The 124116-nt window shown below is 35.0% G+C and overlaps 1 protein-coding gene across 3 annotated transcripts; it reads left to right on the forward strand.

Annotated features, from left to right (window-relative positions):
* Positions 1-7043: 7043 nt before the first annotated feature.
* Positions 7044-94775, forward strand: LOC149775558 (protein yippee-like 1). 3 transcript variants are annotated; one of them, XM_089943949.1, is made up of 5 exons: positions 7044-7197; positions 28439-28896; positions 31259-31302; positions 62476-62584; positions 83270-94775. In XM_089943949.1, exons 2-5 carry the CDS (start codon positions 28768-28770, stop codon positions 83357-83359), a joined length of 372 nt encoding a protein of 123 aa, XP_089800075.1. In that variant the 5' UTR covers positions 7044-7197; positions 28439-28767; the 3' UTR covers positions 83360-94775. The 3 variants fall into 3 exon arrangements, with proteins under 3 accessions (XP_089800075.1, XP_089800077.1, XP_089800076.1); XM_089943951.1 differs by having other exon boundaries at positions 28607-28896; XM_089943950.1 differs by having other exon boundaries at positions 28610-28896.
* Positions 94776-124116: the final 29341 nt, after the last annotated feature.

The following is a 124116-nucleotide window of genomic DNA, read 5'->3' on the forward strand; positions in this document are numbered from 1 at the left end:
TAGGATGTCCCACCAATATGTTGAAAGTGCAGCCGCACGATCAGACGGGCAGGGCAGTGAATCACCTTGCCAGTAAGCGCAATCACCAATCTGGCCAAAATTAAATGCAAACTATGGCATGGCAGACAAATGCAAATTAACAGTACACTTAAATGTACAGCACTCACAGAAGGAATGGTTGTAGGTTATTAAGTACAACATATATCAATCTCAGAATATCGTGTTAAACTGACTGCTGCCAACTAAAAATACCTGCAGTTTTATGAATACCGGTGTACCTCTGTACTTTGTAATCGAAGGTAAAGAACAAGAATGAACTTATGTGAAGAGAACACCTGGCAAATTAAACAGAGAGAGAGAGAGAGTACTCAGTTTTGAACATCAAGTACACGACTTATGGTCACCGGGAATGACTGTGATGGGTGCGGATACATTGAATACACATAGAATACCCTGAGCGGACTACGTTCAAAGCTCGTTAGTAAAGGTACGCGAAGGGTATATTTTGTTTGTTTTCACCATTATGTTTGTAGCCCACAAAACACTGGTCTGGTTTCAGGAGAGTCAATAACTTGCTATAAATAGCTTATGGTGTTTATGATCTCTTGGAAAACAACGCTCCTTGAGTATGCACAAATTTCTCTTGCATTTTCGTATTTTGTTATCTTCAAAAGTTCACTGTAATATACCGTCTCAACGATTCAGAAAGATGCCAGATCTGTAATTGGTATTTCTTGTTTAAGTTTCTTGGAAGTTTTAAAGCCGTTCAGAAATGAACTTGTACAATTTTCTAACTTAATATGTTCCATTAGTGAAACCAGTAATAAAGTCGAAGCGCGAAATCTTGAATTTTGTTTTGTTGCTTACGCATTAAACCTTTAAATTTTCATAGACTTTTTTCAATATTTGTTTTTAGTTATTTTTATATAAATTTAGAAGTGAAGTCGTGTGTGTAGTGAGAAAGAAACACTTACTATAGTTGCCTGAAAGACGAAGAATCCATAGGTCCCCAGAAAGGCAAGTAAGACGGATCATAATGCGTGAGTTCGAGTCTCGGATTCGGCTGATGTGGTTATGTGAGAAAGCTTGTAGCTTCTCGTGGGTCAGTGGTTCTTTCCCGGGGGTTCCCGGGTTCTTCCTCCACCATTTATACTGGCCGCCATGTATAGCCTATCTTGCGCTGAAAATGGCGTTAAACCCTACAACAACAACAAACATCTGCCTAACGACTCACTATACTAATTTAGTTTCTATCTTAAACCTTTACAAACATTATGATATTAAAAATTCAATAACTTTCCATTTCTGGGTGCTCATAATCAAACCTATATTTATCAGTATAGATAATACCTGGGTGACAGCTTCTGTGTAGAGAAAACCATATGAGCCGCTGCATTTTCTGGATCTTTTTTACAAATCACGCAACCACCATACATCACGAAACTCACTATTCGCACTTGAATTTATCTTTTTGTTTCACATCTGCATGGCTTTTCAAAGCCGAATATTATTACGTCATGCCATGCAGTACAAAACACGACCAAAACACCTAATACAATTAATTATTCTTATCTCAAATTGCTTAACACGTATATATTAGAATATTTAGAGAATTTCATATTTTACAAAATTAGGGAGGGTCCATTTTAAGAAACCGTCCTAAGTCACGTAAATATTGTACATTATGACATCTGCTCATATATATAGGCTAATTAATCAGGCTGAGAAATACCTTCCCAACACTGACTACCCATAATCAGTCAGTCAGTCACGTCTAATAAAGCTATAAATGGAGATGTAAATACAAGAAGCACATACCCTAGGCTTATTACACAACGACGAGAAACAGCTTGAATTTTAATGACCTACTGTAAAACCACGTGCTAGGTCAAAGACATAATTCGTATTAATTCATATACAGTATATACCATATCACTCCCTATCGAAACTAGTCGCAAGCAAATTGTCTGAAAAGCAACAAATGTTTATAATGTCTAAGCTGCGGAAAAGTTCCCATGTAATGAAGGATAAGGTAAAAGCCCTCCTTTGGGAAAAATAGTATGTTAGATAACTCGAATCATATAAAGGACAAAGTTGAGCAAAACATAGCAATCTTGGCACTAGCGCCCCTAAGCATCATGGAGAGAACGCAGGTTGCAAAAACTTATATATGCAGTAACTACATTTTGCACACAATTTATTTTGATGATAATTTACTGGAAAAGCTGGACATGTTAATTATTAATGTTAATTATTAATTATATCAGGGATGGAAAATCCCATTACTTCCCTAAATAACATTTATTCAGGAAAAAACAAGAGTGGGACAAATTTACTGAATCACAAATACAGAAAGATAGCTCACATTATTAATATAATTTGGAAACTGACTGGCCAATCTGAGCAGGTGTGCGTATATATATATATATATATATATATATATATATATATATATATATATATATATATATTTACTGCTTTGGGGTTTTTATTTTATTTTTTTAAAACAACAAAAATCAAGCCAGAAATATACAGAACAATAGATTAAAACGATTATTAAAATTGCCGATAAAGTACCTGTTTATCATGCAAATAATAATGACTTATAGGGAAAAGAAAAATATATGGGAGAAAAAACAGGACCAAAACATATACAATATCATACGTGAAGAACAGACCAAGAATACCATTGTAAAGGTACATTGGAAGAATAGTCGAATTACATGGGTAGGAGTATGGGGAACATGGACTATAATAAAATAACTTGAAGTATACCTCTATGTATGTATGAAGGTACCACCTCTACTATACATGGATAAAATACCAAACAAGGAAATTATAAATTGGAATAATCGATTTCATTACCAAAACTATGACACAGGGTGGACAAAAGGCAGGTTAAGTCAAGAAAAAGGCAAACAAAAATGAATATTCCAGGTACTTTGTAAGACGAGTCTGTAAACAGGAGAGACATAAGTACATAGATATGACACCACAGGAAACACTTGGAAGGATTTTTATTTTTATTTAAAAAAAATTGCGGGGGGGGGGGGCTAGCATACAAGAAATATCTCTCTAAGATGTAAGACAAACTTACTTGGGAAACAAATATTATTCAAGAGGGAATACCAAATATGTACCTCCTCCATTTGTTCGATCATTATATATATATATATATATATATATATATATATATATATATATATATATATATATATATATATATATATATAGAGAGAGAGAGAGAGAGAGAGAGAGAGAACCAGTTGCAATGATAAAATTAATTTAAATGCCGTACTCACATATAAATCAACCATACACACAATATAGCAAACATCACACAGCAGACACAGGGCAGTAGGGAAACCTTCTGCCAAAAGGTCACAAGCGAAATGGGGGAAGAAAACTGGCCTTATACATCCATATTTGGCAGGGAGTACAACCCCTTAATCTCATTCAGATATTGGGAATGTTGGGGAACATGACTGGTTACTACGACAAATACCAAATGCTAATAGAATCAACCCCAAATTAAATTTTTTTTATATAAATAAATATTTATAAATTCCTTTTTATTTTATTTTCGGAAATACAACACCACAGACCAACATATGAAATCCTTTATTTTCTGTCGGATACGGGGGGGGGGGGGGGGGGGGGGTTGCGTCTCCTCAACCATTAACCGTTTGCATAGCTGGGAGCTTGCGAAGGGTTCACATGTAAGGAAAAGTTCGGTACCAAACTACATAATAAAATCTTCAGTTATCGATTTCTTTCATTGTGTCTGTATTTATCGCAGAATAGTCGTGTGTGTGTGTGTGTGTGTGTGTGTGTGTAGAGAGAGAGAGAGAGAGAGAGAGAAAGACTAAACCGAAGCAGCAGCTGTTTAAGTAGTGGTACTTGGTACGTATGCAGCTGGTAGTCGAGAAAACTGTACTGCCCCACATTAATAAAACCATTCTCTCAATCCGCATAATAGGATACTTAGTCTATGTAATAGCTTACTAAACAGTACGCAATTGGCCAGATGCACGTCGGATAGATTAAATGACCCATCACACACACGCGTGCGCTGTTTTTTATTTGTTTTTAACGGCTCTTCTAACATTTGTTGAGGAACAGGGAGCTACGTGCTTTACAGAGTGTAGGCTGGTAAATTTCTGCCGTTATGTCAGGCTTTCAAAAGGATATTTAGATTCTAGACCGAACAAGAGAGTAGCAATGTCCTAAGGCTATTCGCCATTTCATAATTGTAATTTGATATAGAATATAAAAGATGCATAAAACATAAATTAGCGTGTGTATTTGAAAGAACAAACGTCTTTTTGCCGAGTAAGAAAAGCGGGTAAATTGACCTTTCTTCTAGTTTTGTGTCTCTACTTTAATCTTTAAAATGTATTGAAATTCCCTGGTTAAGTTACATTTTACCTCCTAGTACTCAGAAATATATGCATCCTCAGGGATGCTTCCGAAGAGGAAGGGGGTGAAGCCCAGATCTAAAGAGGGAACGTCTTGCATGTGTAAGTCCCTGATGTACACGCGTAACTAAAAATTAAAACATTTTTGGTTTCGTTTGCATTAGCATAGTGCAAGTTTGCGAAATGTATAATCACTGATTGTTTCTTGACTTGTTTATCATATATGGTCCTCATTCTCGACGAGGAAGGTTCTTAGGTACCATCGATTATAATACAAGTCACATGGGTCACGTATGCGATTTTACTCATTTTAAATTAAATATAAATTATTCTTTTAAAACTGAACTCTAATCTTCTTTAACCAAAGTCTATTCAGTCCTGATTATTGAAGGCTTTACACCTTAACTGTCACCTAAAAACTTCCGGACGAAAATTATCTATCGATATGGACATGTACAATAGCGGCCACGCACTAAACTTGGGTCAAAATAAGAGCGCGTTGAGTGGAAACGTCACAGTCGAGGGTAGTGCGAATTTGTTTATCGGTATGCGTAGCTCTCATTGTGACATCACAGCGCGCGACATACGTCCTGATTGTACTGGATCACACCTTTGAGGGCGCTCACCAGTTATTTTGTACTCTTTAGAGAGTGACGTATGTAAGGTGAAGTTGTTTGCGTTTAAAACATGCACAGTGGAGAGAACGTTGGCATACCTCTATGCTACATTAATGTAATGTGGATGATATTTCTTTGGATATTGTACATTTGCAAATTGTACATGATCTAAGCACACTGCTAACTAAAATGACTGCTCCCTTGTACTAAACAATCAGCCTGAATTAGTTCTAAAGTACAAGTACACTATCCATAACAGCTATTAAAATAGGGAAAATGAATTTTGCCAGACCAGACAATACCAGCTTCTGAAAGTGCAATGAATGAATTACCAAATATATAAAATGTTAAAAAAAGTTATCGGCTCTTTTGTATACAATTTACCTCTGAAGTTGAGGAAGTGAAAATGACCAAGTGGAGCTATCACTTTTTTTTTAAAGGTGCACATCTGGAGTAAGGCCAAGCTGTATACTCTATAATCCATATTACACCCATCAATCATACACCAGAATAAAGGGAATTAAAGGTTCTTTGAATTATACCTAAGATAGACTAGGTCTTTTATAAATAGCTTAACTGACTTAGCTCATGTAGCAAATCTATTACTTTCTTGGCTAAAGTCAAACTGTGGCAAAACTTAGCGACTCAACTGAATTGGTATTCAGACAGAATGCATTGACCAATAACGCCCTTGGCGATTGAAACATGTTGGGATGTCTATGTAGTTTCATCATCATCGTCATCATCATCATCATCTTCTTCTTCTTCTTCAACAACAACAACAGACAGAAGCAGTAGCAACAACAACAGCTACTACTACCACTGCTACCAATATGAACTTTAAATATACCACTACGACTACTTCAACCTGCTGACGATGAACGTACATTTAAAATTTATTTTCTGGTCTCATTTTCGTCCGAAGGTGATTTACTTGTCTGCGGCCATTGCTAAAAATTTCCCTGCTCATTATCTTTACATTATTATAAGTAGATGGCATGTGAGGCCCCACGTTAACCGCCCTCAGCTGGAACGGACCTTTCAGATTGGCGGTATAAGCAGGACGGAATCAAGGTCTTTATAGGGCCTAGGAATTTCTTTAATAAAAAACAATTGACATTGACAAGACTCTGCCTCTCTGTGTGTATACATTTTGCAGTAACATGTTGTTTTCGTAGTCCCAGTGCACAATGCATACTGTGCCTATTGAATAATTCGGCCCTGGGTATAAGCGTCTCACTGTGAGACGAACGGACACTTCTCGACCACAACAACCAGACGTTGTCTCCCCTACAAGAACAAACTTAAAGACCTAAGAATGTTCCCTACCTGAAATATTTTCAGCATGTTTCTTTTATGTTTTCTAATTTCATGGTGTTTTTTTTGTGGTAATAATATTATTATATATGTTGTTTTTGTTTGTTTGTTATAGGTGTTGTCTAATGTTGTAAAGCGCTTAGAGCTTCTAAAGATTAGGCGCTATACAAAGTCCTCATTATTATTATTATTATTATTTGCGGCTCGTCCGTCTCAAAGTTGCTGGTGGCCGGCTCAAAATGGGTTTCGAATTACATGAGAGGTAAATCTGTGTGGCATTCACAAACAGAAAGAGAGAGAGAGACTATCGCATATTTAAAAGTCATAAACATATTTTTCGTTTAACACTGATGCCATGTTTATAAAGTATACCAGCAATATGCATGCAAAGTCACCATTTTATATTTTCATACGTTATATGAAAATTCGCCTCTACGTATTTACACAGACACATGTTTACTATGTTACAAAATATTGATTGATATATGAAATTCCTACATCGCTTTAATAAAAAGGAAGAATATATTTATTTCAATTTTCAACAGTGCAATGCGATATGCACGTAGGGACAACCTACTGTCATTATTTAGCTCATAGCGTCTTTGTTTACATTTTCCAAAGTCACGTGCCAGTGTTTACGTTGCTTAGAGCAACCCATTATTGATCACGTGGTCTTACGTCATATAATTTCCGCCAGGACTGCAGCGAGATAAACATTGCAGACAGACATCTGGAGGGAAAGCAATGTAAGTGCACATTCGTTGCGTGTTTCTGCTTCTTAAGAAACCTTGCCTTCGTATATTTCCCGGCAGACTGAATGAAGAGGTATTTCTCTACATTTTGAGGTAAGTGGCAAAAATGTTTCTCAAATAAGAAGTTAGATATTCAGTTTTATTCAGGGCCTGTGCCCGTTCAATAAATCGGAAAATGGTGGAAATCGTGACCTTTCTAAATAAAACTTAGCTTCCGAATATCACATTTTCTTTCCATTAAGCAAATATATGTATTTTCTTTTATTACCTTGGCTACTTGTCAATTGTCATTGTTTATTTTAAAGAAAATTGTAGTTAAACGCGAAACATCGAGTCTCTGGCCAGTAGGTCAAGTCCAACGTAGGTGTTGTGTTCTCTTTGTTTTGGTTTAGGTCAATAAGCACTTTTTAAAAAAATTATTTAAAAAAAACGCGTTTGTTATATCTTATTTGGGCTTCTGTGGAGAACAGTCAGCATAAAACACATTTAAAAAGACGTATATTTTCAGTTCAAATGATGTTTTCTTGATTTTACGTGATATTTCATGATGTTGACACACTTCATTAATTATGCAGACAGTGGCAAACAAAGAAAGGTCTGTTGACATAGAAAAACTTCATTTCATTGTTTCAGTAGCTTGAAATAGCAACGGTGAAGGAGGTACTTATGTTAGTAGTACTTATGTTAGTAGTAGGATCTGAAACTGTCCTGAATACTTAGAGCATGTGCAAGTTTTGGGTACACACTCAGATTACATGTAAATTTACTTTGATCTTGGACAGGGCCTTTGTGGCATCACGTCCATGTTTCAGTATTGAAGGGTTTAAGAGCCATAAAAGAAGTAAGAAATGAATAGGTGAGATATATGTGTTGGAAACAATGACCATCGGCAGCCCCTTCAAGGGAAAACAAAGCTGCAGCCCCTTTAGAAGGATATCAGTTGAAATGAAAGCATGTTTTTTAATTTATAATTTCCATTTTTATTGATTTTTGCAAATAACTGGAAATGTTTTTGTAAAACTTTAGATACTGATTTTTGTAACAATGTTGGCAACTGCCGATAATACATATTTCGAGAATAATCCTGTAATGGAGTATTTTCCACATTCATTGTTTGCATTTTTTTTTGTGGGGGGAGAGTAGATGTAAATGCCATTTCTTAGTTTAGTACCCTGACCATCTCTGCAACACTTCTCTTCATTACTAATCACCTAACCATCATAATGGAGAGAAGTGTAGCGGAGATAATCAGGGTACCATTCTCAGCACAAGATAAATTAAAACATGATGGCTGGTATAACTGGTGGAGGAAAAACCAGCAATAACCCCATTAAAAACTTACCACCCATAGGAAACTGCTGGCAGGCTTTCTTACATAGCCACATTTGCTGATCCCGAATTGGGATTTTCTGTGTCCTATTGGAATTTCTTGGAAATCTGTCCTTGATGGTGCTCTACAGTTTCGCATACAGTTAGATCTTTGAAGAAAATGTGTTTCCCGGGTTTTCCACAGTAGTTATCCTGGCTATTGAAAAAATATCTTTTATATCACGTATTTGTAAAAGAACTTTTAATTCTCTTTCTTTTTGGTATATGATTGATGGATGTACTTAGGGTTATAAAGTATACACTTTGACCATAGTAAAAATGTACACCTGTCAGAAAACTGCTAGCTCTGCTGAATTATTTTCCCAGCCTTCAAAGGTACATGTATATTGTAAACTAAAAAGGAATCAATAACCTTTTTACTTTTTATATATTCTTTTAAATCATTCATTGCACTTTCAGAAGCTAGTATTTTCTAGTCTGGCAAAATTAATTTTTTCCGTTTTAATAACCATTAAAGTTGTGTCCTTTTAGATTAATTCGGACAGATTTTTCGAGTGCATTAGAGGACCATTTTGGTTGGCTATATGCTTAGGTCATGTACAGTTTCCACAAGTACAATATCCGAAGAAATTTCAGCCACAGTACATGAAAATTGCTTATATGTATGCCAATATTCTCCCCATTTTGCATGTTGCAGGTCAAACAACTTCACCTTAACACATATTACTCTCTCAGTAGTACATATCTGTAGAGCACCCCATTGTTATCTGCCTATACTTATGTATGCTGAACTTTACTGAAAATGGTGAATAGCACAAGAAGGACATTTTTAATCATATTTCATAAAACATCAGTTTATGGTCTTTTTGTCTCTGTTTCCTTACGTTTATATTGTTAATGTGGAAATGTATGTTTTTTAAAGCTGTAATAATTGTGTTTTGGGTCCGACTGCTTTAACTCAAGGAACTAGGATGGACTGATTTAAAGAGAATTCAGTGGTTTGAATAAAAATATTAAAATGGTCCTCAGGAAAAATGCAGGAATTTTAAACGATGTTGTATGTTTGAAGTGAACACAACTCTTAGACTAAAATTAGTATATTGGGCTTTTGACGGTGATAAGCTATATGTTTCTCTCATGCTGAAAGTTCTTTGGTATCTATTTTTGTGTGAAATCCATGTTTTTCCCATGTGTCCTTCCTTCTTCCTTCTACATAGTGATAGCCAGGAAGCATTTTCCGTTAGGAAATTATGTTTGGAAATACCTGTGTCACCAGTAAGTAGTCTGGTGAAACAGGAAGTGTGTACTAGTAAATATGTTGAAATTTTTCTTTTTGGGTCAGTGACTCATTGTTAAAGCAAATTGAGACACATTTGATAGCACTGAACTGAAAGTAGCATAACACTTACTGATTAAGGCAGCTATGGTAATCACACATTTGATTGTACTGAACTGAAAGTATCATAACACTTACTGATTAAGGCAGCTATGGTAATTACATATTGGATAGCACTGAACTGAAAGTAGCATAACACTTACTGATTAAGGCAGATATGGTAATTACATATTTGATAGCACTGAACTGAAAGTAGCATAACACTGATTAAGGCAGCTATGGTAATCACACATTTGATTGTACTGAACTGAAAGTATCATTACATTTACTTATTAATGCAGCCAGTTTAATTACACATTTGATTTAGGACCCTGTGTGGTCTGAAGTGCTTGCCTTTATGGACCACTGTCACCTCACCTCATCTGTGTGGGTCTGAGTGCCATATTTGGCCAGGGTGGGTATGTGAGAAATGTTTTGATTCTTCCAAACTGAATGTAGCATTACACTTAACTGATAAATGCAGCCAATTTATTAAATTTTTGATTTGGTGCCCTAAGTGGTCTAAACTGCTTACCTTTACTGACCATTGCGATCTCACCTCTTTCTTGGTTCTAGTGTCGGGTTCAGCCATTACTGGTATGTGAGACAAGCTTTGATTTTACTGAATTGAATGTAGCATTAGACTTAACTGATTAATGCAGCCAATTTTATTAAATTTATGATTTGGTGCCTTATCTAGCTAAGTGGTCTAAAGTGCTTAACTTTGTTGACCATTGCCATCTCACCTCTTTCTGGGCTCGAGTGTCGGGTTCAGCCATTACTGGTATGTGAGACAAGCTTTGATTCTACTGAAATGAATCTAGCATTGCATATACTGAGCCATCATGGAAGCATTGTTAGTACCTCTTCCCCCTTTAATTATCAGGATGTGGGTCTCGCAGTATGAAAATGTCAAGGTGTAAATGCAACCATAATAATGGAAAGTATGCAAGAGGCTAATAATAACTAGGTCTGACACATAACACTTTGATACCTTGGAATTAGCATGTACGTAATATAATTAGCAAGTGCAATACAAAATGATCATTAGTTGTTTGCCTTTTTATTCTTTAAAGTTTAAAATATGTAAAAGGCATATGCACTCAGTTCTGTCAGATTAACAAGACAAACTATTAACATCTATTTGCCTTCCGCAAATTAACACAGTGTGGTTTGAAATCTACCATCTGCCACCATTTACATAACATATATCAATGTAAAAGATACATTCCAATCTTCATGTATGATTTATTGTTTCTTTGTATCTTGTCCACTTAGATTAGATTTGAATTGTACACTTCCAGTATGTCACATTCAATTCTGATTGGTGGCTATTGTTTGCTAAGGTCAAAGGTAAGACAGTAAATGCCAATCAGAATTAACTGTAGCTTATTTATTTTGTGATGTACCCTAAGCATTGCATGAAAACTCACTCCAAATAGATACAAAGCAACAGATAGGCTCTTTTGAAACTGACTATTAAATGTTTTGTCGTACACATGTAACAAGTTTTGCCTTGATATATAAAATCAGCAACTAACTGTGCTGCAAGTTTTGTCATTGTTAACTTCACAAATTTTGCACTTTCATAGATGGATGAGGGATTTCCTCCCGAAATGTCTTAAAATGGCCATGTATCACTTCATATGGTACATGAAGATGATGACAAGTCCTAGTTTGCTTGGTTTTCAGTATGTACTGTGAGCCACAGACTAGCTTGGTAGTGCTTCTGACTCCTAATCCAAGAGTTGCTGGTTTGATACCCACCTAGGTCAACTTGGATCATCTCCCTCAGCATGTCCTTGGGGAAGGCACATTGCTCCCATTTCCTCACCATGGTATTGTCAGTAGTGTGTTAAAATGTCATTAAAGCCAACAAAAACTGCCCAAAATCCAAAACAAAACAGATCAAAAGGTATTTTTTTAAAATCAGGATCAAGTTCTCTGACAGCTTGTAGGATTCACACTAAATTTTCAAATATGCTAACAATCCCATATATACATGAAAATTGTGTCATATCTGCCTACCCTCCTTTTTATCTCTCTTTTACATTCCTAATATATTTGTAGAATTTCTCTTTTTTTCTTCAAATGGAGTGGGCACGGAAATTCACTCCCAACTCTAAATTCCCACACCTTCTGCAGTTCCAGAATTTTTTGTTTTCTAGCATGTACATGATTCAGGATGGAATAAGAATGATTTGACAAGAATGGAATCTGATTAAAATCATATCTCCCTTCTCCTACATGAAGATCTGACAGTGACTGTTTAAGTGTCATTTTCTGGTGACATATAATTATCATATACGAAAACTTTATCACACAATCAGATGGAATCTTATAATAATCTTGGTATAATTGGCGCCCACAGCATAGGTCAAGGGGGTAACATCCCCCCCAAAAAAAAATCATACTGCAAAAAATATAAATTCCAACAAGTTTAATCATGCAAAAACAAGATTCTGTTCAAAACACTTAGTAAATATTATAGTTTCAGACTGCTTACTATACTAATACTAGTGTCCCAGTCCTGTGACTGAAAGACACACACACACACACACACAATCCTGATGGATGCCCATGCTTGGTATTTGGGACAGTGGACAGTATGGCTGAAGAGAATTATTGTGTGCCAGATGATTTGATTCACTTTCAAATTTCTGAAAGCTGCATTGCCTTGGTTAATTTAGAGGTCACCAGGACAGTCAGGGAGATCTGATTTGAATCAGTTGGAAAAGAATGTGTTGAATTATTTACCAAATTAGATCATGGGCTAAGAAAATACTAAAGAATATAGCAAAGTAAAATAAATGTACATGTGACAGTCTCATCATCTGACCAGCTTTTTATTTTTCCAAATGAGTCATCCAGATAATGTAAAATACAGTATATACAGAAGCTTCATAGTTGTTGTTATTAAACAGCACAGGCCATGTTTACCTCTTTGATCAGCTGATAGTGGCCTGTCACACGTGGTTATCTAGGTCAGGGATAATCTAGTCAGCTAAAAATAACTGACAACAGCACACAAAAGGTAAACAGTCAGTTTTGCGTTTGTTCGGTGATAAACCAGGTCATGTTTTCATTTAAATGTCTTAGATCGGAGGAAGGTCAGGGGCGCCTGCAGATTTAATTTTTGGAGGGAGAGGGGCGCAAACATGTAGTGGTTAGCTCGTGAACTTTACAGATGAAGGCCAGAATATGTTTCGAGGTGAAAAATTGGAGGGGGATTGACCCAGTGTGAGGGTGCCCATGAAGATGGTTGAGAATAACATATGTTGAGGTGAATTTGGTTCATTTTCTTTGCAAAAGCTGGGTAAAATTTATATGCTGTGTCTCTACCAATTTATTTGATTTGTTTGTGGTGTTTTTGTGTTGCTTTGGGAATTCCATTAAGAAAAAATTAACTTGAAATTCTGTATATACATCATTAAAGTTATTAACTGTGGAGGTATTACATGATGGGTTTGGTAAAATAACCACTATGATAATATGAAAAATATAAAGAATGTCATTTTGATGAGGGATTCTCTTAAACTTTTTTCTCAGATATATTTAACATTGAAACCAAACAGTGTTAATTTATAATGTTGAAATTGGACTTCTAAGATCAAATGTATACATGGTGAATTTATGGACTGTCAGTTTTTTTTTCATACATGGCAAAATAGGTATAGTGATGTTATATCCAGTTGTCCCAGAAAAGATTGTGACCAGTTTATTTATACAGTCATGTAGGAGGTCTGATTACACACTGACTTGATATACCATGTATAAAAACAGTTTTTATATGATATCATGCTAGTGCACAATATCAAATGATAAATTTAGAATAGCTCTAATTCAGTTTGTAATGGTATCACATAATCTTGATGTAGAATTAATTCCTTTATAGAAATGTATCCAGGTTTTGTGTGTTGCTGTAGAATTAAGCTCTTTAACGAAACCTGTCCAGATAAGAGATTTTTTTTTTGTTGCTGTAGAATTAGGTCCTTTATAGAAACATGTCCATTTAAGAGAGGTTTTCTATATGGATGTAGAATTATGTACTTTGTAGAAAATTAGTGCAGTTTTTCATATCGATGTATAATTAGGCCCACATGAAAACAGGTCCAGATATGAGTTTTTTTCTGTTGCAGTAGAAGTAGGTCCTTCACAGAAACATGGGATAAGGGAGGTTTTGTATATTGCTATAGTTACATCCATAAAAGAAATATGTCCAGATAAGAGAGTCAATGTGTATTTCAGTAGAATTAGGTAATTTATAAAACCATATCAGGGATGGTCCTGACTTTTAAAAGTAGTAGCCAAAAAATCGCCAACCTCGATATTTTGTCGTCAATTTTCAATATTTTTCCAAGTCGGTTAATGTAATAGGCAATGAAAAGTCTATTAATGTAATAGGCAGTGAAAATTGCAAAAGATGGGATAGTTATTACTTTATTGACAACAAGCAATACATGTACAGCTATAATATTACAAAATAATTCATTACATGACTGTTTTGCATTATTAAAATGTTGTAGAATGTCACATGATGATCCATCGCAATTTTAGGGCTGCCCACTTGTTGAATGCATATGATGTGTGCATATCTACTTTAAGGTCTGAGAGTTTTGTGGTGCCCTGAAATGGAAATAATCATTAATTTTTTATGCCATAAATATTTCATTTATAATTTTACATGTTTTGATATATATATAGCATAATATTAAGACTAAAGAGAGATTTTCTGTATTATTGAAACGGTGTCGCTTCCATATGTCTTGTCTATTGTATTGTGACTACCAAAACAAATATATACATACCTTTCTTCGTTTTCTGTAATGCAAAAGTTTGAATTCTATCATTTTAGCCACAAAATAAAATTAATAGCTAACTAAGTACATATATTTTTGCAATGAAATTAAGAATTGGCATTCAGTTTTGATCACTTCTGTTTTTTGACAGGTTCTTGATAATTCTTTTGTCAACACATCAAATACAATTTTTGTAAAAAGGGTTATATTAACTTTCACATCCTTGATAATTCTTTTTGTAGACACATCAAATATGTTTGTATTATAACGGGTTATATTAATGTTCATGTTCTTGATAATTCCTTTTATAGACATCAGATAGATATATTGTATAAAGGGTTGTATTAACATCATTCATATTTACAGTAGGCTATACCAGTTATTCATGTTTAAATATTAATAAACTTTTCTGTGCTATATTTTGATTACCTGTGTGCCAAGGGCAATGTTTATCTTGAGAACATTCAGTCAGATTAAAACCAGATCTCCGCTGTCCTATGTGATGATCTGACAACTGCTTAGGGGTCATGTTCTGGTGACCTTTGAGTCAGCCAGTGGAAATGGAGCTTTAAAAAATCAGAAAGTGAATCAAAATCAAGTCGGTGGCATACATTGATGCTCATCAGCCACACTGTACAGTCTCGCAAACTTGAAGATATAATACACATCTGAATGGCTGATAAAATTAGCACTTATGGTAATATCTAGGTCATCAGAACATGACCCCTCACCAGTCGCTGTCAGATATTCCCATATGACAGTAGAGTTTTGATTTTAATCACATTGGGATACATTCATTTTATAAAACCTCCATGTGGATACTGGATTGTAACATATGTTTTTATGTCAATGTAAAAGCAGTACTGTTAGAAAAAAAGAAAATAGCACACTGGTACAAGTATTGGGTTCATTGTCCATGTGCCAGTGACTCATATTTTCATATTGGTGCAAAAAAAGTGCCCATAGGGCATGTTGCTGTTGTTGATGGATTTAATGCCATTTTTCAGCACAAGATAGGCTATAAATGGTGGAGGAAGGACCTGGGGAAACCCCCAGAAAGAACCACTGACCCATGAGAAGCTACTGGCAAGCTTTCTCACATAACCCACATTGGCCAACTCAAGACTCAAACCAGCAGACAGAGTTGAGATGGCAGTGATCTGTAACAGCGAGCCCTTGGATCACTCAGCCACTCCCCCCCCCCCCCCCCCCCCCCGTAGGGCATGTAATAAAACTCCAGAAAATAAAGATGATGGATCATTATGGTTGTTTATAGAGTGAATTAATCTCATCCAAAACCTATTGAATAGTGTGTGTTTATTGCAAAAGAAGCAAAAGATGGCAAGTTTTCTTGTATGACAATGATGTCTTGCTGATTTTGATTAGCTTGGGCACCATTTGAGTTAATTATCATTAATAGAAAGGAAAGAAATGATGAAATCATCTGCAAAATGCTTAGGATTTATTTCTGAAAATATTGTACTGAGAGTAAATAATATAGACTCAAACGTCCATAGTCTATTCTAGAGGGCAATAGCTACATAAGCATGAGAAATTCAATCCCAGTACATGAGAGGCTAATAATGACCATAGGTATTCCATATCCAGTAGATGGCTCACACCGAGGTTGATAATGATCACAGGTACCAGACTTGAGTCCCAATATTTAAGTCTCGTGAAAGGAGGCCAGTAATCACAGGTACTCGAGTCTTGTACATACGGCTTTCAATAAGAATCTGATAATCATCAATGGTACTCAAGTCCAGCACATAAGGCTTGCAACAGGAGGCTGATAATCATCAGATGTACTTGAGTCCAGTAAATAAGGCTTGCAATATTATGCTGGTAATGATCACAGGTACTTGAATTATGAATTGAATTATTTCTTTAATAAATATTCACTTTTCCAGCATTATACACCTTAAATCAGTCAATGTTGAAGCAATCTATTTTGCTACAGTTTTCTTATCCACTAAAATAATAGTGTGCTGTGGGGTCCTGCAGGCAAGCTTTTGAAGAAAGACAATACACAAGTTATAAACTGATTGTACACATGTTGTGACCAATATTTTATGCAGAAGAAGGAGTATGATAAGGTAGAATATGTGCTTGTTGGAACAAATGTAAGTAAGAAGCTTCATTTTTAAATAATGCACGTTAGAGCAGTCCAGACTGCTCAGGTGGCCAAGTGGTTAGAATGTTTGCCTCAGATGCAGGAGGCTGCGGGTACGAACCCCGGACGAGTCATACAAAAGACTTATAAAAATAGTACTTGCAGCTGCCTCGCTTGGCGCTCAGCATTAAGATGTTAGTGTTAGGACTAGTCTGCCTGGTGTCAGGGTAATGTGACTGGGTGGGACATGATGCTACATGCCTGTGGCATGATGCCCCAGTGCTGGACATCACTATAAACTGACACTGCAGACATCATATGACTGAAATTTTTTAAATAGCTACATTAAAAATCCCAGACAAACACACACATTATAGCAATCCATTCTGTTGTATTCTTTTTAAGTATGTTCTATTGATCTAGTCTGTCATATTCATTTTATATTTGTTATAGTAGTCCAGTCTGTTGTATTCTTTTATAAATGTGCACTGTATAATAGTCAAGTCTGTTGTATTCTTTTAAAACATTTTGTATTAGTTCAGTCTGTCGAATTCTTGGTGTACTAAATAAAACATGAATCAAAAATAAAAGTGAAGACACTAATTTAAGTGCTAGTGACAGTTGCCTTACTTGTGTATCCAGTCCTGTATTAAGGAAAATGTTGTTGTAAGGGTGCAGATTTCTGCCGATCTATGAAGAGCACATTAGTTTGTTCTTGAGAACAGTTAATTAGATTTATGGGGATAGGTGCTTGTTAAATCGTTATACTGCAAAGATTTCTAATGTCTGTGTCGGGAGAGGAAGTGATTCTTAATTAAGCCTTCATTTATTTAACCGTTAGATGACTTGAAAAGGGAAGGTTAACTTCAGTTTTATATCAGAACTGTAAGAGCTGAGTTTTTCCATGATCAAGTTTGGAAATCTAGAAGTCAGACTTACCGCAATTTTTGGCACCTAGTTATAACAGGCGGTGAATATATTTAATCCTGATTGGTTACACTAAATAAAGGGTGTATTTCTCAAAACACATTCCTAGCTTAAATATTGCCCTTGTCGAAAAATCTAATCAGTCTGCATTTTTCCAGCAAGATTGAAATAATAAGTGATTCCGAACTTGAATTTAGAAGAAATTCTCTTGTAAAACATTTGTAAAAGGGACCTGATGTTGGGAAAGTCGACGGACACAATTTGGTGGTAGAAGCGAACAAAGCTTGAAAGCACAATGTATTTGTGTCATTCTCATGTAATTCGTTGATACCAATAAAATGATTTGCTTGAATTTAATTGCTTCTATTTGCATGAATTTATTTGTTTAAATTCGTATGTCAATTTTTTTTGCTATGAGTATAACTGTGTTGAGTTCAGTTCATCTATCTGAATTCGTATGATGATCTTCTTTATATAAGTTTGATGAATTGTTTGAATTTGTCGTCTTGATTGTTATATGAATCTAAGAATTTCAAGCATTATTTTAGTTGATATGAGTTACGAGAATCCATGTGAATTTGCCATCTTAGATGATTTCACGTATGCTAAAGACTTGAATGTGTATATTCGCTGAAAATAATGTAGTTAAGTCATGTAATGAATTTCGTTAATTTATTTGTGTAATTGAGACAAGAACAGAACTGTTATGTCTTATGTAATGTTAATGTGAATCATTGATTAAATAGCCATTAGGAAGTATATTAATCTTATGAAACTAGGTTTGTTTATGGTCTGCCATGTTTAGCTTGACCAGATAGCCTTTGGTATCTGTTTGAATTCCGATAAGAACGATATCTGACATAACAAGAGGGGAGTAATGATCTATTCCCAGTAGGACAACTGACAGAAGATTTAGGTTGCTTCTCTGTTTATTTTGAAAGGAGAAATAGCCCCACTGAAGTATTTACTGATGTGTCCATGTACCTACTAATCCAAGTATCTACATACTTACATATCCACCTACCCACACAAAGTTTGAGGGCCCAAAGAGGCGAGACAGTAGGGAGGTTTGAGAAGGGAAAGGACCTAGAGGAACAACCACAGTGAAGTTGGAGTGGACTGGAATAAGCAGTTCATGAAGTTGTACAAGTCACTGACTTAATTGTTCACTCGATTTTATGATGAACCAATTCTATCATTTAAAACAGATTGGCTATTTATATAAATGCATGTATATTTGTTTTTTGAAATTCGATGAAAAATTTATTCCAAAAAGAAGTGTACATAATGTATTATCAGTTGTTTATGTAATTGACTAAATTGTTGGTTTTTTCCATGTATGTATGGGGGCTTGTGTTATTCTGTTCTATATATCTGCTCAGATCTCAATTTATTCCACCTATACATTTCATACTTTATATTAATATTGCCTCAATCTGGGCAATAACACCAAGGGTGATCATCTCCTAGATAACGAGAACCAAATAAAGCAGATGCCTTGTAAGAAGGTAGAACTCACCAATCAACCACACCACCCACCAGCACTCTACAGTTGTACTGTCTTCACTCTCTTACAAGGCGCATGAAGGAAAGATACTGATCTGTCAAAGCATAATGCAGATCAGGTTGTGTTTATTCTACTGCATAATCCTGACACACTGCACAGACCCACACCTGTATCACATCAGGTTATGTTGTGTTTATTCTACTGCTTAAACTTGACACACTGCACAGACCCACACCTGTATCAGATCAGGTTATGTTGTGTTTATTCTACTGCTTAATCATGACACACTGCACAGATCCGGATCTGCAGATCAGGTTATATTGTGTTTATTATACTGCTTAATCTTGACACACTGCACATACCCACACCTGTATCAGATCAGGTTACGTTGTGTTTATTCTACTGCTTAATCATGACACACTGCACAGACCCACACCTGTATCAGATCAGGTTATATTGTGTTTATTATACTGCTTAATCCTGACACTGCACAGACCCACACCTGTATCAGATCAGGTTACGTTGTGTTTATTCTACTGCTTAATCATGACACACTGCACAGACCCACACCTGTATCAGATCAGGTTATGTTGTGTTTATTCTACTGCTTAATCATGACACACTGCACAGACCCACACCTGTATCAGATCAGGTTATATTGTGTTTATTATACTGCTTAATCCTGACACACTGCACAGACCCACACCTGTATCAGATCAGGTTATGTTGTGTTTATTCTACTGCTTAAACTTGACACACTGCACAGACCCACACCTGTATCAGATCAGGTTATGTTGTGTTTATTCTACTGCTTAAACTTGACACACTGCACAGACCCACACCTGTATCAGATCAGGTTATGTTGTGTTTATTCTACTTGACACACTGCACAGACCCACACCTGTCTCAGATCAGGTTATATTGTGTTTATTCTGCTGCTTAATCCTGATACATTGCACAAACTCAGATCTGCAGGCACATTATGTGTGTTTTAAGTTTATTTTTCAAGCTCTGTTAATGCTAGTATCAGTCAGCCTAAATGATTGTGAGTTTCCTTGTTAGTATCACGCCTGTATAAAAAAGGTCACTGATCATTTTTACTTGTATTGCTTAAACTTACTTAGCTCTGGACCACATGGATTTTTCATTTAGTGTATACATAGCATATTTACATTCGATCATTATACTTTGTGATGGGGTGGCTCTTGTTTAGTACTACATTTCTGTACTAATCCTCATCACAAAATCAGCCACTGTAACCTGTATTCCTTACTTCTCTAACTTGGGTTTAATTTTATGTCATTAATGTTTGCACAAGACTTGATAACTGGTGTTGCATGAGTATTTGCTATTACCACACAGTAGAAATAGGTCATCGTGGCATTTCATATTTTAATGGCTTTGGTTCATTTTTTGCATTTAGATCAGGAGTGCCAATGTGGGTATGTGAGAAAGCTTGCCAGTAGCTTCTCGTGGGTCGGTGGTTCTTTCCGGGGTTTTCCCGGGTTCTTCCTCCACCATTAATACTGGCCGCCATGTATAGCCTATCGTGTGCTGAAAAATGGCGTTAAACCCCACAACAACAACAACAACAGATCAGGAGTGTGCATCTTCCTCCATGGCACAGACTGAAGATAGCTTTTTTAAAGTACTCATATGGGCTGTAGGTTGCACATGCCTGAAACAGAATCAAGAAACTTGGCATTGGGGTGCAAAATCAAACACAAACTTAACTCACATTAAGCATAACATATGGGCCATAATGACCTACTTCTGCAATAACAAGTGCTCATCATATTTTAGGCACTATTCAAGCAAGAGTCATAAAATTATATTATATTATCATTATTATTATTATTATTATTATTATTATTATTAATATTATATGAATCTATATTAGTATCACAACCTTCAGGCAAATAAAGCATTTTGTATATCATTTAATGATGGCTTTCATTTATTTTTATTTGTTCAGCTCTTTACCACTGAATTTTTTTGGCATTGCAATATGTACTTTTCTTTATCCCTGTACACGGGGAACTAATCAGTACAGAACATCTGATGAACCACAGAAGAGGGAATATCCATTTTCAAAAAGAGAAAAAGAGATAGAAAAGATAAATGAGATACATTAGCTTCAGAATAACTAGGGAGAGTTATTGCTTTTATCATGGACATGAATTTTAAAACATAATGATATGTATGAAAACATTAGAAACTTTAATCTATTATAGAATAAAATAAACCTGAAACTTTCGAATATGAAATTAATTTACTTATTACTTTGTTTTGCTGCTTTTTTCGCATACAAGGTAGAAAGAATGAAATCATGGTTTTACATATACCCCATTGTTTATCAGATTATTTTTATATGAGCACCGTTTTCATAAAATTTGATGATTGGATCAGTCTTGAAAAGAACTATCCCATTTTTGCAGAAAGAGATCTCTTTGACCTATATGTTATGAATCAGTGATTTTGTTGAAATGTTTTGGTGAAGGTCATTTATTTGGGTACTGTTACATTTAGTAGACAAGAACGTTATCATGCTCTATGCCTCTATTTTGATATCACATGAAAGAATGTTATGATCTATGCCTCTGCTTTGATATCATAGAAAAGAATGTTATTTCTTATTCCTTATGTCTTTATGCCCTGTAACAGGTGTCAACAATTTGTCAGGATCTCTTGTATTCCCACTCATAGGGGTCAACAGTTTTTGTGTGTGTGTGATATGGATTTTTAATATAGCTTTAACAATTTTTCAGTCATATCACTACAGTGTCTGCAGTGTGACAGTTTATAGTGATGTCTAGCACTGGGGCATCATTCCACAGACATGTAGCATGATGTCCCACCTAGTCACATTATCCTGACACCAGTCCTAACACTAACCTCTTAATGCTGAGCGCCAAGCGAGGCAGCTGTTAGTACCATTTTTGTAAGTCTTTGGTATGACTTTGCCGGGGATCAAACCCACAACCTCCCACATCCGCGGCAGATGCTCTAACCAATAGTCCATCAGAGCAGTCATCAGTTTTTGTTGTCAGGATAACTTTTGTCCAGTCGTGGGGGTCAACAGTTTGTTGTCAGGATCACTAAAGTATACATTTACTTTCTTGATGATAATAAATGTCCTACTTCAGAATTGAAAATTTATGGTGATGGGGAGTCCCCCCTCCCTTTGAAAAATGATACATGTATATTCAAAATATGTAAAATAAGAATAATGATTGTGCTTGAAAGTTATATTTGTACATTTTTTGCATTAATGTCATGTTTCTTTTCTTGGAAAAGACAAATGCCCCCTCCCTCCACTTACCCCCAAAAAGAAAAGGTTTTTCATATGTTTATGTATGTTGTGTTGTGCTTTTTATTGAAAAATAATCTTTGTACAAACATTTATTTAGATATAATTTTGAGCGGGGTATTTTTTCCTGGTATATGAAGAGCCCAGACATGTTATTCTATCTAAAGGTTTGTTCATTTTGCCAGGGACTTCATTGCCTTAGGCATATTCCCTTCACCTATGTTTTATAGTGATCTTTGCAAAGGCTCTCATAAAGTCATGTGTTTGCTATATGCGTTTTTTTTTTGTGATATTTCAGTGTGAATAGTTAGATCATGAATCCCCACATTTGCACATTATAGAATCGACCCTGACATTTAATATGCAGAATACAAGCTGTATTGATGACATTTAATATTCACAATCACAGGTGATATTAACAATGACTACTGGACACTAACAGAAGCTGTAGAGAGTCTAGCTTTTGTAATTGCTCATGACACTGGTTTTTCCACATAAACGTGTCATTTTCCATATGTAAAAGTAATAATGTTCAGAATTTGCAAATTAAATGCAGATAAACCATTACTGTCATATGTTATATTTATTGAATTCTATGTATATCCCATGGGAACCTCATGTATGCATGCTGTTCTTTTACCTGTATTACTGACCACTATAGATTAAACCCTGGACATAATAGTTCAGGTGGTCAGTCACCCATACAAAATACAAGAGAAACTGATTGATTAGTTATATAAATTGGTGTTTGGACATGTAGTACTGCCAGTGCTTGCTGGAAGGAAAGCTAGTCCAGTACAGAGCAACCAGAAACATATTGGAAATTGTGAGGTATGTAATTGGTATATACAGTGAATTGTTTTTAATTTTAAAGTATTTAGGTTCATGATTCTAAATACATGTAAATGTCTCTATCTTTTTTGAGAATAGAATTTCATATTTTATGAGATAGTAAGAGTCCCAACCTGTCAGTTACTATTTACTGTACATTACATTAAGTTTAAACTGAAATTTACACTACTATTGTTTGCAGCAAGTTCAGTGTTTAAGAGATTGAAGTTCATTATAATGCTGTATTGCCTGAAGTCCTGAATACTGTAATTTGTATACATATAATTTAAATGCAGGCATGCAGCCTCCAAAATTGATGTCTTTATGGCCATCATGAAATTTTGTGTTGCCGACTTCTCCTAAATAGATAAACATCTTATTAAAATGGGGTTTCACTAAAACACTTTTTATAGCAGTGTTGTTGGTTCTGATGAAAATGATGTTCATATGACTTCTAGCATGGCACCATAATTGTCATCTGGAAAATCTTATTACTACTCAGTATTGTGGTATTGAGATGGGGTTTTCATTAAGTACTTTTTGCAATGCTTAATTGGTTCTGAATGGAAATGGTGCAGATTTTATGGTGTTTTGAAAAGCAAATGTAATTGATCTTGGTATAGAGTCAAAGTTCATTGCTAACATTTTTGTACTTTATTGAGCTTACGAACACAGTGACTTTGGACTTTTACAAATAATAATAATAATAATAATAATGTGGACTCAGTACAGCACCTGATCTTTAGAAGCTGTACATGCTTTACAATACAGTATTAGATAACACATAAAAACATGTACACAGCAAGATTAAAAAAACAAGTACCAAAACAAAATATGTTAGGTCTGCTTGGGACATTAGTTGGGTTCTATTTATGATACAGAGGATTCTCTTAGTAACAAATGGAGAGTTTTATGCACTTTTATAGTATGATATCATATGACACAGGTGATCTGATGCAAGTGCGTGGGACACCGATGAAGATTGTAAAATATCATCATCAGGTCTCTGAATAATCCACATTGTTTGTACCTTACAAATTGGAAATATGGTTAATTATAATTAAACCTGAGTAAGACTGGACGAAGTGCTTACTTAACACATTAACCCCTGGAGGAAACACATTTTGAAAGCTATTTCTCAATAGATCCGAAAACACCAAATGCCAGGTGATCTTTCAATAACATACTGCCTAGTTGTATTAGAAACATCGTTTTTCATTGGATATTTAATTTGTGCATGAGCAGAAAAGTAAAAGTTGGATTTTTAATTTAAATTTTTTTTTGCTAAACAGAGCCATTATTTTTGTATCAAGACCAATCTTTATTCCAAATGGCCATCTTATCCTACTTTTTGCAATGGGTCATCTGTCTGTTTGCAGTTCATACTAGTTTGCCTTAGATCTGAGACCAAAAAGTCTAAAATCCTGACACAAAATCGGATTCTGACCACGGGCGAATTTTGGGTAGAAAAAAATTGGGTCCAAAAAATGAGGGTTTTCCCTCTGTTTTTTTGTACTACAACTTGAAATTCCAGATTATTTGGTATCATTGTGGAGCCACATCTGTCTACCTTTCTATAATACCACCCACTTTATTGTATCATGCATGACCATGATGTGACAGAGCTCGGCAGTAGGCTACTACCTCCTGCCCCGTAAAGCCGTCACTAGGGGTGAATGTGTTAAAATGGTGTGAACCATGATCTAGGCTAAAATGTGACCATATTTATGGGTGGTCAAGTAAGTTATAACCAATCTTTGTTTTTTTTGTTGCATTTCAGTTAAGAAGCTGACAGTCAATACTTCGATAGTTCTTACAGTACATTAAGCTAACAGATCTTAAATTGAGCGTTAACATTAAGGTAAAAGGTCATAACATTAAGATAAAGGGTCATAACATTAAAGTAAAGGGCCATAACATTAAGATTAAGGATCATAACATTAAAGTAAAGGGTCATAACATTAAGGCAAAGGGTCGTAACATTAATGCAAAGGGTTATGACATTAAGATTAAGGGTCATAGCATTAAAGTAAATGGTCATAACATTAAAGTAAAGGGTCATAACATTAAGATAAAGGGTCATAGCATTAAAGTAAAGGGTCATAGCATTAAAGCAAAGGGTCATAACATTAAAGAAAAGGGTCATAACATTAAGGCAAAGGTCTTACCATTAAGGCAAAGGGTCGTAACATTAAGGCAAAGGGTCATAGCATTAAAGTAAAGGGTCATAGCATTAAAGTAAAGGGTCATAGCATTAAAGTAAAGGGTCATAACATTAAAGAAAAGGGTCATAACATTAAGGCAAAGGTCTTACCATTAAGGCAAAGGGTCGTAACATTAACGCAAAGGGTCATAGCATTAAAGTAAAGGGTCATAACATTAAGATAAAGGGTCATAGCATTAAAGTAAAGGGTCATAACATTAAAGTAAAGGGTCATAACATTAAAGTAAGGGGTCCTAACATTAAAGAAAAGGGTCATAACATTAAGGCAAAGGTCTTACCATTAAGGCAAAGGGTCGTAACATTAAGGTTTGTAGTCAAAGGTAAAGGGTCATAACATTAAGGTAAAGGGTCTTCCACTAAGGCGAGAGCTCTCACAGTAAGATGAGAAACCTTAACATTAAGGTAAGAGGTCATACCATTAAAAGAAGATATCTTAACATTAATTGCCTGACTGGCCCACCTAACCAGCAAGAACCAAACACAAACATATAATTACTTTTTCATTCAGGCAATCAGCAGGTTTAACTGTAGACATTTATATGAATGACACAGAACAAAGTAATCTAACTGACAATGCAAGCAAGTAGGTTAGCAATGACAAATTTGTCTCCCTAAGCTTGTGGACAGTCATCTAATTAAAATGTTATTACCCAACTTATTAGTTTGTTGAATTATCTGTTACTAGGAACTGGTATGCATATTTCTCAAAACGTTTTAGTACAAAGGTGTGACTGATTAAAAATTAAATATATGGATTGTTTACATTTGAAAAATTGAAGAATGGAAGTTGAGATTATGGAATTGAGAATGTGAGGTTTATTAACATGGAAATTTCTTGCTAGTTAAGCACAAGAAATTGCCAATTTGGATTCAGTGCATTTTATTTTTTTTGCACTGTTGTTGTAAGTTATTTTTATATATATTGTAAGGTTTATATATATATATATATATATATATATATATATATATATATATATATATATATATATATATCATACTTCCTGACAAACGACAGTCTCTGCAATCAGTACAATTTTAATTGTTGCTGTCTGATTTGAAATTACAGTGCGACCCCGCAATAACAAGAATTCAGATATAACACAGTCATGGCGTGGCTCCCAAAATTTCATATATTCATTTGCACATGAATTTTTTTTTTGTTTAATTACACAAAATAGTGTATAAATCATTTATTATCATTTGGGGGAAGAGATCATGTATGAATTGAGATATAATATGATCGTGGTGTGGTTCCTGAAATTTTAAGTACATGTACATCTATCTTTCTTGTAACAGGATTTTTTTATATATTTAAGTACGAGAAATAGTGTCTAAAACGTTTGTTATCATTTTGGAGAATAGTTCGTATATGAATTTTAATACGATCATGGCATATTTTCTGAAATTTAACAATTTCACCAGGTTCTAAAAGTGTTATGCCAAAATAAACGTCATCAGAAATGTTACTTATTACTGATCCATGAGTAAAGCCAGTAAGTTGTCTTTGTGATTGTCTTCAATTAATTCTGTATATAATTGATGCTCAAACAATAGCCAACATGTGTTTATTCTTTAACTGGATACACAACTAAGCACAGACAATGCGGTGGTTGATAAAAGATTCTCATAATTAAATAAACATAAAACTAGAGCCACCAACATGCTTGCTGGGCTTGGCGGTGTTATTCAACATAATCAGTTGACCAGTAAATAACATCTTTTAAATTATTAGCTGGAAATTGAAAGGGTATGAAATTGAACATGCATTCAGCTTTTTAAAAAATTATTAAAGTGACTCGTACCAGTGAAGGCCTGATGCACTTAAGTCTCTGGTTTTACATGTGTATGGTGTTTGCTTATAACTTGCTATTAATTTCCTATTTTTTATAAAAACATTCGACCGTTATGGAAAAGCAAGTTCACAAGCGCAAGTCGTTCTCTGCACTTTGCGCAGTGATTAGTAGTTTTCACACGTTTCTTTCGATATTCACAAAATCTGAAGTCAGAGTTATATGCACGCTGAAAGCATGTGTTGATTTTTAATTATTCTTGCTGTAGTTGTTCAAACAAATAGGCATGCAAGCATTAATTATTGGAAATTTGCAATGGATAAATGTACACAGAAACACATGAGAAAATTTTAGCAGTATGAAATTTGTACAGACACTATTCATAGACCCTGGAACCTAATGAACTGTGCACATGCTTCATCTTTCTAAACCTAATTTTGCTGTTATTTAAATAGTTTAAATATGTATGCAGTCTTTGCAATGGGATTACATGTATTATGGATTAATTGCTAGCCCCGACGGTATAACATCAGATGGCAAGTTAATGTTAATACTCTGTTCATGCTATATATCATACATTGAATTCAGTCACAATCATCAGTGGGACAAAATTATTGAATATTGTAAATCTGTGTGCAATTTTTCAATGGAATTACATGCATTATGGATGAACTGCATGCCACGACGGCACGATAGTAAATGGTGTTGATACCCTATTCATCATATACATTAGACATGAATACATGTATATGTGCCAATGAGTTCTCTGAAAAAAGTAAAATACTGTAAAACCCTGCTATTAACAATCCAATTTTTTATATATCCCAATTTTTGTGTTATAGCATGGTTCCACTATATATATGTATGCATGTATGTATGTATGTATGTGTATGTATATATATATTTTGTGCTTGCTTACATTCAAGTGGAACTGCAATCAGCAAAGATCCAGATCTGCTAGTGCATCAGGGTTTGTGCAGTTTGCAAGTGGACTTGTCCTGTAAGTGAGTATATGCCTTAGTTTGTTGGAAAGGAGACTTGTCTCCTGTATATTTCCCCAAAGTACTCTAGGTTTATTTTTTTTTGTTTTCTGATTTTTAATTTTTTGTCTTTGTTTCCATTTTTCAAGGTGGAGAAGGAGGTTTGTTCTCATTCAACCAGTAGTGTACTCTCTAACATAATTAGTAATGTGCCAGTACAGAATTTAATACAGGTATTGACTTTCCACAACACAACCACACTCCAGTCTCTTGCCACAGGACATTCCATGAAATTAACAAACACTTTTTCGTACCAGCAGGCCTGCCTGGGAAGTGGAAAAAATCAAAACCAGTTTGACAAAAGACGGTATCTCAGCTAAAATAGAGACCAGTGTTCACAGTATCTAAAACTCGGCAAGCTTCTTGAATTGAGAGGGGAATTTAGTTGCAACCCAAGGAGTTAAATAAGTTGCTTCAGATGGTTTTATGTAGAAACGGGAAGATGGTGAAGACGTTTCAGGCGTACCTGCCGAATAAATGTCACCGAACCTACAGCTGTGTCCACTGCAGAGCCCACCTTGCAAACCATGATGAACTTATCTCAAAGGTATATAAAATTTTTATTCATATAGTTTGTGGTAAATTCGTAATGTATAGCCCATGTATTATGTTGCCCATGTAGGGTCTGGCTGTTACTGCATTTATGCTGTGTACTGTATATATTTTGTATTTAACACTACAGCTTTGGTAGGACCTTGGCCTATCCATCTGTTTGCTCCCTGGACCATACAGAAGTAAGGTTAATGTTTCAAATATGATATAAAAGTTGTACTTTTCTCCAGGGGACTAAGGAGAAGAAATTTATAACGTTACAAACTGCAGTTGCTGAATGCTATTTCAAAAAGTATGATCTGTGTCATCATGCTATAGCATCATAGATATTGTATTAGCATCTCATTTTGCCATTAGTCAACATTTTTTTTCTAAACTACTGGGTGGCATTTCACCAAATTTTGTGCTTTTAGCGATTTTGCCAATATTGCAACCATCATCAGGTGTATAATTAATAGTCCTGTTGTCTCATGTCCCTGGAATTCTTGGGAGGGTGTGCTGCAATCATTTTGGCATCTGCCCATATGATCCCTGGGAGTTTGCTTTACAGTCTTAGTACTGTCCCAGAGAGGGCATGTTACAGTCCTACTAGCTCCTACCCCAGGGATCCATGGCAGGGTGTTTTGTAGTCCTATTGGTTTCTGCCCATGGGATCCTGGGATGGTGTATTATATATATATATATATATATATATATATATATATATATATATATATATATATATATATATATATATATATATATCTTTTGTTCTCCTCCTAGGGTGAGTTCTGCAGTCAGGTAAATTTACAAGAAAATTTGGTTAACACTAACAATTATGATATTTTTTTTACCAAACTTTATAAATACAATGCTTGATGGAGGACGTGTTATTCATTATGGATTTCTGACACCCATGTCTTTGGGTGTTGGGGGTTAAGGTATTGAGGCCTTGGGTGTTAGGGGTGTTAGGGGTTCATGATATTGAGGCCTTCGGTATTGAGCCTTGAGTTGTGGGGTGTCATTGTATTGAGGCCTTGGGGGTTAAAGGTCAAGGTATTGAGGCCTTGGTGCTGGGGCTTAAGTTATTGACCCCTTTTTGTTGTTCAAGGTATTGAGGCATTGGGTTGATGAAGGTCAAGGTATTGAGGCCTTGTGTTGTGGAGGTCAAGGTATTGAGGCCTTGGTGTTGGGGCTTGAATTTTTGAGGCTTTAGTTTGTGGAGGTCAAGGTATTGAGGCCGTTGTGGGGGTTACAGTATTGATTCCTTGGTTTGTGGGGGTTAAGGTATTGAGGCCTTGAGTTATGGGGGTTAAGGTATTGAGGCCTTAGGTTGTGGTGGTCAGTGTATTGAGGCTTTGGATTGTGGATGTTAAGGTATTGAGGCCTTGGGTTCTAGTGGTCAGGGTACTGAGGCCTTTAGTTGTGGTCAAGGTATTGAACCCTTGAGTTGTGGAGATAGTTTTGAAAAAAGGCAAGGGGAAGTACAGTGGCAATCCAACCAATATGGGACTATTGAATTAACTTTTTTTGCCCAAGACAAAAAATAATGGTTTTGGACACACTGGTGCAAACTTGAATGACCCTAGGCCAATAAATCATTCCTTCACCCATGATGGGTATTTCTCGTGGCTGTGCAGCTGCCATCAGCTGAAGGGTCTTTTTGTGACATGTAGATTATATTTCCTGAGCAAATCATGTTTGGTGACTTGTAAATCCACCTGGAATATCACAACCATCTGTCCTGTGGCCATTTTGAATTTTTTGCGCTTAATATGGCTGTTACCAATTACCGGTATGTGTCTAAAGTGTACGCGGGTTTGTTCCAGAATAATTTGCATGCAGCAAAATTGCACATTTTTAATGAACATGTGACATCAGACCCACAACATCGTCCATCAGTATCAACACAGATTTGTGGGGTTGATTTATCAGACTAGAATGACCCCTGAGACATACATGTATATGGTTGAAACTGAAGAATAGAGTGTATTTTGATGAATGATGACATTTCATTCAAAACATTAAAAAATGTACAGATGAAATATCGAGGTACAGTAATTTGTAATTTTAAATGTAATTTCACCTTGTGTACAAGTGTAATAAAGTTATGGTTTGATGCTTATGATAAAGTTCAGACTTTAAGATTTAATGTCTCAAACATGGTCATAAAAAGTGCAAATTTCATTTTCTTTTCACAGACATTGCTTAGGGATTTTGTTCTGTAAAACTATGTACAGTACTGCACATTTAGGATTGAAAGACTATTTGCTGGGAATTTAATGAAGCTTGATAATTCTTATTTTCAATAAAATGTTTAATATTCTGTGTGGATCAATATGTTAAACCTGTATGAGTAAAACTTTTATCTTTTTCAGTCCTTTCAAGGGAGCCAGGGGCGGGCATACCTGTTTAACTCGGTGTAAGTATATTTTGATCTGTTAACAAATCCTTGTCACTGTGTATGTGTGTGTGTGTGTATGTGTGTGTGTGTGTGTGTATATATATATATATATATATATATATATATATATATATATATATATATATATATATATATTTGAATACAAATAATACTGTCATACATGTTATAGACTTTTTAGTTTGTACACTAAGGAGATTTGAACCCAGGTCCGCAGGTAAATGGCACCCATTGTCTTGCCTGCACACACGAGCTCATATTCCCTCACGAATAAGCACACATCACCAAAAAATGATGTTATACAATCATTGTTATATGCACTCGTGTGTAGCAGACATTGAAGGAAATCAATGTATATACAGTTAGTTATAGAGAATTATAAATATATACCAGACAGAACGGAAAGTGCTATCACTGTATTCCTATAGAAGAATGCTTGATAATAGTCGGCAGAATTAATATTTTAATACAAATAATACTATCACACAGGTTAGAGACTTTTTAATTTGTACTCGAAGGAGATTCAAAACCAGGTCGGCGGGTAAATGGCATAATTATATATATATATAATATTTTTTGATTAATCCTGGATTATTTTTGGATTTGATCTGTAAAACTGCAAGTTCTTTTTCTCATTTGTACTTTGTTTTTTTAGGGAAATAAAGTATATCTTAAATTTTACAAAGCTTGTTGTCTTCACTCTGTTCTTGTTACTGAAAGAGCCTAAACATGTAACAATATATATATATATATATATATATATATATATATATATATATATATATATATATATATTTGGCCATACATCTCCTTGCCATCTATTCAGTTTTCTTTTTCAGCACAATATATTCATATATTCAGTTTTAGCAGTGTCTGCCTTTTATGAGTGAGGTCTTGAAAGAAAGAAGTCAGTAGATTGGGGGGGGGGGGTTAAAAAGGACTATGTGAATGTGGTTTAAAAAATTTATCTTTTTTGCTAGAACACCAGTTCTGAACCACAGCTCTGAACCAAACTTTTTGGATAAGTTTATACTGAGTTTAAGGAAGAAGTGTATTGATTTTAGTATCAAAAGGTCAAAGGTCAAGGTTACTTTAAGATGAAAAATGGTTGCTGCTCAATAAAATTAGTTATACATCACACACTTGGATCAAACATTATGGATTGTGCGTTTAATGGGAAAGGGAAAGCCGCTTTTGGGGTCGGATGGTCAGAAGTCAAGTTCACTGAAAAAAGATGAAAAATTTATTCTGCAGAAAAAATTCTCAACAATGTACTTTCACCAAAAGTTTGTAGATGATATGCATGTTGACTAAAGAACAAGTCTTTTTATTTTGTGGTCAAACATTAAGATCAGTGACTGAATTTTTTTGTTTTGTTTAAAGACTTTCAACTTCTTGCTGTCAGTTTGATTAGCTGACGATAAATAAAGAAAGTGTAACGAAGAGAAGATAAGAGTAAGTAATGACACTGTTGCATTTATTTCTGTATTAGTTTTGAGGGATGAAAAAATGTACAGTTGGATCTTGGAAATAAATTCTAGAAGGGAATTGTTTACTCAAGGGTGAGGAAGTACAATCCCATTATTAAATACAGGCTACATGGTGGCTAATAAAGATCACAAGCTCTTGGGTCATATATTTATTAAGTTCTGCAATCAATATTCACTTTCCCAACAATATACTTTGAATCAGTCTTTGTCAAGTCAGAATGGAAGGATTTTCCATGTCCATTAGAAATGACATGGTTATTGTAGCAGACAATGAAATTACATAAAATTGTATTGCAGTCTTACTATACAATAGCTGATGCAGAGAATGGAAATTATAGAAAATTGTGTTGCAGTCTGACTATACAATGGCTGATACACAACATGTAGTAATTAACAAATCTACGACATGAGTGTCTGTGATAATGCATTTAAATTTCCTGAATAAACATCAACAGATATTTGTAAATGTGACACCTGGGTTTTTTTCCTTCATTTTTAAATGACCCCACTTTTTGTCCTGATACTGGGTGACTGGCCCAATTCTGAAATGAACACTGAAGTCTCTTCTCAAGTCTGTTCTCACATCCAGTATGTCTGCCATGGTGTCCAATTCTGTCAAATTCTGTAATGATCACGGAAGTCTGTTCTCACATCCAGTATGTCTGCCATGGTGTCAAATTCTGTAATGATCACAGAAGTTTGTTCTCATATCCAGTATGTCTGTCATGGTGTCAGATTCTGTAATGAACACAGAAATCTGTTCTCACATCCAGTATCTCTGCCATGATGTTCATTTTGAAAATTGTAACCCTATTTCTTCAGAATGGATGGGGTTATCAATGAAAGATTTCTTATGTCTGCTTAGTCATAAATAAAATGCTGCCCCCTTGGACATCCAATATGACCACAGAAAGATATCTTATGCCTGCCTCTCAGGTATCAAACATGTGTCCCATTGATTAGAGTCAAATGTGCTGCCAACTGTGCTTTATCAGCATCCTGAGAGAGAATAGAGATTAACAGACAGACAGAGAGATGCATAGAATGAATTTTGCTCCTTTTGATGGCATGATAACTTAAGATTTCATCCGTTATCCATTGCACTTTCCTTCCATTCATCTGACTACAGCCCTTGCAGTATTTACTATATAGTGGTGTAATGAACAAATCCATGGAGCCAAAAAATGAGTGTGGTTAATCCAGACTAGGTTTGCATATACTATCTACCAGCTAAACAGGTTTCCCATCTCTCTCTGCCTATTAAACCATCTGGAGTCTTTGAATTGGAGGATTCATTAGTGTATAGATAGATATACCTATTGCAATTTGTGGTATGCTCAGTGCATTTTGCTGGTGTTTTTATGTGCAACACAAACTGATGATAAAAGTACAGCTTGTGTTAAATTCACAGTGTTAATGCCTGTTAGCATCAACTGGGGCACATGGTACCATATTTACTAGTCTTTAACATGCTTCCAACTACGTACAACATCAGGTAATCTTTCATATTAAAGACCCTTATTACACCGCTGCCCCTCTGAAGAGATCTCTGGTTGGAGTCCTGTGCTCTCTATAAACACTTTAAGCACAACCTGGACCCTTCAAAATTCCAGGTTTTGGAGCCTTTGTTTTAATGCAATGAAACCTGTGAACTTTGTATTTTGGGTACAGTTGAAGTTTACTTGGCATGAAAGGTTAACCATAATGAAATAAAGTATTTTCATGTTCAAAACATATGAAGTACGAAATTTAAATAAATCCAAAAGATACTTGCTTTTTTTAATGAAGTCCTACCTCACTCTAATGATGTAGTTGGAACCATAAAGGTCTGCTGCAGTATACAGGTAAAACCCATTATAATGCAGTGCTCATGATCCAAAGAATAACATCTTGATATATGCGGGATGACATTAAGAAATTTTTACTGAATCATGTTATAACAGGTTTTACTGGTAATAGTAAATAATTCTCCCCCACTCTAATACTACAATGGAAGCCATACAAGTCTACTGTTATACAATGGTAAATAATTTCTTAGTTGCTCTAATACTATCATGGGAATCATACAGGTTTGCTGATATACAGTGGTAAATAATTCCTCCCTCCTTCAAAAACTATCATGGGTGCCATACAAGTTTATTGTATTACACAGTGGTAAATAATTCTTCCCTACTATAATACTAGCAGTTTACAGTTTTATACATGCAAAGTACAATTAAACCAATACAATGGATCCAGGACCGTGCCTGTGTTATATTAATTGCTATGCTATTAGGCATGGCACCTTGTCAGACCTGCCAACTCTTACGATTTTGCCCTAAGTCTTACGAAAATTACCCTTAAAATACAGACTTGTGGCATACAAGCAAAAACTACAGAAAAATGTTTGTTGCTGACAGATCCGGATAATTGGTTCATCTGTGTATTATTTGGATCCGGGTTTCATCTTAGAATTAGTGAAATTAGTCAGGGAACCAGACTAACTTTAAAGCTTCACCCCAGACACTTTAAACTGCACCTATTCATGCGAAGCGTCTGCATGATCAAACTGTTGATATAGAATTTTTTTAAATGGCGTCCAGAAAGCTATGCATGTTTAAGACGAAAGGGAAACTAAGCTTCTAGAAAACTGTTAATAATCAACACAGAAGAATACAAAGAAGTATTTAGATTCTTGTGAATAAAAGCTGGAAAGGACATGTTTATTGGACATCATGTGCCAATTTGAGTATGTCTCGTGGCAGGAGATATGATTGCCATTGTCATGTGAAATGGAAAAGAATTTCCAAGAATTATGTCAAGTTGAGAGATAGCAACAAGCCATTGAGTTGCATAGGGTTTGGAACTAAAGTTTGTGAAAGTGTACTAGTGTAAATAAAATATGCGCATACTTTACAAACTTTCAGTTGAACATAACGTTTATCGTCAATTTGTTGAACTTTTTATTACGTTTTCCAGCTTTACGATAGCAGTTTTGATATTTTGTTACACCTTACTGAAAACTGGTAAATGTTACGGAAGAAAATCAACTGCCTTACTGAGACTGACTCGTCAGGGTTGGCAGGTCTGCCTTGTACTAAAGACATGCATGTAACATGCAGAGTACAATTTCCCCAATATAAGGGGATCCAGGACTGTTATGTCAAGGACAGTGCTCTGCTGAGACAGTTTATAATGAGGGTTCATTGTACCTCACAATCATAAGAAAAATAACCGTGGTACATGCAATATACTTTTGACATGTTTATGTTCTGTATGAAAGTGGCCCTGAATAATACTTGTGTATGTGGGTCACGTGTATCAACATCTCTTTTTATTTGTACCCCAGTATTTAAACAATATCAGTGTACATGTATTTATTTATACACTCAAAATATAAGGCTTAACTGCTAAAATTTACAGTACTTAAGACTAGATACAGTTATTTGATGTTTTTTGTTTGTCCTTAACTTGAAGAATGTATGGTCATAGCTTTTTTTGTTTTAGAGTAGAGTAATGAAAAATTATTTTTAATGTCAAAGACATCCCATTTCTTTCTTTTAAAAAAATGTGATTTTGATCACTTTCCATGAGCATTTAATTTACTACTAATTACAATTAAACCTTTCAGCTTTTTATCTGAATTGACATCAGAAAATTGTATGGGTAAAGATGAATACTACCTAATTAATAAGCAATTTGGTGATGAAAACCCTGTTTTTTCAGTTAAAAGAAGTTTGAATCATCAACATTTTGAGATTCTGCCAAACAGATTATAAAATTTTATGTCAGTTTTTTTAATATGGATTGAGTCTGCATTGTGCAAAGTGATTTATAGTGTGTGATCCAATTCAGATCAGTTTTGTTAATTAAAGTATAAAATTGGGTTAGTTTGTTCAGTGGAGTATATAAATCAGGTCAGTATAAAAATTGGGTCAGGTTTGTTCATTATGGTACCAAAACTGGATCAGTTTTGTTAATTACAGTAATTCAGATCAGGTTAGTTTTGTTAATTAGAGCATACAAGTCACAATGAACAACGGTTGAATTTGTATATACCATGATTGGCTGGTATTTTGTCCATTTAAAAAAGGGTACAAAAATATTACTTTAACATTCTGTATTTTAACCTCATTAAGCAAAACATTCTCTCGCTGTTTGATGTCACATTATCTTTGCTTTGTGCTTTACTTTTTATTTTTTTATTTTTTTGCTAAATATTAAAGTTTCAGGCAGGCAGATGAGTATTAAAAGCAAAAGGCAGACAAATGAGTGCATGATGCTGTAGGCAGACAAATGAGTGCTTAAAGCTATAGGCAGACAAATAAGTACACAAAGCAATTTGCAGACAAATGAGTACACAAAACTATAGGCAGACAAATAAGTACACAAAGCTGTGGGCAGACAAATAAGTACACTAAGCTATAGGCATACAAATGAGTATTTAAATCTATAGGCAGACAAATGAGTAATCAAAGCTATTGGCAGACAAATGAGTACTTAAAACTGTAGGCAGACAAATAAGTATACAAAGCTGTAGACAGACAAATGAGTACTTAAATCTATAGGCAGACAATGAGTATTTAAATCTATAGGCAGACAAATGAGTACTTAAAGCTATAGGCAGACAAATGAATACACTAAGCTTTAGGCAGACAAATGAGTACACTAAGCTTTAGGCAGACAGATGAGTACACTAAGTTATAGGCAAACAAGTACACAGTAGGCAGACAAATGAGTACTCAAAGCTATAGGTACACAAAATCCTGAGGATAGTCATGTTACTGTTTTTTTTTTCTTCCCAGCAGTGATAATGGAAAGCAGTGTGCATGCACATCATAGTAGAGATGGACTAATACATCCCATTATAATTCAAAGGGTATATAATGCCTTGTTGTTGGTTGACTCCCATATCATTTTAAGCACAGGTCTTTCAGCTACCGAACCATATTATACAACGGTGAAAGTATCAAATGGGATGCATTTATGTATTAGCAACATGATATTGCATAGACAGAGATATGAATCTTTATCAGCTAGAGTCTTCCAAGTAAGAAATTGTTCTATTGCATGGGCAGATAAGAAAACAGAATGCGAACATTATTTCATTTAAAATTGCAAAAACGATTTATGATCATGGATGTAAGGATGCAGATATATCCTACTGCAGAGGACAATTAACATAATTATTTTGAATAATAAATATACATAGTTAACAAAAAGAAAATCAATTACATTTATATTTACATAAAATGTTAAAGTGAAATTGTATTTAATTTTCTTATTCTTAGCTTTAATTATTTACATATACAAATTAGGGATATTTTTGTCCTTTTCTGAAAAGACATCAGCCATTCTATTTTTTAAACTATAGTTTTATGTGTGGACACTGATGGAAATAAAGTATAAGCATTTATCTTCAGCATCAATTGTGGCATTGAAAATGAAACATTGGGACAGTTTCACTATAGGCCTCAGTTTTATGCTATGAGTTTTGTTTTGCCTGTCCCATGAAATGCAAGGAGTTCTGTCTAGCCTGTCCCATGATATGCAGTGAGTTCTGTCTTGCCTGTCCCATGATATGCAAGGAATTCTGTCTTGCCTGTCTCACAAGTTTTGCCACTCTTACTAGTGTATGCCATGATATGCCAGGAGTTTGTCTTGCCTGTCTAACACGTTCACACCATGATATGCTTGAGTTTCTGTCTTGCCTGTCTCATGGTTTATGTCATGATATGCAAGGAGTTCTGTCTTGCCTCTCCCACAAATTCATGCCATGATATGTTAGGATTTCTATCTTTCCTGTCTCGCAAATGTTTGCGATGATATGCTACGAGTTCTGTATTGCCTTTATAAAGGCCATTGGCATTAAGAGCCTCACCTGCTTAAGCAGAAAGTTCGTTGCATCATGATGAGTAATTTTGCATTTTTAAACTCGGTGGATGTATTCACCTGAAAAATTAGGATAATATTACATTGAGTCAAAAGGTTATATGCTGATATGCTAGGAATTCCTCGCTTAAGAGTTCTGTTCTAAAATTGTTATCAGTCCTGTATGGTACAGGTGCTGTGGAACTTTGAAATGTGATATACAGTAACCTTATTAATTCAAAACATGCAAATCCAATTGTAAAATTTGGTGTAAATATCAACAAGTATGATATTGCAGATATATTTGTGACTTTGAAAGAAAGGGAGAGATTCAGTACATGCCAGATGAAAACATTTGTGAAAGAAACATACCCAAATGCATGTGCAAATTACATGTAGGTTGGCAGTGAAAGAGGCTGTTGTGATTAAATGTGCACCAGCCAGTTTGCCAACAATCACTGATTAAAATAAAGACTGTAAGAAACTTGTAAGAAAATTAGTTATTAATATATGTTGTTGTTGTTGTAGGGTTTAATGCCATTTTTCAGCACACAATAGGCTATACATGGCGGTCAGTATTAATGGCGGAGGAAGAACCCGGGAATCCCCGGAAAGAACCACCAACCCTCGAGAAGCTACTGGCAAGCTTTCTCACATACCCACATTGGCTGAATCCAAGACTCGAACCCACGCAGACAGAGGTGAGATGGCAGTGATCCGTAACAGAGAGCGCTTTAGACCACTCAGCCATTCGGGGCCCCCATTAATATATGTTCATCTCTGTTTAAAATATCAAAGTTTATTTTTGTATAGTACACAAAGTTGCCATGTGAAAGGAAAATGACCTTATTTTGCAAACTTTTCATTGTCTGCTTTCTTTGGTATAGTCAGAATAAAAATGTCTGGTACCGCCAGAGTTTTGATTAACTTCAGAGTTCAGGTTTTGTCAGAACATAATTATCACTTTCTCATATACAAGTTAAGTCCAGCTGCATTTTGTTAATTTTTTATTACAGCATTTCATTTTTAAAATGCATAATTTCCTGCAAATGTTATCCACCCTCTCTGAACGTTATTAACGTCCTGAAAGTACATGACTTTCTCTGAATGCCAGGTTGACACTGCAGTATATGAAACAGAAATGATGTTGAAAATTATGACCTGAGGATGTAAGACTTTTCTCAGCACCGCAATAATCTTTTCCTCCAAGATGTTAAATTCATGAAAAACCATATCATGTCATAGTTCCTTGTATAATAATACTGTAGGCCTGTTAATATGCTGGTAGGAGTTTGTCTTGCCACTCTAGTTTGCTGATATAAAGAATGTTTCAATGTTTTAAACAAAGCTCTTGTTAAAAGATTTAAAAACAGATAAACTTCAGTTATTCTGGATAATTATCTAGATATGCTAGTAGTTACAAAATGGCCTTCTCTGTGTTACTTTGTTGAAGTTTGGTGTTAAAATATTATAAAGTTGCATTTTTTGGCATTAGTTTCTTATTCGGCTGAAACTTTTGGATAATGTCCTTGTAATTTATACACTGTTATAATAGAAGTTAATATTCCTCTTTTATCTTGCCTGCTTGCACAGAAAAACTTTTCATTCTATTCAGTAGTGTTCAAGAATTGTGTGTCTGATACCTCTGCAGAATGATTGTTCAGGTAATACAAAAATAATTTGCTTTTATTGAGGCCTGTGCAAGTCTTTAAGTCATAACTGTAATCAATTAATCATGATTACTCCAGCTGATTACAGTACAAACAAGGTGACAGTTCAGTTCATGCACCAGGACTATTGAATTTTTGGAGCCATGAATAATAGCAGTAATGCAAGTCGTCTTGCATAACCAGGTCAGGATGTTGGAGATAATAAACAGGAAAAGCTTTGACACTTAAGTAACCATGACAGATGAGTCACAAGTTCTGTCACTTGTACAAAAGAATTCGGAATATCAGCGACAGATTACAGATAAAAATAATGATAGAACTGGTTACACAGACCAGATCATATCAGGCTTAAATGCTTTTATTTAGTTGAACATTTTATTTACTCTTTACATGCTTATTTGGCCTCCCTCTGTAACCCAGCCACCTTCCTTCTGTAGGCCAGTCACCATCTGTTGACTGGTCCCCACTGTAACCCAGCCACCACTTTTCTGCAGGCCAGCCCATCTTGTAGGCCAGTCACCATCTGTAGACTGGTCCCCTCTGTAACCTGGCCACATTCTTTCTGTGGGCCAACCCATCTTGTAGGCCAGTCACCATCTGTAGACTGGCCCCCTCTAACCCAGTCACATTTTTTTTGTAGGCCAGCCACCATCTTTAGACTGGCTCGCTTCTGTAACACAGCCACCTTTCTGTGGGCCAACCCATCTTGTAGGCCAGCCACCATCTTTAGACTGGCCCCCTTCTGTAACACAGCCACCTTTCTGTAGGCCAGTCACCATCTGTAGACTGGCCCCTCTTTAATCCAGCCAGTTTATGTTGACTGATCCCTCTATAACCTGATCACTGTCTGTAAACTTGCCCCTCTGTAACATAGTACCTTAAGTAAACTGGCCCCTTTGGTAACCCAGTCATCATGCATAGACTTTTTCTGATTACATATGGTTTGTCATGATGCATATACCAATGCGTGGTTGGACATCTTAAACAGGCCATTGCATGGTTTGACATCATACACTGATCATGGCATGGTTTGACAACATAGATCATTATATTCAAATACATGTAATAGTGCCTGCTACTGAAATAAGGTTGATTTTCTGTGTCTTTTTTATAAATATGGTATTTGAACTAAGACCGTGACTGTGATTTCCTGCACTGTAAGAGATTTCAGGAAGTTGAAGATGCTAATCATAACATTCCATACAGCCTTGTTAGATGTATTTTACATGTACTGTACTTGTAACAACAAGTGTATATACATGTAGTCTTGTCCTGGATTGTTGCCATTACTCTGATAAAATCTTCATCCTAAATTAGAGCCGAAATGAATGCCAGACTTTCCCCCTTTCATTGACCATATTCAAATTGATTAGCATTTTTGACCAGCCACAAATGTATTTATAGTCTACTATCCATCCCACACCTCTCTTCCATATCACCCATTCCAACCACATTCCCTCATTTAGCATTAGAATTCTTTGTCTTTGTTTCCAAGCTTCTCACCCATCACCTAAAGCAAATTACTCGAATTGTGAACCATATAAATGCAAGAGAATCCATGGATTTTCTGAACTTGCATCATTGATGTAAAATGAGGACAAGTCACTTCACACCAATAGTCTTAGCAAAAAATAACCTACTTGTTTTGCCATGTCATAAAACACTTATGGTCTTGCCCAGACCAATCACCACTCTGCTCAAAAAGCAAAATAAAATTCCATATAGCAGTGGTTTTCTATTTAAGAGCTTTGGTCCTCCTAGATTTATCTTGTGATCAACATTGGATTTTCACCAAAGGCTTATTTATGAAATATAGTTGGTCCTAAATGAAAATGAGATCCATCTGATGTCCAGTATGGCCTTTATGGAAATGGGATCAATCTGATGTCCAGTATGGCATTTATGGCAACAGTTTTGAAAATCTTGTTATTTCTGTTCCTCAGCAGTATAAAGTCACATTAACATAAGGTTTTTTCAACTATAAAACTTCATGTATGATGTCTACTTCTACTGTATTATTTCATTGGGCTGGAATTTATTTATTCAGATTATTTAATTCAAGTTATTCTTCTCTGGAAATACAAAGTGCTCAGATGTAACATTCTTGGAAATAAAAGACTTGGATTTATAGTGAAATTCAGGTAAAGAAATATTTTGGATTGTATTGTTATTATCCAGCAAAAGACTGTTGGCACATTGTTACAATACTGGCCACCATAGGCACGTCAACATTTCCAGCATTTGATTTGTTTTGGAATACCACTAAAGTTTATTCAGTACTTTAATCATTAGGACATGAAAAGATGAACTGTTCTGCGACTGACTTTATCCTATGTCAATATATATATATATATATATATATATGGCAGTTGGAGACATTTGAAAAAATATTTTGTAACCAAACTTTTGTACATGTATTCTTTGTAGCAGAACACATGATAAATGTATGAAGGTTTATGTTACAACCACTGGGTCACTAGTTGGGGTTGGGATATGGGCATCAAACAGTTAAAGCCTGGGAATTTGCCTTTTCTAAGCAATGAAAGTAGTATTAGTGCAGCACATTTATTAACCATCAGAAGGCACTGGGGTTGGAGGTAATTATTGGCATGAACACCTGAAGTTCTTGGGTAGGTAGGGGTAAGAAATTTGTCAGACTCAAAGATGAAATGTACGGATATTTAAATTACATTAACATATTCAAATATTTTCTGATACAACTGCATATCTGTTACATAACAGAGAGATGAATCATATACATGTATGACATAATGTTGTATTATGACCCCAGGGTCATTAATACAGTGATGGAGAGTGGAGGTTGGAATATACTCTTGAAAGTATGGGAATTTCATGTTATGACCCCAGGGTCATTAATACCGTGATGGAGAGTGGAGGTTGGAATATACTCTGGAAAGTATGGGAATTTCATATTATGACCCCAGGGTCACTAATACAGTGATGGAGAGTGGAGGTAGGAATATATTCTGGAAAGTATGGGAATTTCATATTATGACCCCAGGGTCATTAATACAGTGATGGAGAGTGGAGGTTGGAATATACTCTGGAAAGTATGTGAATTTCATATTATGACCCCAGGGTCATACATTGATGGGAGTTAAGGTTGGAATATACTCTGGAAAGTATGTGAATTTCATATTATGACCCCAGGGTCATTAATACAGTGATGGAGAGAGTAGGTTGGAATATACTCGGGAAAGTATGGGAATTTCATATTATGACCCCAGGGTCATTAATACAGTGATGGGGAGTGGAGGTTGGAATATACTCTGGAAAGTATGGGAATTTCATAATATGACCCCAGGGTCATTAAAACAGTGATGGGGAGTGGAGGTTAAAATATACTCAGGAAAGTATGGGAATTTTATATTATGACCCCAGGGTCATTAAAGTGAGGTAAAGTTTAGGTTAGAATAAACTCTGGAAAGCATTGAATTTCCTATTATGACACCAGTGTCGTTAATACATTAATGGGAAGTGGAGGTTAGAATATACTCAGGAAAGCATGGGAATTTTGGCTGGCAAGACATTGCAGTTTTTCTAGGTCTTCAAGGGGACTTTAAATGTTGTTTGATTGGAATTCCCTGACTCCTATGCAAACGACTGGTTATCTTTTCTTTCTTTTGCCTCTTCATAGTTTGTGATATATGAGAGAAGTTGAGCAGTCAACAACATACAGGTACATGTGAATCCATGTGATGATAATCAGAGTTATGTGTCAACCATTTGGTAATTATGCAGCATCATGTAAATCTATGTGTAAGGAATCCAAAATATCCATGTCAAGCAGATCTAAAAACATGAAATGATAAAGACTCCAGAAAGGACACGGTAATCATTTACGGGCATTGAAAAGCATTAATAATATCAGTCATTTCATTTGTGTTATTTTTACAGTCAATACCTTTCTCTTTATTTTTACGGTCAGTCTCATACCATTTACTTTTAGGGTCAATACCATACCGTTTATTTTTACCATCAATACCATGCCGTTTATTTTTAGGGCCAATTATAACCATACTGTTTATTTTTACCGTCAATACCATATTGTTTATTTTTAGGGTCAGTCCCGTACTGTTTATTTTTACAATCAGTACCATACTGTTTATTTTTAGGGTCAGTACCATACCATTTATTCTTACGGTCAATACCATACTGTTTATTTTCAGTCAATACCATGCTGTTTATTTTTAGGGTCAATACCATACTGTTTATTTTATAGGTCAGTACCATGCCGTTTATTTTTTAGGGTCAATACCATGCTGTTCATATTTAGTTATTATTTGCCATTGTATGTCTTGTTTTGTCGGAGACCAGACTTTTGAACTGTATCATTTTGCTAGCATGAATTTTGAGGATGGGCGGAACATTGTCATGGATAGTTTTACATTATATATATATATATATATATATATATATCACTGAGATTCTGGTTTTTCTAGACAGGTGATGATCTAACAAAGGTTTTACTATATTATGGATATCTCCTTACATGGCGGTAGTGGAAACTCGTTCATGCATGTTCAGGGCTTTGAACAAAAGCTTTTAAGCTGGAATAATTGCAACACAAGATTACTTTGGAATTGCTAAATCCAAACATAATAACGCAATATCGAGCCACCAGGGGTTGGATTAAATCAATATTGAATCATGATCAGGGTTAAGTTAGTCAAGTCCTACATTGCTTTCTTGGACTGCTAACATTGATTTTCGTCTCCATCCATTCTCCAGGAGCAGTAATTGTTTTAGACACTTATAATTACTCTCCAGGGTGGAATCTGGTTAACTGTTTGGTTGAATAGAAAGGCTTTAGTCTGGGGATACGACCAAAGAATGGCTTAGAAATAACAACAAGTTCTGCCACTTGTATACATGTCATAAGAAGTGTCAGCTGAGGCAGTCTTTTTCAGTTTGGGATGAGTTACTTATAAACACCCATATTTGTCTTTCTCTGTGTCATGCTTGCCAAACAAGAGGTCACTGTTTTAAAACTAAATGCATCATTTCCAGTTTTAAAAATACTTTTTTTGTATTTGATGTTCAAACGTTTTTTTTAACTGACTTGTCCCAATTTTTGCAGGTTTTTTGTTACTTTTTATTTTTATCTTACAACTTCCTTTTATCTTTCCCATCCTAGTCTTTTGCTTCTAGAGTTATGTTTGTACAAGTATCTTTATTTCCAATTCTAGAAGTTAACTGTTGTGAGTACCACATAACCAGTGTATTTTGTCACTACCACATACCCTACTACAGCTAAAAAATGTGAAAATCCATGGTTGCCAGGTAAATTGCAGCAATTGCTTTCATGATTGCCATAATCAGAATTATTCAACTCTTTTCAGAGGTGCATAATACTATTTCTGGTAGCATGTGTGCCATGGTACTTTTTCATGGTACTTTGGTAGTTAACATTAGTGAGAAATGTACTGAAATTTTTCTGTGTAAATTTAATGATATTACTAGCATGTTTTTATTTTACATGAGCTGTAATTTAAATGTTTTTTTTTTATAGTAACAGTTGTATGTGGATGGAATTAATCTTGAATATTACAAATCTAATTTAATGTACAATCACATTTTGACACATGCCACATACCCCAATGAGGTGGCTATATTGTATGTCTTGAAAGAATTTCAGGCCAGATCTAATAATTTCCTTTTTGTTTTTATGGTGTTTGACATCCCAGCTTGTAATGTTACTAATGAGTTACCACCCATTGGTATAAATACAGGTCTGAGGACAAGACGACTGTTGCCTGACAGATTTCCTGTAGTTGACCATCCCTAACCAGAAATTTACCCCTGTGTATCATGTATGTTTATCTGAGTTTACCTCGTTACTGTTCATATTGTCACTAATCCAGTGCTATTATTCCTGTGTCACTAGTCTAATACTAATTATTATTCCAGTGTTTAAGCTATCAGGTAAAGGTACAGTTTGGGATTTTTGCCTAGCTATTACCCTACAAACCAGTATACAATAGCAATTGTGATTGGTTTCATTCTTTACACTTGTCATATTCCTTTAGTTAAAATTAGCAAACTGTTGCACACTTTACACCAAATTCTTATTACTTGAAAGTGGAGATTGGTGTTGGAAAGTCTGAATATCATACATGTACTAGAGCCAAAAAAGAAAAGTGTTTTCTGTTGCACTGGTTTTAAAATTAGGGTAGACAAATCATTTTTGTAAAAAAAAAATATAAATAATGTGGTTTTTAATAAAATAAATAACACAGAGCCAAGCAAATGAAAAATATCTTTGGTTTTACCCTAAAATATTTCATGCATTGGTTTTACGCTAAAATATCTCATGCATTGGTTTTACTCTAAAATATCTCATGCATTGATTTTACACTAAAATATCTCATGCATTGGTTTTACATTAAAGTATTACATACATTGGTTTTACACTAAAATATTTCATGCATTGGTTTTACACTAAAATATCTCATACATTGGTTTTACATTAAAGCATCACATTCATTGGTTTTACACTAAAATATCTCATGCATTGATTTTACACTAAAATATCTCATGCATTGGTTTTACACTAAAATATCTCATGCATTGGTTTTACACTAAAATATCTCATGGATTGATTTTACACTAAAATATTTCATGCATTGATTTTACACTAAAAGTTAGCTTATAATGCATTTTATCTCATTTTGCACTACTGCCTCACTAGGCACTCAGCATTTAAGGGTTATTGTTAGGACTGGTCAGCCTCAGGTGTCAGGATAATGTGAGTGAGTGGGAAATCGTGCTAAAATTGTTAAAGCTACGTTAAAATTACACAAACACACTCGTTTTGCACTAAGCCGATTAAAGCAAGTTCTTATTAAATTTTAATAATAGTTGTCAAATCATGTTTAGGGGTATATACAATTCAGGTATTAAAGCATGCTTGAGGGTATGTACAGTTTAAATCATATTTAGGGATACATGTGTGAGGGTGTGTGTGTGTGTATATATATATATATATATATATATGCACACACACACACACAGAGTTCAGGTATCAAATCATGTTTAGGGCTATATACAGTTCAGGTATCAAATAATGGGGTATATACAGATCAGGTATCAGATCATGTCTAGGGGTATATACAGTTAAGTATCAAAGTATGTTTAGAGGTATGTAGTTCAAACAAACTGTAACTACAATAAGTGGAAAAACATTTTCTATTATGCCGATTCAGAAGGGAGCATCCTGTCTCCACAGTTTCTAAATATAAAGTAAAATTTTCCATTAGACTAATACCGATGTACAGATTTTAGTCTGTAGTGAAATATCTACTAGTACTAGACTCTGCCTTAGACAGACTAATGTTAGTTTCAAACCCAGAAAATGTCTTCATAAAACCCATTTTCAGAATCCTGGACCAAAGTCTGACAATTATCTAAACAATTTTAATTTAAAATAACATTATTATATACCCAAAAAGGTCTCTGTTCCTTAAAACTTTAATCTGAATGACATGCCTTTCAGTGAAACATGCAAATGCAATTTCTTTTTCTTTTTTTTTTTTAATTTCTTCCCTTCAGCACTGTTTTTGCCTTCTCAACCACACATAAATCTGATATCAATTATTTTTTTTATCATTTCAAAGCACATTCATTTGTTACCTCCAAGGCTCAAAATTTAGTCTCTCAAAACATTCATTTGTTATCTGACAGGCTCAACATTTAGTCAGGTTAAAACAAGTTCATTTGTTAACTGATGTGCTGAAAATGTCAAGTCAGAGTATATTCATTTATTAACTGTCAGGTTGAAAATGTAGTCAAGTCCATCTTACATCAAACTTGTCATGTATTTGATACTATGAATCAGTTTTCAACTTTAAAAATGTACACTTGTTGGCAGACGTGCATGATGAAGATGAAATTAACGCACATTTAGCTTTCCAGTTAGGCCTAAAAAGATTCTGGTTTCATGCTATAAAAGAGAAGTGTTGGTTAGTTGGTACATGTACAATGTTTGTTTGCCCTTCATTTTTCCACAGGGATTTGGGATGTAAAAGAAGGTAATAAGTAGTTAAGTGGTGAAGTGTTGTTTCTAGACCTCCTCAACCTTCCACTCCCATCACCAGTCATTCCCTCCCATTGCAGAACCTAATTATGTTCCATTTTCAAAAGATCCTTTATCACTGAACAACACCATGTTATAAGATCTCCAGTATAAAAAAATGGCCTTAATGTGCATGAAGCGGTGCTACTGGTGGTGGTGTTGTGAGGTTGTACCTTCTTACAAGGTGTCCACTTTATTTGGCTAATGTTATCTAGAGGTGATAGCCCTTGGTATTGTTGCCCAGATGGAGTAAATATTAGTATAAAGTGTGAAACTTATAAATGGAATAAATAAATATCTGAGCAGATATATAGAGCAGAATGGCACAAGCCCCAGTACATGAAAACCAACAATTTAATCAGCCACATTAACAACTGTGACAATACATTAAATTATGAAGATACGCTTCCTTTTGAAAAAAATAATTAAGAGAATTTCAGGCACAATTATACATATGTAAATAGCAGATCTGTTTTAAATGATAGGATTGGTTCATCATAGAATCGAGTGAACAATCGAGGTCATTGCCTTGTGCAACTTCATAACCTGTTTATTTCAGTCCACTCCAACTAAACTGTGGTTGTTCTTCTTGGTCCCTTTGCTTTTTTTTTTTCCTTCTCCAACTTCCTACTGTCTCGCCTCTTTTCGGCCCTCAAACTTTGTTTGGGTAGGTGGATAAGTAGGTAGGTAGATACATAGAAAGTTGGATAAATAAGTATGTGGACACATCAGTGGGGCTATTTCCCCTTTCAAAATAAACAGAGAAGCATCCTAAATATTCTGTCAGTTGTCCTACTGGGAATACATCATTACTCCCCTCTCATTATGTCTGATATCGTTCTATCGGAATTCAAAGGCTTTCTGGTCAAGTTGAACATGGCAGACCATAAACAAACCTAGTTTCATAAGATTAATGTACTTCCTAATGCATATTTAATCACCAACTCACATTAACATCACATGAGACATAACAGTTCTGTTCTTGTCTCACTCACACAAATGATTGAATGGAATTCATTACATGGCTTAACTTCATTATTTTCAGCGAATACACACATTCAGTTCTTTATCATATGTGAAATCATCAAAGATCGGAGAATTCACATGGTTTCTCTTAACTCATCAGGTAAAATCAGGCATGAAATTCTTAGATACCTATAACAATCAAGACGACAAATTCAAACAATTCGTCAAACTTATATAAAGAAGATCATTGTACAAATTCAGATGAACTCAGTTATACTCATATCAAGAGAATTGATCTACGATTTTAACCCTTTACCTCATCCAAGCGCCTTGGGACACCTACTCCATTCGCATGGAAGTGCCTTTTGATGTCTCTTCCATTTGCATGGAAGCACCTTTTGATGTCTTTATTCCATTTGCATGAAAGCGCCTTTTGACGTCTGCTGTAAACATCAGCCATTTTAAGTCTGTTTTCGTAGCGCCACCTTTGGGGGGAAACCCCCCTAATTAAATACTACATTCATTTCTTCGAATAAAAGTTACATCAGATCACGTTGTCACTGTTTATGCTCTGGTCAATATCTGCTATTTAAAGTAACATGTTCGTAATCTACACTCCAGAATGGAGGTTGCGGATTTCAGTCAGTACTTAGAAGTTTTCACGATTAGGATCACAACTATGAAAGCTTCAAAAACTTAGGTAAAGGCTCTGATATTGATGTAGGCAGCAATTAGTGTTTGTAAATTATTAAATTCAGATGACTTAGTGATGTAGACGGGGACAAAAAACTTTGAGTATGAGAAATGGCAGCTATGGTTCTCTCAAGATTTTAAAGCACATACAAAATTCTTCCGTGAAAAATAGTTACACAGCTATAACAATCAGACTTTGCTTTTAAAAATTTTCCACACATAATAGATGTGTACCAAAAATGTAAAATGGTTAAAATTGCTGTTAAACATAACATACACTACATTGCTTAACAGTTAACATTCAGGCCTATGTGTATGGAGTTGAATAGGTAACGGGTGTTCTATTTATAGCGTGCTGCACTTTGTAACTATGCTCTATGAGGTAAAGGGTTAAACAAATTCATGCAAATATAAGCAAATAAATTCAAGCAAATCATTATATTGTTATCAACAAATTACATGAGATTAATGCAAATATTTTGTGGTTTCACACTTTGTTTGCTTCTACCGCCAAATTGTATCTGTTGACTTTCACGACATCTGGTCCCTTGGATAAATGTTTTCAGAGAGAATTTGTTCTAAATTCAATCTCGGAGTCCCTTATATTTTCACTCTTGCAAGAAAAATGCAGACCGACTAGATGTTTTGATGAAGGCAGTTTTAAAGCTAGGACATTTTTTGTGGGAAACACACCCCTTATTTAGCGTAACCAATGAGGATTAAATATATATACCGCCTTTTATAAATAGGCGCCAAAATTGTAGCAGGCCTGACTTCTAGATTTCCAAACAACTGATTCTGGTCAATTTCAAATCTGACATTTTTGATGCAAAGATCGAAGTTAACCTCTTCCTTCCACTTTGTCTGGACGGTTAAATAAACAAAGGCTTAATTAAGAATCATGTCCTTTCCCGAGACAGACATTAGAAATCATTGCAGTATAGTGATTTAACAAGCACCTGTCCCCATAGATCTAATTAATTGTTCTCTCGCCAAAGTTAATGTGCTCTTCATATGTCGATAGAAATTTGCATCCTTACAGTGTGTGGTGTCCAATATTGTTATCTTTGAATGAATTTTAGTTCAGGCTGGCCCCAGCATTCAGAAAATCTAGATTATTTTAAGATTAGGAAATTTTCTCTGGTTAGCTGCAGTAAAAATAGGAGACTGGAAGAAAAGGTTTCTGTTTTTTTTTCTGGTCATAGACTCCAGGAGCTAATGCGATGGTCTGTTGTCCATCACTCATTGTCTGTTGTGGATCACCAGTGTGTCCATTAACGCAAGTTTGTTATTGTAGCCTGTTCTAAACTACTTGGAGCATTGCTTTGAAACTTTACATGTACAATCATCTCTTAGTCTAGGTGGTTCTAAATAAAAACAGTGATTCTTGTGAATACCATATGGCCACCAGAGTGGCATCTTGAAAATCTTGCTATTGCTACTCTTCCTGAATTGATGCTCATATAAACAATTAGTTTTCACTGAAAGACTTCTTATAATGCCTAGTTGGTCCTATATGCTAATGGTATTAACATGACATCAAGTATGCCCATCTTGAAATTTTGTTATTGCTACCCCAGAGTTATGATGGACATAGCAACATGGGGTTTCATTTAAAGATTTTTTTGTGATGTTGGTCCTATACATCGATTATGGTAGCCACACTAGTCATCTTGAAATTCTTGTTATTGCTATACCTCTTGAATGGATTGTCATATCAACACAGGGATTTCATTAAAAGACATCTAATGTTGATGAATGGATTGTCACATCAACACGGGGATTTCATTAAAAGACATCTAATGTTGATGAATGGATTGTCACATCAACACAGGGATTTCATTAAAAGACATCTAATGTTGATGAATGGATTGTCACATCAACACAGGGATTTCATTAAAAGACATCTAATGTTGATGAATGGATTGTCACATCAACACAGGGATTTCATTAAAAGACATCTAATGTTGATGAATGGATTGTCACATCAACACAGGGATTTCATTAAAAGACATCTAATGTTGATGAATGGATTGTCACATCAACACAGGGGTTTCATTAAAAGACATCTAATGTTGATGAATGGATTGTCACATCAACACAGGGATTTCATTAAAAGACATCTAATGTTGATGAATGGATTGTCACATCAACACAGGGATTTCATTAAAAGACATCTAATGTTGATAACCTCTGGTTAATAAAGCCATCATTTTGAAGAAGTAGAGATAATATTTTCAAGAAGGTTGCTGTAGTGACCATACTCTCCATCAGACTGGCACATTCAATGTCTGATGGAGAGTATGGTCACTACAGCAACCTTCTTAAAAATATTATCTCTACTTCCTCAAAATGATGGCTTTATTAACCTGAGGTTATCAACATTAGATGTCTTATGATACCTAGTTGGTGCAATATGAAAATGGTGTAAGTCTTACATCAAATATGGCTGCATTGATAACTGTCTTAAATTGGTGTCACGACTTTTCTAGAATGGATTGCCATTAATGAGATGGAGCTTTCACCAAAAATCTACTAATCATCCTCACTATATCCCAAATGAAAATGGTGCCAAGCTGACATCCCTCTACTACAGCCCCTAATTTGAAAAACTTGTTATTGCTGAAGAATGTCAGATAAGTTTTCAACACTCAGCAGTGAAAGGAAGAAATGGTCTTATCTTGAACTGCTGGAAATTCAGTCCCTTTGAGTTCCTTATGATCTTTTTGGCTTTATGATTAAAAAATCAATCAGAAGCAAATGTTATCTACAGAGGTCGTAATTAAACCCCAAAATCACTTTTCCAAACATAGACAGTTATTCATTTAAAACATTTATAGCATTGAAAAGTCTATATACTTTTTTGTAGACATTAGATACTTGACTTGAATTCATTGTGAGAAAAGGAAGGTATCAGATTCAGTGAAAGAGATGTTACCTGTCATAATAGAGTCAAGTAATTCAGGTATATATCCCTTACCTGTTACATTCGAGATAAGTTATATATATATATATATATATATATATATATATATATATATATAAAAAAACTTTGCTGTTATTTATGTATATAGCCCTTACCGGACATTTGAATCAAATTATTTATGTATATAAGCCTTGTCATATCAGTCACGTTACTTATGTATATAACCTTATCTGTCATATCATAACTCTTATCATATCAGACTCAATTATTTATGTATATAACCCATATTTAGGATATCAGAGTCAAGTTATTCATGTATATAGCCCTTACCTGTCATATCAGTCAAGTTATTCATGTATTTAGCCTTACCTGTCATATCAGTCAAGTTATTCATGTATTTAGCCTTACCAGTCATATCAGTCAAGTTATTCATGTATATAGCCCTTACCTGTCATATCAGTCAAGTTATTCATGTATATAGCCCTTACCTGTCATATCAGTCAAGTTATGCATGTATTAGCCCTTACCTGTCATATCAGTCAAGTTATGCATGTATTAGCCCTTACCTGTCATATCAGTCAAGTTATTTATGTATATAACCCTTATCATATCAGACTCAGTTATTCATGTATATAACCCACATATGGTATATCCGAGTAAAGTTATATATGTACATAACCCTTATATGTCAAATCAGTCAAGTTATTCATTTATATAGCCCTTAACTGTCATATCAGTCAAGTTATTTATGTACATAGTCCTTATCTGTCATATCTGAGTCAATTTATGTATGTATATTAACCATACTGGTGCATATAGCCTTGCCACATTAGAGTAAAATTAATTGAAAATTTGGATGTAATGCACTTCATTATTCGTTAGACTGTATGTAATGATAATGAAATGAGAACTATTCCTTTAACCCACACTATTAACCTTTTAAATGAAGCTGCTTCATATTTGCATCAAGAGAATGTGTCACTTTGCTTTTTTTAATAGAAAAATCCTGTAAAGTGCCCCAAACATACATGTGGTAAGGAAAGGAAAGCAGTTTTTTGTTTTCCGTTGAGGGTAGCAATAAAACCTGATGTAGTGGTTGTTGATCAATGAATCAGTTTAATTGTGGGCAGTTTATTTTAAAGTAGCATTAATGATACTCAGTTCATATATATTTATATTACTTTCAATTTGTAAGCTGTGTTTTGTGATTTTATGATGCAAGTTTTGAGTACTGGCCATCAAGCCACAATTAACTCCTTTCTTGCTCACATTTTGACACAATCAGAACAAAATGGCCTATTAATATTAAGGGTGCAGTGTTCTTAATGTCATTACACACACACAACTTCTTTGGACTGATAAATAAGCAATTTTCCAGTGTCAGTCCATGTTTGCACAAATACCTTTGACTCACACACCTGTAATGGCTTCCTTCTAGTACATAGTCATACTTTCGATGTTAAACTTTCAAAGTATCCTTTCTAGGTCAATTGCAACCACCATTTTCAGCGTATGTACAATGCACCATGCTATTGGTTAGTTGGCATTACATACTGATCTGCCAAGGTGTAGGTAGGGTTGTTATATTGGAACCTTGGCCAACGAAGATGATGTCCAAGATGATACAGCAATCAATAGGTACATACTGTATCCAAGGTGATTACTAAGAATTTATTGGTCTGCACAAAGCCACTGATACATAAGTATTAGTGTGACAAATGATTTATTCTGTGCTACAAGTGAGCATTACAGTGTGAAAAGGGAGTATTGATGTGATCTGTGAGTTCTGCATTGTGATAAAGGAGTAATAACAATGTGGTAAGTAAATATTTCAGTGTTATGGTTGTGTATTTCAGTGTGACATGCAAGCATTACAATGTGATTAGGGAGTATTACAATGTGATAAGTCTTTTTTTTTACATTTAAGACATTCAAGACAGCTGATAGGTTTTGAAATAAACTGTTTTAACTGTTTGTTTTTGCAAGTGTAATTAAAATTCAGTTTTTGAAATAAATCATCTTACTATCTGTTTGTTTTTAATAAACTATGGAATGAACAACATTTGTCATGCTGCTTGGGCTGAAAATGGAAGGAATCTATTCTGATGGACGCAAGAATATTTTGAATATTCGCAGACATTTGTCTTTTCATCCCTGGGTTAGAAATGGAAGTAAGCTTAATTTTTTCCCCTGCCCCATCTGCTGCAAGTTTCTTGGGAGGAGTGGGTTTAATTTTTCAATTCACACCAACTGCTTCAAGTTTCTTAAAGTGAGGGGTGGATTAAATTTTTTCCTAAACACCATCTGCTACAAGTTACTTAAACTGAGAGGTGGGCTTACCCGTACTGGTGTTAATCATGGCCATATGAGAACAAAGGTCTTCATTTAGTGAACCTCAGCAGATTTTGAATTTAGGAGTAAGTTGTATATGTAAAGTTTTGTTCAGACATGCCTCTGACATAACAGAGAAAAGAAGAAAAATGAAACAAAGGTGTTAATCATTGACTGGAAGAGATATTTGAAGTTGCTTAACAAGGGGCAAAAATAACTGTCAATAGGGAAGTGGCCCAGACCATTTCTTTATTGTAAATGCAGTTTTTGCCAGATCAGTACTTTCAAGCCCTGAAACACTGCCAAGTCAGAAACTTTATAGGACTTGTTTGAACAAAGGCAAAAAACCTTATGCATGCATCAGTAAATTACTGGTTGCAAGAATTGCCTAATGAATAATTAGCATGGGCAACCCAATGGTTGCAGTTATTACCAGTTTGATAGTAATTTGGACATAACTGATTGCAAGAATTATCAAAAGCATAATTAGCATGGTCAAAACAGTGATAGCAAGAATTATGAAATGAATAATTAGCATGGGCAAAGCAGTGATTCGAGTAATTACCAAATTGATAATTACTATGGCAAGAATTTCCATATGGATAATTAGCATGGGAAAAACAGAAACAGCAATAATTATAAAATGGATAATTAACATGGGCAAAGCAGTGAATCCAGTAATTACCTTATTGATAATTAGTACTGCAATAATTATGACATGGATAATTAGCATGGGAAAAACACTAAGAATTACCAAATGGATAATTTGCAAAATACCATGAAGTAGTAATCATATGATTGTATCTTATGTCTTACTTAATTCTTATCAAATACTTAACAGCTGTTTTAAATTGGTTGAGCATTGGACACATAATCCAAGGGTCGCAGGTTTGGTACTCACTCAGGACAACCCAGATTGGCTGCCTAAGTGTGTCCTCGGGAAAGGCACTTAGCTCCCATTTCTTCAGCATGATGTGTTCAAATGTTAAAAGTGGCAATAAAGCAATAAAAAACAATAAAATAAAAATCTTTGGTCTTGTTGGGTAGAGGTTAACTCAGCCTCACTGCTGTATTGTTGATGTACAGTATGCTGTTGTTCTTTTTTGCAAGTACATTTTTGCAGATACAGAACAAATGAATGGCCCTCATTTAAAATCTGTGTACAATTTTTCAGTCATATTGCTACCATGTCTTCAGTGTGTTGGTCTATAATATTGCTTAAAAAAAGAGACTGTTGAAAGTACGACTAATTCTTTGAATGGACAATGCATTTATTTGTTAATTGTGCATGTTGGTTTATGTTTATTTTTAGAGAGAGAGAGTACGCTGTGCAAGTTGCAATATTCTGTTTCAACCTGAAAAAGTACAGCCGAGATGAACAGTTATCAGTACATTTTTTACCCTCCCATTTTTTATTTGACCCCCAGTTTTGACAAAAAAAATTTTTTAACCTTCAATTTTAGACCCCTGGGGGACACAATGATGTTGCATAATGTACAACCCACTTGCATTATCCTGACACCAGGAAGACCTGGTCCTAAAGGCGCTTAGCACTAACCTTTTAATGCTAGCTAAGCACCTTAGTGAGGCAGCTGTTAGTACCATTTTTATGAGTCTTTGGTATTACTTGGCTGGGACTCGAACCCTCAACTTCCTGCATCTGAGGTGGATGCTGTGACCACTTAGGCCACAGGAGCAGTTGCAATTTATAGGAGTATAGGATGATTAAAACTCCAAAATATTCAGATGTTCCAGAATGTAAATGTTTTAATATGTTACTTGAGCACCTAATGAAACACATATGACATCAGTATAGTACATGTATTCTAGAAATTGCTGATATTTTAATGCAGGCAACAAGTTTCAAATCAAAAATAAGGTTATCCTTTGTATCACCTCATTTGGTACAATATGTTGGTAAGCACTATTTTGGTTCATTTGAAATTATGTTTTTCCCAAATTTGGAGCACATGAGGACAGTTCCCAGCCCATGGGATCCTTGGTGCAACACATTATTCAGTCTTTCTTCCATCATAATACCCCCTGTACTTTTCCAAGCCACCATTGAAATAAAAACATTGTGCATTTCCAGTTGCCCTAGAAATAGGCTGTGTGCTTTTCCCAGTCTCCCTAGAAATAGACCATGTGCTTTTCCCAGACGCCCAAGAAATAGACCATGTGCTTTTCCCAGACGCCCAAGAAATAGACCATGTGCTTTTCCCAGACACCCTAGAAATAGACCATTGTGCTTTTCCCAGTTGCCATAGGAAATCTCTGCAGTAGCAAACTGCAAACAATAATTGCAATTATCAATCATAGCTGCAGAGTTCTGCCATGTGCCTTTATTTATGTATCATATTTGCAACAAATGGTTTGAAATCAAGGCCAGCATTCAACTCAGACACTGCTGAGCTTATCAGTTAGATAAATGCTATGTGCCTCCCTTGAGTGGCATTACACCTGGAGCTTAATTGGACTGGATAAGAGATCTGTTGCTTGGCTTTGTTATAGCTGGTTCAGCTGTCAGCAGTGCTGATGGGCAAAGCCTCTGAAATGAAAACATGGATACCGTATAAAATATGCATATAGTGGGGGTGGGTGGGGAATACTTTTGAGTGCCATATTATCAATACTAGACATTCAAAACATGCATATTATGTACCCAGTTTTAGACGACTGATACCTTTGGAAATCATCAGGCAGACAGCTTTTTAAACACAAAGCAGTTCATTTTTAGCAATATATAACAGACAAAAACCATTCCTTTACTCAAAAGATGTAGATACACAGTTTTGACCATTTTGGCTACAAACAACTTAACTGCTTTTGAAAAATATGCTCAGAATTTTGATCAGTTATAATCATTGCTCTTTAAATTCAGTGTTTCAGGATTGACCCTATGAAATGATCATGAATAATTCATGAACTGTTCTTGAACAGTTTATGAACCATTCATGAAAGTTCATCAACAGGTTTATGAACTAAATATGAATGTGCATGAACTGAAAATGGTCAGTTCATGAAATTATGAATTCATGAACTGTTCATGAACCGACACATCATAAACTGTTCTTGAACAGTTCATGAAATATTCATGAACTGAATTCATGAATAGTTCATAAAAGTTGGGTCATCATCATTCACAAACAAGTGCATGAACATATTCATGATTTATAATGAACAAAGTTTCTCATGAATGATTCATGACTTCTTGAACAGTTGCACAAAAAAAATTTGATTATCTGACAAACTCACAAATACCTATTTCATCCTGAATCATAAAATATCCTTAGATGTGGGGTTTTTAAAACTATAAAATGTAACATATTATCTTAAAAATGGTAGTTAATGTCAGATAAATTTCCAATTTGCAACAAAGAACATGTAAACTGATAAGCAATGTTCTTTTTTCTTACTCTTAGCAACACTTTTTGTATATTTTGAAATTTATCTTTGAAAATTTTTCAAGAGATATTGGGGCAGTTGTGTTCAATCAACTGTTGAAGCATATTTCATTGTCAAGGGGCTGTCTTTCCACTGGGATCTCTCCTGACTTGACCAATCTTTTTCCCAGAGACTGACCTGTCGGATAACTTATTTGTGAAGATGTTCAAGTCCATTAATTTAATCAAATCCCACCCATTGTCATTACTGAATGTCTCCATCTGCAACTTAAACTGTTCCATCCAGTTACCTTTTGGATCTTTAACACTGCTGCAGCAGTCACTATTTAAGGTCTCTTCCATCTTGGCCACCTAAGGTTTCTCCAGTTTTCAAAATTTCCTCCTTAACCTAGAGACTTCATCTTCTAATAGTTTACTTTTCTGCTGTCTGATCTGAAAGAAAGACAATGTTAGTTAATTAAAGATAACCTCTGATCAGCATTGTCTTCAGCTTTTAGCACATTATTTTTGTACCTCACTTTATTTACTGGAATAATTATGATCCAACTCAGAATTATTTAATCCCTTACACTTCATACATACAATAACTTACTGAGTATTTTATTGGAGAAATTTGTCACTAGTTTTATTTTAACTGAAGCTGAATTAGCCATCATAGGTAAAGTCACAGAGTCGGATGTTTTAATCAGTAAAATAAGACAGCATCCTTACACTAAATAACCTTATATGTGTATATATATATTTTTAGTACAGATAACAATTATTTCATCCTTTAAATTTTTTCTCTCACCATTTTCTATTGATAAAACATCCGACTTTTTCTTTTCCACCTAAAGTTGCTCTCACCAAATCATTTCCTTCATATTCTTCATAATTGCTTTTCTGCACTTCTACTTAATTAAAAAATAAACAATATTGAAAATATTCTCATCTGTCCATTCCACGGGAGTCCACGGTTTTTGTTTCGAGGTATATCCTTGTTGCAGAACCACTTGTATGCTCTTCGTTTGTGGTGAAAAGGAGGCTCAGCTGCTGAAATCTCACACGTATATTAACCAATCTTCTTTCACAGTCATCCTTTCAGGATAGTCATTGTTTACATATTTCGGTTTTCACGGCTAATTGGCAACCAGTGACTGAGTCAATAGAATATGCAGTTTATGACAGTAATGGACAAAAAACTTTAAAATAAACTCATTGAAAGCTTTTATAGAAAATACATTTTGTTTATGCTGGCCAGAAGAAAAAATTTACCATATTAATCCAGAACTAATCTGAGGTTAAGTACACAAGTACTGAATAAAAATCATCTGAACATTTATACAATATCATATAATTTAATAAAATAAAAAAAATATTTACCTTTATTTATATTTCACTAATATTGTGAGAAGTTTGTATGATGAATTTTCATAAACATGTTATGAATATAATGATATAGAAATTTCATATACATTGTTTTAGAAATATTTTGGTGGTGCATCAGAGTACATGTACTTGAATTGTCCATAAACCAAGTTCACATTTCAGAAACTTCAGGGATATTATAATAGTTCATAAAAGATCATCAGTGTGTTCATCAGATTTCTTGAAGTGTTCATGAACTCAAATGATGAACTAACTGATCTTGAACATTTCAAGAATGTTGATGAACAGTTTATGAATGTTCATGAAGTCATCAATTTGTTTTTGCTGGGGCATGATCATTGCTTTTTAAATTCAAAAGCTTTTAATTCTGATGATTCCCGTCACTACTAATACGGCTCAGCTTGTTTTCCTTAACGCTTGAAGATAGACCTTTGAGATGGAATTGAAGGTAGTTTGTAAATGTGAACAATTTTGAAAGTTTAATCTCCTTCTCAAGAGTGCTAGTCATGCATGGGTATTAGTTGGAGGGATCTTAGCCACTTACCATTCCAACAGGTGGTGCTACCAAAAAATTTAGTCACTTCTCAAGATTTTTTTAATTACCCAATGCTCAGTATGATGCCATGGTTGGGAGCCTTCCTTGACAGATTTGTATTATTTGCCAATACAAAGTTTTGATCTTGAAGTCCCTCTGAATGAACGATTCGTAAAACTTGTTTAAATGCGTTTTATTCAGAGATACATTAACTCATCAAGCCCTGGAGGTTTTTGTAATTTTTGCCTGAAATGCGAATAGGAAACACATTTTGTGGGCTGTTTCTGAATAAATCCTAATATATCGACTTGCAAGTGATTTTCAATTAACCTAATTCCTGGTTGTGATAGAAACATTGTTTTTCATTGGCTATTTCATTGCGCATGAGCGAAAGGGTAAAAGTTCTTTTTTTCTTTGCTTTACATACCCATCATTTTCATATTGAGACTACTCTTTATTCCAGATGCCCATCTTATCCTACTTCTTGATAAGGTTCATCTGTCTGTGTGCAGGTCAGACCAGTCTACCTTTGATCTGAGACCAAAAGTCTAAAATCTGGATACAAAATCGGTTTCCAACCACAGACGAATTTTGGGTGGGAAAAAATCGGGTCCAAAATATTAGGCTTATCCCTCTATTTTGTAGTGCAACTGGAACTTCAGATTATTTGGTATCATTGTAGAGCTACATCTGTCTACCTTTCTATAATACCACGCACTTTAGTGTATCATACATGATCTTGATGCTACAAAGCTCGCCTAGGCTACTACCTCCTGCCACGTAAATGCGGCGCCCGGGGTTAATGAGTTAAACATCAACTGTGTTCACACTTTAGTCTAGAATATACTGATATTGCCATTTGGTTTGGGGGTGGGGTTTAATTAAAAAGACTATATATCATTTTGGACTCTATCTGTGCCAAGCTAGTATATAAAATTTTTTAATACTATTAAACTTCTTATCAGCGATTTTTTATGAATGATAGGAAAGTTCCATTTTCTTTCTTATCCTCTCATATGGAAACCACAAAACCTGGAATGTGTTGAATGGCTGTCAGACTGAATCCAATAAAATTCAGTAAGAGTATGGACTTGATAGAATGAAATCAATAAATCAGTCTTAAAATGGAAAAACTTCATAATGAAGAAAACAGTACTTGGATAGTCGTAACCCAAAACTATTTTCGGAATCTCAAAGTTGTGCCTCCATAGTACACATCATTTTTCACATTTGAAATCCTGATAAAATTGCTCATTCCTACGTTTATTTTTTAAAAGTTATGTTTTTTTATCTCATCATAAAACAAGTTGTATTTCAACAGGAAACACAATTCCAGAGTTCCAGTATCAAACCTGAATATGCTCCCCAAAAAATAATAATAATATTAATAAATCAGAAAAATGAAGTCATTTATGCTCACAGTGTGAATGCCTCATTATACTGAGTGTCGGGGCACTAATGGAACACAGTACAACTCCAGAAAGGCACAAGGATAAGATGATGATCATAAAGCTGGTGATTGCGTTTGTGTAGATTGACACAAATAGTATCAGAAGATAGGACTTTTTGTTTTGTTAGAGTTCTTTCATTGCTGTTAAGATGAATCGTTCATATATAATATACTGTTTTGACCCACCAAATTTTATAAACCTTTCCTCCCTTTGTTTCTTGCAACCTGGACCCTGATTTTGGGGCCTAAGTAGTCCTTAAACCCCCAAGTAACTGTTCAGGGATTTTCAAGTCCATTCTTATGCCAGAAAACAGCAGCCTTATATGGCTGTGACCTATTGTTTGACACTTGGATTATTATACATGTGTGACCTTATTTATTTTTTTACTTTTCAGGGTGAATGTGGGCTGTGGCCCAGCAGAAGAAAGAGTCCTTTTGACGGGTTTGCATGCTGTGGCAGACATTTTCTGTGAATGCTGCAAAACAACATTGGGATGGAAATATGTAAGTTATTACAACATCCAAATTGTAGCATCAAGGTGAACCTTGATGAGTATGCCATTTGGAAGTGTGCTTTATTATAGGACAAAGTGTACTCTATCATAAAACAAAATAGACTCTATCATATGACAGAATTTACTCTATCATGCAACAAAGTCTACTGTATTGTAGGTAAAGTGTACTCATTCATACAACAAAGTATTCTGTATCATAGGACAAAGTGTACTCTATCATAAAACAAAATAGACTCTATCATATGACAGAATTTACTCTATCATGCAACAAAGTCTACTGTATTGTAGGTAAAGTGTACTCATTCATACAACAAAGTATCCTGTATCATAGGACAAAGTGTACTCTATCATAAAACAAAATAGACTCTATCATATGACAGAATTTACTCTATCATGCAACAAAGTCTACTGTATTGTAGGTAAAGTGTACTCATTCATACAACAAAGTATCCTGTATCATAGGACAAAGTGTACTCTATCATAAAACAAAATAGACTCTATCATATGACAGAATTTACTCTATCATGCAACAGAGTCTACTGTATTGTAGGTAAAGTGTACTCATTCATACAACAAAGTATTCTGTATCATAGGACAAAGTGTACTCTATCATAAAACAAAATAGACTCTGTCGTATGACAGAATTTACTCTATCATGCAACAAAGTCTACTGTATTGTAGGTAAAGTGTACTCATTCATACAACAAAGTATCCTGTATCATATGACAAAGTGTACTCTATCATAAAACAAAATAGACTCTGTCGTATGACAGAATTTACTCTATCATGCAACAAAGTCTACTGTATTGTAGGTAAAGTGTACTCATTCATACAACAAAGTATCCTGTATCATATGACAAAGTGTACTCTATCATAAAACAAAATAGACTCTATCATATGACAGAATTTACTCTATCATGCAACAAAGTCTACTGTATTGTAGGTAAAGTGTACTCATTCATACAACAAAGTATCCTGTATCATATGACAAAGTGTACTCTATCATAAAACAAAATAGACTCTATCATATGACAGAATTTACTCTATCATGCAACAAAGTCTACTGTATTGTAGGTAAAGTGTACTCATTCATACAACAAAGTATTCTGTATCATATGACAAAGTGTACTCTATCATAAAACAAAATAGACTCTATCGTATGACAGAATTTACTCTATCATGCAACAAAGTCTACTGTATTGTAGGTAAAGTGTACTCATTCATACAACAAAGTATCCTGTATCATAGGACAAAGTGTACTCTATCATAAAACAAAATAGACTCTGTCGTATGACAGAATTTACTCTATCATGCAACAAAGTCTACTGTATTGTAGGTAAAGTGTACTCATTCATACAACAAAGTATCCTGTATCATATGACAAAGTGTACTCTATCATAAAACAAAATAGACTCTGTCGTATGACAGAATTTACTCTATCATGCAACAAAGTCTACTGTATTGTAGGTAAAGTGTACTCATTCATACAACAAAGTATTCTGTATCATAGGACAAAGTGTACTCTATCATAAAACAAAATAGACTCTGTCGTATGACAGAATTTACTCTATCATGCAACAAAGTCTACTGTATTGTAGGTAAAGTGTACTCATTCATACAACAAAGTATTCTGTATCATATGACAAAGTGTACTCTATCATAAAACAAAATAGACTCTGTCGTATGACAGAATTTACTCTATCATGCAACAAAGTCTACTGTATTGTAGGTAAAGTGTACTCATTCATACAACAAAGTATCCTGTATCATATGACAAAGTGTACTCTATCATAAAACAAAATAGACTCTATCATATGACAGAATTTACTCTATCATGCAACAAAGTCTACTGTATTGTAGGTAAAGTGTACTCATTCATACAACAAAGTATCCTGTATCATATGACAAAGTGTATACTCTGTCATAAAACAAAATAGACTCTATCATATGACAGAATTTACTCTATCATGCAACAAAGTCTACTGTATTGTAGGTAAAGTGTACTCATTCATACAACAAAGTATTCTGTATCATATGACAAAGTGTACTCTATCATAAAACAAAATAGACTCTGTCGTATGACAGAATTTACTCTATCATGCAACAAAGTCTACTTATTGTAGGTAAAGTGTACTCATTCATACAACAAAGTATCCTGTATCATAGGACAAAGTGTACTCTATCATAAAACAAAATAGACTCTATCATATGACAGAATTTACTCTATCATGCAACAAAGTCTACTGTATTGTAGGTAAAGTGTACTCATTCATACAACAAAGTATCCTGTATCATATGACAAAGTGTACTCTATCATAAAACAAAATAGACTCTATCATATGACAGAATTTACTCTATCATGCAACAAAGTCTACTGTATTGTAGGTAAAGTGTACTCATTCATACAACAAAGTATCCTGTATCATATGACAAAGTGTATACTCTGTCATAAAACAAAATAGACTCTATCATATGACAGAATTTACTCTATCATGCAACAAAGTCTACTGTATTGTAGGTAAAGTGTACTCATTCATACAACAAAGTATTCTGTATCATATGACAAAGTGTACTCTATCATAAAACAAAATAGACTCTGTCGTATGACAGAATTTACTCTATCATGCAACAGAGTCTACTGTATTGTAGGTAAAGTGTACTCATTCATACAACAAAGTATTCTGTATCATATGACAAAGTGTACTCTATCATAAAACAAAATAGACTCTGTCGTATGACAGAATTTACTCTATCATGCAACAAAGTCTACTGTATTGTAGGTAAAGTGTACTCATTCATACAACAAAGTATCCTGTATCATAGGACAAAGTGTATACTCTGTCATAAAACAAAGTGTACTTTGTCATATAACAAAATATATTCTAAGGATAAAGTGTACTCTATCACATGACAGAATGTATTCTATCATTGGATTAAGTGTATTGTAACATATGACAAAGTATGTTGTATAATATAGGACTGTGTGTACTCTGTCATAGGTCAAAGTGTACCGGTACTTATCATAGGACAAAGAGTACTTTCTCATATTGGTGTACATTATGAAAGATAAAAGTGTTCTCTGTCAAATGTGTACATTATCAAAGATGAAAGTGTACTGTCATAGAACAAGGTGTACACTGAAAGATAAAAGTGTTGTTGTTGGTGTTATGTGTCCGTCTAGTTGGCTAGGACCACTCTAGTCATCTGAAGGTTGGAATGGCTGGTTCTGTTCTGTGCATGCACAGGTGGCTGATGAGGCCAATCTGTGCACCGATGTTCATTTACATATGGGACAAAAGATGTGTGGGACATCTCCAGGAGGGTTGATGGTACACGCTTGCCTCTTCAGCTCTTGCAGCTGCTGTCCTGCTAGGTTCACACAACTTGGGGCCTTTGTGCATGGAGGAACGCTAAGTGACTCGATCACTTGCTGTTTGCTCCCAAGAGTCTGGATTTATGTTGAACGCTTTCAGTGCATCTTAAAGATTGTCTTTGAAGCATTTCTTCTGGCCTCTGGGGGATGGCTGTCCTTGCTGTAGCTCGCCATAGAAGAGAGTCTCTTGGGCAGCCAGTGGTCTGGATTGCGTACAACATATCCCTAGCATAGCTGGGACTGCATCAGGATGGTGTGGATGCTGGGGAACAGTTTTCCATCTGTACGGTACCAGATGCCGACTCAAACATCTCCATCTCACAAAGGATTAGTCCGCATGGCGGAGAACAATAGACTGAACAGTGTCTCTCCATTGTCCTGGATTCATGCCTGCATGCCATCATTGAAGAATCATTTCTTTGTCAGTAATTAGTGTGTTCCCGTCTGCACTGAGAAGGGGGGATGATCCAGAGGATTTGGTCAATACACTTCTTTCAGGGTGTTATAAGATAACACTGACAGTGTATCCCCTAGGGGTGCAAGACTAGGAGTCAAAAATCTCCTTGGTGTGAGAACTGGGGGTCAGACTGAGTAAAAAACAAACTTGGGTATCAAAACAGGGGGTCAAATACAAAATTTGGGGGTCTCTGAAGCGCAAATGAGGGTAAAGGGAAACATTGACTGAAAGATTAAAGTGTGCTCTGTCAAAGAACATGGTGTACACTGTCAAAGATAAAAGTATACCTTGTCAGAGAACAAGGCGTACAATATCAGAGATAAAAGTATACTGTCAGAACAAGGTGTACAATATCAAAGATAGAAGTTTACTGTCATAGAACAAAGTGTAAACTATCAAAGATAAAAGCATACTCTGTGAGAAAACAAGGTGTATAATATCAAAGATAAAAGTATACTCTGTCATAGAACAAAGTGTAAACTATCAAAGATAAAAGCATACTGTCAGAAAACAAGGTGTACAATATCAAAGATAAAAGTTTACTCTGTCATAGAACAAAGTATAAGCTGTCAGAGATAAAAGCATACTCTGTCAGAAAACAAGGTGTACAATATCAAAGATAAAAGTTTACTCTGTCAGAACAAAGTGTAAACTATCAAATATAAAAGCATACTCTGTCTGAATACAAGGTGTACACTATCAAAGATAAAAGTATACTGTCATAGAACAAGGTGTACACTATTTAAGATAAGTGTACTCTGTCACAGAACTGAGATAAGTGTACTATGTCGTAGGTGGGGCCTCGAGTGTCAGAGTGGTCTAAAACGCTCTCCGTTTCAGATCACTGCCATCTCAACTCTGTCTATGTTTGTTCAAGTCTAGTATTCGGCCAGTGTGGGTATGTGAGAAAGCTTACCAGTAGCTTCTCATGGGTCGGTGGTTCTTCACAGGGTTTTCCTGGGTTCTTCCTCCACCATCGATACTGACCACCATGCATAGCCTATCATGTGCTGAAAAATGGCGTTAAACCCCACAACAACAACTATGTCGTAGAACAAGGTGTACACTAAGATAAGTGTGCTGATAGAACAAAATTTATACTATCAAAGATTTAAGTGTACTCTTTAAGAGAACAAAATGAACTCCTGTCCTAGGTCACATGATTTATCGAACGAAGGGTAAAAAGAAAAATTTGATATTTACCTTCGTTTTGGTTGTTAGGATTGACATTCTTGTTTTTCACTATCTTTTCCACAAATGATGGAGTACTGTGGAATGGGCCATATTTGTTAAGACTAATCATTTTTCAAGCAGCACTAATCCATACTGAGATATTGCCAAGTAATTTTTGATCATATGACAATTTGTCTGTTGGTTCAAAGTGACCACACTCTTGCTTGATTTTATTAAGTTTTAAGATAAGTTGGTTTTAATTTGATTTCTTAGTAGAACTACATGTTTTAAAAGTATCTCACAGTATAATGTTTAATTCAGAGTTTATGTGATGAATTGTCAAGCCTCAGTCAAAAGTGTTGGGTTACTGGAGTAGGTTGTACAAAATCTGACAGCCTTCTAAACTGATTCTGCATTTATCTCCATAATTCAGAATTCATTTTCATTATTTACTGTATAGTTGAAAATTGCTGTTCTGTGTGATTTTTTATATGCTGAATTAATTTTCGTTATTTACTATATATTTTAATAATTTTGTTCTGTGTGATTTTTATAATCTGAATTCATTTTCATTATTTACTTTATATTTGAACGTTATTGTTCTGTGTGATTTTAAAAATCTAAATTCATTTTCATCATTTACCATATTCAATTCAGTTTTGCCCGTCACCCCTGCCAGGGTATAGGCCACCCACAAAAGATCGCCCTAGGCTTCTGTCCTGTGCCATCCCCTTGAACTGACTCCAGGTGTGACCCATCTTAGTGAGGTCCGCCTCTGTAATTCTGTCATATAAAAGAAAATTGTCTCTCCAGTATTTCCAATGTATTTAATAGGAGTAAATGTTCAAATTTGATGAATTTTTAACTGCACATTTACCTACATTTTAGAGAGAGAGAGAAAGAGAGAGAGTTCATGACAACATACTTTTTCCCATAATTTTCTACATAATGACATTTACTGCAATATGGATGTGATATCATGTTTAGAACAGAACAAAACAATACACATCAGCATGTGGATAGATATTCAGATATGACTTTGAGAAAAATATACACACCAACCTATGGGTAGATATTCAGATATGACTTTGAGAAAAATATACACACCAACCTATGGGTAGATATTCAGATATGACTGAGAAAAATATACACACCAGTCTGTAAATTTGTTAATGGTTTTAGACCCATAGTGGTGTAAAAATAAATCTTTAAATCAAATGTTTCAGCAATTGACAAACAATTAACCTTAATGTGTCAGCAAATCAGAGTATGTGCTAAAACTTCAAACTGCATGACACGGGGTATATTGTACATACAACATTTGAGTTGGCTGTATGAATCTGGGTCTGCATCGTGCAAGCTAATACAATAATGAATTTTGTTGTACATGATATGCAAGCCAATAATGCATTTGAATGTACATGATATGCAGTACAATAATGCATTTGGTTGTACATGATATGCAATACAATAATGCATTTGGGTGTACATGATATGCAAGCCAATAATGCATTTGGGTGTACATGATATGCAGTACAATAATGCATTTGGGTGTACATGATATGCAAGCCAATAATGCATTTGAGTGCGCATGATATGCAAGCCAATAATACATATGGGTGTACATGATATGCAATACAATAATGCATTTGAGTGTACATGATATGCAGTACAGTAATGCATTTGAGTGTACATGATATGCAGTAGAGTAATGCATTTGGGTGTACATGATATGCAAGCCAATAATGCATTTGAGTGTACATGATATGCAGTACAGTAATGCATTTGGGTGTACATGATATGCAAGCCAATAATGCATTTGGGTGTACATGATATGCAATACAATAATGCATTTGGGTGTACATGATATACAATACAGTAATGAATTCAGGTGTACACGATGTGCAATACAATAATAAATTTGAGTGTACTTGATTTGCAAGCTACATTTGGGTGTACATGCTATGCAATACAATAATGCATTTGGGTGTACATGATATGCAATACAGTAATGAATTTGGGTGTACATGATTTGCAATACAATAATGAAAATGGGTATACATGATATGCAATACAATAATGAATTTAGGTGTACATGATATGCACTACAGTAATACATTTGGGTGTACATGCTATGCAATACAATAATGAATTAGGGTGTGCATGATATGCAAGCCAATACAATACTGCATTTGGGTGTACATGATATGCAAGCCAATACAATAATGCATTTGGGTGTACAAGACATGCAAGCCAATGCAATAATGCATTTGGGTGGGTGTGCATGATATGCAAGCCAATACAATAATGAATTTGGGTGTACATGATACTCAAGCCAATACATTAATGAATTTAGGTGTAGATGACATGAAATAAAATAAAGAATTTAGGTATACATGATCGCATTACAATAATGAATGTGGGTGTACCTGATATATTACAAGCCAACACAATAATGTATCTGACCAATATTTCACTCTGTTGCAGGAACTTGATTAAATGAATGCAATATCAGCTGTTTCTTAAGTCATTTGAATTAAATAAATGATTTATCAGCCAGTTCTGAATGCATCATGCGAATAAAATGAATGCACTATCAACTGTTTATAAATTTCTCATTTGAATTAAATGAATATATTATCAACTGTTTTTAAACTTGTGTGAATTAAATGAATGTATTATCATATGTTTCTAAATTCTCCATTTGAATTAAATGAATGCAGTATAATCAACTCTTTCTTAACTCATTTGAATTAAATGAATGCAGTATAATCAACTCTTTCTTAACTCATTTGAATTAAATGAATGCAGTATAATCAGCTGTTTCTAAACTCATTTGAATTAAATGAATGCAATATCAGCCGTTTCTAAACTCATTTGAATTGAATGTAATATTAGCTGTTCTAAACTCATTTGAATTAAATGAATGCATTATCAGCTGTTTCTAAACTCATTTGAATTAAATGAATGCAATATCATCTGTTTTTTAAACTCATTTGAATTGAATGCATTATCAGCTGTTTCTAAACTCATTTGAATTGAATGAATGTATTATTAGCTGTTTCTAAACTCATTTGAATTAAATGAATATATTATTAGCTGTTTCTAAACTCATTTGAATTAAATGAATGTATTATTAGCTGTTTCTAAACTCATTTGAATTAAATGAATGTATTATTTGCTGTTTCTAAACTCATTTGAATTAAATGAATGCAATATCAGCCATTTCTAAACTCATTTGAATTGAATGCATTATCAGCTGTTTCTAAACTCATTTGAATTAAATGAATGTATTATTAGCTGTTTCTAAACTCATTTGAATTAAATGAATATATTATTAGCTGTTTCTAAACTCATTTGAATTAAATGAATGTATTATTAGCTGTTTCTAAACTCATTTGAATTAAATGAATGTATTATTTGCTGTTTCTAAACTCATTTGAATTAAATGAATGCAATATCAGCCATTTCTAAACTCATTTGAATTGAATGCATTATCAGCTGTTTCTAAACTCATTTGAATTAAATGAATGTATTATTAGCTGTTTCTAAACTCATTTGAATTAAATGAATATATTATTAGCTGTTTCTAAACTCATTTGAATTAAATGAATGTATTATTAGCTGTTTCTAAACTCATTTGAATTAAATGAATGTATTATTTGCTGTTTCTAAACTCATTTGAATTAAATGAATGCAATATCAACCGTTTCTAAACTCATTTGAATTGAATGCATTATCAGCTGTTTTCTAAACTCATTTGAATTAAATGAATGCAATATCAGCCGTTTCTAAACTCTTTTGAATTGAATGCAATATCAGCTGTTTCTAAACTCATTTGAATTAAATGAATGCATTATCAGCTGTTTCTAAACTCGTTTGAATTAAATGAATGTATTATTAGCTGTTTCTAAACTCATTTGAATTAATGCATTATCATCTGTTTTCTTAACTCATTTGAATTAAATTAATGCATTATCAGCTGTTTTCTAAACTCATTTGAATTAAATGAATGCAATATCAGCTGTTTCTAAATTCATTTGAATTAAATAAATGCATTATCGTCTGTTTTCTAAACTCATTTGAATTAAATGAATATATTATTAGCTGTTTCTAAACTCATTTGAATTAAATGAATGCATTATCATCTGTTTTCTAAACTCATTTGAATTAAATTAATGCATTATCATCTGATTTCTAAACTCAGTAGAATTACATGAATATATTATTAGCTGTTTCTAAACTCATTTGAATTAAATGAATGTATTATTAGCTGTTTCTAAACTCATTTGAATTAAAAGAATGCATTATCATCTGTTTTCTAAACTCATTTGAATTAAATGAATATATTATTAGCTGTTTCTAAACTCATTTGAATTAAATGAATGTATTATTAGCTGTTTCTAAACTCATTTGAATTAAATGAATGTATTATTTGCTGTTTCTAAACTCATTTGAATTAAATGAATGCATTATCATCTGTTTTCTAAACTCATTTGTATTAAATGAATAGATTATTAGCTGTTTCTAAACTCATTTGAATTAAATGAACAGATTATTAGCTGTTTCTAAATATCTTATTTGAACAAATGGTGATGAGAATTAGACTATTACATGTATGCAATGCAATTATGAATGTCTCACCAATACAGTAATTAAGTATAGATGAACATGTAATTTAGCAAATAAGAAATAATCATGTATCTAGATCAGTCCTAACTGTACAGTGTCTGCATAATTTCGGATGCAGTGTATTAAATAATTTAACAGGATTGCAAATTTAGTATTTGAACATCATAAATTGAAGGATGGAAAATGCATGTTTTCAAAGCCCATGAAGTCATCTTAACTCTAGGTCTATGAATAGTCAAAGATGAAAATAAAAATGTGGCAGGTTATTACCAAATACGCTGTAGGTCTGACTGATGTAGGAAAAAACTGCGTATGAAATAATGGCTTGCATTTCACCAATAGAACATTTGTTTTAAGGATCAAATCCAGCAATCAGATTGGATGAAATTTAAGCAGGTATTGATGCCTCACAAATATATATTCACTATCTTGGGTAACTTGCTGGTTATAAGTCCCCATGAGATTTTATTTAGTCCCCAAACTACTAGTTCCATGAAATTTGTGGTAAATTCCAGCCAAATTCCTTTCCATCATGGCACAGGAATTGAAAATTATTTAATTGCAATACATCCATACAGTCATAACTTTTTAGCATCTATAAATAAAATGTATCCTGATTAAAGCCAGTGGGTTAGGGCATGCATTAACCAGGGTAAATCTTAAAGTTAAGCACTTTTAATTTTAAAATGTCTGATTTATGTGATCGCAGTAAAAGCATGCAGAAGATTTTGGTATTTTGTGAGGGCACCATACTTGTTAGCTAGACACTTGATTATCACATTTCTGTGCAAAATTCGGAATTTCCTTTTCCTTCACAGTTTTATGCGATTACCAGATGGGTTAGATTGTATCCATTCCTTTTTTGTTTTTGTTTCCTTCTTTATCTCAGTCATATGACAGACTAGTTACAAGCAAAATTCCACTAGTGATGCAGTTTTTTTTATTGGACACTGATGACCAGACTTAAACATTAATGTTGGACCTTGTTAAGTCTGACTTCAATTTGACCAATTAAATAATTCAAGTCTAAACTTGTAAACATTAAGAAGTATTGATGAAATCTGGTCCAGATTTTCAAGGTCTTATTAAAAAGTCCATAAGCAAACTGTTGATTCAGAAGATGGATTTCACATAAATCATTCTTATGTTCAGATCTTCCATGATGATAAAGTCATCAAAGGGTGAGTAAATGAGGAATTGTTTTAAGCAGATTTTGCCTTCCTTTTGATATGATGAAAGACTTTGATCAATATTTTTTGTAGAGCAATTCCAATCATTTTAATAGATTCTTCTTCCTCTTGATATGACAAAAGACTTGAATCAGTACTTTTCATGGAGCTATTCCAGTCATTTAGATTCAGCTTTCTCCAAGAAGAAAAAGACCTTGGCATTTTCTTCTTTAATGAAGGAGTGTAATTCCAAATGAAATCCACTTTTGTTACAATTTACCAATGATTTATTTCATAGAAAACAATGCTGCCAAGCACAGATAGCATTATATTCTGTCGGATTGGTTCCCACCATAATACTTGACTCGACTCGAAAATTAGTCTGACCAACTTGGGCTGCTTCACTTGTTTTCATTTAAGATTTTTCCATTCTGGAATAAATGGATTACTCCAAATGTTGAGTCAACTTGTATGATACAGAGACGTCATGATCTGTGTAGTTTGTTAGATATTACGTTGTGAACCCTGACCTTATAGTGCATTATGGAACTGTTGAAAATCTGGATTAACATGAAGATAATGATTGTGCATGAGTCTATCAGTAGGCCAAATAAGAACAGGTGTGTTGACAGTAGGTCGACCATTCCTATTTCTCAATGGAGACCCTAGCACTTTTTCCCCACATGATTTTTAAAAAAAATCACAAAAATCACAATGTTTATATATATATATATATATATATATATATATATATATATATATATATATATATATATATATATATATATATAATGTTTTTGAAAAAAAAGAAGAAAAAACAGCCTGCCTATCCTAACTTAAAAATCAGTGCAATAGGAATTTTTTCTTGGCCTTAACCTTGACTCATTCGGCCCCAGAGTTTTTTGTCGTTTTTGCCTGAAATGCGCATAGTAAAGACATGGGGGGAGGGCTATTTCTGAATACATTGTAATACATTGACTTTCAACAGATTTACCATGAGACTAATGCCTAGTTGTATTAGAAACATCATTTTCCATTGGTTACTTTGCTTGATCATGAGTAGAAGAATAAAAGTTAAAGTGGGTTTTTTTTTTTTTTTTTTTTTTTTTTTGCTTAATGGACCCACCATTTTTGTATGGAGACTGCTCTTTATTCCGAATGCACACCTTACCCTAGTGTTTGCAAAGGTTTTTCTGTCTGTGTGAAGTTCAGACCGGTCTGCTTTAGATCTGAGGCCAGAAGGTCTAAAATTTGAACGCAAAATTGCATTCTGACCACGAGCAAATTTTGGGGTATAATTTTAAAAAAAACTAGTTCAAAAAAAGAGGTTTTGCCCTCTGTATTTTATAGTGCAACTAGAACTTACAGATTATTTGGTATCAGTTTAGAGCTATATCTGTCTACTTTTTTTGTAATACCACCCACATTGGTGTGTCTTGAATGACCGTGATGCTGTAGAGCTTGGAAATAGGGTACAGCCTCATCACGCCTACAGGCAGGATTGATGCTGAATGAGTTAAAATAGAGTATATCCAACACTACAGTGAAGTAATGTGCAGTTGTCTTGGTTAATTAAGTGCCAGACAGTAATATTGCCAAAGTTTTGTTTGGTTTGGTGTTTGATGTTATGTCACAAGAACCCAAGTGGGTGATTTTGTATCAAGAAAATTGGAATAAAAGCCCCTTGCTCAGGGACACATACAATGGTAACCAACCCAAGTTGATCTAATGTCAATACAGCAGAAACAAGTTTCATGGGTCTTGAACTGAGAATTTGTTGGCTTTGTTATCATTGTTGTTTAAATTTTAACAGCATAAAAATTTGCTGCAGCCAAGACATCTATATAAGGGACACCTGTTCATAATGAATGATGTGTGTGGGTCCCTTCTGTATCATTCTCACTTCCACATCAACAACACCTGCCAATAAAGAATGATGTTTATGGGTCCCTTGTGTATTATTCTTACCTCCATATAAGCCATTCCTGCCAACAAATAACAGATTACAATTGTCTGATTTGTTAATTGTATTTAATTTTTACTTCCATGAAAAAATGCCTGCAAATTAAGGACAGATAAGTGTTCCCTTCTGTTAAGTTTATATAATTTTTAACTCCATGCAAAAATATGCCTGCCTATGAATGATATAATACTGTGGTCCTTTTTGTTAATTTTATATCATTTTACCTCTATATAAAGAATGCCTCTCCACAAAGGACAGATTACTGTCTGTCTTTTATTTTATAAGTTTTGTATAATTTGACCTCCATGAAAAAATGCCTGCCCAGGAATGGCATTACTGTGGTCCTTTTGTTAATTTTATATCATTCTACCTCAGGATAAAGAATGCCTGCATTTAAAGGACAGAATAATGTGGTCAGTTTGTTAATTTTATATGATTGTACTGTTATATAAAGAATGCCTTCCCATGAATGACATTTCACTGCTCTTCCATAGTGATATCTAGGAGTTGAATCTGCCATTTTTGATATATGAATTCTGTCTGCATTGACAGCATGATCTATCTACTTTCTACATCATACATTCAAATCACTTGCCTAGAGTATCATGGTGATAGATAGCTAGGTTTTACAGACAGAAGATGTGCAATGCATCTCCACACTGCATCTTCATTAATCACTTTTAAGTTTCTTGCACTTTTTTATGTGCTTTTAAAATTAATTTTTTAAAACCATTTTTTTGTAGGTAATTTCTTCATATGCCCAATGCTTGTTGCCAGAATATCTTGATTTGGTCCTGTCTTTGCCTGCCAGTCAGTCTTGAGAACTCATTACAGGGATTGTTATTTTAAAAAAAATAGACCGATTCAAAGTTGGTAGGCATTTGCATGTGTATGTAGGTAATCTGATGAGATTTTCAGGTTGATACAGCAGTTTCTCAGTTTGTAGGAAAAAAATGTCAACTAGGTGGACTGCTTTGGTCAAGAACCATGCTAGCCTAATCCAGGTATCACATGCCTTAGGAAATGGGAAACAAAATGTTGGGAGAAAGAATAGGCTTGTACCTGACTGGGCACAGCCCTTAAATTATGCAAATTTTGAGGAATCTTGGATAAATATGGGGAATTTTCAGCTGCCATTTGATGACAGAAAAAATACATAATTGAGTCATAAATAAAGAACAGATCGTGAGTTGAGTTGTTACCAAATTTTCAGAGCTTAGGAAACTATTAAGTCAGTTAAGATACAGTTGCTGTATGGATCATTCGAGGGCTTGTCTTAAACATATGTGTAGTAAATCCAAGCCTGTAGTTGATCAGATTAGCCAACTAGATAGGTAACTCAAAAGCCTGCTCCATAGAGACTCCTTTTATTATGTGGAAGATAAGAAGACCAGTTTAGCAACACACTGTGGAGAAAAAGTTCATCTTCCTCAGTTACACTTTACTATGAGAAAAGTTTATATATTATTGGGTAGTTTGTATTGGAAACAAGCTGTTGAGCATTATTGTCATTAGTAACCTTCAACAACCACAACTTGTCTTTGTGGTGAATTTAAATATCAGATTTGTTAAATGTATTGAATCTGGGCAGCTGATTGGTCTAAGGCACTAACCATTACACTCACATTTGTCTGTTCATAGAAAGGGCCTTGGGTGGCTTTAGTGGTATAAGGCACTAACTATTCATTCACATCAGTCTATTCAGAGAAGGGGCCCCAGGTGGTGGAGTGGTCAAAGAAAATATCTGTTACACTCACATGTCTGTTCAGTGAAGGGGCCTCTAATGACTGAGCAGTATATTAAGCACTAACAATTACACTTACTTGCATCTGTTTGCACGGGTTCAAGTCTCATTTGGGCTAATTAAGATATGCGTAGAAGCTTGCCAGTAGCTTTCACTGGGTGGGTGTTTCGTCCTGGTGTCTATCACAACTAAATATAGTGCCATGTACAGCCTACAGCCTATCACATGCTGAAAAACGTCATCAAACCCACAAAACAAAAACTTAGATATTCCTGTTTGTAAATTTTGTTGGTATACTTGTAACCATATATACATGAACTAATTAGATTGATATGCATAGTTTTATGCATTTATGAACTAATTACATTGATAGACATATTTGTCTCTATATGTACATAACTAAATACACAGTCAGGCATATTTGTATCCATATGTACATGAACTAATTACACTGTTAGGCATATTTGTATCCATATGTACATGAACTAATTACACAGTCAGGCATATTTGTATCCATATGTACATGAACTAATTACACAGTCAGGCATATTTGTATCCATATGTACATGAACTAATTACATTGATAGGCATATTTGTATCCATATATACATGAACTAATTACACTGTTAGGCATGTTAGATTGCATGTGTAGTGAATAAATTGATATGCATATTTGATTGCATGTGTACATGAACTGAATAGATTATAAGTTTACAGTAGAAATTTTGAAGTTTTACACATTTTTGAACCTTTTAGATGTTTTGTTTTTTGTTTACTAACACCTTGTTAGCAAAATTGCCACAATTTTTTAAGTAGGTGGCCTGATTCAATTTTCAGGCTATTACAGCATTTATTTCTTACACATTTATGTACTTTTTTGGCGGACAAAATCTTGCTTATGGTACAACATGGGATTATGGCATAACGGCATGACCTATTTGACCTAGGTCTAATGGACATGGAAATATGGCATTAAGATGACTTATTCAATCTTGATCTAATGAACATGGAAGTATCTAATAATGAATGAAATATTCAACCTTGCTCTACTGGACATGGAGGTAAGGCACATTGAATTACCTATTTAACCATGGATATCAAAGCATGGCATAATGAATGACCTATTCAACCTCTGCCTGAGGGACATGGAAGTAGGGCATAATGAATGACCTATATTCAACCTCTGTCTGAGGGACATGGAAATAGGGCATAATGAATGACCTACTCAACAATCATCAAATGGACATCAGTGCATGGCATAATCAATGACCTATTTTAACCCAACTCTAATGGACATCAGAACATAGCATAATGAATGACCTATTTAAACCCAGGTCTAAGGGACATGGAAATACAGTTTAATCCAATGGCATATTTATACTCAGTCTAAGGGACATGGAAGTACATATATGGATTAATCATTGACCCTTTTAACCTAGTTTAAAGGGATGCTACCTAATTTTATGTCAATCTTTTTGAAAGATTGAAATTTCAGAATTCATGTAGGTACCACCCTTGCAGAAAGCTATTCTCATGATGTTAGGGCAGCATATTGTCAGTTACCCTTTCCAGTATCAAAGTAACAACAGAGTGAAATGCCCTAACCCCAAAACTGATCAAAATTAAGAAACTGAAATGCCGTAACCAAGGAACTGATCAAGTTTGTATGTAATGTATAGGCACATGTAGAAGACGTGATTCAATTTTCTTGGCATTTTAGCACTTTCTGAAGTTGTTATAAATCTTTTTTTTTAATGTAGACTTTTGGTTTCATTAGGATATACTTGTTTTACAAATCTAGTTTAATATGTTACAGTATTGTAGTGTTGATAAATTAATATACAATAATTCTCTTATGATATATGCATACTTGATGATACCCTCCCCCCATTAACTACTTTCATACAATTTGAACACATTGTTAATTCAGATAACCTCATCTGATGATAAGTCTTCATTGTTTTGTTTTTTTTTCTTCAAAGAATTTTTCAGAATGGCTCTCATACTGAAATATGTGATCAGTCTTTATGTGGGTTTTGGGTGGGGGTGAGGGCATGAGGTGATTGTCATTGGGAATTGTAAAGCATGCAGTTGCGTTCATTTATGTATGTTATGTTTATTTTATGTGTGTGCTTGACAATTGATAATTGAGGGTAGAGGTCTTCCTGACTTCTCATATTTGTCTTGTTAGTAAGCTAAAAATAGATTGTTTATTTGGGTTTGAGTTCAAGACCCAGCAATGATTATGACTTTAAAAGATTCTAGAAATGAATTTGTTTACAGTTTTTGGTAATTTCCATTAAGATGGAGTTTTTTTTTCTCCAATAAAGGTTATTGTGACATTGGTTAAGTGGGAATTGACATGTATATAATCTTGTGAAGTAAACAGAATTCTTCATTCCTGCCTTAATATCAGTCTTTTACTTGAGTTCAGTACTAATTTGTGAGGAATTGATTTATTTAAATTCATTGGGATTACAAAGTGCTCATTGTTTGGAGTAAAACACTATTTTGTGATTGTTGTGAATTCATTCAAAGACATTCTGAATTATATCATTGTGATATGGCACATAGGCACCTTCAAAGCTATTGGTGCATCAGCACATTCAAGACCTATAATTAATTTGGAACACTGATTTTGGACTTGTGATAGTACTTTTAGGATTATTTGGTATTTAATTCACAATACTGTAAGTTCCTCTTCAATTCTCAGATTTAAATTATGTGCTGAATTTTATTTAACTTATTGCATTTGCTTTTTCTTTTTAAGACCATAGCAATGTAATTCATGGGAAACCTCTTTAACACATTAACCCCTAGCGACGACTTGACGGGGCAGGAGGTAGTAGCCTACTGCCGAGCTCTGTAGCGTCACAGTCATGCATGATACACTAAAGTGGGTGGTATTAGAGAAAGGTAGACAGATGTAGCTCTACAATGATACCAAATAATCTGGAATATCTAGTTGCACTACAAAATACAGATTTAAAAAACCTAATTTTTTGGACCCAACTTTTCTTTACCCAAAATTTGCCCGTGGTCAGAATCCAATTTCGTGTCCGGATTTGATACTTTTTGGTCTCAGATCTATGGCAAACCAGTATGAACTGCAGTCAGATGAGCCTTTGCAAAAAAGAGGATAAGATGGGCATTTGGAATAAAGAGTGGTCTCCATACAAAAATAATGGCTCCATTTAGCAAAAAATAATAATAATAAAAGAACTCCAACTTTTACCCTTCTGCTCATGCGCGAGTCAAAAGGCCAATGAAAAACGATATTTCTAACACAACTAGGTAGTATGTTATTGAAAGATGACTGGGGATTTGGTTTTTTCGAGTCTATTCAGAAATAGCTTTCAAAATGTGTTTCCTACTCGATTTTCAGTTGAAAATGACAAAAAACTCCAGGGGTTAATCTGTTAACAGCACTTTACCAGTTAATAGTGTTTTCTGAAGAAAACTAAAATATTAAATGAAACACATCAATTAGCTACAACATTTTCTGTACTTTGTTATTTACATTTGTCCTGCCTGTGAAGTAATAGAAAGAAGCAAAACTATCTTTTTTTATAAAAAAATTTTAAATAATTGCATTATGAAAGTTATAAATAGTTATAAATGAAAATGTGAGAGGAACTTACAGTATTATGAAGTGAACCAAAAATAATCAAGAAAAAGTCCAAAGGAACAAAACGTTCTGTATAAATTTCGGGTCCAGAAATTTATGGTTTGCCAGAATTGTGATGCTTTCAAAATGGCATTGTGCAGAACTACATTGAATAATTCACAATGGTTCCAAAATAATATTATAGAATCTGTGCAGTTTGTTGTTGTCTAATACCTTAAAACAAACCCTATTTTCATACAAAATCCAGGTACAGATAATCACTACAGTCATGAATCAAAATTTGACAAAATCATGTACAGGGAGTTAGAAGCAATATAAATATACATAACAATATATATTACGCTTGTTGTTGATTCAGGTGGTAACAGTAAATGTTTGCACTGAGTTCATTTTGTCTGATCTTGTTTCATGCATCGTCATGGATGAATTCATCCTGGAGGGTATTGCATATCATGACTCGACATAGAGTATGTGTGTGTGTGTGTATATATATATATATATATGTATGTGTGTGTGTACACACACAGTCTTTGCCTCAAATGCAAACTCAGGAAGTACTAAAGGTTCCTATAAATCTAATGGAGTGTGTTGTATATGTATATTGGATTGCCACTTTCAGCACCTGCACCTGCTATAAGATGCAGAAATTATATATTACTCACAGTGTGGCAAGTAGCCAGCTTACACTGTATTTGATGCAGTCAAATAGTGGCACTATCCATACAGTAACATCTATTTATGTAACTCTGTATATATTTGCAAATGACCTGATTAGATTTTCAAGCTATTACAACATTGTTTCCACCATATTTATACAGTTGTATGTGCCCAACATCAGTTGAAGCATTTTCTTCAGATACTGTGTCATTTCCTTATTTTGTATTCACACAATAACACAAGTTTTCCACTATCTACAGACACTAAACTTTGTGGACGGCTTGCATATTGGTATGGGAGAAGCCTGTTGAATTTGGGTGTCAAAGGTTAAGGTCACCGTGATGGAAAGAAGAAAAATGGTTTCCACACAATGACATTAGTTTGATGTAGCAGACTTTGTGGATAGCTTACACTTGGGATAAAGCAGATGCCTGCCGATTTAGGATCAAAACGTTAATCATTAAAGTCAGTGAGGATGAAACAAGAAAACTGGTTTCTGCACAATAACATTAGTTCTACCTCACACACCTGGACCAAACATTGTGGATAACTTGATACAAGGAAGAAGTCAATCTGTTTTTGATCAAAAGGTCAGAGATCAAGGTCACTGACTGAAAAAACGAAAAGTAGTTTCAGCACAACAAAATCATAAGATTTTGACAAAGTACCTTTTGCACAGCATGTGGATAATTTACAGGTTGGATAAGAAAGAATCCTGTTGATTTTTTTTAGGTCAAAAGGTATAGTTATTATGGCAGAAAGGAGAAGAATGATCTCTGCTATAAAACATTATGTACCTTAAACAAAGCTTGTGCTAGGCTTACAGTTAAGGCATGGAGAGGCCCAAAAGAAACAGGTCATCAATTTGGGGTTGAAAAAATGGGTTTTGCAAATTAACTTTTGTTCTAGAGTAAGTTCCTTGACCAAACATCAATGATGGCTTTCATATATGGTGATAAAATAATAAAGAAAGGTCCTTGGATTCTGGAGTCTAAAGGTCAGTGGTCTTGATCTTGGCAGTTCAATAAGAAAATTATAGTTTTCACTTTTTAAGTTTAGTTCATGGCCACATATTTTGACCAAAAGGTCAAGATCAATGAGACTCGTAGATCCCAAAAAATGCCCATGGCAAGTAGTGCCATTAAGGACTATTAAACATGAGGTGGATGTATAATGTGACATTCATGGTGTTTTTGTTAAGCTTTCTAAACATGTACTTTTTACGAATACTTTTATTAAGCATGTGCTTTTTTATGAATACTTTTGTTAAACATGTACCTTTTTATGGGGAAACTGAATGGCTGAGTAGTCAAAAGCACTCCTCCTTCTAGGGTTTTCCCAGGTTCTTCCACCATAAGTAATACTAGCTACCACGTAAAGCCGATCTTGTGTTGAAAAATTATGCTAAAACCCCATAATAACAACTTTGTTTGAATTCTTTTGTTAAACTCTATCCATATAAGTGTCTTAACAAGAAACAGGCAGAATAATCCAGATCGATCTATCTTGGGCAAGTTATTCAAAATTTTACTTAACACAAATTTTAATACTAATTTTTCTTATCCGTCAGACAAGGAATAGCTTCCAGCCCCAAATTAGCCATGGCATGTTTTCCAGCTGACACTATGGATAAGAAGTTTTATTCCAGTTAATACCAAGGATAACAAGTCTATTTCCAGTTAACACTAGGAGTAACAAGTTGAATTTGAGTTAACACTATTGATAACAAGTCAAATTCCAGTTAACATTAGGGATAACAAGTCTAATTTCAGTTAACACCATGGATAACAAGCCTAATTCCAGTTAACACTATGGATAACAAGTCTAATTAATTCCATTTAACATTATGGATAACAAGTCTTGTTTGATTCATTACAGGAACATGCCTTTGAATCGAGCCAGAAATACAAGGAAGGAAAGTACATCATAGAGCTAGCCCATATGATCAAAGACAATGGCTGGGAATGAAAGAGACATATATACACCACCCTGACTTTAATCATCATGGATAATAAAGCATACATGGAAAATGCACCTTTTTTTAAGTGTCTCATGCAAGAGAACTCTACCATGTTTGAGCTTAGTTGTGTGAAGTTGTTACCTTTAGAAGGCTTAATGAGCAGTTCAGTCAACAATTTTGATGATTTCAAGAAATAGACATGGACTACTGTTGACCAAGTTTCATAATTCATGTTTAGGATCATGATAAATAGAGAAACATTCTTTTCTGACATGATGCATAGAGGAATTGTAGATAAACTTTTGAGGTAAGCAGAAAGCACCACCCGACCTGGCTGCATTATCTATCACAGTGTAATATTGAAGTATCAGCATATTGTGATATTTTTCATTGCTACATTTGATGGCAGTAACACACCAGAGAGACAATGGGAAAATACAGATTTACTTACATGTAGCACATTTGACAGCATTATTGGAATTTGTTGTGACATCATATCAAACAACATTGTCACAGAATTGAGGTAGGGTGCATATGAAGGGGATAAAATGGGATTTTCACCATTTAAACTATATTGTTCACCATCAGAGCCAAGATTTGTCAGCTAGATTGAGAAAACTCATCATAATTACCATTTAGAAGCATTGTGTTCTTTGTGCATTGGCATGTTGTTAGACCATTGTAAATTTGTTGAATTGTTCAGACATTGTCATTGTTTTTTTGTTGGTGTGCAAAGGTTCTGTATTCCCATCCACAAGATTTAAATGATCATTTTAACAGTTGTTATTGAAGTTAGAAATAGTAATCAACTATGATACCCCCTTTCATTTTTTTTTCCTTGAGTTACTCTATGTGCTGTGTGTAATATGTATCGAACAGCAGACTTGGATTTGTGGTCATATAATGTAATGGCAGACATTTTGCATTATGTTCTTAAGTATTGTATTGATGCTGATGCATACTAAACCAGTCAAGAATCACTCATCAATGCTGCAAGTTAAGCCATCTTCTATTTCTTTCCATGTAGGTATTAACTGTATTGATTTCAGCAAGTTGCTGTGTTCTATGCACCAGTTGTTGTGTTCTGTGGACCAGTTGCTGCCTTTGTGCCGCAAGATGACAGTTTTTACAGGCTTGACTCATGAAATGAGTAATATAGACAGCTGAGATGGTATAAGTTTTGGATGAGTGTTTCATCACAAAGATAACACTGTTGTGGCCAGTGGTACAGAGATGCTCCAAAATCGCATGATTGCCTGATTAGTTGAATATTTTTATGAATTCGTGCACTTGGAAAGTGTTGATGCATGAGAACTCCCACAAATTAGTTTCAAGTCATGCATATGAAAATGTACTCTGCGCAGTATATGATTTTATTCAAACATTTTCACCCATAAAGTTCTTGTTGAGACAAAAGTCAAGCCTGTAGAAATATTATTGCGCTTGTCACAATGTGTGTGTTTTCGTAACTGTTTATACATCGGGTTTCTTGGGCTTGACATGAATGGTTATTAGACTAAATTTTATTGGCACATTGGGATACTTAACAAGTATTTTGTTGTCGTAGTTGTAACCTTTTTAGAAACACACATTCATAATACGGGCTATCTAGAAGACCCAAAATGGTTGAGCCTCGTTGTGGTTCATCTTTAGATGATGAATTTGTTTGGCAAAAACTGGCTGGTCATGGTGATGAAGGCAATTTATTTTTAAAGTTAGGAAGTATATCAGATTATTGGAGCTAGGAAAGTGTTAATGGAGATACCAGTGAGTGATTTTTAACTTTAAAAAATGGCATTAAACATAAGTCAGATGTTCATGCTGATTTGACAAACACAGACAGCATGATGGTCAATCCTTCATTTCAGAGATATTTTGAAATGGCAGACAAATGGGCAGAATTAAAGTACAGATAATTTAAAAGTAGATTGCCCATCTTGTTTCTTTTCTCGTCACAATTTAGACCTGCAGGATCATGTGCTACAAAATCATATAGCCCTAGCATTAAAATTATGATTAATAAATAAGAATCTAAAAATTATAGTAGTTTAGTAAAGCTATTATTTGATCAAAGTACATCTATTTGAACAATTTGATTATGTCATTAATGGACTTGTAATTGTAATACAGCATTATGAAAATGTAAATCTGGCATAGAAGTCAGTAGAGTGCTAATTCAAGCAAGTTAAACTTTGGCTGAACTCATGTTTGTGAAAAATCTTATTTTGGAGCAGAAGTATCCAAAAGACAATACCTGTGAGCTTCAGAAAATTGTATACAACAGCCATAAAGAACAGTTTTCCAGCTTATTCCTGCTGGATAAGCTGACCATGTATTTACATCTTCAGACTAAAAGGGAGTTCTCAGTACAGAACAGTATTCATACACAGATAAGAAACAACAAATTAATGCTTACAGAACTATAGGCAACATCTTTTAAAGATTTTGATTTCAGTTGGGGTTTTACAGTCTAACAGGAAGAAAGAGAGATTAATATTAAAGTATGTAAATATTGAGCTCTGGCTTTTTCCTCCTCCCCATCATTTTTGTTCTACTCCCCCCTTACTTTTGTGACAAGGGGGAAATCCCAACTTAGGATAAAAACATGGGAGCATCTCAGCAGGTACATATGATGGCAGATCACAAAGTTAACTCTGTTGTGGTCACTTGATGGCAAATCACAAAGTTAACACTAGTGTGGTCACTTGATGGCGAATCACAAAATTAACACTATTGTGGTCACTTGATGGCAGATCGCAAAGTTAACATTATTGTGGTCACTTAATGGTAGAACACAAAGTTAACACTATTGTGGTCACTTGATGGCAGATCACAAAGTTAGTTAACACTATTCTGGTCACTTGATGTCTGATCACAAAGTTAATATGATTGGATTGTGGTCACTTGATGGCAGTACACAAAGTTAACACTATTGTGGTCACTTGATGGCAGATCACAAAGTTAGTTAACACTTTTCTGGTCACTTGATGTCTGATCACAAAGTTAGTTAACACAATTATGGTCACTTGATGGCAGAACACAAGTTTAACATTATTGTGGTTACTTGATGGCAGATCTAAAGATATGGTGTTTGATGTTTATTATGCACAGGCAAATGTGGTTGTTAAGTCTGTAGTAATTTGCTTTAGAATTTATCAACCTTGGCCACCAAATTGCTAACACTGTTCACAACAGAGGGTAGACTGATACCAGAACAATGTGTGATGTGATGTGATTTGGATTTTTAACATAGCTTTAACAATTTTTCAGTCGTATCTCTATGAAGTATGCAGTGTGGCAGTTTATAGTGATGTCTAGCACTGGGGCATCATGTAGCATGATGTCCCACCCAGTCACATTTTCCTAACACCAGACTGACCAGTCCTAACACTAACCTCTTGATGCTGAATGCCCATTGAGGCAGCTGTTAGTACCATTTTTTAAGTTTTTGGTATGACTCGGCCAGGGATTGAACCCATGACCCCACAATAACAGAAGGAGCCATCTGTGTCATGCAGTGGAAAATTAACAACAGTGGAAGGAACAAAATGCAATTTGATGCTGCAAGGTTCAAAACCTTATTAATCAACTTTTCTTTTGCACCTCATCATTGTAATTTTTTGGCTGATATTTCAGGTTACTTTCAGCCTTCGTTTTTCCATTTTCATTACATTTGAGTTATTTGGTTTGTAGAGTGTTTTTTTCCTAGATGTCTGAGACTTTTTAAGAATTTGGTTTTATTTCAGTTTTGTTTCCTAATATTGGCATTTTTCTCTTGGTTCTGTGTTCCATTATTGTGAAAACAGTGCCCATTGGATTTATACATTAACCCTCAAGAACATATTGATGTTTGTAACAAAAAATTATGAAGAATATATTTCTCATCACAGTAGCATTATTTTCTGTCTTGGAAAGAAAATGACAAGCTAAAAAGATTATACCGGTTCCAAAATCAATAAGTGTAATGAATCTCTTGAAAATATGCAAGCATTTGCATTTGGTTGATTCTAAATTTATGTTGTCTGTGATGAATTCATTAATTTTTCTTACATCCACATGATAAAAATGTTGATTGTGATATTAAGTAGTAAAATAATTAAACAGAAACAAATAATATAAAGAATAATGTGATCTTGGGAATTATAAAAAAACAGTGACATGATTGACAAAAATGTATATTTGAAATGCTATATAGACCTGTATACATATGTGTATTTCAGATACTATATAGACCTGTATACAGATGTGCATTTGAAATGCTAGATAGACCTATATATAAATGTGAAATGACAATTGGTATCCTTTTGAGCTTTGAAATGGGAGCAGAGTCACAGCAACCTGTTTCCCTGGTAATGAAAGTAATTCAGGTTTCTTAAAGTTCAGTCACAATTCGTTTTAAGGATGGTGTGACTTGTTTTACAAACTAAGCCATAAACATTAAGCATGAATTTCACCAAATGATATTCAGTTTTTATTAAAATTATTTGACATGATGATTTACTTTGCATATTCCTTCGATCTTCTGTTATTTCTGTCATTAGGATAATCCTTAAATGGCACTATTTTTTTTATTGCATGGAGAAATTCGTCTTTAAAAGCATTTTCCCTTTATGATTTGGGATTTTATTTCTAAATTTATTATGGTTCAAAATTGTATTACAGAATAGGGAAAGAGACCAAGTAAAACAAATTTTTTCACCAGCCTGAAATAATGATCTAACCCATATGTTAAAATTATAGCTTACAGGTTGCATTTAGAAGCAAAAACAAGCTTGAACTGTTAGGCCTGGAATTCCAAAGGATACAGTTGGTACTTGTATACATGGTATATATAGTATACATGGTATATATAGTATATATTTGTATACATGGTATATATAGTATATATTTGTATACATGGTATATATAGTATATATTTGTATACATGGTATATATAGTATACATTTCTATACATGGTATATATAGTATATATTTGTATACATGGTATATATAGTATACATTTGTATACATGGTATATAAAGTATACATTTGTATACATGGTATATATAATATACATGGTATATGAAGTATATATTTGTATACATGGTGTATATAGTATACATTTGTATACATGGTATATAAAGTATACATTTGTATACATGGTATATATATAATATACATTTGTATACATGGTATATAAAGTATACATTTGTATATATGGTATATATGGTATACATTTGTATACAAGACATATAGTATACATTTATATATTTGGTAGGTCTTGATCTCTTGGCATGCAATGTTCTCAGGAAAATAGCCTCCCTGTGCTATGTGATAATTTTCATTTTTTTTCTCGAGGGAATGCTATGTGTAACTTGTCCTATTATTAATCATATATCATGAAGCTAATCATAAAATGGTATGGTTATAACAACAACAATGGAGTCGATGTATGGCATGTAGTCAGCTTTGTAGATCAGTTTGTTAGATTAACCAATTCAGTATTTTGTTCAGTCTGTTAGTTAGCTTGTATTTCTCATAGACATATTGTAACAAGCAATTTACTGACCACATTCATGTTTGGTTGATTTTTCAGCAAGATAATTTTGCCGGTTAAATGCAGAGCAAGTTCTTTTCTTACCAGCGTTATTTTTACCTTTTCTATTAAAAATGTATCCGTCTATAATGGAAAACCCTCAGCACATATAGTTTTGTGACTGTTCTTTGTGCTGCTCTGTCTGCAAATATCATTAAGCGTTTTTTGTCCGTATCTATTAACTAATGTCCATATCTATTAACTATACACAAGTATTTACTGTGGTGTACAATTTAAAAAAAAATATCTAACATATTGTTACAAAGCAGTAATCACTACCATCGTTTTAACATCATAACTTGTGTTACTGACACTTGTGTCCCTTTATCATTGCCATTGTTTATTAGAATTGATATCACTGTTTATTTTGATGCCAGCTATTGCATATGTTGTCATTGATGGTTAGAAATTTCAGGTGAGAAATCATTTCATTAAATTCAAGACATTTTGTGATTGAATCTTTCTAGGCTTGTTGTCCATGTATTTTTGCTATGTAATTGACTGACAACCAGTATTTTCAAGGTCATACAAAAAATATCAGGGATGATATTTCATCAGAGTAGACGTAAAAATCCCACAGCATGGCATATTTCTGTTAAACCGAATCATCAAACAGGTTTTAAAAAAATCTTAGGAAAATTTGGCAACTGTAGTACCTTACTTTGAAATTCTATTACCTGTCCAAGCTGATTTTTTCTGTTGTGAAATACTTCTGTGATAATTGAGCATATATTTGGGTACAATTCAACATGTTTGGATTGGTTAAGTAATAGTTTTGAACATAATATGAACAAGCATTGCAATGGTTTTTGATGATTGGCAGTAGTTTTGAACATGATATCAGCAGACTCTGCCATGGTATTTTACAAATGGCATGGCTTTGAACCTTGTTTCAGCAAACACTCATGGCATTTCATGACACAAAGTGGTCTTCAACATGATAACGGCAACACTATTACGGCATTTTATGATAAGAAGTGGTTTTCAGTATGATATCTGCGAACACTGTCATGGCATTTTATGATAAGTGGTTTTGAACATGATACTAGCAAATGCTGTCATGGCATTTAATAGATAATAGTGATTTTGAACATGATATCAGGAAACACTGCCTTGGCATTTGATACATGATAAGATAATAGTGGAGTCAGCTTTCTAGTTTAGAACATAAATACAGTTACCATCTCATTAAATGGTAAATCTATCTCTTCTCCTGAAATTGCTGGATTGAGTATTTCTTGCTCAAAATATTCAAGCGCCTTCCTATTCAGTCCTAAAATTAATGCATACAAATAGAATGATGATGACTCTGTTGCAGAATAAAAGTGTGATTTTTTTCTTAATCATTGATTAATTACATTTCAATAGAGCTATTACATTAATCTCAAGAAAAGGGGGGTATTTTATGGTTTGGAAGAAAAAGTATTCAGGTTTTAAAAGAATTCATATGAACTTTTTTTTGTTGTTGTTAGTCCAATTTGATTGTTCTTTAATGACTCTGCAGTGGTTAGCTATTAGGAAGAGAGATATCTCATTTTACATTTTATACTCAAAATTCCAAATGTACAAAAGGAAATTATCCTCAGTGTTACCCTTTCAGCCATGAACACCTCATCACACAGTACTCATAAACCTTTGATAATTGTAACCTCTGAAAGTGGACATAGCAGCAGTGCATAAAACACTTAATGAATCGTTTTGGATGCAGTTGACTTAGTGTATATAGTATTAGCAGTCTACATCTTGTTAGTGACCGTCAGACAGTGTATATAACATCAGCAATTTTTATCTTGTTAGTGACTGCCAGACAGTGTATATAACATCAGCAATTTTATCTTGTTAGTAACTGCCAGACAGTGTATATAACATCAGCAATTTTATCTTGTTAGTGACTGCCAGACAGTATATATAACATCAGCAATTTTTTCTTGTGTGTGACTGCTAGACAGTATATATAACATCAGCAGTTTTTTTCTTGTGTGTGACTGCTAGAGTATATAGCATAGCAGCTTCCATCTTGTCAGTCACCACCAGACAGTATATATAGCAATAGCAGTCTCCATCTGATCAGTGACTGCCAGACAGTATATATAGCAATAAAAGTCTCCATCTTGTTAGCCACTGCCAGACAGTGTATACATCATTAGCAGTTTACATCTTGTTTGTGCATAAGTTGTATTTTTCAGTTTTTTTTCCCCTAGATCTTGTATATTGTCATTATTTCAGTCTTTCATATATTGTCATTGTCGTGAATATACAGACATCATGTTGTCACTTAACCATTTTATATTGTGATAGTTTTGTATTCTATTGTAGATAATCTATACAACTGCTTTGTTTTTCTTTAGCTGTTAATATTTTATATTACTTTTTTCCCTCCCAAAGACTGTTTTTGATGACTTGCCTTGAAGTCATAGCTGTGCTGGTAGTTACGTTGTCCTTTCAACATTGTATCTTTATTCAGAGACCATGCTACTGCCAAGGGCTTGTGAACTCCTGTAGTGATTTTGGTTCAGAATACATGTATCCAACAAATATTGATTCAGATTTGCAATTCTGGTTGAATCAGATTTTAAAACTCACAAAGTACTTAAACATTTACTGAGTTGAACGTTTTGTTTTGAAAAAATGTCTGAAATATAGGACACTTTGAAAGCCATGAACCCACCTGTAAGAAAATGTCTGAAGTCGATAAGCATTCCAATATTCCTTTGATGAAAATGAATTCATTAGATTGTGTATGAATTGTATCATGTGAAATTAAGTAATAAACTTGTTGAATGATACTTTCAGCAGGTTACTTGGTGTTTTTAGATGGGATTATTCCATGTTAGAAGGCATTCTTTTGTTGTCATCTTTGTTATTTTTTTTGTTAATTGAATCAAGTCTGGTCTACCTTATTATCAAGATTGACTTGCAACTCGAAAACAGACATTTGTAGTACTTTTTCCCATATGAAGTTTAAATATTCGCTTTTTCATGTAAAATTGTTGTGCTTGCATCATCTCATGTTGGTAAATCCCATGGTAACTGTACTTATTCGTACAGTAATCTTTTCAAAAGATTAAGTTAAAAGGACACATTCTTTGTAATAATAAATAAATAAATGTGTAATTTGACCCACTGAACACTGGTGTAACTCAGACCTATTGTAATAAAATAGATTCGATATTTTTTTTTAAATGTTCCATTTTATTTTGTTTTGATTATCAAATTTTTCTACAACAAAAACTTCTAATTTTATAGTTCCTTCAGTTGTAAAGTGCATTGTGATATGCAGACACCTGTCAGGTTCAATCAAAGATCATTCTGGCAGAATAGTTTGGTTTTCTGTGCCTCAGCATCTTCAAAATCTTTTTCCTCCAATACAAGTTACAATGCTCCCAGACTTTTATATGTTACTATGCATATATAAAGTTTGCATACATTTTTTGTTTGTTTCAATTATAGTATCTGTGATTAATATGTAAAGTATTTTAGTGCATTTTCTTATTGGTTGTAAATATGTTTGCTGATTTCAATGACAAGTTTCAGTTTCAGTCACATTTATCTCCCTAGGCAAAGTGTGTTGTTAATTTTGGATCAGTTACATAAGCGCTTGTAGAGTGTTATCAGTGTTATTTTTATGTAATTTCTATGAGGACTGGCTTTTCATGAATGATGACTGATCATAGCCCTGTTGACAAGTTTGTACCATCATAGTATTATATTCAAGGCATGAAGAAGTTAAAATTCTTTTCTTTGCCAAATTAAATTTAACTGTAATGTTTTCATCTAAATAATATAATAAAAAATATTTGACCTTTGTTTGGGGGGGGGAAAGAGAAAATTAGCTTTGTAAACCAGTAACCCTATGATATTAGCCCTTCTTTGTGTCACTCAGTATGTTATTTCCTGCTTCATAAAACTTCACATTGGTCGTACTGGTATTTTCTGGGGATCTTCCTCAGTCTGTTATACTGGCCACCATACTGTACAGTATGTAGTCTGTCTTGTGATGAAAAATGATGTTAAACCCCAAATTAATAACATAAAAACTGTATTTAACAAGTGACATTAATCGTATAACATGATCAGTGACATTAATTGTATACTGTGTTGAGTGATTTTGACACAAATACATAATGTCCTCTAAGTTTCTTTCATTACACTTATTATTATCGGCATTTGGAGGTATAATCTTGCTTTACTAGCTCATAACTTTTTTATAAAATCAACTTGTGCCAGATGTTTGTAAGGCAGACATCTTAATGCTGGAGTGTTGTTAAAGGGAAGTAATATTGTAAGCTTATTATTTCCTATGATAATTACTACATGTACTAAGGTGCTGTTATTCCATTTAACCAGGCTGGCTTTAAACTTTTGAATGGCTTTGGAGAAAAAAAGAGCCTTTGTTTCAAGTGATGGCTTGGGGCTTCTTGTGCATTCTTAAAGGAAAGGAATTACTTGTCAAAAAGGGCTTTAAATAACTTCATCTGTATTATGTATAAATTAGAGCGTTGCTGATTATCACGCATGGGCTTGTCATGGGAAAATTGCAATAACTTCAAAACCCTTGTCTAAAGTGATGTCAGATTTTTGGACATGAAATTTAAATCTGTGATTTGCATTCTTTAGTTATGAATTTGATAAACTCTCTCGCTCGCTCTCTCTCTCTCTCTCTCTCTCTCTCTCTTTTGTAAGAATGAGATGTCATTTTTTATCAGTGTTAAATTCTAGTCATTTGCAAACTTCTACCAGAAGGATTAATATTTCTTCACAAAGTCTGAGTTGATGGCTTTAGAATTTGTATTTAGAATTAACTTGAGCTTTTTCTTAGAATTGTTGAAAAGAATTTCATTGTTCTTGAAGTAACAATAATGATGTCAGGTTGTCTGCCGCCAAAGATTCATAGTTAGACTGAACTATTCTATACATTTCATATCATTGCCAGAAATACATCAGTTCTGCAGTAGCCTTGTTACATGTAGATAAATTATTATTTTTTTCCATCAATGTTATTGATGTTTTGTTTCATTTTGCCCTATCTGGACTTTAAACTTTGAATTTTATTTTGGTAATACCCATCATTGAATTAGTCATCGTATCCATCATCTTGTGTACCATTTCTTTCTATCTATGTATAAGTTGTATCAAGCTACAGAACAACATTGACTCTGATCTGTTGTCACATAATGTGTTGGCACATCAGTCTGTATTTTTTGTAGTTGGATAGGACCTATACCTGAGTATATATGGTAGGTTTACACTTGTTTTCACTTAAGTTTGCCTTATACACAATTGAATAATGTTATGTCCTGATTGGTCTCCTTGTATCATATTTCATCGTTATGTATCTAATAAATATCTTATGCCATCGTGTACTTGTAGAAAAAATTCATCAGTTGATGTAATGATATCGTATCATATTGCATGCCATTTGTGACTTGTCTCACAATTGTTTTCCATTTCTAATTGATTTGGTCATTGATATGTCCTCAATTATGGTTTATATTGTTTGGCCCTTATGATGTCAGTCTGCATAATCTAGTTGATGACATACATAATGACAGCGTCTTGTGTGTAAAACATAAAGTCCGTTTTTCTTCAGATTAGTGTAAATGGGTTAAATTTAATTGAAATTATATTATTTTCAAAAATTGTTTATTGAGAAGGATAGATTGCATTCTTTATAGTTCATGAGGGCCACATTTTATATTCCAAATACATCCTATCATTGTATAAATACTCATGGTATGAAAATAAAGCGTAGTAACATGACATTATTTTGTATAGGTCATGATATTTATTTATCTGTAAATTTGGTGTAAGCTTTGAGGCTTTAAAGTAATAAATAACCTAATAAACTATTCAGTTATTTGCTTTGTATGTTGACTAGAAAAACATCTTGGATGATGATGTGCATGTACAAAGGGGGGGGGCTAGAGAGGGGAGATAACCCATTCAGATTAACAGTGAATGTCATTTCATATTAAGGGACAGCATAACGTGCACTACATCTACTTTCAGGTTGGCTTTCTTGTCTGAACAAGTTCTCAGTTTGGAATGTGTTTTCCCCATTTTTATATAGCTGCTTTATCCCTTCCTCAGCTTCTAACCGCTATGGTGGCCTAGTGGTTAGAGCATCCGCCTCGGAAGCAGGAGGTCGTGGGTTCGAACCCTGGCCGAGTCGTACCAAAGACTTACAAAAATGGTACTAACAGCTGCCTCGCTAGACGCTCAGCATTAAGAGGTTAGTGTTAGGACTGGTCAGCCTGGTGTCAGAATAATGTGACTGGGTGGGACATCATACTACATGTCTGCAGCATGATGCCACAGTGCTAGACATCACTATAAACTGCCACACTGCAGACATCGTAGCAATATGACTGAAAAATTGTTAAAGCTGCGTTAAAAATTGTAATCACACACACACTCCTCAGCTTCTTTTAACAACTATATCCAACCCACCAGTACCAGTAACTTCTTATCAGGCTCCCTATTGACAAAACTCCTTTAAACAGTGTAACCAACCCACTATTAACTTATTACCCAACTCCCTATTTACACAACTCCTTTTAACATGTGTAACCAACCCACCAAGTAATTAATCAGACTCCCTATTTACACAACTCCTTTTAATCTGTGTAACCAACCCACAATGAGCTTATCAGTCTCCCTATTCACACAATTCTTTTAACCTGTTTGACCAACCCACCATGAACTTATCAGACTCCCTATTTACACAAATTTAGCCTGTGCACCCAATCCACCATGAACTTGTTATCAGACTTCCAAGTTACACAACTCCTTTTAATCAGTGTATCAAACCCACCAGTACCAGTACCGTGTTATCAGACTACCTATTTACACAACTCCTTTTAACCTGTGTAACCAACCCACCATTAACTTGTTACCAGACTCCCTATTTACACAACTCCTTTTAACCACTGTATCCAACCAGCCATTAAGTTGTTACCAGACTCCATATTTACACAACTAGTTTTAGCTCTCGATCCAAGTCAACCCAGTATGACAGCCGTTTCTCTCCATTTATGCCTGTTCTTGGCTCATTAGCGGCACGAAGTAGCCTTTAATGTGCAGATTTGCTCGTAAATACCAATTAATCAAATCTGTCATTTAGGTCTACATAGTTCAATACTAATATCACTTTTTATAGGTCAATGGTGTTCAATACATTTTGCTTTTATGAAATTCTGGTCCTAGAGGAGCCTCCAATTTCTGATATGGCTTTATGGTCAGTAATGGTCTATAGACGGTGCACATGCGGAAGTATTATCTGGTTTCGGCACATAAGAATACATAGTGAACTCCAGTCACTACCTCTCGGTTCTATGAATTCAGTCTGGAATGATCAACGAACAGCAACATAAACTATATGGGACACATCATGATGTTTTCTTTAATATGCTAAAAAAATGTGAATATTTTTATTTGATATGAACAACATGGGGAGGGGTAATCGACCTAAGGGGCGCCGGACGAGTCTTCGCTAACTTGTTCAACAGATCTGTCACTAATTTGATAAACTTTATTGTTTTTAACATAACGGTCAATGTAATCTTGTTGATTTTTAATTGTTACATTATCTAAAGCATTTGTTATCTCAAAGTATCTTTTCAACGCACGATATTTTCTCCCACCACAAGCTACACACAATTGTGTTTTTTCCTTAACGCCAACTCCACAAACCAGAGAAGGTTTTGGACAGGTACTCTGTAAATGAAGAGCACAATAATCGCTGAGACATTTTTTTTTCACTAGGTGTAAACGACCCCATAATCAGCCACTTCCAACTGTTCGTTTGGTTGATCATTCTATTTTTAGTAAAGGTCTAATTAGATGAGAGCCTAATTAGAGAAATACTATTATGTATATTAAAGAAAAGTAATTGTATCGCTTGAGTCGATGGAACGAAGCTAGATTACTGCAACAAAAATAACAAAATCGTATCACCAAAATCAAGAACAGATTTAAATCTCATCGAAAATTACATCAGATTACTAGAAGCAACAAAAGATGAGTTTACAAGGTTATCTGCGATTGAGCCACAGCCCATCACCAAATCGGAGTTTGACAGATTACCGGGTGACAGAAAACAAATCCCATTTGAATTTCAACTGTATGATTTTATCAAACAAGCAAAGAACAAATTTATCAACGATGGTGAGTCCCATGTTACTTCAACATTTAAGATTGATGCCGATGAAACATTTATTGATGCCACAATGGATGACAAACGAGCATCTGCTATCGTTAATAATCTTATTGATGACAGTTTCTTCTGCCGCCTGGGGTTCTTTATCGGAATGAATCACTCGAACAAAATATGAAGCAAATTTTGGTAAAATTTAACATAGACGACGATGATTTACGCGTTAACTGTTTTACAACGTCGTCTGCTGTGGCTCATATAGGCCAACAAAAAAATAAATGGCGTCGAACTTCAAAAGAATTTCTCGATGATGTATCACAATCTTGTGCTGAGTGGCTATTGTGGTCTTTGGAACACTAAATATAATTCCTCTGACATGATTTCTGCTGACAATATCGCTGTTTATCCGGCGGTTTTTCTTGAATTTGGCGAGTATCATCGTTATTATGAACGATTCGGGCACCCAACACACGAAATTACATGAGTTTCACTAAACGGACTACTGTCAAATATTGATTTTACTGGATTTTCTGAGATTGGATCATTCGAGTTTTCAGCGAGTATTCATCCTGTGATACCAATTTGGTTTGGTAGACACCTTAAAAAATATCGTATACCAGTGTCAATCTCAACGACTGTTGCGCAATAAATTAGCGTGGTTAGGCTCCACTAGTACTATAATGATACATACTTGATGCTAAAATTCTCACATCATTAGCTGTAACCTCTGCGATAATTTCATACAAATCACAAAAATCTGTCTCATTCCCACAAGACAAAGATATCTTCAGAAAAATTATCTGTAACTTTATTCAGGGTTTATCTTCTGATAATGTACGTCGTTGTACAAGATGGATTCAGCCGAATTAGATTTTGTTGTCAAGGACACAGCGGCGCGAGGTGTGCTGGTGTCACGGATAAATTCAATCATGCAAGATGGATAAAACGTGGGTACAATAGTTCTCTACTACGAGGGCAATTCCCTTCATTTACTCATTTGTGATCATCTATGTTGGCGCACGCATCAATACAACTATTATCGATTATCAACATATTTCCCAATGACGCTGTTAGAGTCGCCAGAGATTCTTCTTTATATTAGTCGTTGTAAAATGGATCTTGTAAAACCATTTATCGAAGAATACAACAGCGGTGTCAACTGGCGTTAATGGCGAATAAAACACGACCAAATACGTAAATATTCAGAGTCGGCTAACGTTAAAACACCTGATAATTATTATCACTACGATAATTAATCAGAACCATCACCATCACCGTCAGTAAACGATCCAATCATGAGACATAACAAGGTCTATCTGAATGGCCTGGGTGGTTCTGGTAAAACAACACGTGCGATAGAATTCTTTAAAAACTCCGATATGATTGTGTTGACGCCAACTCACCGGCTTGCTAGAGAGATGAGTTTATTTAGATGGCGAGGTGACGCATGGACCCCCGAACGAATGGGTGAGAAATATATCCCGAGAATATTTATCTGGGATGAGATTTGTACAGTATCCAACGATGTTTTAGAAATGTTTCTCGATTGGTTATCAACAAAATATACTGCAATTATCATGTGTGGCGATCATGGACAGCCTACGCCGTTGACTACACGAATAATGAGAATAATTACTACACGAATGGTTGATCAACTATGTTAGCCACTATGAAGACGTTTTGTACGACCATCGATCACAGATGAACAACTACGATAACTGAAATCATTAGTCAGATTACAACCCGACAATATTCAATGTGAAATACCGTAATTTCAGAGACTCCAATGTCAGATTTCTGGAACTTATGGCGTCCTAATGATCTAATAGTTGTATCCAGGAAAACCGTCCGTGATTCACTTCAGCTTAAATTATTTGAGCTTCACAAGGAAAAAATTCATACTCAGCTAGTTCCATTATGTTATGTACCAACAAATACACGCAGAACAAAAATACTGGAACCGGCATGAGACAAAAACTCGTTCTTAATGATATCGTCGAGGTTCCAATGGAGGCTGTACAACAGGCGTAGCCGTTAAACCCATCGTGCTGGGCTCCGGGATATCCAGTAACAATCCAATTGTCTCAGGGAATAACAATATCAGATACCAACATCTGGATTGTCGAGATCGCATAAAATGGTCACATTTAGTTTATCTGGTTGTGTCTAGAGTAACACAAATATCTCAGTTACACAGGGTTGTCTACATGTTCTAGTTTCTATCAGTATTAGGAGATTTTACCACGCTGAAACTTGTATGTGTTGTTACATTCAACACGGGATCAGTTGCTCTTGCTGAACCGCCCTCAAGCTCACCAGGTTTATATAAATACCTCACTGTTACTTTACTACCCAACACTGGTTGTTGTAGCTGATCTGGTGATTTTTGTCGTGGTATGTGTTTTGTTCGGAATTGCATCGACAGGTTTCATGTTAATTCCATTCGTGACCACGTTGTTTAACGCTGCCACCACATGAGGTAGTTTCGCAACCCATTCACGAGATATGTCCCTTGCAGTTTGGCATATTGATGTCCAAAGAGTCGCTGTGCAAATGTTTGTTAAAGTGTTTGATTAAATCGTTCAGTGATTGTCTGATTGCGATGTATCGCGGTGTGTCCACGTCTGAGCTTAACGTGTTGTTGTTGCATCAGCGTCGTTACTGCACCGAGAAATTCTTTGCCAGGATAAACCTGTAGCAATTGTGGCCAGCGCAATGGTCCACGTTGATAAATTCGTTCAAACGCTGCTGAGACCTCTGTCGCTGTTTTAGACGATAAAGGTTCGGCCTTTTTCTATCTGCTTGCAATATCTACGACAGTCAACACGTATTTGTATGTGCGCCGTTTATGCACATCATGCGGTAAAAACAAAGATATGTGCCTGATGAACTTCTGTGGGTGTGCTGACATCAAACCGTCCATGTTGAATCGTTTTGGGACGTGGAAGTTAAATTTGCCATATGGCCTGTCGTGACAACCAATCTGCGGCCACAGCTCGTGTGACACCTGCTTCATCGGCGAGTTTTTAATTGCTGCTGTACCTCTCCAGTAACCAATTGAACTATAATAAATCGACTCCATCATGTAAATGTTGGCGTTTAATTACCCTCTCCTAACACTATTTTACCTTTCGTCGCCGATCTTATCAACCAATTTTCGCGACTGATTCTCGATGTTTTGTTTATATCAAATTCAGCGTATGAATCAACTTTACATCTGTGATATTTCGTTGTTTTACCTCTGGATTTTTACACCCGACATCATGAATATGGCACGCTTGAACAATCGCATTTACCGGAAATTTATCTGGTTTTAGTAGGTGGCGCTCAATAGTTTCCTATTTTGCATAGGGTTAGAATTTTAAAGGAAAAGAATTTCCCTGGGTGTCCTCGCTGATTATACTGGCTATTTAAAAAGGACCTTGTATATCTTAGGTATTATTCAAAGAGCATTTAATTCCCTTTATTTTGGCATATGATTGATGGATGTAATATGGGTTATAGAGTATATAGCTTGGCCTTACTTCAAATGTGTACCTTTCAAAAAACTGCTAGCTCTTCTTGGTCATTTTCATTTTCTAGACTTCAGAGGTTAATTGTAAAATAAGAGCCGATAACATATTTTTTACATTTTATGTATTTGTTAATTCATTCATTGCACTTTAAGAAGCTGGTGTTGTCTAGTCTGGATTAATTAATTTTCCCAGTTTTATTAACTGCTAATGATCATTGCTGATCGCAGAGCGATCCAACGTCACAAATTTATATTTTTATTTCCCGCATTTTACTTATTTACCTGTAAATGACGGCGTGTTATTTCTCAACGTGGTTGCTCTCAGTAACTTTGTACCGTTGAATGTCTTGCATCGAACGCAATATAGACTCATGATTATAAATAATATTATATCTGTACAATATGCACGTGATCGAATTTTCAGCAACACGCGAGCAAGCACCGGTCAAGCGTTATCCAATTTTATCAAATTCCATTTGAGCTATTAGAATTTGTCCATCTGGGTCGGGTAAAATGTAGTTGTTACTCAACCTGATAATGAGATGGCTCAAGTGAGACAAACTTTATTTAGTAGCGCCATCCATGGATGACCAACGGTGCTTTAATGTTCTCAACGAATTTAATGACTCTTCAGCAGCTGCAGAAGATACTATTGAATTTATTACAGCCATCGATGAAGTGCAGTCCACGAGGATCTTAACCGGGAAATCAACAGTCTAGTGGTTTACGACGATGTCATGATTGACAACAAACAAATCCAGCCAGAATATTTTCTCGGGGCAATTATGACAACACAAATGTCATTTACGTCACCCAGCGGTATACTCAGATTTCAAAAGTAATTAGAGATAACTGATTTTTTTGGTTATTTTTAGCGGGGTTGATACACATACAATGCGAAATATTCATGCGACATGGCGTCCCTGTCACATGGACATGGGTAAGTTGAAAGATTTCTTCACACATGCTCAGGAAACTCCGCATGAATCCATCACGATAAGTTTACACGATCCAGCAATACGTTGTCGAATTGACTTCGATCAAATCTTTTATTAAAGAAATACATTTACTGTTATAATGAACCAGGAAAATATTAACGAGATGATCTCTACGATCGAACGATTGTAGAAACATGGTGTCGCGATTCAACTCGGCGTTGAAAAAATCAACGATGATTTTGAGATGATACAGCAGCGAAGTGAAGAGGGCAGATATACATTAGCGGCAGAGTGTAAATTTTTCACATTACTCCAACAAGAAATGAAATTGTCATTGGCGGATTTACATTAGCAACATGATATAGCTAAATTTGTCCCATTGGCAAGCGCCATTGAGAAAATACGATCAGATTTGTTTCGACAGTATGAAACTCGAGCGGTTGTAAGTGTACGTGTGAGACAACTGAACAGACTTGTATTGTAATCTATTAAGATTCCTACAGAATGAGAAGAATAGCCCAAACAACTTACATAACTTGACGACAAAAAATGTTATTTTGCTGTTGGTCGTTTTTTTTTCCCACTGGCCGAGAGAAGCTGTTCATTATGGGCTGTTTCACTCGTACCATTTCATGGTATGTCACACACATATAAAATAACAGTCAATTCTTCACCACGTGTGTCCAATAAATTGCCAACTTGGTCGGTTAGACGAAAAAATATTCGTGACAGCGATGGATTATGACATCATAAATAAACATGATTAGTTGTCACCGACACAATCAAATGGCCATGCGAAACATTCGGAGAAAAGCTGTAAAGAACATATCCCTGCAGGGACTACCCTAATGCTTGCCCATACGTGGTATAGCTACTGTCTACTGCGTCACAGACTAGATTTACAAAAACCGTCTATATGATATTGACAATACCCGGTAATACATGACAACCACGACCATCCGGATCGTTATTATGTCGGAGAATTATAGGCAAGGCCCCAGTTTTATCCATGTCTTGTTTAGATTCTTGAAATAAAATTTCTCTTTTATGTGCGTAATTTCTAAAATATTTTAATTCAAGCACAGATAATTCCACTGGGTTTCTAAAATTTTCAAGTCTGTGACCTGTTATATCCGCCAGGGTACGAACATCATGCGAAATAAATACTTGATGAAATATCTATAAACGAAAAATCACCTCCCTGCATTTTAAATTAAATGATGGCTAAAAAGATCTCTGATGTCTTTCACTATTATATTCTTCGGAATAAAATTAGATTTTGTGTGGTTCTGAATGCTGTTCAACTACAACTGGTGCTACCAACGGCCATGTCAGCACTGTTGTGATGGACGATTTATATATGTGAACAGCGTAATTGGATTCCCTGGAATCCCACGTCAATATTTCTATGGTGGCACTCAATGTTGGCTTGTGTACTTTGATAGCGATCTTTGATTCTTTTCCTGGTTCTAATTTGATTCTACGTTGAAGTTCATCGTAACGACCATCCAGATTGGGGCTTGACCACCACGTGCATCAGTTGCGGTTTTATGTGAACACATCAGCCAATTATTAGCATCTAATCTACCAAATGAATTTTCTCTGATATCTGGCCAACTATAATAAATCGTAATTGTGACAGTGCGATTTCAAATGACCGACTTTTAGGGGCTTTTATCGGAGATGGAAAACCAATATCGCATTCTGGCCATGTTGACGACGCTGATATCATTGTGGTCGTCGGCGGTGTTGTATTAGAGATGATCTGCTCTAGTCTTGTGGTTATTTTGTGGTCATTGTTATCTATACGAAGGATTCTAAATGTGGCGTTGGCAGCGGTGTGTTTGCATTCTTGTGATACCGATAATAAATATCCCTGATCGCTGCAAATTCATTGTCTGATATTACACCGTCGTTTAACCACGCTGACAGTATCGATGATATAAGTATGCACGTATATGTCGCTGAGTAGGTCATTTATGTGTGCTCGTGCAATGTTTTACTGGCACAAGTAGATATTTATTTCGCGATAATATTGAGTATACTAACTACACCAACACAACAACAACGCCGATTCCAATTAAAGGTGGTATCATGTGTGACGCCGATAATGTACCGGTTATCGTCGTTGTTGCAGCGACCAGAGAGGAAACAGCATATACAACATTGTCGATGAAGGTGTTTTGTTGTTTATCGAAAGACCAGAGTTCAAGACTTAAAAATGCTTTTTATAAATAATAAAGGTGAGACAGAACAGGTCTTTCAATATTGCATAGTGACATTATATCAACACAGTGTTCGTCACAACAATATGAGCTTCTGATAATATAGAGCAGTCTTGTGTGACTGTAACAAATTCTGACATAATAGATTGATCTCAACAAAAAAGAAACACTTTTAGTACTAGTGTACTTGAGCAGTGTGGTGGGAGATTTCAGCGGCTTTATAAAGAATTTTATAATAATTATAAAGCATTTAAATTCAATAGCATTCATGCAATAAATCTATTTAAAACTTATCACAACAATCTGATTTTGGGATTTTCAAATGCCAAAGTTAATGTCGGTTATGTAAAAATATATAAGTGATGGTTTTAGAATACATGTTCGAAATTCTTTTCTACTTAGATGTTCATACTTTGCCGCTCTGATAGTCTGGTTCCCTGACGTCTCTCCACTCCACGGAGTGGACAGAGGTCAACGAACCAGACTACCGCTCTGACAGCTATCTGCCAGTGCACTATCTGCACTCGTATTTATAGACTCCTATTCACGTCACATGACCTTAGTTAGACAATGTTTGTCCTTCTCATCCCTCTGCACACAAAATTTAGACAGAACTAAGTTGTCCTCTCAATGTCCATGGTGTGCGTTTTTAGTTTTAATCTTATTTATATATTCATACCTATGATTAAGTAGAAATGAACGAAACGGACAAGTGAATTTCGATGCGAATCGAGCGAGAGTACAATGTACTGCAGATGCAATGAGTCGTAACACGGTAAGAAATAGTCCCTATCAAATGCATACTATTTCGCACATTAAAGTAAAATAACAAGTTCTACATAACCAAGAACTTACAGTAATTAACAGTAACATTAGTTATAACTTATTGTTCAACAAAAGTCTGACAAGAGAAATGTGATTCTTCGGCTTGGCACATTGATTCCATCACTATCCTGCATCTCCGAAGTTTCGGTAATAAACTCCACCGGATGGTTAAGTCACTAATTTATGGACTAACATCATATTTCTGGCTTTGATATTTCAAAATCATGGAAGGTAAGACAATTCATTTCCTAAACTATTTATGTGAAATTTCAGCACGATACACTCTTGGTCCAACATGAAAATGAATATGACACAATAACTGCTATCATGCGAACGTCTTTCCACTTAATGTTGATATCCCAGGGCTTGTAGAACTGTTGATGTCTTTAAATGATTCCTTGACAAATTCATTAATACTCATGACAACAGCGTGCCATTACGAGGACCAGAGCAAGGTTTTATACTCACATTTAGTATAAAACACATAGTACACATTTATAAGAGATGCAGATAACGATATAAACAATGGGATGGGGGGTGGGGGTGGAATACGATCAGGAACGGAAGAAGTAATTCACACGTGGTAGATATTTCCAGTGACAGATAAAAATGACATGATTAAATATGCCAAAGTCTCGTAGGTCAATCATCATCTCACCTTTCAACGTTTAATCATCAAATAATCTTTACACATTAATTGGACAATGTGCATGCAAAACTCCATTCACAATACCATTAAGGTATTACAACATAGTGAACTGCCTCATGTTTTTCTGACTTTGTTTCGTGTTTTTACATCATCTTTATTAGTATTACTATTGGAAATGGAATGTAGTTTTTATTAGTGCCTAATATTTTGGTTTGCTGGGTTAGGTATTACAGTATATTCAGACCCGAACGTGATCATTCCATTATTGATTATCATTAAAGAGATCATCATTGGGATGCTGTTGTTGTCCACGTATTTCTTCGTCGCAGCGTTATCGTTTAATTCTGGTTCTTTTAAATTAGCAAATCTATTTCCGCTCATGTTGAGATTACCGGACATTGCATCGCCAATTTTAGCAACGTATTTACTGATCTCAGTTCTGATCGTGTTGTTGTTGTTGTCCACATATTTGTTGTTGCCACGTCATCGTCTGATTTTGGTTCTCCCGCATTGATAATTGTTTTTCTGCTCATGTTGAGATCGCCATGCATAATGTCTCCAATTCTTCTACTACGTCCAGCAATCTCTTCCATGATAGTTAGAATTGATTCCTTCGATTCTTTAATTTTACCGATTTTAGTAAACACCCCTAAGTTATCTTCGGTCGCACATGGAACTCGCGGAATACTATCTGTCAACGGGATGTTGCTCGTCTTTAACCATCCTTGCTGATCCTGAAAAACAACAACTTCATTTTTGTCAATACTGGTGAGACTCAAAAGATCAGTGAGTTCATCTCTTGTTATATATTTGGACAAATAAAAATCACACAGGGACTTGCCTTTAGCAAATCTTCCATAACTATATACTATTATAAACCATTAACCTGTTTAAAACGACGCGCGGTATACTCGTGCACAACTTTATGAGGCGGCACTAATGACATTGACACGATGTTAAGCATCGCATACACTTCTAGACGCATATTATTGGATCCGTCATTGTCTGTGTTGGTAATGTTGAATACCAGATTGGTATGTCACCAGCTAAGGCACTATGTCGTATAAATTCTCTCGGTGGTGCCAATCCATACGAATCAAAATAAACAACTCCACGTGGATCAACCGCGTATGCAACCCAGTGAGTACCAGGTTGGGAACTTCCATCGAGATTAATGATACCGGTTTCAACACGGTTTGGTTGTACCGGTAATTGATCACGCATGAAAACACTTCTGACGTGTTTATGTTTAGTCGCCGAACAGCATCAAGTAAATCAAAATTGAACATGGGGAGTTTTAGCAAAACGCCTCCAGCAGTCTCAGACCTTGACCATACTGAATTCCTGGTAATCCTCTACCACATCCCTTTTTTCTTGCGGTGTTTAAACCGTGTCCTGTTGAAAATACTTTTTCAACAGCTGCAACCGCTGATGCCATTAGCGTTGGTAATGCCGTTAGAAACGGAAATATACCGCCGGTTATTGTGGTGTCGCTGATCGCATTCGCAGAAAGATCAAGTATCACATCAGTTCTTGATTCCTTGGCGTCATTGTAGTGCTTGAGTCGATGTTCATTCAACGATAATTTATTTGGGCCCTGAAACTCCGCTGATTTTAGAGTTATTTTTGCTCCAGATTTATTCGCTGATGCAGTTTGAGTTTGTTAATCTGACCAGGTGTCAGAGTAGCATTGACGTATTAATATGACATTTTAACTTCATGAATGAACTAATTAAAATTAAATATTTTCTACAGGCTCATCAATGACTCTCATTTATCCACCAACACCTTCAAGCAGCATTGTTTCGTCTGACAGTATAAAAGCGATTGCTCTGTAATTGGTAATATCACCAGGTGTTACGTATGCCCGAAAATATATATAAACGACTAACTGCATGAGCAAATCTAGGTGTTCGAGCGAGAGATAATAGATCGGACACAACCACGTAAAATCTCGCCGAGATATCTGCAAATAAGAATCAACATTCTGATTACGACCCATAAACGTTATCAACCGATGATATACACGTGTAACTTGATTATTCTCAAAGTTCAGTGTCACTTTTCAGATGGTTCTTGATGAAATTTATCCTCAGAGACTTCAGAATATCCAAGCGGGTCAAACACTACTCTGGTGTTATCCTGAAACGCTGTAAACATATGTCGTGGCGCTGAAACTCCCTGCGCTTTTGCTCTCTGCCATATAAATAACTCAGCAACCGTACTCTGGACACTGTCTGTTGTTATCGTCAACCATGACAAAGTTGACTTGCCGCTGTTGTCCATGAAAGAGAGTAGCCGTTATTCTTCAACGAGTGATGGCGTCATTGTTGGCATCCACAACGATAACATTTTGTTAGTATTACTTTGCTAGCATCACCAAAGGGCGCCAGATTGCATCGTAGTCGGTGGCTTTTCTGACAAGCACTGTTGTGTGTTTAGCACCGGAAATAACGTTTCTGACATTACTGCAGAATCCAAAGATATGAGACAGTGGAATTACACGTGAAAATTCTGTTATTACCAATTAACAATGATCGCTCTGCTTCAAATCCCAGGTTGAAATTTTCATTCATCGATGCAAGTGCATCTACAGCACCGTTCCTTATCACGTTGCGACTGTCGGGGTGACCTGTTGTGTCCTTGGCGAACATCATTGACGGACCAGCTGACCTTGAATTATCATCGGAATATCATTCCAGAGCTAGTATTGTCGTGGCATGATTCAATGTTTTTTCCATCTATAATATACGTGGCACTGTTAAATAATTCTATAATTATATTATTCACAAAACCAACTCGAGCTTCATCTGCATATGGTGTATCATCTGTTTTCAGGAGATGACCTTCGATCTCAATGAATGCCTCGGCAGGCATAAAATATCTTCTTGCATCTTGCACTTGTAGCATTTGTTCATTTGCGTTAGGTATACGTGCATCATACGAATAATATTGATAATCACGCACTGATTCGTATATGAGGACTGGTGCGTCCATGTCAAATGCTGAATCAGATACACGTTTGAACATTTTATTATAATTCCTTGTTGTCTAAAACGATGTTCTGACACCGATCTGTAAGGCCAAATATGACGGGCCAGACCACTACCCGCTATCAGGTTTGCGGTTGTTTTTTTTTTTTTGTTTGTTTTTTTTTCTTTTTCTATTCAGTTTAGGCTTATTTTGTCGGTGATGGCACTCCAGCTAATTCTTTCAATCGCTAATTTCAGCTCCATTTATTATTTTGACACTTGCTGGCATCACTTCGGTACTGTGCAGTTTTACTGGAATACTTACTTTTGTTCTGGGCAGTTTTACTGAAATGCTTGCTCTGGAATAAATTACATTCTGCTGTAGTTTTCGTCATACTAATCGTGCGAGTCGGTCTTTGACTGCAGTAAATGCTTTACGAGCAAGATTACCAATAGTGCCAATAGCCTTATCACGAACAACTTCGATGGCTTTCATATCTAATTGTTTTGCAATTGGAATAGCTTTTGAGGCTATCCTTCTAAATAAACCCTGAACAACATCACCGTGTCCAGCTCCGTAGATCATTTTATTAACCGCTAAGCGTGAATTGAACACAATGAGACTTTCAGGTCTAAGTTGGGCATTGTGTATAATCGTGTTATTTTGTTATCGCCGATCAAACTGATCACTCGCTGTAGTAATTCATATATCAGCGCCCGATAGACGCTACATTCCAGGACACCACTGGTAAATAAATGCTGACAAATAGCAGCTGCTTCGTTGATGATTTCGTGGGAATTGTTACCGGCTCGTCTTCCACCAATCAGAATTTCGAGTTGATCAACATCAGCGAGAATGTTTTTGGGACAAAACTTATCTTGAATCACCGGCGATTCAGCTATCATGTTACCACCTTGTTTCCTACGACGTCGATCGCAAGTGGCAAGGCCACTTCCGATTGCTCCTTCAGGTGGTTCTTCTTCCTCTACACGAGGTGGTCTAAATTTTAATATTTTGGTTGATAATATATCTCCAACTAATGGGGATTCTCTAGCTTATATGACCTGTTTCTCAAATTCTTCAAATAAAGGCTTATATTCACCACTAATCTGAGTTATACCATGGTTCTTTCGAAACAAGAAACGAGTCCATTCTTTTTGGTGACATCGGCGGTCTATGGATCTAATATTTTACAGCGAATTCGACATCCTGCTGAAGCATCCACTATAGGGTTTTCTCGAAGTATTTTACGACCTTCTGTAAATTCAAAAGGTGTTTTTTCTTAGAAGGTTCGGGTTCTGATTCTGATTCAACAAGAAGATCTCTTACATCACCAATCTCATAACGGGCTTAATCTCTACCATCTATTGCTTGCTGTATTTCTTGTCGTAATTGTAGCTGAGCAGTAGATATCCCAGCTGGAAGCTCTTTGAGAATCTTTTTGGTTTGTTTAGTTATTTTGGTTATTTGTTCGGTTGATTTAGTTGTTTGTTCCAACGACGAAAAAATATCTTAGTGACTTTTGGGGTTGGTTGAAATAACTGTTCTGTACCATTTGTAAATTCCACATGAACATTCTGGCGTTGTTACAGCTGCTGTTTTACAGAATCACGGACTGGAAGATACTTCTTAATCACATCCTGTCGTTGTCGAGCTAATTGTGCCGTAGGAGATTCCATAGTAAGCGCAGAATTACTCATTATTATTTTATTATTATTATCACAACAACGATTTCATAACAGATCATTAAGTCAGCAGATATACAGTGTTTTAATATATATCCAGTAACGTAACTTAATGTTTCAAAATGCATTAAATTACTGGGATTTCAAGTTGACTCAACAGTTTAGACATTGGCGCGGTCATGTGACTGCTCAATTAAGAACACTCTGAGATTCACAAATGAGGTCAATTCGCTAACTCGCTGAAAATTTACCGGTAAAACTGACTATTGTACAATCTGAGGAGATCTATTTTTCCGCAGGCTATTTAGGAACACATTTATATTATGTTGATAGCAGACCTATTTCGCTTGACTAACTTTACCTGTGGACTACAGATAGAGTACGAATTTAAATAAATTGTTTATTTTTGTAAATAATACTGTTCATGCTGATATATTCTCTGCGAAAACCACCCACGGTCTATTTAGAAACATTTTTGAGTATTGGGATAGCAAACCTATTTTGCTTGACTAACTCTACCCGTGGACTGTCATTGCATTGATTTATGACTTTGTCCATCATCACTGTACATATACGGATATCTCCCCACTCGGCGATATGCGTAGTACTAATTTGGATATATTATTTATTTATATATTTTATTTCAACTGAACATTCTGCAGCACGGGATGATTAAAAATTATCTGAAAGTTTTTAATGTATCGTCAACAGTAGTTATTTATCTTAGGTTTTAACAGATATCATATGAATCTGCTGTGGTGTAGTGGTAGCGTCGTTGGATTTCCAAACCATTACTGGTATACTTCGGTGGTTCGAGCCCCGGACTCAATATATTGCTGGGTATTTTTAAAACTGAAGTCATTTAGTATGGGTCCGAAGGCGAAGCGTTTGAAAGTCAATCGGAAAACGTACTGATAGCTGACAATGTGCGCATATCCATCACCAGTCTAAACTGGTGGTGATGCGGTTTTGTACCACCTCGGGTTGCTTGAAATCAAAGGGTATCATGTTGACCGTAGAATATAGCCTGCACAAAATTTATGGACAACCTTCTGAATTTCTAGTATTTTTTTTTTCGTATCTAGGGTATGTCCAGGTGACCCTAAATGGGGAACACCTTTCCCTCACCCCTTATGGTAAAGATAGACCGTAGAGGTAAAGAGCCCGAAATAGCCAGATATAAATATAGTCAAAAATACATTAAAGATACAGCCAGAAATATATGAAAGATATAGCCAGAAGTACATATGGAAAATCCAAAGTAAAAAAGATCTCATTGATGGGTACCCTATCAAGGCAGAAAATGGGATAATGAGAAAACCTCATTGAAAGGTACCCTATGAAGGGACCCCATGAATGAATAAAAACTGGGACAAACAAAAATAACTGGCAATGAATGGGCAAATACACTGGCACAGACAAAAAGCTCAGCCTCTACTGTCTATTTTTGCTGCTTAAAATAATATAATAATTAACTATATACAACGATTGGTTACTGAAATAGAGCCTTTGCGTTATTTTTATTGTATGTAGTCGTTTCTGACTCAAACAATATTCACATTTTATAGCACATAAAACACCATGATGCGCCACATTGAGTTAATGTTTGTGTTAGGTGGTCATTCCAACGGTTCCATGTATTTTCTTGCGTCATTTTTTTTACCCATGTCTTCCCATCCCCTGGTCAGTTGACTCCCTCCTGCTGCTTCTTTTTCCAAACATTTGTGTTTTGGGAGGGTTCATCCTGTACGGATGTTGTTTCACAGGTGTAGAATCTACAATTTCAGCGTCATGGTATATTTTATTTTTTATCGTAGGAACATAAGGAAACGAGTGCTCATGTTCAAATAATAGCTGTTTTTGTTTTCTCTTTTCTTGTGGCTGTAGATATGATAGTTTCTTGTCCAGATTATTCAATATTATTTCTGAGGTATTAAAACTGGCCACACTAAAGCCACTACAGTCTGATTTCAGTCCGTCGATTAAATCCTCACAGCGTGGGGACAGGTACAACTTAATTAACTGCATTTGTAACAGTGTTATCTGTATCAAAATACTCCTTTAGCATATTTATATAGCAAAATTGTTTATGTTTTCGTCTCCCAGGTGTTAGTTTGTTAGGACCTTACTACATCGCCTGAAGAGGATTTCGCGGTATCGGCAAGAGAGCCAAATTTCTCTCACCAGGCTGAAAACTCCTTTCCCTTGTATTGTTGTCATACCTTACTTTTACGTTTGCCTGAGTAGAGTGAAGATTAGTTCTTGCAAATTTTCAAGCCTTTGACAACCTATTTCAAATTATAAAGATAGTCGAAAAGATTAATTTATGTACCTTCATGTGAAAGACATTTCACTTTGAACAACTTCGATGGACCATGGACAATATGTCCACCAAAAAAAAACTTCAAAGGCACTATATCCTAAACATTTTTGAACTGATTCCCTATCAGCAAGCAACAGTATATATACACCTTCGTCCTAATATTTTCCAATTTCAAAACAATATGATCGAATAATATTTGTCAAAGTTTGATGAAATCTTTCTAAAGCCCCCCCCCCCACCCCCACCCCGCTCTCGGTGTGATAGGCAGAAGACTTGAACTGCTGGATGCCTAATTCGTATATAACTTGCTGAAAAATTCCAGACTTAAAATTTTACCCTTGATCAGATTGGACTGATTTGGGTTGGCTAAATTGTGTTAAAAAAAAAAAGCGTATCAAAACTTGTACTTTGGTTGTAGTTTTTGTATTCTTCAAATTAATTGCCTCTTGTAGGGAAACACATTATGGTCAACAAGTATTGGTTGCCTGACTTGGTCTTAGATTACGGATTAACATAATATATCATAATTCTACTAACTGTTTCGTCAAATGCAGGATTATGTTGTAGATGAGCCTTACGTATCGTCTTATTTGGTTTTCCTACCATTTGACAAGTGTAACAAGATCTATATTATTTACAAACACCACTTTTAACTTTCGGCAATACAAATGATTCCAGATTTTACGACAAGTCTTATTGATCCTGAAATAACCAGCCGAAGGAGTTTCAAAATACCCGATCCAAAACAGTTAAAGGACAATCTGTTGGATCGTGAAATATCCGCGGATACGCGACCGGTTTTCATCAACATGGAATAGGACGGACGGGTATTGAATGAATAGACTGGATTGAAATTACTATACAGTAATAATCCTATTTGGAGTGATTTTCATGAAAAGGTTTAGCTTTATAGAAACATAGGTGAAGAAAAGACCAAGCCATACTAGGGAAATTTTATGTGTACATTCAAAATATTCTTTTAAAAGATCTACGGTTTTACAGGTGATCCGCAACTACAGGATATACCTTCAGTGGAAGATATATATCTCGCCCCACCAGAAGCGGAACCACCCAAACAAGCAGAAGGTCTGGTGGTCGTGTACGCAGATTTTGACGCTAACTTGAAACGACCAAAATTCATGACAACCAAAGGGCTAACGTGTGTCTGTGGACCAGCAAGAGGTATACGAACTCGTGGATCGGCTGGAAACACTAGTGGGTCCGTTCGCTCGGTCAACAACAAACCAGACGATATCAGTGATGCCTAATCGATTTGTTCAGCGGTTGCTTACCAATGACATGGACTCAGCGACGTTTCGTTTGTTGATGCATGAACTCTTTGAAGACGTCAATGATGTATTTACCACCGATGCTGGAACTGAATTGCTTTAGATTAAACAATTCACGTTTTACACGAAATCTATTTTAACACCGATGATGAGTTCTGAATCACTTTCGACTGTACACGAAATCGATGTCGTGATTAAGCGTGTTGTTGTAAATACTTCCCCGAACAATACCTCGATGATTACAATCTCAGCAACGAAACTGGAATTTTATTTGACTTTCTCTGCAACAGTCACAACAATGAAATCACGACCACACGAGATTGCACTAGCGTTGTTGCGCTTATATTATAGTTGGCATACTATCCGATAGCAGTTGTTTCGTGGTCTTCCGGCGAATAACTCTTTTATGTTTACAATGGATGATAGTGTCAGTTGGCAAGAAGTTGAACTTTTTTGACAGTATCAAAAACACTGCTGTGGATTGAAAAACATAGGGTTAAGAGTTGTTCACTATGGCAATTAGTGACCCGAGTACCGCAAGTATAAACAAAGGTGATTACACTTCCGTCAGCAAAAGCAATGCCAGAGTCGGTCAGTAAAATTATGAATGGAACCGCTCAACGTCTAGCTGACTCGATGTTTGCAAATGCAGGAATGGTAAGAGGATTAGGATTATAAAATAAACCTTAGGCACAAGCGGCGAGAAGAAGTATTATATGAAACCGGTAAAATATAAACAACGGCAATTTTTAAGAAATTTTCAATCCCGCGTTTTATATGGAAGTGCTTGCGAATATAGATTAAAGAATTATCCGGCTTAATCGCATCAGGCAAAGGATCCTCATAAAAAAAGAAGTACAAGTTTATGACACGTCTCGGTATTTTCTCCACACACACACACACACACACACACACACACACAGGATTACAATAACAATCACATGAAATTACAATTATAATTACGATACGGAAACATTAAGTCTTAAGTCAGTTCTTGTAGCAGTCAAAATAGTTGAGTTTTAAGGGTACTCACGGATGAGATCACAGTTTTCCTTCTGTTTAAGTTCAACAAGAAATTCATTCCAGGTAGCTGTGCTCTGGTATGCAAAAAAAAGTTGTCTGTTGGTTTTTGTTTGATAATGGGAAAAATAATGAGAATACAATTGTCGAAAGAGGAGCCCAAGTATCTAGACCAGGGGTCAGCAACTTATTTTAGAAAGCGTGCCTCTTTTCCCCGGGTTAATTACAAAATGAACTAGCGCATGCCACCAATAAGAGAGTAATACTGTTAAAATTGATATTTTGGGCTGCCCATCGCGTGCCACTTAAATCTTCTAGACGTGCCACCTTGTGGCATTGGTGTTGTAGGTTGCCGACCCCTGATCTAGATAGAGTGCACAAGTGGGTGAGGTCAGGTATTTTGGACGGTAGGTATTCAATGAATCAGGCATTTTGGACTGGATGTATGTATCATAGTGAACAGATTTTGTGTTCTGGACCAAACAGGTAGCCAGTGGATGGTTCATAGAAGGGGTAGGTGGGTGTTTAGTTCTAGCAGCTGTGTTTTGAACATTTTTAAATTTCTGTAGAAGATACTGAGGTCATCCAGATAAAAGAGAATTACAATAGTCCAGTCTGGAAAGATCAAAGGAACACATATATGGCTTAGCGTCATTATTCAAATAAAAATGCAAATGGAGCTGATACATCTCAGCTCCCGATATGTAGCCTTGCATGTGCTGATTACACTTTTTTGTATTGTTCAGAGTAACACCTGGATTTCACATTGATTGTGTGAATTTAATGTTGGTATTGCTGATGCTTACTGTCTGAGGTAAAGGACAGGAATTAGAAAGTCTTCATGTGGTGATCAGAATGGCTTTGGTTTTAACATCCTTCATCTGTAGCTTGTTACATGTCATCCATGACTTCACATCTTTTGGTAACATATCAGCTTCAGTTGGGTGGCGAGATATCTGGGAGTCATCAGCATACAATCGGTTATACATTGGAAAATGATCTACGACACTTGAGAATGAAGACATTTGGCCCAGAAACAGAGCCATGTGGAACACCAAAAAATAGATCAACTGGGCTGGAACATATTTCAGCAACATGTACATTTAGTGTCCTGTAGATTAAGAATGAAATGAACCATAGTATGGCTGTATTGCAAATGCCAAATACATGCTGGAAATGGTTAAGTAATATCATGGTCTACTGTGTCTAATGTTGCAGACAAGTCAAAGAGGGTAAGGATTGTAATATTTCTACTATCCAAATGCTGAGAGATGTTACCTCCTTTCAGATGGGCAGTTTTCGTTCTGTGGAAAGGATGATATCCTGACTAAATTCAGATGAGATACAGATTGGGACAAAACAACATTTTCTAAGATATTTTGTACATTAATGGAATGTTAGACACAGGGCGGTAGATTTTATAATAATTAGAGTCAAATGTTAATTTCTTCAACAGAGGCTTTACAATGGCAATTTTGAAATATGATGGGAATTCCCCAAAATGAGAAAGAAGTGTTAATAACATCGGTTAGTAAATGCAATATTGAATCTAAGCACTCAAGCAACTGTGAAATTGGAATTAGATCCAGTTCACATGACTTTGGTACACTCTTCATCAGGATTGTACGTACGAAATCCATAGAGACAGGTTCAAATGCTGCTAATGGTTGCCGCTCAAATTCTGTATCCCAACTGTATGGTGACGACGAGTCAATTGAAATTGTGGTGTCAAGCTTATCTCTAATGGTTTGGGGTGTTCTTCATCTGGAATATTTTACATCAGAAGTCTGTACTGACCGGCTCGAATGCTGTTAAAGGTTTCCTCTTAAATTCTGTATTACGAATGTTTGGTGACAATGAGTACATTGATAGTGTGTTGTCAGGCTGATCTCTAATGGTTTGCACTTTGTCATGGAAGAAGATCCAGAAGTACAAAATTAAAAGTCAAAGCTGTCAGTAGTGTTCGTCCATGAGGCCTTTGTACCCAAGTAATCTGATTATGCAGACTGTGAATTGTCGAATTTTGAATTGCAGCAAACTTTAAAGTTGGATGCACTGATCATTAAATTTTATCGCATTTAAGCCAGAAAAGTCTTTGTGAAGGGTTACTTCGACCTTACTTCGTTCATCTCCCCTCCCCCCACCCCTGCATGTCATTGTAAACTTCAAAGGGATACCATTCCGACCCAATGAAACTGACCGGGGTATCTTAACACGGTCCTTAAAAAGTAAACATTTGAGCTACCAACCCTAACCGCTTGGTAGGAACTTATGTCCACTTATCATTTTTTTTAAAAAGGGACATTGTCACGCAATGTCGTTCACAGATTCCGAACTGTCTAAACCTGATGACAGGAATTATTTCTCTGGGAAAAATTAAGGACAGCTGCCTATGATTGGGCAAAATAAATTAGGGCGTAAACTTTAGAACAATCATACTTTAAAGTGACGACCTTAGTCGAAATTCTTTAGTCTGAAAATTTCCTGGAAGAGGAAACTTAGTTGACCCATGGAAGCATAAATAGATTAGTGTTTTCCTCGTGAAACAAGAAAGGGACTAAGTGGTCGTCTTGTAATAAGAAAGACTGGTTTAGTGCTAGGATGCACAAGTTCTGAAAGAGACCAGCAATAAGGAAGTTCTGAAAGAGAACAGCAATAAGGAAGATCTGAAAGAGAACAGCAATAAGGTACACAATTTTAGTTTCACGTAATATTCGATAGTTTGATTGTTTGTTTTATGCAAATATTTTTGCTATGACTAGGTTTCCATATTATGTATCGTTTATTCAAATCATGGAAATGTGTTGATGCTAGAGCTGGTATGCAATTTATTTTATTCAATTCATGGAAAGTGTTGATGCTAGAATTGTTATGCAATTTACCTTTTAATTATACAATTAGTTCATTGGTAGAATTGATTGCATGCGATCCAAATGTTCATGTGTGGGAGTTCATAGGGTTATATGAAATAACTTCCTTTGTTTGTTAGGACGATACAGATATCGCGAGTTAACGACAATTACCTAAGCATATCTGATTTTGTAATGTTTGAATAATCTTGTAGGTTAAGGATTGCTCTGAGTTACAATTTGTGAACTTCGTGCAATAGTAATCGAATATGTAGTAGCATGTAAAAGAATACGGTAATATTCTATAGATGCTCATGTAGTAATTTAAGACCTGCCGATGGAAGCGAGGTCAGTGTCCTACCGCACTGTCAGAATTTACTCAGTATGTGGAGCCAACATGCTCTGAATAACGTAAGTGAATTGTATGTACCTCTAGAGAGTGGGGTATACAGAAATATGGGGTAATTTTGTCGTTTAAGGAACAACTTTCTGAGAGAAAGACGGGACAGTCTGAAGACAGAAGTCCTGGGAAGAGAAGGACGAGGTCAGAATAAATGGACCAGGAAGTCCATGAAGGGGCAAAACATAAAGCATAAAGCTTAGGAAGGATGAACTAGGAGACAATGATATATGGTCCAGACAGGAAGGCGATGCAAATCAGTCATGGACATTGTGCTTTTTTCATCTTTCTTTATGATGATGATGAAATAAATCCAAATTGGACACACCTGTTACATTATATTGATATAATCTAACTTGAACTGGAATTGCCATTATTAATTTGTTCTGATTAAATTTGTTATTTTCTTGTCAAAAGGGGGCTCGTATTGCTTTATTTATTCCCAGTATTCTCGCTCAGTTCTGTTGAAATTCCATTCTTCTTTCATTCCCGCCAGGCTATAATATCGACAGAGGTGATCCTCTAGATAATGCCAGCCAAATCCAATTCACCACCCCTCTTACTGAGAGGGCGAGATTACACAGACTTTTACCTTTAAAATTGGTTTTTGAACAAATGCACTGAATCTCATTTTTATTATCTATAATAATAATAATAATAATAATAATAATAATAATACTCTTTGGTTGGCCAACTTGTACAATGTATGCTTGATCAGCTGAGATCAAAACACAGTTTATGTGAAAAGCCTGAGAAGAAGCTGCATATGGCTATTCTTTGTGACCCATGATCTGCCTTTACAGACAAGTTTTAAATATTTAATGACCCCTGACCCTAACGAAAAGGTATGTAACTCATATCGCCTTTGAATGATGAACTTGTTCCTTCAGCAATAGCTTTAATTCACAGACAAAGAGAAGAAGATATTGAACTCTACCTGTCACACTGGCATAAAAGGGGACTTCATTTTTGCTACATAAACATTACTACTTGTCCCACTATCAAGCAAACGATTGTTTCACCCTCTACATATTGACAACTTTGAGTTCGTGAGTGGGGTATGGATTACAAGCGAGGTGAGAAATGTAACAAGAACAGTACACAAAGCATCTATGTAACAGGAACAATACACAAGGCAGCTCTGTAACAAGAACAATACACAATGCATCTCTGTAACAAGAACAATATATAAAGTATCTCTATAACAAGAACAATATACAAGGCATCTCTGCAATAGGAAAACTACACAAGGTATCTCTGTAACAGGAACAATACACAATGAATATATGTAACAGGAACAATACACAAGGTATCTATATCTGGAAGAATACACTGGGTATATTTATAAATGGAACAATACATATGGTATCTCTATAAGGGGTCGTCCATTAATTATGTCAACAAAATAGGGGAGGGGGTTTGAAGAAGTTTGACAATGGTTGACATGGGAGATGGAGGGGAGTTCAAGATAAATTGACGTCAACAATGTTATTTTTTACAATAAATTTAATAAATCAAAAAATAGGAAATTAGTCGGTGCGTTGGTATGGCACACACTCGCTCGCCCGTCTTCCATATGATCTATATTGTCCTTCGATTCAGTTGTCGTTGCTTGAACGGATCTGCAAAATCTGTCACCTCCATGCTGCTTCACAAGTCATGTTTAAGAAGCATGTTCAACAGCACCGATAACGCGACCTTGGGCCACGGCAATTACCACATGCTCCTCAACCGCAAAGAATTCGGGCAATATGAGTGGCTGCCAAATGACAGAGAGAGCTGAGGGCAATTATTGCTCATGGAGAGATGTTAAGCGCAGAATTGTTAGATGAAGATGATGTTGACTTGTCGGGTGTATCGGTTCCACAAGAAATTAATGAATCAGCCACTATGCCCATTATAACAAATGAGGAACATTTGGCTTCCCCATGGAAAGATGATTGAAGCTAGAATATAAACTCTCGATTTTTTCATGAATTCAAAGTGTTATAGTCAATTTGAAATCTGTTAAACAAGTAAAACAAATGTATTAAAATTTATTTGTAGACCTGTTAATTTCCATAATTCTATTTTTAGCATAAAAGCCAGCCGTATAAAATATTATTAGTTTTGGGGGGGGGTAAAATTTTATTAGGGGGGTCACTAAAAGTTTGACAGTTGTTGACATGGGGGGGAGGGGGTAAAAATTGCCTAAAAATTGGTGACATAATTAATGGACGTCCCCTAACATGAACAATACATACATTATCTCTTTAACAGGAACAATACACAAGTGTATTTCTGTAACAGGAACAATAAACATGGTGTCCCTGTAACATGAACAGTAGACAGGTAACGTCTCATTAGAGCGCAAACCATTAGAGCTTATCCCACTAGAGCGCAAAAAATATTTTTGTCCTACTAGAGCTAATCTTATTAGGGCGCATCCCATCAGAGTGCGAAGAACTAGTATCACTAGAGCGCGAACTAATCAAAAGAATTTTGAAGAAACAAAGTATTTATTATTCTTGTTCCGGAGGTTGATCATTGATCTTTGTATTTTATTATTTTACAATGTGTCGTACTCATACTGTCCCTGGAGCTGGTTTCTTTGTTTTCCTTCCCGGTATATTTCTTTATGACATATACTTCCTTCTTCAGACACTAGGTCTTGCGACTTGTTTCTATAACATGGTCTCTAAATTATAGTGATCTTGACCAAGGATCAATCTATTACAGTATTGTGTTTGTGTTATATATGTATCTGTATTGTTTTATTCATGTAATATCGTGTTTGTGCTAGGAATGACCACTTTATATATTTTAATTTGCATTACATTTTTTATCTACTTGTTTATTTGCGTACAAAAAAGAATAAATCGGTGTAAGGTATAATAGTTGTATAAAATTATGTGTATTGATGGTTCTCTGGTTTCTGTCTAGTAATTATTTTCTAATAGTGACGAGACCGCCGTTTTTGTACATATTATAATATATATATATATATATATATATATATATATATATATATATATATATATATATATATATATATAACATCAAACGTGATGGCAATTTAATCTTGTTGAACTTAATTTTTTTCTCCTCTAGTGAGATTTTTTCGCGCCCTAATGGGATTAGCCCTACTGAGAATTTTTTCTTCTTCAGCGCCTCACTGAACGGCGCCCAAATGGGATGCGCTCTAGTGAAACCAAACCTGTATACAATATTTCTTACCCATGCAGCAGAGAAATCTTGCTTTTTTGCTAACCTTGCTTTCCCTATTTATCTCCAGTCATCTCAGTCAGGTTGTCTCAGTCATGGTGTCCATGCATTAGAAACTACTTTATCAAGGGATGCAATCATTGTGGTCTTCTGCTTGGCTTGATGGAGTTGTTTTCGAATCAAACAAATCCAGAGACTTTCAGAAATTTGTCGAACTAGTTTTTGCAGGAAAAAACAAATAATTTTAAAAAAAGGAAGATTTTACCAGCACTAATTGGGGCAAGAAAGCTTAACTCACTAATGAAAAAAAAGGCTATGAAAGCAAATTTGCCAAATGTGGCTTCTAAATGCATTAAAAACTCAAGCATGAGAAAATATCTATGTCAGAAAGGCCATAACATGAAATTAGCAATAAATAAAAAATAATAACTGGGCTCAAAAATCCTAACTTTCTCAAAAACTACTGCAAACTTAGTAACAACCAGAAATATGATATGTTGAACCTGTTAAACATCCCCATTGTGCCCTAGTTAAATCAAGTATGTACATGCAATCAGAAATGACAAATCATCCACTTGCCAATCAGATGGAATCATTTATCCCTCCAGACCTTATTCCACTATCAGATTTCCCTGTAGCACATCCTTCCACTACTAATAGCAACACTTGCCATATTTCCCCAGATGAAAAATATCAATTCTCCAAGAAACTGTGAACTTGAATGTTCAGCACATGGTTATCTGCTAGGGACTGTGTTTGGAGGGTCTTTCAGACAAAGGGGAGGTAATTTTATGATCAATATCAATTACAAGACCAGCATGTCATAAAATGTTCATCTCCTCCAAAGAAAAGGAATTGTATATAATATTGACACTGATCTTTAATTACCCATGAATAATCCAATTATGGTCATTCATGCTACATTTTACTCTTTGTCATTGAACTGTATACCCATTATAATTTCATTATATCCCATAGAATGTTTCAAAATTGGAACTGATGAAAATGAAACATTTTTTTCCTTGTAATAAATATTAATTATTTATTGCTAATTTAATATAACATCATTTAACATCCATCTATTAAATATGATAATACCCGAATTCTATCAAATATTTCATGTAGTTATTTTTACATGCATAATAATTGTGTACTTTGAATGGACAGGTCACCCCACATCCCTCATTAACATATTTGTAGCAATGTACTGTATGTAAACAACATGTGGCTTTGGACCTCTCCGCCCAATACATACAATAAATAACAATTATAACTGTTAAGTTGTAGCTGTTTGTGGGTAAAGTGTATAAGTGGTAAATATAGTTGGATTCTACTGAGATGTTTTTTCAGATTTTCATAAAACACAATATGACCAAATGACCTACAGATAAATATGAGGAAATAATAGTGAGTGATGAATACAGTATGTGTTGAATGTGCAAAACTATATTGCAAAAATGAAGAGTTATTTTAACTTTAAAATAAAATATTGGGTGGAAAAATAATCTAAATTGGCATTTGCACCAAGACAAGGAAATCCCAGTCAAGTCAAAGCCTCATGGGGAGACAGAATATGTAATACTCATTGTCTCTATAACAGGAACAATACTTGTTGTCTCTATAACAGGAACAAGATTCATTGTCTCTATAACTGGAACAATACTCATTGTCTCTATAACAGGAACAATACTCATTGTCTCTATAACAGGAACAAAAACTCATGAACAAAGAGACAACACTCATTGTCTCTATAACAGGAACAATACTCATTGTCTCTATAACAGGAACAATACTCATTGTCTCTATAACAGGAACAAAAACTCATGAACAAAGAGACAACACTCATTGTCTCTATAACAGGAACAATACCCATTGTCTCTATAACAGGAACAATACTCATTGTCTCTATAACAGGAACAAAAACTCATGAACAAAGAGACAACACTCATTGTCTCTATAACAGGAACAATACCCATTGTCTCTATAACAGGAACAATACTCATTGTCTCTATAACAGGAACAATACTCATTGTCTCTATAACAGGAACAATACTCATTGTCTCTATAACAGGAACAATACTCATTGTCTCTATAACAGGAACAATACTCATTGTCTCTATAACAGGAACAAAAACTCATGAACAAAGAGACAACACTCATTGTCTCTATAACAGGAACAATACCCATTGTCTCTATAACAGGAACAATACTCATTGTCTCTATAACAGGAACAATACCCATTGTCTCTATAACAGGAACAAGACTCATTGTCTCTATAACAGGAACAATACCATTGTCTCTATAACAGGAACAAGACTCATTGTCTCTATAACAGGAACAATACTCATTGTCTCTATAACAGGAACAATACTCATTGTCTCTATAACAGGAACAAAAACTCATGAACAAAGAGACAACACTCATTGTCTCTATAACAGGAACAATACCCATTGTCTCTATAACAGGAACAATACTCATTGTCTCTATAACAGGAACAATACTCATTGTCTCTATAACAGGAACAATACTCATTGTCTCTATAACAGGAACAATACTCATTGTCTCTATAACAGGAACAAAAACTCATGAACAAAGAGACAACACTCATTGTCTCTATAACAGGAACAATACCCATTGTCTCTATAACAGGAACAATACTCATTGTCTCTATAACAGGAACAATACTCATTGTCTCTATAACAGGAACAATACTCATTGTCTCTATAACAGGAACAATACTCATTGTCTCTATAACAGGAACAATACTCATTGTCTCTATAACAGGAACAAAAACTCATGAACAAAGAGACAACACTCATTGTCTCTATAACAGGAACAATACCCATTGTCTCTATAACAGGAACAATACTCATTGTCTCTATAACAGGAACAATACCCATTGTCTCTATAACAGGAACAAGACTCATTGTCTCTATAACAGGAACAATACCATTGTCTCTATAACAGGAACAAGACTCATTGTCTCTATAACAGGAAGAAGACTCATTGTCTCTATAACAGGAAGAAGACTCATTGTCTCTATAACAGGAACAATACTCATTGTCTCTATAACAGGAACAAGACTCATTGTCTCTATAACAGGAACAATACCATTGTCTCTATAACAGGAACAAGACTCAT

Source organism: Sinohyriopsis cumingii, chromosome 19, assembly GCF_028554795.1.
Source record: "Sinohyriopsis cumingii isolate HCF-2022 chromosome 19, ASM2855479v2, whole genome shotgun sequence".
NCBI classification, from domain to species: Eukaryota; Metazoa; Mollusca; class Bivalvia; order Unionida; family Unionidae; genus Sinohyriopsis; species Sinohyriopsis cumingii.

Excerpts from the sequence above, each read along its gene's own strand:
- LOC149775558 (XM_089943949.1), top strand. The coding sequence starts at position 28,768 with ATGGTTTTATGTAGAAACGGGAAGATGGTGAAGACGTTTCAGGCGTAC. Across the intron at positions 28,897-31,258 it reads ATGATGAACTTATCTCAAAG|TCCTTTCAAGGGAGCCAGGG; the intron begins GTATATAAAATT and ends TATCTTTTTCAG. Across the intron at positions 62,585-83,269 it reads CAACATTGGGATGGAAATAT|GAACATGCCTTTGAATCGAG; the intron begins GTAAGTTATTAC and ends GATTCATTACAG.